Below are 120,118 nucleotides of genomic sequence, written 5' to 3'. Positions count from 1 at the left end.
TGCTCCCTTTGCTCCTCTCCCAGCCCTATTCTCCCCCAGCGTGCCTATTGTGGGGTGACACGCTTAAACTTCTCTGATTCCTCTCACAGCCTGTACCCAGCTCCCCTCCGCCGCCTAGAGATCGTGAGCTCCGTGTGAGGGGGGCAGCCTCTGCCCTGCTCCCTGCCATCTCCCCACCCCGCTCCCCCAGAACAGAGCTGGGCACCCAGGACAGCCGTCCAGTCCCAGGATGGATGGATGGATGGATCCCTCCCCTGGCCACGCTGTTCTCTCCAGCCCCCAGGCCAGTCCCTGCCTCTTGCTTTAGCTGCATGTTTGACTGTCTGCCCCCCACCAGAGCTGGCCAGCAAGCTGGTGCTTGTCACCCCCTGCCCCAAGTTCTCCCTGGCCTGCCGGGCTGGGGGGAGGGAGGGCCGGAAAGAGAGAAAACAGAGCAAGGCTGTCAGCAGAGGGAGACGGCCAGGGCCCAGACCCCTGGCTGGCCCGCACGGAGGGCCCATGGACAGGCCAGGCCTGGCCTGGCAGCTTTGGATCCCAACGGGTGAAGCAGAGGCTCGGGCAGGGAGGAGCAACCCCCCCCCCCCCACCCCGAGACAGGGACCAGCGTGAGAGGGGAGGCGGGCAGGCTGAGGAGCAAGAGGCCTGGACAGCGGGGTAGGGGGGAGAGGCGGCAGGGACGAGCCCGCAGGAGGACTGGGTAGGCACCCGAGCTGTAGGTGAAGGAACCGCAGGCTGCCGGGGCGGGCAGGGGGCGGGCATCACTGGGCCTGCTGGGCTCCAGGAGGGTGCCGGCTGCAGGGGGCGGGGCCGGGCCGCCGCTGGCCATGGCAGGTGCTGTGGTGGCAGGTGACATGGTGGGCCTGGGGGGCGGCTGGGGGGCGCTGGCCGGTTGCGTGGGGGCAGCAGCGGTTGCAGGTGGCCCGTTCTGGACCCCTGGAACGGAGCAGAGCCGCTGTCGCAGGGGGCTGGGGGGCCGGGGGCCGGGGGGGCAGCCGCTGACACCCCCCCGGTTGTTGTAGGCCAGCTGCCAGCGCACCTGTGGGGGCAGCCGGCAGGGCCCGTGGGCTGGAAGGGCCGCCGGGTCACGGCGCCACTGGTGACAGCATCCTGGAAGGAAGGAAGTGGGGGTGACTGGGCCTGGGTCCCTGAGCCCTGGCGGGCACTGGAACCAGGTCGAGTCTTCAAGTGGAGGCCGGGGCTGGTCCTTCCTCTGAGGCCCCGGAGAAATCAGAGAAAATGAGGAGGGGGTGTGGGCAAGGGAGGGGCCGGTCTCCGTGCTCTCCCATGGGTGGGAAGAAAAGGTACAGAGACCTGGGCTCTAGCCGGGCGAGGGGCTGGAGCGGGGACGACGACTTGGGAGTCCCTGCTGCCCCAAAGTCCTCGGCCCCTGGGGGATGGGTCCCCAGGGCTCGGGGAGCAGAAGGGAATCCATCAGGAGCTGGCCTGGTTGGTCCCGAGGAGGCTGGAGCGGTGGGAGGTGGCCAGGACTGGGAAGAAGGGGGCGGCCTCACACCCGGGCTCCGGCAAGGCTGGTGGGAAGGGGGCTGCCCCGGGAGGCGGGGCCTCCCGAGACTGCGCTGCCCCCGCCCCCGCCCCCCATTCGTACCCACTCAGGGGTGGGGGAATTCTTCCCACGCTTGGGGGAGGGGTAGGCCGGCTGGGCCTCCCCCTCTGACACCCCCATCCTGGACTCCCGCTTTTGGGCTCCTCGGGGCCCACGGCCCCCACCCGCGGCCCCTTTACACAGAAGCCTCCGTGGGGAGCAGTGGCGGCCCCTCTCCTGGGCCCTCAGGTTCTCCTTGTGTTCAGCCATCCACTCGGCGGCCTCCCCGCTCACAGACCACTCTCCCTGCCGGGACGTCCCCCCAGACTGAACCCCTACCTTTATGGTGCCCCAACTCCGGGTCCAAGAAGTAGCGCTCGGCGGGGGTCCGAGAGGGCAGGGCGCCCTTGGCGAAGTGGACGGTGTAGTGTTTGTGCATGGCGGCGGGGGCCCTGCTCGGGGGAAGGAGAGGGCTTAGTGCCCGCGCGGCACCCTTGGGCGTCGGCAGGAAGAGCCCACCCCCGGGACGTGACCTGGGACAGGTGAGAGATCCTGTCCCTGACACTGGGGCCCTGGGTCACCAGGGGGGCGTGGAGGTGCTCTTCAGAGTAAAAGTGAGTGGTCGCGGCGGGGGAAGGACAGCTAGACGTGAGAGAACGGGGAATGGTTATGCGGGTGCTAGGGGCTGATTTGGGGTGCGTGAGATTTCCCAGGGTTGGTGATTGGGTGTTTGGGCGCCCCGGGGGTTTCTAAGAGGCCAGGACACGGGGGCTGCCGGGCAGCTGTGGGCCGGGGAAACACGGGAGCTGGGGGTGCCGAGTAAACTCAGGGCACCACCAGGTATTGGGGGTGTGCGCTGTGGGAGGTGGCGCCTGGCGCCCTTTGAAGGGACATGTAACCGGCGTGGTGAGAGCTGGGAGCCCCGGGAGCCACCGGGTGACTGAAATTCCAGGGCCGGTACATCTAGGGCCTGGATGAGGGCTGGAGGGGAATCCTGGGGGAGCACATTACATCACGGTGGTCCAACCCGGGAAGAGACTCAGCAAACTTGGGGTGAGATGGGGCTCACAGGTTTAAACTGTAAAGAGCCGAAAGCAAAATGGGAGGGCGGGATGCTGGGGGGGGGGGCGGCGAAGCGGAGGGGCAGAGGAAACCGGGGTGAGGACGGGCTCAGTGAGGATTGGGGGCCCGGCGCGTGGCCCCTGCTCGCCTGCCCCCCACCTGGGGCCCCCCGTACCTGACGGCAGCCTCCAGGCCCCAGCTCCCTGCCCCGCCGAGCTGCTGTGCCAGCCTCACCGCCCGTCAGCACGGGCCCCACTGGAGACAGGGCCCGAGCCGGGTGCCAGCCGCCCGACCGGTTTGCCCGCCCTGCCCCCGCCCCTTCCCCTGGAGTGCCCGCCCTGCCCCGGTGCTCTCTGCTCTCGAGGACTGGGGGCTGTCCTCCCGGGGGATCAGCAGACTCTGCCCGGGGAAGGAAGCCGGCCCAGGGGTTGAGAGTCGGGAACTGAGAGAAGGCCACAGTCCCGGGTTCAGATGCCAGTTCCTCCAGGGCCCAGCTGTGTGGTCTGGGGCAAGTGACTTCACCTCTCTGAGCCTCACCTTCCTCATTGCTGAGTGGGCCAGTGACAGCCAACCTCCCGGGGTTGTCAGGAGGAGTGTGCTGAGCACAGAACCTGGCACTCGGTAATGACGGCAGTGAGCACCTGTGGGCACCGGCTGACCCACTTACCAGGCCGCCCTGGATGCCGCCCGCACGTAGCGCCCTACCGGGAGCCGCGCGTGGTTTCTGCGCTTTCCCTACAGTCAGCCCTTCTTCCTCACCACTTCCCCGGGGGCAGCCGTGAGGCCATGACAGACGAGGAAAGGAGGAAACGGAGGCCCAGAGAGATGAAGTCCCTCGCCCCAGGTCACATGGAGGCAGGGTAGGGCTTTTGAAAGCCGTGGTTTGTGCTGCAGGCTCTGGGGCTCCCCTCCTGTCCGCTGGGTGGGTGGGAGGCTCCCTGCGGCTGCCTGACAAGGAGTCTCGACAGGGTGATCTGGGGGGGGCGAGGGAGACAACCACCGAACGGTGCCCGGGACAAGGGGGTTCAGGACAAGACAGAAGGGAACCCAGGTGGTCCAGCAGGCTGCCCCTCTAGGGGTTCCGCCTGGGCGACCAGAGCCATGCGTCCTTTGTCTGCTGGGGGCCAGTCCTCTCTCCTCCTCAGGTCTTCAAGCCGCTTTTCCTGGGAAGGCTTCCTCCCTGTCCTTCACCAGTTGGGGACTCTGCCCACTGCCGCCCCCAGAGGCCCAGCCAACGGGGACGGGGCGGGGGGGAAGGCGAGTATGTCTCAGTTGGGGGTGAGTCTGCAGGGGGGGAACCTCCAGGATGGGCCCAGGAGCTTCTTGAGGGCAGGACAGGGCCAATCCCCTGCCCGCCTTGCCCAGCCTGAATAACCAATTCATTCGGGAAGCATCTGCCAGGCTCTGTACTGGGCAGAGCCAGCGCCCCACAGAGGGATCCAGAGGGACCCGGGCAAAAGTGTGCTGAACAGGAGTAAATGGCACGGGGCCAGAAGAAGCGTCCAGGGGTCCTCCGGGGGCTGGGGGCACAGCGAGGAACCGCTCAGAGGCCAAGTGGCTGGCTCCCGGGTGCCCAAGAGGGAGGAGAGTGGGGAGTGGGCCAGAGGTGGGGCAGCCTAGGCAGGGAACAGCATGTGGGGAGTCCAGAGGCAGGCCAGGGAACAAAGAGCTTAGCCTTCTAGGCTGGGGGGCGGGGGGGGGGGGGCAGGGCAGGGGCGAGATGGAGTGTCTTCGCAGGATCCTCCAGAGGTGGAGGAGCCCCCAGCCACCGGTGGTTGTTTTAAGCGAGAAGACCCTTTCTCCTCCCACTTGGGTCTCACCCCAGCCTCAGTTTACAGCTCTGAAGCGGGGGTACTTACCCACAGCAGGCAGCGGGGCCTGGGCAGAGTCCCGGTGTGTGATACCCTTGGGTGCTATGAACGTAAAGCGGGGAGGCGGTGGGGGATGGGCACCACTGCCCCGGGGGCAGGTCGGCCAGGCTGCTGTTCTGGGTAGGACTCCCATCCGCCAGGCACCTCAAGAGTGTGCGCGGGGGGTGGGAAACGAGGGCGTCTGGCCCGTCTCCTCTGGTCCGTCCTCGGTGCAGGTAGCCCCAGGCCCACCCCCGCCCACACTCCGGGTGGCCTCAGCCCCGCTCCCCGGGGAGAGGTCCGTTCTGTGCGCCCCATTGGGCAGAGGACAGCCCCAGACTTGTTGACTCTGGCAGGGCGGCCAGCGCCCGGGGCCACCCTCCCCTGCCAGGTGTGCAGGGCAGGAGGCTGTGGGCTGGGGGTGGAAGGGGCCTGCAAGGGGCGGGGGGGGGGGGGGGAGCCACACAGGGTGCTCTGCTTCCCACCTCCGCAGGACGAGTGACAAAGTCACAGATGCCTCCTCCCCGTCCGCACTCAGAGTGACCCCCTCCACCTTCCACTTTAAACCCAGCTCCACACGCAAAACCTTTATTGGGCACCTGCCACGCAGGAGGAGTCCCGTGCAGGGAACCCTTCACACCAGCCCCAACCTGGGATGCCCTTACCTCCCTAGGACACCCACCTGAGCACACGGGACTCCCTGAAGCGGCTGGACCCCCGCCCCCCACCTGTTCATTACCCATAGAGTCTGGGGTGCCCAACACCAGCCCTCTGGCCACCCCCAAAGGCAGTGGTCCGAGGCCCCCCCGGGCCGGGGTGGCGGTGAGGCTCAGCTGGGGTGCAGGCCCGGGGCTTCTCAGGTTTTCTGAATCACCACCTGGAACTTACCTGGAAGAGAAGGGCTGGCGTTAGCTGGAGGCTGGGACCTCAGGGGCGAGCCAGAAAGCACCCAAACAGCTCAGAGATGTTCATCCCTGTCCAGCACCAGCAGACTGCGTGGCCTTGGGTTGGGCTGACGGGTGGTCAGAGGGGGTGCTGCTCCCCGCCCACCTGGCCCGCGTCCCAGAGCTGTGTGGGTGACTAGCGGCACGAAGGTCAAGCATGCAGGCTGATGAGGAGGGCCGGGCACGGGCTTCTGTGGCATGTGTAGCTCAGGTCCTGCCCACGTGGCCTCGGGGCCCCTCCACAAGGAGGCCTCGGGGACCCACAGAGGGAAGGACACCTGGGGGGGTGGGGCAGCAGAGGGTGGGCTGGCCCCAGGTAAGGATGAAGCTTCAGCCTGTCTGATGGGAGGGCCGTGGGGGGTCAGGACACCCCGTCAGACAGGCTGCGGCCCGTAGGCCCCGGCTGCCCTTTGAGGACCCCATCAGAGCATTAACCAGGCTGACTTCTATCACGTCCAACCGGAACAACGTTCAAAACCACCAGACCAGCTCATCACCGATGTCCCCTGCTCTGGCCTGGTGCGCACCCCAGGGAAGCAGGCTGGGGGGTGTGGCCAGGGGGCACGGACGGGCTGCACCAGCCGGGTGGCCAGGGCACGTGACTTAAGCTCTCTGGGCCTCAAATTCCCCATCTGTAAGTGGGGCTTGGCAGCCCTGGCCCCGCCTCCCCGACCCTCAGCAGGGGCAGGGGCGGGAGGGCTTGGAGCCCCCACCGCACTTCAGGGTTGGGAAGATTCCCCCACCACCCCCCCCCGACTCACAGGTGGGCAGGGATGCCACGGAGGCGGTGACCAGGCTCTTGATGCCCAGGGTGCTGAGGGTGCCTCGCAGGAGGCCGCAGGTGAAGGCCAGGAACTGGGGACAGGGGACACAAGTCACCCAGGGAAGAGGGGAGGCCAATACCCAGGACCGGGGCCATACGGGGCATTGGGCTCCACAGTGGGGGTCACCTCCTTCCCTGGGTCCCGGGCCATGGGACAGTCGCTCGGCTTGAGGACAGGCCTGCTTTGGGGCAGGCGTGTGTAAATGGGGGGTTGTGGAGTCCAGGCACCCTCCCTACCTTGGGTGCTTCCTCCAGATACTGCGGGCCAGAGGCCATCCGGATGAGGAGGGGGAAGCTGTTGTCCTGTAGCACGTAGGTCCCCTGGGGGCAGAGAGGAGCCCAGTGGGGGCTGGGGAGGCACCTGTGCCTTTGTAGCAGGGGAGGGATAAGCCAGGACCCGGCGCCCCCTGCTCCGTTGGGCTGAGGTCTGGAGGGACCCCTCCCTCAAAACCCCTGTTTTGGGGGTCCATCCTTTGGAGGTTCACGGGCCCCATCCTTTGGAGCTATGCAGAAGGGCCCGGGAGCTGCCCAGCCTGGGCCAGGTATCCGGATGCCCATGGGGCATGTGGGTCCTGCCCCTCTAGCTGCAGGACTTCCGGGATGGTCCTTCCTCCCAGGGCTGTGGTGAGATGCTGCGGACCCGGCCCTCGAAGCGGAGGCCAGGGCCCGGCACAGCGTGGGCGCCTAATAGGAGGTCGGGCCAGCTCGAGACAAGCGGCAACTCGCCGGGGCGAGGTGCTACCAACCACGAGCGCCTGCTGCCCACTGCGAGGCCCCATCTTGGGAGGCCTGTGGAAACTCTGGCGATAGCCAGGACGCCCCATAGTGGCCTCCTGGCTTCCCTCGGAGGACTGGGCAGAGGCCCAGAGAGGGGAGGCCGGGCCTCCGGGGTGAGGGGGGGCCCTCTCCAGCCTCCTCTTAGGTTTCAGCCTCCGCCCTGAGCCAGGAAGCCGGGCCCCGGGCCCGAGGAACACACCTGGTGATTCGTGCGGAGGCTGTCCATCTGCTTTTGGAACACGGCCACCCACAGGTCTTTGCATAGGAACTTGAGGACGTCCAGCTCCTCCCTGAAGGCCAGCGTCTCCTGGGGCAGCCTGGGGGCAGCGGCAGACACTGGGGCCGGGTGGGCCGGGATGGGGAGCCCAGGGTTAGGAAGAGGGGGGGACGCCAGGCTGGGTTCCTATATGGAGCAACACGACCCTCCCCGTCCAGGTGTGCCCAGGAAGGGACTTGACCTCGGGTCCTGCCTGCCTCTGGCCAGCAGGGGAAGGACAGGAAGTGCTGGCTCTCACCTCTCGCCCAGGGCCTGGCCCACACGGAAGCCCATGCCCTCCAGGACAGACAGGCTCATCTTCTGTCCCTAAAAGGCCAGGGAAGAGAGGCTCAGGGGAGCCCCAAGAGGGAGTGTCCTGGGGCAGCAGCCACAGAGGGGACCGTAAGACCAACGTGCCCATCTCTGCGAGCTCAAGGGTAAGGAGAGCCAGGAGGGAGGGCTGTGCCCCTGCCACGCGATGCCTCCACAGACGCCATCGGCTCTGAAGACCAGCTCCCTGTTGCTGCAGGAAAAATGGGGGGTCTTCCTCAGGCTTGGCTTCCGCCTGCTCGTCGTCTGTCAGCTCTGTCCTGAGAACACCCATCGCTTATCGCGAGCATTTCCGGTGTGTGCCTTGCAATACCCCGTGGGCAGGTAGTGCTCTGATCACTCCGGGGGGGGGGGGGGGGGGGGGCTCACGGTGACTTGCCCGGGGGCTCTCGTGGCAGCACGCCTGCAGCCACAGCAAGGGAGCCCCGGGCCGTGGGGCCCACCCTCGTGGCCTGGCCAGCAGGAAGCTGTAAACATCAACTCTGTTCATCACGCCTTAAAACGTCAGCCAAGGGGGTGCCTGGGTGGCTCAGCCGGCTGAGCGTCTGACTCTTGGTTTCAGCTCAGGTCATGATCTCAGGTCGTGGGATCAAGCCCCGAATCAGGCTCTATGCTGAGCCTGGAACCTGCTTAAGATTCTCTTTCTTTCTCTCTTTCTCCCTCTATCTGCCCCTCTACCCCACTCACACTGTCTCTAAAATCTAAAAAAAAAAAAAAAAAAAAAATCAGCTGAGACCCCTGGGAGAGACACGCAAGGGCTCAGGGATGGGAGAGATTCCCTTGGGTGCTCAGGGAAGGCAGTGGTGGCCACGTGGCACTCCAGAGCTCAGGCCAGTGTCCCTCGGCGGGAGGGGCAGAGGCGCAGGTGGGGGGCATCAGAAATACCAGGACAGCATAGAGTGAGGTGCGGTGCTCCCTGGAGAAAATCTGGCGGAGCAGGGTCAAGAGGGGGGTGCGGAGCCCAGGCACGAGCCCTGGGAGGGAAGCGGCAGTCACCAGGCCTGAGCCCCTCCCTTCCTCCGGCCACCACCCTCCCCCGGGAGCGACTTCCAGCCTCCTTTCTGGGCCTGATGGGCCATCACTGGAGCCTTTCCCATGGTGGATAGGATTTCCCTGCTGAGATCCGGCTCTGGGACAATGTCCTGGCCTCAGCAGGTTTCAACAGCCTTCTGGGACCCTGCTGTCCCTCCATCACCCTCTGCCCTGTGCCCTGACAGCTTCCCTTAGTCCAGCAGAGGGGCCACTCCGCCCATTCACTGTCACCTCCCCCAATTCCCAGAGGCCTCCTGTCCTGCCCTCCCGGCAGGTTAGGTCCTCGATCCCAGCGCTGACCAGTCTGTGGTGTGGGGACCCGGGCTGACCTTCAGCAGCCAACACTGGCCTTGGCATGTGGCAGGCCCTTGGGAAACAGAGGCCGAACAAGGTGAGCCATCGGGGTTAGCGCACGTGCTGTGTGCCGGGGGCTTTGTGCGAACCTCCTGTTGAATTTTCACCACCCCATAAGGTAGGCTGTATTTCACGCCTGGAAAGCAGGGCTTCGAGGGTTAGGTAACAGGCCCCTCAGCCATGGGGCCATCTTTCAAACCTGAGCGGGTCCGGCTCCCAAGCCCAGACGGCCAGGTGGGGGGGGTGGCCAGGACGACACCCACAGCTGTCCCGGCCTCAGTGAGGTGGCAAGGGCTGCGCTCACCCCCACCCCCCCGCCCTGAGCAGAGGTTGCCTGCGGTTCTGGGCAAGGCACCCCTCTTCTCTGCCAGGCCCCTGACCCCTAGGCCCTCGCCCGCCATTCCACGCTCCTCCTGCAGGAAACGACCCCGGTGATGACACAGCTCCCTGGTGGCCGACGCCCTCCGCTCCTGCCATGGGGGCTCCTCTGGTTTCCTCGGGCACAGCAGGTGGGCGAGCGGGGAGGGGTCTGACCGCTAAAGCAGGCGCCTGCGCAGATGAGCTCAGGTGTGTGAGACAGGGAGGGGACGTGTGACCAGTGGCTGAGTGCAGGGTCCATGGCCAGATCAGCCCGATGCCTACCTGCCAGCTGGGGGCTGGGTGGGGGCTAACTACCCTGGGCCTCAGTTTCCTCACGGGCAAACAGAGGACCGTGTCAACAGTGCTACCTCCCAGCGTCCTTGGGAGGATTACAGGAGTTAGTAAATGCAGGCTAAGAGTGGTCCCAGTTGGGCTTAGTGAATGTTACTGTCCTTGTCACTCAACCTGGGTGAGTCTGTCAACCTGGGTGACCAGCCCCTGGCGGGAGGAAAACCCCAGGAAGGGGCTGTGCTCCCTGTCCACCCCCTTCCAGAGGTGAGCGCCTTAAAGAGGCGGGCCAGGCTCCATTCTGACGAGCACATGTGTCCCTGAGGACTTCCTAGCATGGGGGGGGGGGGACACACTTCCCCATTCACCCCATAAACATTTCCTGGTGGCCTCGAGGAGCTGGCCACTGTGCCTGGTGCGACGACGGGGGCCCAGGCGGTGGGCACCCCAGATGCAGGGGAGCCGGGGAGGGGCCCCAGGGTGCTTCTCAGAGGAGGGGGCCGGGAAGGGGAGGGTGTGCACAAAGGCAAGGAGGCGGGTAAAGGGATGGGGGGTGCAGCCCAGGCCACGAGGGCGGGGGACAGTGGCGAGGGGTGGGAGCGGGGAGGGTCCTCGGACCAGGCTGGGGCCGGCACGGCGGGAGAGGACGCCACCGTCCCTGGGACGAAACACGCAGGAACTAATGGCGCGGTTACAGCCTCGATGCCCCAGGGAGAAGAGATGCGCCCCTTGAGGGCTGCACAGGGGCCAAGTCTGAAGGAAGAGGAGTTAAGCAGGGAAGGCAGTGGGGTGGCACCCAAGCCCAGGTCACAGCCAGGACAGCAGTCCCGAGGGGGGACAGCCAGAGAGTCAGCAGGGTCCTGAGCCAGGCCAGGGAGGCGGGGGGGGGGGGGGGGTGGCAGGGGTGAGGATCTGGAAAGGTCTGCATATGTTCAGCCTTCCCCCTCGGTGAACTTCAGACTGCCTGGGTTCAAGTCCTGCTTAGTGACCTTGGGCAAGGTATCTAATGGTTCCAGGCCTCAGTTTCCCCGTGCGGGAGATGGGGCTGATGGCAGGCCCTACCTCACGACAGCGATGTGGCCGGCAGTCTCCTACGGCTCAGACCCAGCCCCAGCCGTCGTTACTGCTGGCACCACGTAGTCGGCCCTCGCTAGGGGCCGATTACGCATCTGCTGAACTGGAAAGGCTGGGTGGTGGGTCCAGGAACAACAGAAAAGGGAGGGGAGACGGGCGGTGGGAGGGCAGGGCCGAGGATGAGCAGGTGGCAGAGAAGAGAGGGCGGAGGAGGAAGAGACAGAAGCCTCGCCTATCATACCTGCCTCCCTCGGTCCTCCCAAGAGCTCGTCAGGGATTAGGGGTTTATCATTCCTTTTTTTTTTTTTTTAACATTTATCTTTGAGAGAGAGCAGGGAAGGGGCCGAGAGAGGGGGGGGGGGGGGACACAGGAGCCAAAGCGAGCTTTGCTTTTGCAGCACAGAGCCCGACACGAGGCCCAAAGCCACGAACCGTGAGACCATGAGCCACCCAGACGCCCCTAGGGATTTGTCATTCTTGAGAAAGGCAAGGCGGGGACTCGCAGCCACCTGGCCCAGCCCAGAGCCAGGGCATTTCTGGGCTATTTGCACAACAACCCACTGACAGGAAATGACATAATGCAGGGGCAGGGGGGAACCCCTTCGAGAAGGCGCTCCCCCCAACAGCACGGGGGAGCCGGGAGGAAGGGGCAACAGACAGAGGGGAAGCTCTTGGAAAGGGAAAGTGGGGCAGCTAAAATAAGCATCTGTTAACGAGGGAGCTGAAAAACAGACCATCGAGTAAGGTGGATAAAGCCTCCCGGATCGTCAAGGAAAGCACACGAGGTAGAGAAAAACGAGAGAAAAGTTGTAAGACACGTGGACGGGACCCAGCACGTCCAACGTTCATCCGAGAGCCAAGAAGACACGGTGGAACAACGTGGAAGAAGAATCAGAGACAACAGAGAAGAACGTGCTCGGCTGGAGGAAGGTCCAAGTGTCCAGACTGACGAGGGCCACGGAGCTCCAAGGAGGATGGTGGGAAAGCGAGCAAACCGGGCCACCCCACAACCCCCCCACATGCTGAGCACTTGACTCCCAGAGAACACCCTGGGCTGAAGGGAGGGAGTTGGGGGGGGCCCTGTGCCGGGCTCCCTCCAGTCTCTCCTGCTGTGCCCCTCAGTGATCTGCGAGGCTCACCACCACCGGGCCCACGGCCCTCTGTGCCGGCCCTGGAGGGGGGACCTGGGACGGAGCAGCCCCGGCTCCCACCTCCAGAAGGGTGCAGGGACAGGGAAAGTTCTCGCTTTCCCCAGGTGAATGGCCCCAGAAGGCCCAGAAGCGTCCGGAGGGAGCCGGGGGAGTAAGAATGAGCCGACACGCCCCCGCATCCACCCGGGCAGCCCCAAACACCCCCAGATCCCACCTTCTCCCCCTAGCTCCTCCCACCCCAGGCTGAGCGCCTGCCTCTGCTCTGGGCCCAGTTGGCTGCAGGTCCATTCAGGTTCATTCACATGGCTGAGGAGGCCCGTCTAAAAAGTAAATCCGAACGCCCCACACCTCAGCTTAAACCTTCTGTGGCTCCCACCACTCTCAGGACAGAGCCCTAGCTCCCACCACGGGCTCCCTGGCCTCAAGTGCACTGCGCCCCCTCCAGGGCTCTGCCCCCAGTGGGCCGCTCTGCCAGGAACCCAGGCTCCTGCTGAGGGCAGGGGCCCATCTGGGAGCTGGTACACCCATCCCAGGTGCCCAGGCTGGCGTGGGCACTCACTGGGCCTTGGTGGAGGCAGGTCTGGCCCAGCAGGATCGCTCCTGGGCTGCCGCCAGGGCTCACAGAGGTAGGTGACTGAGGCTCCTTGGTGTGCAGAGGCATTAACTCCTTTGCCCCAGGCCCCCCTTATCTTCAAAGCTGCTGGGGTGGAGAAACCACAGGGACCTCTTCCTCCCCAAGTTTTTCCTGCTTTGATAACAAAGGCCCTTTGACCTCCTGGCTCCTCTGGCTAGTCTTCCATCCCACCTGTAACCATCCAGAAAAACCCATTCAACAGTCCCAGGTAACCACCATACCAGGCAGGATGTGGGGAGCCCCAGAGCTCCTGGGCGTGTGTGCTGCGGGGACAGATGAACGAGCCACCATCCCTGTGCTCAAGGAATTTGGCGCCTGCTGGAAGGGACAGACCTGAAGCCACAGACAAGTTCTGGAGCCAGAAGCCTGAGTCCTGATTTCCCCTCTGATTATCGCTGCTGTGCACCCTGGGGAAATACCCCTCTGGCGCCTCAGTCCCTCCTCTGTAAAATGGGACGATAAGGTCGGCTTCGCAAGGCTGTTCTGGGGACAAACTCTGACAAAATACTGTACTGGGGACACCAGAAGTACCCGACAGGAGGCCTGCATCTGGTTCAGACAGGACACGTGTTGGACCAGAGAGAAGGAACAGAAAGAGGAAGAGGGAGGAAGGGCCGGGAGTGGAAGAGGAAGGGCTGAGAAAACAGCAGTTCTCTTGACGTTGCCCCCTGAAAGCGGGGCTCCCGGGCAGAGGGGAGGTGGGGGAACCGTCAGAGTCCTCACCCCTGGCTGCACCCAGGAACCACCCTGGAGCTGGGGGGCAGGACCCCGGCATGGGCCTTCCTGGGGCAGCTGGGTCTCTGGCACGTTGATGTGCTTTGAAAGCCCGTGGTGAGCACCCCTGAGTAACCCCAATATTTCCCACACCTGCTCGACCACAGAAACCCATTAAAAATCCTCCTGGCGAGCGTGAGGGAAGACACGCCGGGAAATGCGGGCCAGCGTTTACAGCACAGGCTTCGGAGGCGGGAGGCGTAGCTCCACATTCCTCACTCTGCCACTTGAGAGCGAGCAGTCCGTCCATCAAAGCCTGTGTGTCTTCCTCCACAAAGCCTACAAAGTGGGGAGGATTGTGCTGACCTCTGTGGGTTGACAGGAGGATCAAATGAAACCAGGAGCGTGAAGCCCATGAGGGCACGTCTCGTTTGCGGCAGGTGCTACCACGATTACGGAGCCCGATGCCCAGCCCAGCCCTCCACGGCACAGGGGCGGCGTCTGCTTCCGCAGAGCCACGCCCAAGACCTACTGTGCGCACAGGCCCCCACCGTGTGATCAACACAGACCCGGGCCTCGCCTTCACGGCACACAGTCTGGTGGGGGGAGGGGGTGCGGACGTGAATCAAAGGATCTTACCGATCCCCTGGTTCAGACCCACACTTGAGCGGGACGGGGCGGCCACGGGCAAAGGGGAGGGGGCTGCAAGATCACAACGAGGACACCTGGCTTGAGCCGGGGCTCAGGGAACGCTTCCCTGAGGAAGGGGCATTTGAGCCAAGGTGTGAAAGATTAATGGGTGTGAACGCAGTGAAGATGTGACAGGTGCAATGAGCGGAGAGAGGAGGGAGGAGGCCGGCCTAGGGCAGAGGTGGGGAGAGGTGGGACACCATATTCAGGGAGGAGAACGGGCAGGGCCTGGTTGAGGGCTGGCGGTGAGGGAGGAAAGGCTGATGTCCGGGACACCTGGGGTCCGGCCTTCAAAGCCAGGATGGACGGGCGATGCTGCAAACCCCTCTCTCCAACACACAGGCCGATGCGCAATCCCTCTCCCGTGCTCTCTGTCTCACAGCATGTCCTTAACGTACTGTACTTTATCCATGTACCTTATTTACCTGCGTACCCCCCACACCCACCCCCCCCCCAACATAAGCTCCAGCAGGGCCAAGAGTTTTTGTACAGTTCAGTAATTCCCAGAGCCTCCCCCAGGGCCTGACACTTGTTAAGTTTTAGGTGAAGCCCGGGGAAGGCGAACCCAAAAGAAACTATGTTGCCACTGTAAGCAACACTTTCCCTGAGGCTCCTAAACTAGAAAACCTAAGCCAGAAAAAGCGCCTTGCGTATAGACCAACATCATATACTAACAATAATAATGAAAAGAAGCAATCACAGCATTCATTTATCAAGCACCTAATCTCTCCCTCACCCTTTCTTCTTGGGAAGAGATTTTTAGAACAGGAGCTCCCACGTTCTGGGGGCTGATTAGGTGCCAGACATCGCACGAAAGGCTTTAAAGTTTGAGTTCATTTGTTCTTTCTAGGAACCAACTGCCAAGATGCCAAGCACGCTCCTACCTCAGGGCTTTGCCCCTGTTGTTCCTTCTGGAATGCTCCCCCGCCCCCCAACCACAGGGCTTGCTTCCTACACTCTGTTCCTCAGAAGGGCCTTCCTCCGCCATCAATCACTCCATCCCTATTCTTTTCAGGACTCTACGGAAGTTTTCTTTTCTTTTCTTTTCTTTTTTCCTACGGAAATTTTCTTTATCGCACTTCTCACTAGCCAGTGGCATATTTTTGTTTGACTCCCGTACTAAAATGTTAACTTTCGCAAGGAGAGGGAGACCGTGTCTGGAATACAGTAGGTGCCTAATAAGTGTCTGTTGGACGAGTAAAGGTCTCTGAGACTGAGGTACTGTTATAATGCCCATTTAACTAAGGAGGAAACTGAGGCACACAGGGACTGATTCCTAGTTAGGGGAGCGGACGGGATTCAACCCAGGCAGCAAGTCCTGACTCTGTGCTAGGCTTTGAGCTAAGCTTTGCCCGGAGCTTCGTCGCTCACTTTTGGCAGTAACCGCGAGGCCGGCCCTTCAAAAGTCCCCACTTTACAGACGAGGGAGCCAGCGCCCAGCGAGGCAGGGGCGGGGCCGGGGTTGCACCCCGGACGTTGAACCGCCCTCCGTGCTCCCCTGGACGTAGACCCGGCCTTGCCGTCGCGGCCCGCGCCTCCTTCCCCCGGGACCCGGCGCTCACCCCAGGGCCAGGGTCGGAGTGGTGCGCCCACAGCTCCGCCACCATCTCCATGTGCAGAAACTCGAACAGCGCCGCGTCCGCCATGCGCCGGCCTCGCGCCCAACGACCGTCCAGCGCTTCGTGCGTTCATTGGCCCAGCTGGATGAGCCCCGCCTCCGGCACCTAGGCGCGAGCCCGCCTACTCCCACCTCCCTCGGTGCTGCGGCCTAAACCCCGCCTTCCGGGCTCACATGGTGCGCGCGTGAACCCGGGGCACTTAGAGGGAGGGCCTATTCTCATTGGTCGCACGTGACAGCATCTCCGCCCTTCTCTTCGTCTCCTGTCGGTTTCCGGGTTTTCGGGCATCGCCATTGGCCGAATCACTCGTTGCAGGCGGCAAACCTCGTTTGAAAAAATTTTTATTTGTCCACTCGCCGCGCAGCACAACCCGGAAGCGCCAGCCCAGCCGACTTCCTATTGGTCGTACCTCTCCTCACGTGGCTTTGTACCCGCCTGCCGCTGGTTTTGAGGGTTTGCTTCCTGGTTGGTAGGCGAGTGGCCCACGTGTTTGGCCGCCATGCCCGCTCTATCCGCTTCCCTATTGGTTGGGGCTCCCTCGGTGAAGGCGGGGCACTTGGGCTGCGTAGCGGATCTTCCAGGCTCCGAGCTTCGGTAATCAGGTATGGCCTTCGGTGTCGGCGCTTCCCCGCGCCCCCACTAGTGTACGCTACCCACCCCCTTCAAAGTCCCCCTGGGTTGTCCTTCTTTTTGTGACCCTGGCGCTGGTCCCTGAGCCGCTCGGCAGCTCTTGTGCTTCCGGATCTCACACCGGCTTGGAGGACAGGTTGGAGGGTGTGGCCTCTAGGAGGCAAAATCGGAAAGAGCTAGGTTTACGACTCTGGAAGCTCGGGCCTCCGAGCCTTCATCCATCTGGTCCTCGGTTTCCCTGTCAGGACACAAAGATGGTGGGGTCCAGTAGCTCTCATTATCTCTGGCAGCAGGGATGACGAGCCCGTTTACAGAAGAGGAAACTGAGGCCCAGGCAGGGGAAGCAGATCGCCAAAAATCGCTAAGCTAGTCAGTGAAAGGGGTGGGAATCCAGAACCTGCACTCTTAAACCACCGCCAGGTGCCTCTCATGCCGTCCCTTCGCCCCTCTTCTCCCTAGTTCGGCCCCATGGCGTCCCAGGGTCGTCGGCGGAGGCCGCCGCGGAGGCCCGAGACGGTGGTGCCGGGGGAGGCGGCCGAGACGGATTCGGAGCTCTCAGCGTCCTCGTCGGAGGAGGAGGAGCTGTACCTGGGCCCCTCGGGCCCGACGCGCGGCCGCCCTACGGGGCTGCGGGTGGCCGGGGAGGCCGCGGAGACCGACTCGGACTCGGAGCCGAAGGCCGCGCCGGGGGACCTGCCTCCGCTCGTGGTGCAGCGGGAAAGGGCCGGGGAGACCTGGGGGACCGAGGAGACGCCGGCGCCAGCCCCCGCGCGCACGCTGCTGCAGCTCCGGCTGGCCGAGAGCCAGGCGCGGCTGGACCACGACGTGGCGGCCGCGGTGAGCGGCGTGTACCGCCGCGCCGGCCGCGATGTGGCCGCCCTGGCCAGTAGACTTGCGGCCGCCCAGGCGGCAGGGTTGGCGGCCGCCCACAGCGTGCGCCTGGCGCGGGGAGACCTCTGCACGCTGGCCGAGCGCCTGGACATCGTGGCCGGCTGCCGCCTGCTGCCCGACATCCGCGGCGTGCCGGGGACTGAGCCTGAGCAAGATCAGGGACCGCGAGCTTAGCCGTAACCCCGCCTGACTCTGCGCCCTGGGGGTGGTCCTTGAGGCCTCCGGGACCTGGCTCTGTATCCTGTGTAGTTCCCTTCCCATCTTGCTGTTTTGCCCCCAGGATAACGTTCTGTGTGTGTAGAGGGGGCGGGTAATATTGTGCAGCCCCGCCCCACCTCTAGCCTAGGTTCCTCCCCACCCCGTCCTGTCCCCGTCGCTGCTCCCTGGTTCCGAGCCCGTCGCTGAGGCTTGGCTCCAGCCCTTGGGTAACCAGTCGCTCCTTGATCTTTCTCCGTCCCGGGGTCTCACCTTGCTTCACCTTTTCTTGCGCTCTGCCTTTCTCGAGTTTGGTTTCTGCCCACAGGGCCTGGTCTTGCTTCTTCGCATAGGAGCCCCAGAATCTGGTGCAGGTTCCATGGCATCTTCCTTCACTCCCTTGTCTCTGCCTCTGGTCCTAGCACCACTTCTGGAATTTTGTCCCCACAGGCTGTGTCCTTTTTCTGCTCCTCAGGCTCGGCCCTGGTTCCACGTCCTAGTTCGTCCTCTGCTGTCTCCTTGCTTCCAGTCCTTGGGCTTGGTTCCACCCTCTGCGCCCCATCTTGTTTCCTGAATCCAGCTGTACCCTTAGGATTCGCTGCTGTTGCTTTTTCTTTTTTACTTTTTCAGAAGAGCTGCTTTTGCTTTTCCCATTTTATTTATACTGCCTACCTGATCTTGAGCTCCATAGCCCCCCCACCCCATGGCCCAAAATGAGGCCCCCCTTGCCCCAAGGGAGTCCTTCCAGTGTTCCAGGCCTAAGAGGGCATCTCCCCAGATCCTCCAGACCAAGTTGGTATGGGCTCCTTACTCTCCAAGCCAAGGTGGCCTTTTGTGTCCAAGCTCTAGCTGCAACATGGGTCTCCTCCTGACTCTCCAGGCTCACAGTGGCGCCCTTCAGGCACTTAGCGCCCAATACAGGCTTGCTTGGGGAACTTTGGGTGCCTCGTGACACCAATCTGTACACGAAGAGCGCACACTGGGTGTTTGCTTACTGTGTTGGTCCCTGGAGGCCCCAGGGATTTGGATTTCTGGCTCGGCTCCGGGTCTGGGGCTCGCAGACTCTCTGCTCTCTCTTGTGTGCCCAGCTCTGGTCCCTCTGTCCCCTTCACACGTATCCCCCTCCCCTACTTTTTAATCCCAACCTGCAGCTGTGCCCCCCGGAATAGAGAAGTGAAAAAGAGTACTCTGTGCCTGTCCTATTAAAACTCAAAACATTGGGGCGCCTGGGTGGCTCAGTCAGTTGAGCGTCCGAGTTCGGCTCAGGTCGTGATTTCGCGGTCTGTGAGTTCGAGCCCTGCGTCAGGCTCTGTGCTGACAGCTCGGAGCCTGGAGCCTGCTTCCGACTCTGTGTCTCCCTCTCTCTCTGCCCTTCCCCTGCTCATGCTCTGTCTCAAATAAAACACTAAAAAAACAACTCAAAACATTTACTGATGTGGAGAATTTGTCCTGGCTCCCCCTCTAGGCTGGGCTAGGTTCATTGGTGATTTCTCTTGAGAATGAGGGTTCTGAGAGAGCTTTCGCTTCTGGCCTGTTGAGGGGGAAGCTATCGCCAGGAAATCGGGATGCCTTGTATTTCTCCCCGGGCTGCATTTATTCATATTTTGTTAATTCAGCACACTGTTACTGAGCACCTGTCCTGTGCCTGTCCTGCGCGGGACACCAGGGGCACAAGAGCTGGTCCAAGCCCTCACAGAGCTCAGTCCACTGGGGGAGGGCGACATTAATAAAATACTCTCCTAAATAAATGGAGAGTTTCAATAATTGCAATTCATACTTTAGCGGTAAGTTTTCTGTCACTGTGATTAGTGCCGGAAAGAAGTATGGGAGTTTTGTGAGGACATAACCGAGATCCCTCTGACCTTGTCTGGGCAGGTGAGGGGAGGTCACATGGCTTCCGCAGGAAGTGATGCGGGAGGTTGAGCTGAGCCCTGAAGGTATAAGCAAGTGAGACTGGAGGAAGTGGAGTAGAATGGCTGGCGCGGGGGAGGGGGGCTTGGGAAGCATGTGCAAAGGCCCTGAGTTCGAAGGGAGCATAAACTATTTAACAGAAGAAGGTGAAAAAATTTTAAGTTTATCTTTTTTTTTTTTTAATGTTTATTATTGAGAGACAGAGAGAGAGACGGAGCATGAGCATGGGAGGGGCAGAGACAGGAGAAGACGCAGAATCCAAAGCAGGCTCCAGGCTCTGAGCTGTCGGCACAGAGCCCGACGCGGGGCTCGAACTCACGGACCGCGAGATCGTGACCTGGCTGAAGTCGGACGCTCAACCGACTGAGCCACCCAGGTGCCCCTTTTTAAGTTTATATTGAGAGAGGGGCACCTGGGTGGCTCAGTCAGTTAAGCGCCTGACTCTTGATTTCGGGTCAGGTCATGATCTCGGGGTTCATGAGTTCGAGCCCTGAGTTGGGCTCTGTGCTGATGGCGAGGAGCCTGCTTGGGATTCTCTCTCTCTCTCTCTCCCTCTCTCTATCTCTCTCTTTCTCTCCCCCTCCCTCCTTCCTCTCTCAAAATAAAGAATGAATGAATGAATGAATGAATGAATGAATGAATGAATGACCTGCTGCTGTCCAGGGGCCAGAAACTACATTCAGTGGGGGTCCAGAATGCACTCAGGTCCAGTGCATTGCATGGGAAGGCCCGAAGCTGATGGGTTTGATTACAGAGCCCTGGGAAGTAGGAGGAGTTGTTGGGCAGCAAGGACCCGTGTTCCCTTCCCTCCGGAGCCTCTGCCAAATTATCTTCCTCTCCATCAGCATTTACGGAAGTAACCTGTGTCCCCCGGGCCTAGACATCAGGCCAGAGTGCTTTCTGGAACCTTTGCAGGAAAAGGAAAGTTAATTCTGGCAGCTGGGTGTTTGAGGGATTTTCTGGGTAAGTCAGAGGCGTTTTAGGGATTAAATGAATTTGCTGAGGAGGTGAGGCCAGATTTGGGGGAGAGAGAGGAGAATTTCAGCGAAGTGTGTCCAGGGAGACGCCAGTAGGGTGAAGCCCGCAAACTTGCCAGGCTGTGAGGCCAGCTTGAGCATCGGGCTTGTAGGACCCGTGCCTTTGTCCCCTGTGATTTTCCGTATGGTAAACAGCACAGGAGACAGAGGCAGAAAACCATCTCCGGAAGGGAAAGGATCAGGAGAAATCAATCGCACTCAGACAGTAATCACAAAAGTCGCTATACCCAAAGAACTAGTTCACACAAATTTTTTTTTTTTAATGTTTATTTATTTTTGAGAGAGACAGAGCATGAGCAGGGGAGGGGCAGAGAGAGAGAGGGAGACAGGATCCAAAGCAGGCTCTGAGCTGACAGCAGAGAGCCGGATGCAGGGCTCGAGCTCACAAACCGTGAGATCGCGACCTGAGCCCAAGTTGGATGCTTAACCGACTGAGCCACCCAGGCGTCCCTCACACAAATGTTTTTCTCGGCTAATGTATATTTAGGAAGCGAAGAGATGGCAGAGGTTTGTATGACTTGGCTTCATGACTCTGTGCAGAGATCCAGGAGACCGAAAAGAATTCTTACCTTCTCTGCCTTGCCAGGCCCCAGGGTCTCTCAGCGGCAGCCTCTGGAGTGGGCAGAAGGTTCCAGGCCATGATACCCCATCGTTGTTGCCAGAACCATAGGAGAGAAAAGACTTCCGTCCTACCCTCCTACGTTCAATGGCTGGGTCTGGAAAATAAACTGAACACAGGCAGGTTAATGGGAGAAAAGGTATAGACATTAGTTAATTTTTAATTTCACATTCACGGGAGTATCAGAAAGAAATGTTTTTTAACAATGGTCAGTTCTTTTTTTGAAGATTTATTTAAGTAATCTCCACTTAACATGGGGCTCAAACTCAAGAGTCACATGCTCCTCCGACTGAGCCAGCCAGGTGCCCTTATGGCTGATTATTTTCTACAGGGGTGCCAAAAGCATTCAACAGGGAAAGGGTGGTCTTTTCAGCAAATGGTGCTGGGAACACTGGGGGTTCATAAGGAAAACAAACAAAAACGAAGTTGGTCCCTTACTATCTACTACATACAAAAATTAAAATGAGTCAAGGACCTAACATAACTAACACTCCACAACTCTTAGAAGAATTATTGTGAAGACAGGAGAAAAATCATAGTTAAAAAAAAAAAAAAAAACATGGGGGGAGAGATCTTCATGACATTGGATTTTGTAGGGATTTCAGATGGGACACCAAAAGCACAGGCAACAACAAAAAATAGATAATCGGCCTTTATCAAAATTAAAACCTTTTGTGCATCAAAGGACACCATCAACAGAGTGAAAAGGCAACCCGCAGAGTAGAAGAAAGTATTCACAAGTCATATACTTGGTAGGGGATTAGTATCCAGGATATATAAAGAACTCCTACAACTCGACAACAAAAAACAACCCAATTCAAATATGGGCAAAATACTTGAATAGACATTTCTCCAAAGAAAATACACGAATGGCCCACCAGCCCATGAAAAGGTGCTCATTAGGGAAATGCTAATCCAGAGCACAATGGAGGGGAGCCTGGCTGGCTCAGTCTGCGGGAGCACTCGACTCCATCTCAGCGTTGTGAGTTTGAGCCCCCGCCTTGGATGGAGAGATTACTTAAAAATAAAATCTTAAAAAACAAAGCACAATGGGATACCACTTCACATCCACTAGGATGGCTATTGTTTAAAAACAAGGGGCGCCTGGGTGGCTCAGTTAAGAGTCTGACTTCAGCTCAAGTCATGATCTCCCGGGTTTGTGAGTTCTAGGTTAGTAAGTTCTAGCCCCACGTCGGGCTCTGTGCTGACAGCTCAGAGCCTGGATCCTGCTTCAGATTTTGTGTCTCCCTCTTTCTTTGCCCCTCCCCCGCTCGCACGTTTCCTCTCTCTCTCCCTCAAAAATAAATAAACATTAAAACAAATAAAAAAAAAAAACAACATAAAAATAACAAATGTTGGCAGGGGCGTGAAAAAATGCACCGCTCGGGCATTGCAGGTGGAATGTAAAATGGTGCACCTGCCGTGGAGGCCAGTGTGGGGCTTCCTCAAGAAGTCACATAGAAAACCCGCATATGGTCCAGCCAAGGCCACTTCGAGCTGCAGGCCCCGGAAGAATTCAAAGCAGGGGCGGAAACAGATACATGCACACAAACGTTCACAGTGGCATTAGTCACAATGGCCAAAAGGTAAAAACACCCCAACCCACGTCCAGCAACAGATGAACGGATAAGCAAACGGTGATGGAGCCACGCGGGGAAATAGTATTCAGCCCTGAAGGAGAACGAGGTTCTGGCACAAACCGCCTCAGGAACAAAGGAAGACCTCAGGCGAAGCGAAATAAGCCAGATATTGAAGGAGGGATATGCATGATTGCTCTTAACAGGAGGCAGCTAGAATAAGCAAATTCATTGAGACAAAGTAGAAGAGAGGTCATCAGGCGTGGGGTGGGGGGGGGGGGAGGAATTTGTAAAGGGGAAATGATCAAAGTCCCGCAAGAGGCCATTGTAAGTGCTTTGGCTTTCACTGTGCCAGAGCAGAAACTCTGTAGATCAAGTTTTTCTGACAAGCTGGATGTTGGCCAAACTCTCTTGTAATCGGTGTGATCAGATCAGGCTCCCCACCAGCAGCCAAGGTCGAAGGGCAGTGACCCAAACCAAAAGTGTCTGTCCCACCACTGCGCTGTGAGCCCCGTGAGGGCAGGGCTGTGGCCGTCATGGCCACTGCCTCCTAGCACAGGGCCAGGCACAAAGCAGGTGCTGGGCGAGTGTTTGCTGACCGAGTGAATGCCCTTCACGCCATCCCACAGCATCCACCCCTCAAATGCGTGGAGCCTTAAGGGTGTTTGTGTCCCAGACTCCCTCCAAAGCTGATGGGCACTCAGTCCCATATAACACGTCACCCTCAGCCATGCAGGTGGAGAGGGTCAGACATGTACCCAAATGCTGCTTGGCGCCCGTTCCGCAAATTTTTCTGAACTCTGCTTCGAGGGGAAGGGCATCCAGGGTGGAAGGAACAGTATGAGCAAAAGCCCAGAGGCAGGAAAATTCAGAGGGTGCTTTGGAGGCTAGATGAATTGTCCTCTGTGCCTGGCCTCCCCTAGAGGGCAGGAGGTAACAGAGGAAGACTTTGGCCAGAGCCAGACCACGCAGCAGGAACAGCGTAAGGAACGTGGTTTTGTCCCAAGGGCCCCGGGGAGTCAAGGCAGGTTCTGAGCGGGAGAGGCAGGGGCATATTTGTGCTTTGGAAAGAGCCCTCGGGCTTCTGAGTGGAGGGTGGAGGGTAGGAGGAGAGACTGGGTCTGCTGTGGGCACCCTGTGTCTCCAGCACCACCCAAAGAGCAGGCGCACTTGGAATAAATGTACGAGTGACTGTGGAATGAACACAAATTACTGCATTCTAATATCACTGACAATAAAAGCCAAAGCCCTTACCGGGGCATTCGAGGCCCCATGATCTGGTCCCTCGCCCACCCGGCAGAACTGCTATACAACCGGCGGCGGCGCCCAGCGCCCGCCGGACGCCAGTCTGTCCTGCAAACTGCCAGCCTTTGTACCGGCGCCCTCGCGCTCGCTGTTCCATCTACTTGGACTACTGTTCCCCACAATGCACGCTGCACGAATGCATGCTCTGTTGTTCACCTCCGCATCCACAGCACCGACGACACTGTGCGACACGCGGTCAGCGCGGTAATTTGCGGAATTGCTGAACGAGCGACTGAACGCGCGTCAGCCTCATCGGTAGAAACCTGAGCAAGTTGGAGCACAGGGCCGAGGAGGCAGGGGCGGAGCCAGAGGGGCTGGGAAAGTGCGGGGACGGGGGTGGGGCTAGACGGGGGCGTGGCCGCGGCGGAGGCGTGGAGAGGAGGCTTCCGCTGCAACCCGGCCCGGGAAGGATCCCGCGGAGGCTGGGGCTGCCCTGGGAATGGGGTGGGGTGGGCGCCCGGGTGGAATCGGATTCCACTGCCCCCTTCCCAGAGCAACTTGTTGGCAAGATCAGTTCTTCAGGCCGACTTCATCCGGGGCTTGGAGATCTATGGGGCCAATGAGGCAGGACTGAAGGCTCAGGAGATTGGAGAACTGGGTTTGTCTCCATGCCTGTCCCGGGGGCCCTGCCCTCAACTGCCTCCTTGGCACTCTGCCCCGGAGCCCTCTTGCGGTCGCCTTCCCCCTGCCCCCACCTGGTCTCCCTGAGACTCTTGGAGTGACGCAAACTGTCCCCTCTTTGTTCGGCATGTGACCTGCAGTGTGCACCCGGCTTGAAGAAACGGCCCCAGCCTGAGGCCGCTGGAGCGAGGGCCCAGCCCCTGTTGGCTGCTGCCCTCTGTTGGAAAACCCACGCAGTTCTCTAGCTTTGTTAGCAAGGGACTTGATTGCCTCCCGCTGGAAAATTGTTTTTAAAAACCTGCAGACTAGTTCCAGTATGTGAAGGATGTCTCTTTCCACGTGGCGTCCTTCTGCAGTGCCCAACCCGCACAACCGTTCAAGATGAGTCTGCTTCTGCCCTTGTATATTCCTTGGTGCTACCTTGTAGTGTGTGGTTTTCTAGAGTTTTATTTGGGATCATTCTTTGGGGCTGGGGAGGGGGGGTCATTCTTGAGGCCACGGTTTTTCTCTTAATCACCTATACACATATTCCCATATACTGGTGGGAGCCACATGGCCTCTTGTACTTCAGTTTCAGCTGCTGAACCCTTTTGTTAAATGAAATTGTTAAATATTTTCTTTATCTTTTTATAATTTTTTTAACGTTTTATTTATGTTTAAGACAGAGAGGGACAGCATGAGTGGGGATGGGGCAGAGAGAGAGGGAGACACAGAATGGGAAGCAGGCTCCAGGCTCTGAGCCATCAGCACAGAGCCCGATGCAGGGCTCGAACTCACGAACTGTGAGATCATGACCTGAGCCGAAGTCGGACACTGAACCGACCGAGCCACTCAGGCACCCCTTTATCTTTTTAATTTTTAAAGATATCTTTACATTTCTTTTTTGTAATAATTTTTGTAAATGTTTATTTATTTTTGAGAAAGAGAGAGACAGAGTGCGAGCAGGGGAGGGGCAGAGAGAGAGACAGAATCCGAAGCAGACTCCTGGCTCCCAGCTGTCAGCACAGAGCGGGACACAGGCCTCGAACCCACGAACTGTGAGATCGTGACTCAAGCCGAGGTCAGACACTTAACCTACTGAGCCACCAGACTCCCCTGCCCCTCCCCTGTCATTTTTTAACGTTTATTATTTTCTTTAAAAAATTAATGTTTTACTTATTTTTGAGAGAGACAGAGACAGAGCACAAGCAGAGCAGGGGCGGAGAGGAAGGGAGACCGAATCCGAAGCAGGCTCCAGTCTCTGAGCTGTCAGCACAGAGCCTGACGTGGGGCTCGAACTTGTGATCACATGTTGCCAGATATTCCCCCCGGGAAGCAAAATCACACCTGGTTAAGAACCACTGCCCTAGAAGGTACCACTTACACCTTTAAAAACTATGTATATAACTCACGCTTTTAAATAGTATGCTTAGGGGCGCCTGGGTGGCGCAGTCGGTTGAGCGTCCGACTTCAGCCAGGTCACGATCTTGCGGTCTGTGAGTTCGAGCCCCGCGTCGGGCTCTGGGCTGATGGCTCAGAGCCTGGAGCCTGCTTCCCATTCTGTGTCTCCCTCTCTCTCTGCCCCTCCCCCGTTCATGCTCTGTCTCTCTCTGTCCCAAAAATAAATAAATAAAAATTAAAAAATAAATAAATAGTATGTTTATAGTATACATCTGGATTTGTCCGTTTGAGCCACTGTCTAGTAATCACCCACAATGAAAGATGAGGATTATTTCTTGTTCACAGACACCCGTGCCCACACCACAAACACACACCCTCCTCCAGCTTCCCATCCCCCGGTGTATTTCACAGATGTGGCTACAGAATCGACATCACTGTGCATATGAAAACACTGCGCAATGGCCAAGTCGTGTAGTGAACGATGATGATCATTTCCTTTCTTTAACAACTTCTTATTCTCCCTGGAGTTAGTCATCGCCTTGATTTTTCGTCTGCTTGGGTTGCTACCTACTTATGGCTACTTCAAGTCCAACCTGTAATCCAAATCCATAAAAAAGTTCAAGGAATTTCATCTTTTTTTTTTTTTCTTAACGTAATCCTAATGTTGTAAATTGAATCATACAGTTGCACTAGAGAAGTTTGTTTTTATTTACTAATTTTAAAGAATTTTTAAAAAAGGGTGTTTTTTTTTTTAATGTTTATTTTTGAGAAAAAGAGACAGAGCGTGAGCAGGCAGGTGAGGGACAGAGAGAGAGGGAGACACAGAATCCGAAGCAGGCTCCAGGCTCTGAGCTGTCAACACAGAGCCAGATACGGGGCTAGAACCCATGAACCATGAGATCATGACCTGAACCTAAATCTGATGCTTAACCGACTGAGCGACCCAGGTGCCCCTATTCATTCATTCATTCATTCATTCATTCATTCATTCATTCACAGAGGGAGAGACAGAGAATCCCAAGCAGGCTCTGCACTGTCAGCCCAGAGCCCAGTGTGGGGCTCAAACTCACAAACCAAGAGATCATGACCCGAGCCGGAATCAAGAGTGGACGCTTAACCGACCGAGCCACCCAGGTGCTCCTAACTTGTTTATTTATTTATTTTTTAAGTAATCTTTATGCCCAATGTGGGGCTCAAACTCTCTGCCCTGAGGTCAAGAGTTGTACTCTCTTCCGGCTGAGCCAGCCAGGCGCCCCGCCTTCATTATTTCTTAAGAAGCAAACTAGGAATAGAAGGAAACTGCCTTAATCTGATAAACAATCTTCAAAAAACCTGCAGCTAGCATCATCCCTAAAGGTGACGTGTTGAGCGCTTTTTCTGTGAGATTGGGAACAATACAAGGATTTCTGCTGTGACCTCTTCTAGACCATTTTATGGGAGGTCCTAGCCAGTGCAATACACTAAAAGAAGTAAATCAAACTTATGAGACCAAGGAAAGCGAGAAATACAATTGTCATTATTCGCAGATGGCAAGATCATATGTGTAGAAAACCCAGGAGAATTTAGTAATCGATTCAGTGGATTTCATATTTATATTTAAATACCCATAATGGACCATTAAAAAAAGGATTTGTTTTTATTGGGCAGCTGGGTGGCTCAGTCGGTTAAGCGTCTGACTTTGGCTCAGGTCGTGATCTCACCGTTCGTGGGTTCTAGCCCCATGTAGGGCTCTGTGCTGACAGCTTAGAGCCTGGAGCCCGCTTCGGATTCTGTGTCTCCCTCTCTCTCTCTCTGCCCCTCACACTCTGTCTCTCTCTTAAAAATTAATAAACATTTAAAAAATTAAAAAAAAAAAAAACAATGTAAACCACCCAGTTGAAAAATGGGAACCAGATCTGAATAGGCACTCTACAAAAGAGGAAGTCCAAGTGGCCAGTGAACATGCAAAAATGTTTTCAACCTTCTTCTTACCGCAATCTTACTTCCAATCTTATTCTTCCTGGGGAACTGCAAATTATAACCAGAGCGAGATGCGACCGTACAGCCACTAAAATGGTTCACCCTAAAATTATTGACGGTACAAAGTGCACTGGGGCTGTGGAACCACGGGAATTCTTCAGCTTTGCTCGTGGGCATATACATTTGGAAGATGGGGGGGTCTGCATACTCTGACCCCTCCATTTGGCTCCTGGTTGTGTCTGAGTGCACATGGGCTCCGAAAGACACAAGATTTCTCGTAGGGGGCTCCTGGGTAGCTCATTCCGCTGAGGGTCCGACTCCAGCCGAGGTCATGATCTCACGGTTTGGTTCGTGGGTTCGAGCCCCACGTCAGGCTTTGCACGGACCGCATGGAGCCTGCTGGAGATTCTACGTCTCCCTCTCTCTCTCTGCCCCTCTCCCGCTCGTGTTCTCTCTCTCTCTCAAAAATAAACAAACATTTAGGAAAAAAAAAAAGAGTGCTCCTAGATAGATTATTTGCGATAGCCCCAAACCAGGCACAACTTGCACGGCAATCGATAGTTGGTTAGATTAACTAAAGCATGCTGTGTTCACACAGTGGAAGATTATAGCAAAGGACAGGAGTGAACGTCTGCCAGCTCCAACACGGACGCATCTTAGAAACGTCATGTTTAACACAGGAAGCCAGAGACAAAAGTGTACGTACTGTGTGAGTCCACTTATATGAAGTTCAGAACTGGACAAAACTATTGTAGAGCGTGTTCAAGGTCAGGACAGTGGTCAACCAGAGGGGAGGCACGGGGCATGACCGTAAGAGGTGATGAATCTGGGAAATTGTCACTACTTGGTTTCTTCGTATGGGGAGACGTTGATCATTTGGGCTCATGCTTTACATTAAAGATTGGTGCACCTTGGTGTGTGTATGGTATACTGTTTTTTTTTTTTAACATTTATTTATTTGAGAGAGACAGAGTGCAAATGGGGGAGAGGCAGAGAGAGAGGGAGACGCAGAATCAGAAGCAGGCTCCAGGCTCTGAGCTGTCAGCACAGAACCCGACGCGGGACTTGAACCCACGGAGCCGTGAGATCGTGACCTGAGCCAAAGTCAGACGCTCAACCGACTGAGCCACCCAGGCGCCCCTGGTATACTTACATAAAAAGGTACAGATCAAAGCATCCAGACAGAGAATTTTATGAAATGAAGGTGAAAATCTCCCTTTCTCTAGTCTCATTACCCCAAAGTGACCCCCAATTAAAAACGCGGTAGGTATGGGGCACCTGGGTGGCTCAGTCAGTTAAGCGACCCACTCATGATTTCGGCTTGGGTCATGATCTCACGGTTTGGGAGTTTGAACCCCACCTTGGGCTTTGCGCAGTGAGGAGCCTGCTTGGGATTCTCTCTCTCCCTCTCTTTCCCTCTGCATCCCTCCCCTGCTCACTCTCTCTATCTCTCAAAAAATAAATAAACTAAAAAAAATGTAGTAGGTGTTTTTTTCTCTATGTATATGGAAGTATATATACATTATTTATAATGGTATATATATTACTTGTTACATATTATATATGGGAAACATACATTATATGTGTTTACATGTGTATTATATACACACACACATGTATAAAATCTGGAGGGCAGGCAGCCTACTGTTACGCACCTGCCTTTTACCGTATGCATGCATCTCTGCATATATCTCAGGGATGGTTCTAGGCGGAGTGAACACCTGACCCACCCTTTGTACTTGCTGCACAGTGACCCATCCATGGGCTACACTGTATCTATTTGAGCCATTCTACCGCTGATGAACATTCAGGATGTTTCCTGTTCTGTGAGACTACAAATAGTGTTGCAACCAACATCCTTGGACGCATTCGTTTCCCCACGCGTGTATCTTGGAAAGCAACACATTTCCTGAAGCGCAGTTTTTGATGGATCAAAGGGTGTGTGCATTTTAAATCATAGCAGCTGCTGCTTTAAACAAACAAACAAACAAAAAAGTGTTCCATGCTAAAAGAAAAGTAAGATAGGAAGTAAGAAAATGGGAGTGTGGCAGGGCTAGTGAAGGGAAGACCAGTTAGTGCCACGCTCTTCTCCAGAGACTCTTGGATATTATGACCTGTAATGTGATGTCAGTGGTCCAGGTGAGACAGGGCCAGGAGGGATGGGGTTTAAGGGCAGCGTATGGCCCCGGCCACTCTGCAGCATCCCCAGCTAGCATCCACCAGCACCGGACCTGGTGTGGAGGAGATTCCCCCAGGGAAGGCAGGGAGAGGAGCCTGAACTTGAGGAGGAGGGGCAGGTGACGGGTTGGGAAACAGAAAGATGCAGGGGTTCCCAGCTCTTCTCTGTATGTACATAACTAGAACTGTCCCGCCCCACATGGTCACCAGGTAAGAGCTGGTCTCTTTCTCTTCCACTCTGGATCCTCCCCCACCCAACCGCTTCCAATGGAACCCTTCCATTCCCCGGCTGTCCCGTCCACCTTCCCAGCTCTTCCCCATCCCTCTGACTCTACATCAGGGCGGGGCTACGGGGTGGAAGCGGGGGGATCACCTAGACCCTCTCGTCCCCATTGGCAATGACCACCTTTCAAGGCTTCCTCCTTCAGGGGCAAAGGCATCATCACCAACGTGTCTTCGGTGATTGACAGAAACCTCTGTCATATTGTTAGCAATGTACTCAGACCCCACAGACCTAGGCCAGGGCTGTCCTGTCATGCTGAAGTCCCCGCTACGACCCTTTGTTCTGGCATTGAAAGTTATGGTGCAAAGTCGTGTGTGTGTGCGCGCGCGCGCGCGCGTGCGCGCGCGCAAAGTGCCACCGACGTCTGGGGCTGCTGATAGGTCAGACAGACATCTGGGGCACAGTCCAGTGAATAGGGCAGATTTTTTTTAAGAGAAAGGGGGGGGGGGGGGGGCTAGGGGTCAAGGCGTGAGACCGCCCCAGCTGGAATGGAGAGTGGGTGTATGGGAACAGGGGTAGGGCTTAGAACACGCAGACATTCAGGGGTTAAGGTGAGGACTTGGGCTCTGAGCCTGGGGGCCTTCTGGAGCCATCGGGTGCTCTACGATCAAGGATCAAGGACTGAGCAACAGCGGGCGGGAGGAGTCTGCATAGGGAAGGCTCTTGGGGCTGGGACCCTCCGTCCCCTTCTAAGGCAGGCCTTTACGGGAAGCTTCTCCGTGGTAGTGGGCGCAGAGTGCTCCCCTCAGGGGGTCACCATGCGGGTGCCTAGCTAGAGCGGGCAGCTCAGAACGGGGGTGGGGGCTCTGGCGGGGGGTAGCAGCCTAGGGACAGTAGAGGCTCAGAGGCCCGGGCAGCGCATTTCTGAAAGAGGGCGGTGACTCAGGGGGGCCTCGCTCTGAAGGAGTGGGTTCTCGCGGGGGCGTGGCCTGGGGCGTGGCCCCTCGCGGACTCGCCCGCTCGGGGCGTGGCCTCGAGGGGAGCCCTTGAGACGCAGCCGCAGAGGCGCGGGTAGGTGGGACTCTGGGATTCTGAGAGGGTCTGGGAGCTTGCTTAGGCTGGCGGGAGGGGAGTTCTTTTCTTTACCCCCCCTTCCTTCCTGCAGACAGCGAGCCCCTTTGAGGCCGACACGAACATGACCAGACACGTGCAATAAGGGCTGCTCGTGGTGAATTCCGAGGACGGCCCGGCAGGTGTTGGACACGCTGGGCCTCACCTCCCAAAACTCCGGGTGCCTCAGCGACACCGTGCAGGTGCCTTCGTGCAGACAGCCGGACGGGACATTCCCTCGCCCAGCTCCAGGAGTCCTCAGAAGCGACGGTGAGTTGTCCAGAGGAGGGGAGGGCCCCCACTCTGGGCTGGGGAGAGAGGAGAGTGGGGACCCTAAGGTGGGGTGTTCCTGATGCCTGGTTCCACTCTTTCCCAGGGTTTCCTGCTGCCTCTCCTCCTGCCCAGGTGGTTTTCTCTGCGTCGCTGGGAGCAAAGTTTGCAGCTCGGTGGACGGACGAGCTCATATAAAGCAAAGTTCTTGGATAAAAGGCCTCGAAGAGGCGTGGCCACCTGGCACCTCCCCTCCCCCCTCATCCAGAGCCGGGGCTGCTGTTAGCAAAGAAGTCCCACACGTGGGAAAAGAGGGACAAGCAGGTCAATGGAACAGAATTAGATACCCTCCCCCCGCCGCCCCCCCACCCCCACCCCAGACCTGGACGTTTAGCGACAATTGGCGACATCTCAGCCTCTGACAGAAAGATGGGGTTTTTAAGATGTGGTGTTCAGACAACCAGATGGGCGTTTGGAGAAACATGAAATTATACATAGGTCTAAAACTGTAGCGGTGATGGGTTGAAACATTTTGTGAATATTTTGAAAACTCGGGAACTGCATACGCTTAAGGGGTGAATGTCGTGGTATGTGAATTATATCTCAGCAAAAATACTTTTTAAAATGGAGGACCGCCCCCCGCCCCAAGTGTACTGACGTCTGCAACTTTGAAATGCATTGAAAAGTTAGATGAATTAGCGGATGGATAGAGGGATGCATACAGAGGCGCCTGGGTGGCTCGGACGGTTCAGCGGCCGACTTCGGCTCAGGTCATGATCTCTCGGTCCGTGAGTTCGAGCCCCGCGTCAAGCTCTGTGCTGACAGCTCAGAGCCAAGAGCCTGCTTTGGATTCTGTGTCTCTCCCTGTCTCTGCCCCTCCTATGCTCATGCTCTGTCTCCCTCTGTCTCTCAATAATAAATAAATGTTAAAAAAATTTAAGAAATACAGTAAGACAAGAATGGTAAAATGTTAGTAATAGAATCTAAGTGGCAGACATGTGGGTGTCCAGGGTAAACTTCCTTTAATTCTTCTGCATGTTTAGAAATCTGTATAATAAAATGCTAGGGAAAATTCAAGGGCAGTAAAATAAAATTTATAAACAAAACTACTTAAGCAGATTTAGAAATTGGTTAAGGACATATGACCCCATAAGGAAAGTATCTCAGAGAAATAGTTACAACTTACATCACACACAAAATGTTCATCTCCTTAATATATAAGAAAAAAACAAAAGCCCAATGTTTTAAAATGTGAAAAAGAAATGAACAGACGATCCACAAACAGATACGAACAGTCTTTAAGTCTATGAAAAGATGCTCAACGTTGCTCATAATAAAAACAATGCAGGGGCGCCTGGGTGGCTCAGTAGGTTGAGCATCCCATTCTCGATTTCGGCTCAGCTCATGATGCCAGAGTTGTGGGATCGACCCCCACATCAAGCTCCGCACGGAGCGTGGAACCTGCTTAAGATTCTCTCTCTCCCTCTGCCGCTGTCCCCACCTCTCTGTCTCTCTCTCTCTCTCAAAAAAAAAAAAAAAAAAAAAAAAAAAAAAAAGCCATTTGAAACTTCTCTGAAGTAGCATTTCCCACCTGTAAAATTAGCAAAGATTGTTACACTTACGGAAGTGATGAGAACAGCGTCCGTGTACTATTCATCTAGAGTCACTGCTCATTATTATTTGCTTAATTTGCCTTTCTGTCTCTCCATGCGTATGTGACGACGAGGACAACGACGATGATGATTGACGGACTGTTTGAAAGTAAGTTGAGACATCATGATCCTTCACCTCCCAAAGCTACAGCCAGTAATTCCTAAGAAGAAAGACATTGTCCTAAAGACAACAAGGCAGTGGTGGAATTGGGGAAATGGATCATTGACATGTACTATTTTTTTAAGGATTTTATTTTAAAGTAATCTCTGTGCCCCCTGTAGGGCTTGAACCTACAACCCTGAGATCAAGAGTCGCCCGCCCCCACTGTCTCAGCCAGCCAGGCACCCCGACATGTACTTTTTTTTTTTTTTTTTTAATGTAGACTTGTCCAGTGCAGGGTTTGAACTCATGACGCTGAGATGAAGACCTGAGCTCAGATCAACAATTGGATGCTCAGTCTACTGAGTCACTCAGCTGCCCCGACATGTACTATTTTTTTAAGTTTATTTATTAATTTTTTTTTTTGAGAGAGAAAGCACGAGCAAGGGAGAGGCAGAGAGAGAGGGAATCCCAAGCAGGTGCAGAGCCCAATGCAGGGCTTGAACCCACGAACAGCGAGATCATGACCCGGAGTCAGACACTTAACTGACTGAGCCACCCAGGCGCCCCATGTACTATACTTAATACACAGTCCATATTCAAAAGTGGCCAAGTGCCACAGAAATGGCACTTTTAGCCCCATTTTTCCCTGTCTGCGTTCCAATCCAGGATCATGTATTGCATGGAGTTGTTTCGAGGTTGAAAAACACTGTGAATTTTGTGGAATAAGGGGTTTGTTATGGGAAGAAGATTGTAACACAATCGCGGACGACGGTGGGAAAAGAAGGAAAGTCCGGAGAGGGGAGTTGAGGGACCAGTGGAAGGTTACCAGAGCTCCGGAAGCCCTGATGCTGGTGGGCCAGGCAGAGCTTTCACGAAAATCCGGGAAGCTGGCCTAGCCAGCTGCCAGAGTGGGATCTCGAAGGATCGACTGGTGAGGAAGTCTCTGGAAGTTTCTGGAAGGCCTCTTCACCTGGTGGGGGCCTGGGGTCACTGTTGGTCAGGCAAGGCAGAAAGTTGAGATGAACAGAGTGTGAGGGAAACAAGTTTACAAAGCGCTGTGCCCCCAGACCCCCCCTCCGCACCCCCAAGGACAGCAGAGAGCAAGGGTAAGCCGAACCCACAGGCACATTCACGTTTGCCTCTTGCCACTTCCAAGTAGAACCACCACCCAGAAGCGATGACCAAACTTCATTTCTTCCTTTGACTTTTCATGCAGTTTCCTCTGTGGCCAGCTCTAACCTTGAACTACAAGGGGAAAAGGATTTTTTTTTTTTTAATGTTTATTAATTTTTGACAGAGAGAGAGAGAGAGAGACAGGGCATGAGTGGGGGAGGGGCAGAGAGAGGGAGACACAGAATCCCAAGCAGGCTCCAGGCTCTGAGCTGTCGGCACAGAGCCGGACACGGGGCTTGAACTCACACACTGCGAGATCATGACCTGAGTCAAAGTCAGACACTTAGCGGACTGAGCCACCCAGGCGCCCCAAGCAGAAAGGGGATTCTGAGGAAGGTAGGTGCAGCTCAGCCCAATTGACACAGGTATAAAACCAGCAGAGGGGCGCCTGGGTGGCTCAGTTGGTTGAGCGTCCAACTTCGGCTCAGGTCGTGATCTCCCGGGTCCATGAGCTTGAGCCCCGCGTCAGGATCTGTGCTGACAGCTTGGAGCCGGGAGCCTGCTTGGGATTCTGTGTCTCCCTCTCTCTGCCCCTCCCCCACTCATGCCCTGTCTCTCTCTCTCTCTCTCTCTCTCTCTGTCAAAAATTAATAAACATTAAAAAAAAAAAAAAAACTGCCAGAGAAGTGTGCCCGGTGTTCTCGATTCCCTAGAACTTCTGTGACAGTGGTATTCCTTCCTCAGGTGTCTGGAAGATTTCACCAGTGAGATCATCTGGGTCTGGATTTTTGCGGAAAAGTTAATTCGGGGTTAAGTTTCTTTGATAGATAGGAGTTCAGATTTCCTATTTCTCCCCGGGTCAGCTGTGGTTGTTTTGTTTTTCAAAGAATTTATCTGCCTCATCCGAATTTTCTTTTTTTTTTTTTTTTTTATCCGAATTTTCAAATGCACTGACAGGAAGTGGTTCCTAATATCCTCTTATTACCCTTTTTTATGCTTGTGGGATCTTTAGTGATGTCTCATTTTGATTCTTGATATTGGTAATCTGTTTTCTCTTTTTCCCCCCCCCCCCTTTCATTGCCCTTAATAGAGACTTGTTGATTATATTAACCTTTGAATTTTTTTAAGACTTTTTATTTTTAATTATTTATGTATTTATTTTGGAGAGAGAAAGAGGGTGCAAGTAAGCAAGGGGCAGAGAGAGAGAGAGAGAGAGAGAGGGAGGGAGAGGCAGAGAGAAGCAGGGGCTTGATCTCTAAGTGGGGCTTGATCTCACCAGAACCAGGACTCGAACTCATGAACTGTGAGATCATGACCTGAGCTGAAGCCAGATGCTTAACTGATTGAGCCGCCCAGCCACCCTAAGATTTCTTATTTGTAAGTAATCTCTGAGCCCAGTGTGGGGTTTGAACTCACGACCCTGAGGTCAAGAGACACGTGGCCTACCGAAGCCAGCTAGGGGTCCCTAACCTTTTTCTTCTTGATGTTTGTTTATTTGTTTGTTTTTGAGAGAGGGAGAGGGAGAGAGAGAGAAGGGGGGGGGGCAGAGGGAGAATCCCAAGCAGGCTCCACGCTGTCAGTGCAGAGCCCGATGCGGGTCTCAATCCCACAAACTGTGAGATCACGACCTGAGCCGAAATCAAGAGTCGGAGGCTTAACCAACTGAGCCACCCAGGTGCGGCTGGTGCCCCTCACCTTTCAAATAAACAGCTTTGGGGCGCCTGGGTGGCGCAGTCGGTTAAGCGTCCGACTTCAGCCAGGTCACGATCTCGCGGTCCGTGAGTTTGAGCCCCGCGTCAGGCTCTGGGCTGATGGCTCAGAGCCTGGAGCCTGTTTCCGGTTCTGGTCTCCCTCCCTCTCTGCCCCTCCCCCGTTCATGCTCTGTCTCTCTCTGTCCCAAAAATAAATAAACGTTGAAAAAAAATTTTTTTTAAATAAATAAATAAATAAATAAATAAATAAATAAATAAATAAATAAACAGCTTTGCCTTATTGGTTTTTATGTTGTGTTTTTTCTGTTTGGTTGATTTCTGCTCCTATCCATAGTACTTTATTTTCTACTTTGTTTTTACTTTGTTCTTTTTCTACCTTCTTAGATATTTGGCTTTTGAATTTTACTTTCTAATGTATGTATTAAAGCTATATACACTTCCCTCTAAACCTAGTGTTTATGGCATCTACAAGTTTTGCAAGTGTTACATGTTTACTATCACTCAGTTAAAAATGATTCCGTATTCCCATTTTATTTCTTCTCTGACTCATGAGCCATTTAGAAGTATGCTGCTTAAGGGGCGCCTGGCTGGCTCAGTTGGTTAAGTATCTGACCTCAGCTCAGGTCATGATTTCAGAGTTGGTGAGTTCAAGGCCCGCATCAGGCTCTCTGCCGTCAGCACAGAGCCTGCTTCGGATCCTCTGTTCTCCTCTCTCTCTGTCCCTCCTCCACTGACTCTCTATCTCTCTCTCTCCCCCTCTCTCACCAGAATAAATAAACATTAAAAAAATTTAGGGGCGCCCGGATGGCTCAGTCTTGTACAATTAAATGTCCGACTGTGGCTCAGGTCATGATCTCATGGTTTGTTGAGTTCAAGCCCCATGTCCCGCTCTGTGCTGACAGCTCGGAGCCTGGAGCCTGCTTTGGATTCTGTGTCTCCCTCTCTCTCTGCCCCTCCCCCACTTGTGCTCTGACTCTCTCTCAAAAATAAATAAACATTAAGAATAGAACTACCCTGAGAAAGTAGAACTACCCTATGATCCAGCAACTGCGCTGAGTACTTACCCAAAGAATATGAAAACACTAATTTGGAAGGGATACATGCACCTCTATGTTTATTGCAGCATTATCTACAATAGCCAAGATCCGGAAGCAGCCCAAGTGTCCATCAATGGATGAATAGATAAAAAAAGATGTAGTGAGTGTGTATATATATGTGTATATATATATATACACACACAATGTATATATATATATATACACACACACACACACATTGTGTATATATATATATATATACACACACAATGTATAGATATATATACACACACACACAATGGAATATTACTCTGTGGTGTATGTGTGTGTGTGTATATATGTATATATATACATATATATACATATACATGTATATATATGTATATATATACATATATATACATATACATACATATGTATACATATATATGTGTGTATATATGTGTGTGTATATACGTATATATATACATATATATGTATATATATACATATATACATATACATACATATATGTATATATGTGTATATATATGTATATATATGTATATATACATATATATATATACACACATACATACATACACACACAATGGAATATTACTCAGCCATAAAAAGAATGAAATCTTGGGGCGCCTGGGTGGCGCAGTCGGTTAAGCGTCCGACTTCAGCCAGGTCACGATCTCGCAGTCCGTGAGTTCGAGCCCCGCATCAGGCTCTGGGCTGATGGCTCAGAGCCTGGAGCCTGTTTCCGATTCTGTGTCTCCCTCTCTCTCTGCCCCTCCCCCGTTCATGCTCTGTCTCTCCCTGTCCCAAAAATAAAAATAAAAATAAAAAAAAGAATGAAATCTTGCCATTTGCAACAACGTGGATGGATCTAGAGAGTATAATGTTAAGCAAAATATGCCAGTGAGAGAAAGACAAATACCATATGGCTTCACTCATGTGGAATTTCAGAAACAAAACACAGGAAAAAAGAAACCGACCAAAAAACAGACTCCTCTATAGAGATAAACTGGTGGCTACCAGAGGGGAGGTGGGTGGGGGATGAGCGAAACAGGTGGAGGGGATCGAGAGTACACTTATCAGGATGAGCACAGAGTGATATATGGTAATTGCTGACTCACTGTCTTGTACAGCTGAAATGACTATAACGCTGTGTGTTAACTACACTGGAATTAAAATTTAAAACGTTTAAAAAGTGACTGGATAATGTGTTCGCTATAATTTTCATCCCTTGAAATTTTTTTAAGATTTCATTTTTAAGGAATCGCTACACCCAACTTGGGGCTTGAACTCACGACTCCGGAGATCAAGTATCGCGTGCTCTACCTACCAACTGAGCCAGCCAGGTGTCCCTTGTCTCTTAAACATTGTAAAGGCTTGGGGCACCTGGGTGGCTCTGTCAGTTAAGCGTCTGACTCTTGATCTCAGCTCGCGATTCATGAGATTGAGCCCCGAGTCAGGCTTGCGCCGACAGCATGGAATTCTCTCTCTCCGCCCCTCCCCAGCACGCTGTAAGAAAAAAAAAAAATTAATAAAATGTTAAAGTTTGATTTATGACCCAGAATATCGTGTACTTTGGTAAGTGGGCTGTATGCGATGCCCTTCTTCCTCCTTTTTTTTTTTTTTTTAATGTTTGTTTATTTATTTTTTTTTTTAATTTTTTTTTTCAACGTTTATTTATTTTTGGGACAGAGAGAGACAGAGCATGAACGGGGGAGGGGCAGAGAGAGAGGGAGACACAGAATCGGAAACAGGCTCCAGGGTCTGAGCCATCAGCCCAGAGCCTGATGCGGGGCTCGAACTCACGGACTGCGAGATCGACCTGGCTGAAGTCGGACGCTTAACCGACTGCGCCACCCAGGCGCCCCTAATGTTTGTTTATTTTTGAGAGAGAGAGAGAGAGACAGAACGCAAGCCAGAGATAGGCAGAGAGAGGGACGGAGACATAATCAGAAGCAGGCTCCACAGTGCAGAGCCCGGTGCGGGGCTCGAACCCATGAGCCGAGAGATCATGACCCGAGCCGAAATTAGTCGGATGCTTAACCCGCTGAACCACCCAGCCGCCCCTGTAGTGCCCTTCTTTATCCCTAGTAACTTTCCTTGTTTGGAAGTCTGCTCTGTCTGAAATTAATACAGGTAGATCTACTGGGAACACATATATGTCTAAAGACCCATTTAGCTCCTTTTCCCAGCCCATCCTGGCTGGCTGGCTATCAAGAAAAACTTACAAGGCATACCAAAAGGCAAAAAAAAAAAAATTTACAATTTGAAGAGACAGAGCGAGCCTCAGATGCAGACATGGCAGGGATGTTGGAATGATCAGACCAGGAATTTAAGACAACGATGATTCATATGCTAAGGGACGGACGTCACGGATCAAGTAGACATGGATGTAAGAACAGATGGGCAGAGTCAGCAGAGAGATGGAAAGCCTAGGGGGAAAAAAAAATCCAAAAAGAGGTGTTGGGGGGAGAGGAAGCGTTCGAGTCCTGTGATTAGCGAGCCCGAGCCTCTAGACTGTGAACTTCACGCGTGCTGTTAGTTTTTCTCTCCCTCTCACGTGGGGGAGGACGGCTAGAGGCGGCTGCAGTTGGATAGTTCTCTCCCCGCAGGTGACTTAGGTTCTGGTTAACTAGTTTCTCCTTGGGGGGGGGGGGGGGGTGAGCCCTGTTAAAAAAAAAAAAAAAAAAAAGAGTGCTGTGATGAATTTCCAAATGGTTCTTTTTCTCCACTTCCTGCCAGAAGCCCAAGGAGACTCCCCCCGCCCCCACCAATATTAACTCTGGGAACCAGCTTGAGCTCCTAGACATAAATCTCACAAAATTGTGGGGCCTTTCCAGTGAATGGGTCCCCCTGGAGTTTTTAACTCTCAGAATTGTGCACACTGAGCCTCCAGCGACTCATCAGTTACAGTTCTGATGTTCCCGCCTGGCCCTGCTTCCCACAGCCATTTCTGCCCACGCGTCTGTCCCCGGTAAGTTGTTATTTTCCATATTCACCTGTCAGTCTCTCCGGTCCTGGGGGGCAGGGGTTTGCCCTGGGTCCTCACCTCTCTTAAGGCTCCTAGTAGAGTTGTTGAGTTTTTCGTCTGCTCGGGTTTTCACTTGTTAAGATGGAGTGGTGACCTCCACGGTTCCTTACGTCTGAAACTGGAAACCAGAAGCTACGTTTAAAGGGCCATATACACTTGAAAAAAACGTATATGCTGCAGTTACTGGATGTAGTGTTCTATAATGTGTCAGTTCAAGTCGATTAATTGCATTGTTCAAATCTATACATTTTCTGACTTTTTTTTAAAAAAAGTAGGCTCCATGCCTAGTGTGGGACTTGAACTGATGACCCCAAGATTAAGAGTCACGTGCTCTACCAACTGAGCCAGCCAGGTACCCCCCCCCTTTTTTTTTGCTTCTCCTGTCCGTTACTACATGAAGCATGTTAAAATGCCCAAGTATGATTGTAAATGTGTCTACCTGTCCCTTTCTGTCAACTTTTGCTTTATACTTTTGAAGATATGTTATTCGGTGCATACAAGTTTAAGATTATTATGGGTTCCTAATTAACTCATTTTAAATTATGAAATGTCCCTCTTAACTCTTATAATACTTCTATCTAAAGTCTACTTTGTCTGATATTAGTATGACCATGCCACTTTTCCTTCTTTTACTTGGTATTTGCTTTGTACATATTCTCCCTTCCTATTTTTTTTAAATGTTTTATTTATTTGAGAGAGAGAGCATGCATGCACAAGCAGGTGAGAGGCAGAGAGAAGGGGAGAGAGAGAATCCCAAGTGCTGTTAGTGCTGTCAGGGAGGGGCTCAATGACACAAAACTGTGAGATCGTGACTGGAGCTAAAATAAAGAGTCAGACGTTTAACCAACGAAGCCACCCAGGAGCCCGCTCCCTTTCTTTTACTCTAAATCCACGGGCACCTGGGTGGCTCAGTTGGTTGAGCATCCAACTCTTGGTTTCAGCGCACGTCATGATCTCACTGTTGGTGAGTTTGAGCCCCGCATTGGGCTCTGCCTCAGAGTGCACAGCCTGCTTGGGATTCTCTCTCTCTCCCTCTCTCTGCATCCCCCCCCCACTTGCTTTCTCTCTCTCTCTCAAAAGTAAATAAACGTTAAAAACAATCCATCTGTGATTTTTATATTTAAGGTAAAAAGTATAGATGCATCTGGCTGGCTCAGTGGTGGAGTGTGCAATTCTTGATCTCGAGGTCATGAGCTCTGTGCCCCATGGTGGGCATAGAGATTATTTGATAAAAAAAATTTTTTTAGGTAAAAAGTGTATAACGGGATCTTGTTTTTCTTCCAGTCTGACAATGTTTTCCTTTAATTGGAGTGTTTATTTTCATTTGCATGTAATATATTCAGGGATATGGTGTTTGAGATTACTGCGTTAGTCATCTACTGCTGTGTAACAAATCACCCCCAAAGTTTATAGGCTTAAAACAAGAGTAATCATTTACTGTCTCTCACTTGTTGTGGCTTAGGAACTCACGAGTGGCTCATCTGTATGATAACTCAGAATTCTCCACATCCTTGCCAACACTTGTTACTGTCTGTCCTTTTAATTGCAGTCATCCTGGGGCACATGGCTGGCTCAGTGAGTGGAGCATGTGACCCTTGAGTGGAGCATGTGACCCTTGATCTCAGGGTTATGAGTTCAAGCCCCACAGTGAGTGTGGAACCTACTTAAAAAAAAATTATAGCCTTCGTAGGGGGCTGAAGTGGTATCTCATTGTGGTTTTGACTTGCATTGTCCTAGTGACTCATGATTTTGAGCATATTATCATGCGCTGATTGGACACTTGTATGTGCTTTTTCAGAAATGTCTACTCAGATCCTTGGTCCATTTTTACATCGGGTCATCTTTTCATTATTGAATTGTAAGAGCTGTTTATATGTTGTAGGTACAAGTTTCTCACCAGATCTGTGATGTGCAAATATTTTCTTGCATTCTGTGAGTTGTCTTTTCACTTTCTTTATGCTATTCTTTGATGCACAAAGCTTTTTAATTTTAATGAAATCCAACTTATCGTTCACTTTCATTTCTAAAGGCTGTTACCACTGGTATAGAATTCTAGGGTAATAATTTCTTTTCTTTTAAGTTTATTTATTTATTTTGAGAGAGAGAGAGAGAGAGAGAGAGAGAGCATAAGCAGGGGAGATCCAGAGAGAAGAAGAGACAGAATCCCAAGCAGGCTCTGCACCATCAGCACAGAGCCTGATGCGGGGCTTGAACTCACAAACTGTGAGACCATGACCTGAGCCAAGATCAAGAGTCGGACTTATCTGACTGTGCCATCCAGACGCCCCTGGGATAACAATTTCTTTTTCCTTTCGGTGCTTTAAACATTTTATTCCATTGTCTTTTGACATCTGTTCTGGATTGAATTGTAGCCCCCCAAAAAGATAGGTTGAAGTCTAATCCCCAGGACCTTAGAATGTGACCTTATTGGAAAATAGTGTTGCAGATGTAACTAGTTAAGATGACGTCATACTGGGGGCGGCTGGGTGGCGCAGTCAGTTAAGCATCTGACTGTTGATGTCGGCTCAGGTCACGATCTCACAGTTGTGAGACTGAGTCCCGCATCAGGCTCCATACTCAGCTTTAAAAAAAAAAAAAATATGAGGTCATACTGGAATACAGGGTACCTCTAAAATATATGACTGCTGTTCTTATAAGAAAATGGCCATATGGGGCTCCTGGGTGGCTCAGTCGGTTGAACGTCCAACGTCGGCCCAGGTCATGATACCGTGGTTCGTGAGTTCGAGCCCCGCATCAGCACAGACCCTCCTTCGGATCCTCTCTGTCCCCCTCTCTTCCTGCCCCTTACATGCTCGCGCGTGCTCTCTCTCAAAAATAATAAAATTAAAAACTTTACAAAAAGAGAGAGAGAGAAAGAAAAACGGCCATGTGAAGTGAGGGACACAGGGAGCCGTTGGGAGCTGGAAGGAGGCAAGAAAGGATTCTCTCTCTGCCGTCAGAGAGCAGGGCCCCGGGGACACCTTGATTTCAGACTTTGTAGCCTTCAGAAGTGAGACAGTAAATTCTCATTTCACTCTGCCTACTTTGTTCTGGGTGCCCTGAGAAACTAACACTGCTACATAGTTTCTGTGGACCGTTTAGACCCTCTTCTTTTCCTCTTGAGAGTCGTTTGTCACTTTTTCTTTCTGGAGGCTTCCTGGTATTTTGGTTTTCTTTGGATTCAGGAGTTCTACCAAAATGTTTTCTCCCCTTTGGTTGTCATAGTGTTTGGGACTCACTGAGATTCTTTAATCTGTGAGTTAATGCTTTCCATTTATTTTGGGAATTTCTCAAAAATTGCTTTTTAAAAAATTTGCTTCGGCACGGGGGAGCTGGGGTGGCTCCGTCAGTTAAGTGTCCAGCTGTGGATTTGGGCTCAGGTCATGATCTCACGGTTCATGAGATCGAGCCCTGCATCGGGCTCTGGGCTGACAGTGTGGAGCCTCCTTGGGTTTCTGTCTCTCTCTCTCTCTCTCTCTCTCTCAATCCCTCTCCCTGCCCCTCCCCCCACCTTGCTCTCTCTCAAAATAAACTTAAAAAATGTTTTTAAATTAAAAAAAATCAACATTGTAGACGTATAATTTACAGATAATAAAATGCTCACATGACACACATATGGTTCATTGAGTTCTGAAAACTGTATACATTTGTATGATCCCCATGCTAATCAAGGAATACTACATTTTTATTGTTCCAAGAAGTCCTTTTTGTTCTTCTTTCCAGACAATCTTCCCTAACTCCTCCAGGCGATCACAGATCTGGTTTACGTTGATGGACGAGCTTTGCATAGACTAGAATTTCGTATAAATGAAAATGGCATTTTCTTGTGCACTTCCAGGTCTGGCTTCTCTCTTTCAATGTCACGGTTTTGGATTCACCAATGTTGTAAGCTATTCCTTTTTATTGATGAGTGACATCCAGTAAATGACAATACGGTGATTTCTTTCTATTTCCCTATTAATAAACGTTTGGATTATTTCCAGTTCTTTGGATATTATGAGTAAATCTTCCATGAACATTTGTGTAAAGCCTTTTTGTAGACATATGCTTGCATTTCTCTTGGGTAGATGCCCAAGAGGAATTTCTGAGGTATCACGTAAACGTATGTTCAACTTCACAAGAAACTGCCAACCTGTTTTCCAGAGTGAGGTACGATTTTACATTCCCTTCAATAATATGTGAGCGTTCCAGCTACTCCACGCTTTTCCCAATGTCTGTTTTTGAGAGTCGTGCAAAATTTTAGCCTTCCTAGAAATTGTGTACTGATATCTCTTTGTGGTATTAATTGGAATTTCTCTGGTAATTGTATGTAGATGTTGAATATCTCTGTGTGTTTGTTGGCCATTCATACATTTTCTTTTTGGAAGTGTCAGTCAAGGCTTTTACTCATTTGAAAGTTGGATGTTTTTGGGGGGGGTGCCTGGGTGGCTCCGTCGGTTGAGGGTCCGACTTCAGCTCAGGTCATGATCTCCCGGCCTGTGAGTTTAAGCCCCGCATCGGGCTCTGTGCTGACGGCTCAGAGCCTGGAGCCTGCTTCCGATTCTGTGTCTCCCTCTCTCTCTGCCCCTCCCCCGTTTCATCCTCTATCTCTGTCTCAAAAATAAATAAACGTTAAAAAAAAATTATTTAAAAAAAAGCAGCATCTACAACTACAATTAATTTATTATGTTTACCTTGTATGTTGCAACCTTGTTAAAATCAATTATTAATGCTGGGTTGGTTTTTTTGTGTGTTGTTTTTTTTTTTTTTCTGTTTTTTGCTAAAACACTTAGGATTTTCTATCTACATAATCATGTCATCCACAAATGGAATTTTACTTCTTCTCCAATCTGTTCCCTTTTATTTCCTTTTTCCTGCCTTATTGCCCTGGTCAGGATCTGTTACAATATTTAAAAAAAAAAAAAAAAAAATTTTTTTTTTTTTTAACGTTTATTTATTTTTGAGACAGAGAGAGACAGCGCATGAACGGGGGAGGGTGAGAGAGAGGGAGACACAGAATCTGAAACAGGCTCCAGGCTCTGAGCTGTCAGCACAGAGCCCGACGCGGGGCTTGAACTCACGAACCGCGAGATCATGACCTGAGCCGAAGTCGGCGGCTTAACCGACTGAGCCACCCAGCCGCCCCAGGATCTGTTACGATATTTAATAAAAGTGTGCCAGTAGACGCTCTTATCCTATTCCTGACCCCAGAGAGAGAGTGATCAGTCTTTCGCCAGTAGGTAAAATGTTAGTGGAGACCTTTGTAGATGACTTTTATTAAGTTGAGGAAGTTTAGGGGCACCTAGTTGGCTCAGTCCGAGGATCCTGATCTCAAGGTTGTGAATTCAAGACCCGTGTTGGTTGTAGAGGTTACTTAATATTTTTAAAAAAATTGTTAATGTTTATTTGTTTTTGAGAGAGAGAGACAGAGTGTGAGCAAGGGAGGAGCAGAGAGAGAGAGAGAGAGAGAGAGAGACAGAATCCGAAGCAGGCTCCAGGCTCTGAGCTGTCAGCACAGAGCCCGATGTGGGGCTCGAACTCACCAACCGTGAGATTATGACCAGAGCCGAAGTCGGACGCTTAACCGACTGAGCCCCCGGGGCGCCCCTGTCGTCTTGACTTTTAAACAAACCTGTCTCATGGTATCCTCGTTCCCTTTTTCCACCTTTATTTGGATTGAGTGTTTTTTTTTATGATTCCATTTTATCTTCTTTGTAGGTTTATTAGCTAGAACTCTGCTTTGTTCTTTTAGTGTTTGCTTTAGAAGTTTATATTATAACGTTATTTATTTTTGAGAGAGAGAGAGAGAAATGGCGAGGGGCAGAGAGGGAGACACAGAATCCGAAGCAGGCTCCAGGCTCCGAGCTGTTGGCACAGAGCCCCACATGGGGCTCGAACTCACCGACTGTGAGATTGCGACCTGAGCCTGAGTCGGTCGCTCAACCGACTGAGGAAAATCTCAGGGTGGGAAAAATTCTAGCGTCTCACCCCCAGCCTCTCCGGATCCAGGTCCCCGCGGAGACCTTGCGGTCACCTCCCTGCTGACCCCTGACCCCAGGCGCCCTTCCATAAAGCTGTTTTTAAATGGGGAACCCAAATCTGGAAAGAACGCCACCTCACTGAGGTGAATACATCCTTCGTGAACATGAGTGAAAACTACAACCTGTCGTTCACTCCTCAACTCCTCTCTCTGTGCATCAGTGACATTGAAACTGTTCTCTCAGGAGTGGGAAGGAGGCGGGGACAGCCTCTGGATGTCTCACCTCGTCCTGGGCAAAGAGAGGTTAAGCATTTCCCCAGAGAGGGGCGGCTTCCTGCCCAAGGTCACACAGCCCCGAGGCTCCAAGAGTCTTCAGTCCCCACCTTCCTGAGTTCACACGTGGGTGAGGTTCCTACCCCAGGCCCAAAGCTGACCCCTGGCTGCCTCCTCCTTCCCACTTCTCAGGAAAAAAAAAAAAAAAAAAAAAAAGTGCACGCGTGCGCACGCACACACACACACACACACACACACACACACACCAGGAAGCATCCATCACAGGCTGTCCAACAGGCCGGAGGGGCAGGGGTCAGCAGGGAGGTGACCTCAAGGTCTCGGTGGGGACCAGGATCCGGAGGGGCTGGGGGTGAGACACTGGAATTTTTCCCACCCTGAGATTTTCCTGCATCAACCCAGGAGGGCGCCCTGGATGCCGCCGGCCCTGCCCCCAACCTCCTTCCTCTCCTGACATAGATTCCGGGCTAAGGATGGATGGAGGGGGGTGGGGTGTGCCAAGGTGGAGACGCCAGGCCCAGAAATGAAGGACAGGCATGTCAGGATTGACAAAATGAGGGACCCTGGCTGAGAGCATCCGAGGGCCTCGCGATGGAGTCACGCAGCCTGGGGACTCGGGGTAAATGGGATGGCTTGCCTGCTTCTGCCCTCCGGGGCCTCCCGCAGCCTCCACTGCCCTGCCCAGGAGTTGGACCCCAGCCCAGCCTTGGGCGTGTGAGAAGCCCTTGGCCCTGGGCCCTGCCCCCGGTCCTTCCTCCCCCACACGCTGGGGACTCAGCCCTTCCTTGTGTTAAATAGAAACCTCTTTATTCTAAGTATCGTACATTCCTTAATACATTGGACTGGGGCCAGACCTTGAGGTGAGGGGAAAAGGGGGGGCCTGGGACACTTCTCTAGAGCCTTCCAAAACGCCACCCAGCACACGCTGGGCTGGGAGCTGGTGCTGAGCTTGAGTTTCGTGGCCTTGGGAAAGTCCTTGGTCCCTCCGGCCCGTTTCTCTTCTATGCAGGGAGCGTAGGGGTGGCCCTAAAGCCCTCTGAAGATCTTTCCATCCTAGGTCGTCTGTGGTCCCAGGCAGGGAGTCAAGAGGGGGCCCTACAGGAGAACGGTTTATCAGCAGCAAAGATGGGGGGCACTGAGGCGGGAGGGGGCTGGGAGAGTCTCAGCGTTGGGTGGGGGGCCGTGATGGAAACGGAGGCCGAAGCCGGGGCAGGCAGGCCAGACCGGGCCTGGTCAGCCGGGAGAGAGGAAGGCGGCCCAGGAAGAGAGGGAGGCCGAGGCAGAAAGGTGGGCGGGGCACGGAGATGTCTGAGAAGAAGGCGCGGTCCCGAGGGGGTGACAGGGCTCCCCCCTCAGACAGTTCCAGGTCCCGGGCCACGGCCAGGATCTCCTGGCGGGCGGCTGTGTTGTGCAGGCCACGGATGTCCAGGAGGGCTGCCACGTGCTTCCGCCTGGGGACAGAGGAAGGGACACGTGCATGGGGTCCTCTGTGCCAGACGCACACTGGCCCACCTGTGAACCTCGTCTGTTCCAGAACCTGCCTTAGCTCTGGAGCCCTTTTGCCGCCCTCCAGGTCCCTCCCCCCCCCCCCCCCAGCCCCCAGTCTCCCCTCCTGCCGGCACTATCCTCCAAAACTTCCCTTCAGAACCTTCATTTCAAACAGAGCTCCCGGGCCTCCGCGCTACCCACCTTCAACACAGCTCAGGCGTCTTCCCTTTCCACCCCCCCCCCTCCCCAGAGTCAGAACTAACCGTCCTGGACTGGTGGCTCCCTTCACCCCAAGCCCTCAACCTTGGAGCCTAAACCCAGCGGAGGCCTCACTCCCTGGGGTGTAGGGGTAACCCCCCCCCCCCCCCCCCACTACACAGAAGAGCCTTGCACGACCACCACCATCCACATTCACAGGGGGCAGTGTGGCGATGGGTGGTCAGGTGCACCAGCTTTAGAGACGGCCTGCCACGGGGAGGGGGGGGAGGGGGGGGCGTCAAGTCCCCAGCTTTGCTAGCTGTGGCATTTAGGGCAATCCCCTTAATTTCTGCCTGCCTCACATGACGCCAAGCATTTAGAACAGCGCTGCCTTTTACTTGCATATAATTTGCTCAAATAACTCTTATTATAGGCCTTACTTATTGAGTGGGTGTGTAACATGCTTTCTCGGGTCTGACATCAGGGCTCATAAATAAGAATCGGGAATTGGTAATGCGGTCACCGTGGATGACGAGGAGGAGAAGGAGGATGGACTGATGACGAAGAATTCCGCCCCTCCCCCCCCAAGTCCTAGGAAAAGAGTCCTATTATCCCCCATGGACGTGGTGAGGAAACCGAGGCTCAGAGAGGGTCACCCAGAAAGGAAATGGCCCACCAGGATCTGAGCGGCGCCTGCCGCCGTCCCAGTGCGTGTGCGCCCGTGTGCCCGTGCGTGTCCCCGTGTCCCCCGCGGCTCCCAGGCTGGGCTGGCCCTTCCTGCCGCCGGGCGGCCCCGCGCCCCCCTGCCCTGGGCTTCCTGTGACTGCCTGTTTGTTTGCGAGCCCTGGTGGCGGCGGCGGCGGCAGGAGAAGGAGGGAAATCGTATTAATAATGCCCTGGTTCCAGCAGGAAACGGCCGTCAGACACGCTCGCCGCCCCAAGAGCAGGAAACGCGGGGACGGATGCCAGGGCCCGGACAGTCCTCGGCCTGGCGGCGGCGCGCGCAAAAAACGAGCCGGGCGGGCGCGGGCGTGGGGTGGGGGACCCTCACCTGATGTCTGGGTAGTCCCGCACCAGCACCCCCACCTCCACCTGGATGCTGGGCGTGTCTTCCAGCTGCAGGATTTCGGCCAAGTGCGGCACCACGGCGTCCAGCCACGAGGCCTGGGACTCCTGCAAGGGGGAGGCCCCAGGCTCACACTCTGGCCCCAGGCCCCCCTCCCCGTAAACCACACCCCTCCGGGCCTCAGTCTTCTCGTCGGTAAAGGGGGGGCAGGGGCGGGTAATCTGGAAGCTTGGGCAATTGGAAGAAAAATCCATAATACATCTACTCCCAGGTTTGCGGATCATTGGGGGGGGCTCGGGGACACCCCTCAAAGCCTAGCCCTAGGATTTTGCAAAACGTTACCCTTAGGGGAACCTGGAGGACGCGTACATGGGGTCTCTCTGCGTTCTTAATAAAATGACGCGCGCACACACACACACCCCGCCCCCGCTGCTGAGCTCCTGCTGGTTGCAACGGGGTACAAATTAAAGAGGGGGGCAATTTGGAACTCTTGGATTTGGGAACGCCAAGATTCTGAGTTCCGGCTGCGCTGAGCCTCTGTCTGTGCTCGTGAGAATAGCTGACGTTTCCGGAGCGCTACCTCTGTGCCAGGTGGGGTCCCAAGCCCTTCACAGGACTTAAGTGACCCAATCCGCACCCCACACACAGGGGACCGGATTCCGGTTTGCGCCCGGAGGCGAGCAACCCACCGTGAGAAAGCCGACTTTTACGCGCGGAGGACAAGGATCAAAGTGTTCACCGTGGGCTGAAAGTTGGGCGACGGCTTTATGCTAAGGCCCCGCCCCGGCTAGCGGGTCGGGGGTGGGGGGCGGGAGGATTCTCGCGAGGCCAGGTTTTTTGGAGCCCCCCCCAACCCCACCCCTACCCCCGGGGCCGCACTGACCAGCCGCCTGAAGAGCCTCTGCAACTGGGCCGCGTCCTCCCGGAGCCTCCCGGCCACGCGGCTGCGGGTCCGCGCCGAGCGGCAGCGCAGGCGTCCGCGGAGCAGGGGCCGCACATACTCCACCAGCGCCCGCCGGTGCAGCTCGGCCACCAGCGCCTGGGGACCGGGGGAGACGCGAGGGCTTGTGAGCAGCCGGTGACCCCTTCCCCCGCTCTCCACGCGCCCCGCGCCCACTCCGGGCACCCAACGGGAACCCCTCCCCCGCCCACAGGGCGCCACACCCCCTCTTAGCCCCCCGGCCCCCCAGGCAGCCCTTCCGACTCCCAACGGGTGACCCCAAGTCCTGCCCGATGATACCCTCCTCTGCCCCCTCATCAGCTCGCCGGCACCCCCTGCCGGCCCAGCCCAGCCCCCCGGGAGCCCCACCTCCCAGAGGCCCCCACCCTGGGCGCACCCCACCCTACGTGCCCGCGGATGCGCCTCCGCACAAGCGCCGCCTATCCCACTCTGAGCGAGTGGCTCTGCACCTTGAACGCGTCTCCCCCCGCGGAGCGCTCCCGCCCCCCCTCTCCACCCCCCACCCCCAGCCCGCGCACCTGGTAAGGCTCATCCTGCATCCTGCGCAGTGCCAGGGCCTGAGCGCCCAGCGTGCCCACGATGCCATCCAGGGCCTCCGGGCTGTTCAGCCACTTCCTGCGCATCAGCTTGTTGAAGTGGGGCTGGGTGCGACGGAAGGGGGAGATGGTTTTAGCCCTCCTCCCTGCCACCGTCTTTCTTCACTTACCAGTTCAACAGATGGGAGCTGAACCGGTTCTGTACGGTGCCCTCCCCGGGCTCACAGTCCGGGGAGGGGGACAGACCGTCCCCAATGATGGACCCAGAGTGGTCAGGGCAGGGAGGCGGGAACCCAGGAGTTTAGGAAGCCCAGAGGGGATGCCTGAGTCAGCGGAGAGAGTCAAGGAGGGCTTCCTGGAGGAGGGGACACCAGAGCTGGGGACAGAGGCTGGAGGTGAGGGGTGGGAGAGGGAGTGGCTCAATCAGCGGGAGGAGCCAGTGTGAAGGCGGCTCAGATTTCAGACGGACTTTGGATCCGTCTTTCAGTGGATCAGAAAGAAGGTGTTCCTGTGGCTGGCAAGATCCATATCCTTGAGGGGCCCAGCGCAGAATGAAAATGGAAGGCTCTCATTCAAAATTATGAAGAACTTCAATACAGCAAGAGCAGAGCAGCAAACCAAGCTTGGGCTCTTCTAGGCAAGGGCGTCCTGTGTGACTGATGGGTTCCACAGACTCTTGAAGCTAGAACTCGCGACAGGGGGATGGGGGGTGGGGCTGGAGCACACAGGGCTGTGAGGAGCCCCAGCTTCCTCCTGAGGGCACTGGGGAGCCATGGCAGGTTCTGAGCAGGAGAAGGAGCGGGTCAGGCTTGTGCATTACCGAGATCTTGATGGGAGGGGCAAGGCTGAAGCAGAAATGGGGTGGGGGTGGGGGCTCAAAAGAGAAGAAAGAGGGAAAGAAGCGGATGAGAGGGGTGAGGAGGGGGAATGCAGGACCCAGATAGTAGGATTTGTACAATTTCGGGGGGGGGGGAGGGGAGGGAGGCACCTGCAAGTGACCTAAGAGGTGGGACCAGCAGCAGGACGGTCCCTGAAGTGGATCTGGGGGCAGGGAGGGGGAGTCGCCGTGGGCTGGGTGGACCCTGGGGAACGTGAGGTCCCCGGGGACATGGGGGGTCAGTGTCCAAGGGATCTGAACTGAAGTAGGTCCTATCCCACTCTGCCCCACACCTACTGCGAACAGTAGCCTGGCCGCGTGAACCTCCAGGAGTGGGGCCTTGTGTTGAAAAGCAGGTGTGAATTAGATGAGCTGACGCTCTTGGTTCAGGGCCTGTCACTGTTGCTATGAACCCTGTATTTTTTTTAAATTTTTTATAATGTTTATTTATTTTTGAGACTGAGGGAGACAGAGCATGAACAGGGGAGGGGCAGAGAGAGAGAGAGGGAGAGACACAGAATCCAAAGCAGGCTGCAGGCTCCAAGCTGTCAGCAAAGAGCCCGACGCGGGGCTCGAACTCACAGACTGTGAGATCGTGACCTGAGCCGCAGTCGAATGCTTAATGGACTGAGCCACCCGGGCGCCCCTAAGAACCCTGTATTTTTACCGAGATATCAGCCAGTGCCCGTGGGCTGGGACCCAGCTAAGCACCGTACGGCCACAATCTTATTGCCTCCTTCCGGCCACCAGCCACCTGTGCCCATTTTCCAGATAAGCGAACAGAAACCCCAAGAGGGCAAGCAACTGGCCCAAGGTCCCCCTCCTCAGAAGCAGTGCAGCCACTGCTGGAACAAAGACTGTACCCCTTCCCAGCACCCCCATAAGGCCCCCACTCGCTCACGTTCATGCACACACTTGTCCGTCTAGTCATTCAACAAACACCCCCCCCCGCCCCCTTCCTGTGGCTCAGCTGGGTCACTGAGGACACGTGGAGGAGGCTCGGGGACACACGGTACAGAAGGCGACAAACAAAACTCTTGAGGATTTGATCATCGCGAGCAGGTCAGGGGAATCATAATGCCGATCTGATATTTGGTGATTTTAAGGAATTATCGTTCCCTTGGTTGGGTATGAAAACGGCACCGTGGTTATGTTTGTTTAAGAAGGATTTCTTATCTTTTGGAGATGCAGGCTGAAATGTTGATGGGTGATGACAGGATGTGGCGGGGGCGGGGGTGGGGGGGGTGGAGAAAGGCGACACAAGATTGGCCTGGAGCTGATACTTGCTGGAGCTGGTCCACGGGAGGTCATTCTGTCATTCTGCCTACTTTTTGTGTATGTTTGAAATTTTCCATAATAAAAAGTTATTTTAGAAACATTCCGACAAATCCTGCCCTGGAGAAGCTCACATTCCAGGGCGGGGAGCTGGATTGGGGAGAGGGAAAAAAAAAAATGCAAAGGCGGTAACAGAGCAGGTGGCCCTAAGTGCTTGGTTGGAGAGAAACTCAGCAGGGACTGGGGAAGGGAGTCTCCTCTTGGGGCTTCTATTTTATTATTATTATTTTTAAAATATTTATTTATTTTTGAGAGACAGAGACAGAATATGAGCAGGGGAGAGGCAGAGAGAGAGGGAGACACAGAATCTGAAGCAGGCTCCAGGCTCCGAGCTGTCAGCACAGAGCCCGGCGCGGGACTCGAACCCACGAACTGTGAGATCATGACCTGAGCTGAAGTGGGAGGTTTAACTGACTAAGCCCCCCCAGGCACCTCCGGGGCTTCTATTTTAAATAGGGCAGTCAGAGGAGGTCTCACTGAGAAGGTGACATCTGGATCAAGACTTGAAAGAAGCGAGGGAGGGGGCAATGGGGCTACTGGGGAGAAGAGCGGTCCAAACAGAGCAAACAGCAAGTGCAAAGGTCCTGAGGCTGGACTATGTCTTGTTAAGGAATAGCAAGGGGGCTGGCATGGCCAGAGTGGAGTAAGTGAGGAGGACAGTGGGAGAAGGGGAGGTCAGAGAGGGAGAGGAAAGGGTCAGACCATCCAGGGCCTTGGGGGCCACAGCAAGGACTTTGGCTCTTGCCCTGAATGAGCTGGGAGCCATGGAGGGTTCTGAGCAGAGGAGGGACATGATCGGATGTACGACATAGATTGAGCGTGCACTATAACCAGGGATACACACACCTCTGTCTCATTCCCAGGTACTCCCACCACCCTCCCCACATACTCTCACCCACTTCTGACCCCAGCCCCTTCTGGGCGCGCACAGGAGCCCAGGGGTAACCTGGGCTCCAGGGTCTAGGAGAGGCCGGCAGGGATTTGGGGGGCCTCAGTGGGGAGGGGCTCCACCTGATCCCCAAGGCCCCTTCTGCTGGTGGCTCTCCATCCTTCCCTTGACTGTGTTCTCCCCTCTCTTCCTTCCTCCACCTTTTGCCCCCCTACAAATGGCCCAAACAGGCCATCACCCCCCCCCCACCCCCGCGTGCTTCCCAAACACCGAGTCATGGGCTTAAAGGAACTGCAGGTTGGGGGGATGCTCCCCTCTCCTGGCACAGGCCCTACCCCAGCCCCCTGCCTCACTCACCTGCAGCTCTTGGAAAAGCAGGTCAGCCAGGACACGGTGGCAGAGGCGGGTCACGCGGTCCAGAGCGCTGGCTGCGGCTTCCCGGGCCGGCTCGCTCTCGGGGGGTCCCACCCGCGCCAGGCGCTCTGCCAGAGCCCTGTGTGGATCAGAGGAGCCAAAAGTCAAGGAGCCCCAATACTCAGCTCAACTGCTCAGACCGATATGCCTTCTCAGATGGACTATTTTGTGAGCACCGAGGTGACAGGTCCGATGGGGAGCTGGGGAGAGTCAGGGGCTCTGGGGAGAGTCTGGGGGATGACAAATATCAGGGGATGTCTGGGAGGCTGGGGGGGGGGGTTGTGTGTGTGGAAGCTCCGTGGAACGTGATTCTAAACATCTAGAATTCTAAGATTCTACCCTTCTCATTTTCTCTCATTGCAACCATGATCCCTCCGTCATTAAAAGGGCAGTAACCTGGTCTGAGAGTAATGTGGCATTTTCTGGCCAAATCCCAGCGGGCCCCCTTCTGGGACTGTGTCCCTCAGAGTCCCCACGTCTGTGGGAATTGACAGGTGTGCCACGTTTTTCTCTGCAACAGGGTGGAGCCAACTCTCCATTCACTGGGGACAGATTAAATAAATGATCGAACATGCAAAACGTGGAATGCAGTTCACGCGTTGCAAAGGAAAAGTGGTAACTCCAAAAGCTCACAGAAAGATCTCCAAGCTGTTAAGGGGGAAAGGCACAGAAGTGTGTTCAATATTCTACCATTTGCATATTTTTCTTTTTAAGGAAAAGGAATAAGGGGGGCCTGGCTGGCTCAGTCGGTAGAGCATGAGGCTCTTGATCCTAGGGTTGTGAGTTCGAGCCCCACAATGGGTGTAGACATTACTTGAAAATAAAAGCTTTAGGGGCACCTGGGTGGCTCAGTTGGTTAAGCATCTAACTTCCACTCAGGTCATGAGCTTATGGTTTGTGAGTTAGTTCGAGCCCCACATCAGGCTCTGTGCTGACAGCTCAGAGCCTGGAGTCTGCTTCTGATTCTGAGTCTCCCTCCCTCTCTGCCCCTTCCCCACTCACACTCTGTCTCTCTCTCTCTCAAGAGTAAATAAACATTAAAAAAATAATGAAAAAAAAAAAAGAATAAAAGCTTAAAAAAAAAAAAGAGGGGCGCCTGGGTGGCTCAGTTGGTTAAGCATCCGACTTCGGCTCAGGTCATGATCTCATGGTTTGTGAGTTCGAGCCCCGCATTGGGCTCTGTGCTGGCAGCTCGGAGCCTGGAGCCTGCTTCGGATTCTGTGTCTCCCTCACTCTCTCTGCCCCTCCCCTGCTCACGCTCTGTCTCAAAAATAAATAAAACATGAAAAAAATGTTCTTAAAGGGAAAGGAATAATATGTATTCGCATTAGTGAGATATAATTTACTTGTATATGAAATATGAATATGAAATAGGTATATATGAAATATGTGTATGGATATGCACAAAATATGCATATGTATATACATGCAGAGTATGCAAATGCACACATACCCTTATTTACACATATTTACTGGTAAATGTCCTGCAAAGATACGACAGACTCTAGCAGTAAGGAAGGTGGGGGCCGTATAGGCGTGAGGCTTTTCACGGTGTGCCCGAGTGTACCTTGAATTAGGAAGCATGTCAATACATCACCGATTTTGAAAACGCATTAACAAAAAAGGGAAAATACGATTAAAAAAGGCAAAAAAAAAGATCTGTAATTCTTAGAGTGTTTGAGTCTTTCTTTTAGGCGCGTGTTAATTACAGCACCCCAATATTCTGATTGCTCCATAATTCTAGTGCTCTGTGATGCTAAGATTCTTTCTAGGACCCCCCCCCCCCAAGGTTTGATGTTTCTAAGGCCCCCGCGTGCCCGTGTCTCTGGGCCAGCTCTGTGATCCCCACCCAGGGCCCCGGGGCACCCCAGTTCAGCTTGTTGCCGGGACCGGTCCTCTCCCCCACACGCTGGGTGCTCTCACCTCAAGGGGGGCCCGCAGTTGACCAGGGAGATGGTCCTACTGATGTACCTGTCGGGTAGCAACTCCCGAACTCCTGGATTCTCATGGAATCGCTCCACCCGCTGCTGGAAGCTAATGGGGGGGAGGGGGGGAGAAAGGGATGACACGTGACAGACGGAGCACCCGGCCTGAGGAGGGTCCCCTTGCTGGACACTCAGCCCAACAAAGCCCGTGACCCTCACTGAAGCGCCCCTGCCCATCCTTACTGGATTGCCTTTCATCTCTCCTCTCTCTGCCGGATCCCGGCTACCGATGCCTCCGTCCTGCCCTGCACTCCTGCCCCGCCCCAGCCCTCCATACCTCTGCAGGAATTCTGCCAGCCCCCCCAGGCAGCAGTGGGCCATCCGCTCCCCAAACTCTTGGCTGATGCGGGGTGCTCGTTCCGTATGTTCTTCCAGCAACTACAGAGTCCCCGGAGAGGAGAAGGGGTGAGGAGGGGGGAGGTCTTACCTTCCCGCCCCCGGGGGGGGGGCGCTGGAGAACGGATTCTCCTTCCTCTTCCCCACCCCCTACCTCACACACATCCTGCGCCAGGCTGCTGGGCTGCTCCTCCGTGCTCCCCCAGTGCTCCTCGTTCTCCTGTAGGACCCGAAGCAGGGCTGCCCGAGTCTGAGCCTGGAGCGGGGAGGTTGCAGGGGGGAAATGCAGGAGTCAGGGGGTGCCTGGAAGCCTGTCCCTCCTTTTCTCCCCTCCATGGTTCCCACCTCTTAGCCCCAGGCCGATCTGGGTCCTACCCCTGAGCTTGCCAAGGTTACTCCAAGGAGGGAGGCTGGACCACAAAACCTCCCCAGCCCCTTGCGTCCTTATGATTTGGAGCTTCATATTAAGAGGCTATAGTTTTAAGTTTCATCCATCTGACAGCCAGGGAGTTTGAGGGTCTATTCTGTCATTATTTGACGGTCCTAAGACTCTGGTCCCCAGGTTCTGCAAAAACAATTTGTTCGAGGGGCACCCGGGTGGCTCAGTCAGTGAAGCATCCGACTTCGGCTCAGGTCATGATCCCACGGTTTCATGGGTTCGAACCCCGCGTCGGGCTTTGTGCGGACAGCTCGGAGCCTGGAGCCTGCTTCGGATTCTGTGTGTGTGTGTGTCTCTCTCTCTGCCTCTCCCCTGCTCAGCTCTGTCTCTCTCTGTCTCAAAAATAAATAAATAAAAATTTAAAAAAATTTTTGTTCAAGACAGTCAGATTCTGTGATTCAAGAATTCCAAGGGTCTGGGATTCTGAGGTTGACACATGTCTGATTCCCTGGTCCAATGTTCCCTTCAGTGAGTCTGAGAACCTGGGTATGTTCCAGCCTAAGACTCTAGGCTCTCAAGTTACTACGATTCTGACCTCTGTGGCCGAGGCAGGACTGGCATTCCGGTGGGAGACAGCCCCGTGGCCAGGCTGGGTGTTTATGGCCCCACCATTCTCCTCACTGGTGCCTACGCCCGGCCAGTTATTACCCGGGTTTGCCATCGGCCCCGCTTGTATGCACAGGCTGCTTTTATGCCCTCCTTCTGTGAGTCTTTGGGACCGCGGGCTGAGCTTCTGTGACTGACTCCCGCTCTAGGATTCGAAGTATCGGAATGTCTGGAAACTTTGCTGATCGGCTCTGTGCCCCCCGGGTGCTTGGGTGACCACACGGAACATAAGGCAGAAGTGATCAGCGTGGGCTTACACTTCTGTGTCTTTTGGACAGAACTCAGAAATCCACAAAGGGAACAGGGAAATGGATGTAGTGAAAAGGGGAGAGGAGAGACCCCCCCCCAGCCCCCCCCCAAGCGACCCCTCCCTCCCTGCAGAGCGCCTCTGGCTCCCGAGTCCCCGGTACCTTAACGTCTGTGACACATTCGTCCTCCAAGCCCCGCAGGGTGCCAGGAGACAGAAGGGGCCCCAGCTCCCCATTCTCCAGGGCCACCAGGTCCACCAGCCCTAGGACCTCTCTGGGAGTGGGAGGTAAGAGACAGAGGGGTCTGTGAGAGGGGGGGTCTGGGCAACGGAACCCCTCCCCACCCCCCCACCCCTTCACACCCAGTGTGTTTGTGACCCTGGGCCACTCCCTTCCTCTCTAGGGGCCAGCTTTGCTCATCCCTCAAAGGAAGTCTCCGGAATTGTTGCTTCCCTGGCCCCAGCTGTCTGAGTCAGCTCCCTGATGAATGGTGTCCGGGCAAGACTTGGAGGGATCAAGTCCAGGCTTGACGGGCTGGCACGCAGAGTCTCGGCCGTGACCAGCTTCTGCCTCCGCTCCTTGTCCCCATCACATCACCCGCCTTCGAGGCCTCCCCAGTCCAGCCCTCGCTCCCGGGCCCTACACTCTTACACACCTGGTCTGTGCCATACCACCAGACCCCTTATGCCTCCTCCACCACCCACACGCACCCCAGGCTTTTGCTCTTGGCGTTTTCTCAGCCAGAAGTACCCATCTTCCTACAAAGCAACTTAACTCCCGTCCAGGAAGCTTTCCGGACTCCCCGTCCTGCCTCCGTCTCCCATGGGAGATGTGACCGTGTCCTTCATACAGAGTCCCAGATGGGATCTAGGGGGTCGATGTCAGTACCTGTCACCTTCCCCTTCTTCTGGTGGCAGCATGAGGGTTTTATTTGAGGGACCACCCACCCTCCTCACTCGCCAGCCTGTGGTTTGGGTGTGGCCAGCTCCCTTGTCCCTGGAAGCAGTAGGTGACCCAGTCATGGCTAATCGTATTCCATCCCCTGGCCACCAGACTGGGTATGTTTTAGGATCCAAACACTTGACAGGAAATTTTAGGAGCGGGAGAGTCCATGGCGCTGAGGTTCTAAATGCCAAGGTTCTAGAATTCAAGGGATCAAGAGATTACAGTCCTAACCCTGGAGGGAGCCACAGTGGGTCCACATCCGGAGTGGATGCGGCTGAAGTTTAGGATTTGAAGTCTCATCGCTGCTAAGGCTCTAGGATTGAAAGTGTAGCGGCACCTAGGTGGCTCAGTCAGTTGAGCATCTGACTTGGGCTCATGTCATGATCTTGCAGTTGGTGAGTTCGAGCCCCGCATGGGGCTCTGCGCTGACAGCTCAGAGCCTGGAGCCTGCTTCGGATTCTGTGTCTCCCTCTCTCTGCCCTTCCCCTACTCTTCTCTCTCTTTCTCTCTCAAAAATAAATAAACATTAAAAAAGTTTTTAAGAAAGCATCCGTGCTAAAGTTCTAAGATTGGAAAAATCAACAGTGCTAATGCGCTAGGATCGAAAGAGAGAGCAGTAAGGGTTCTAGAATTCGGAGGGTCAGCGATGCTAAGATTTTAGGCATGTTGGTGCTAAGGTCCTTGTATTTTAAGAACCAGTGGTGTGAAGGTTGCAGGATTGGGGGGTGGGGTCAATGCTACAAAGGTTCTAGATGAAAATGAGCAACAGTGTTAAATTCTAGGACTCAGAACAATACTGAGATTCTAATAGTGTAAGTGTCATTGATGCGAAGGTTCTAGGCCTGGAGGGGTCCACCGCACCCCGAGGCTTCTAGGACTGAAGTGGTCAGTGGTGGGCACCTGGCTGGCTTAGTCTGTGGAGCATGCAGTCTTGATCTCGGGGTCGTGGGTTCAAGCCCCACACCGGGTATAGAGATTACTTTAAAAAAAAAAAAAATGGAGTCTTTAAAAGGAAGGAAGAAAGGATGGCGGGGGAAAAAGAAATGGTCAGTGTTGCTGAGATTTCACAACCGGACGGGCCAATGGTGCCCATAGGTTCTAAGTCTGGAAGAGCGGGGGGGTGTCAAAGTTCTACAATCGCAGGGATCGGTATGATCCGTGTTGCTAAGATTCGGAGAGTTTAACCGTCAACGATGCGAAGGTCCTACGCCGGGAAGGGTCAATGGTGCTAAGATTTTTAAGAATGGCAACTTAACGCCGCTAAGCTTCCGGGACCAGCGGGGGCAGCGAGGCTCAGATTCCAGGACGGGCAGGGTGAGCGGTGCCACGCTCCCCAGGGTGGAGGGGTCAGCTGGGGGTCCTGACCCGTCACAACCGGAAGGGCCCGTGTTGCTCGGGTTCTAGCGCGGGACGAGAGGATCGCGCTCAGACGCTCGGATCGTAAGGGTCCCCGGGGCGGGGGGGGGGGGGCGGTGAGGGCTGGCAGGGTCGAGGGGTCTCAGAGGCGAGGATTGAAGAGTGGGCCGTTCCAAGGTCTTTAGGATCTGGCGAGGCCGGGGCTGGGGCAGCGTGGGTCGGAGGGGGGGGTCGGGGTCGGCGGGGGCGGGATCTGCGCGCCCCGGGGGCAGCCGCCCCGCCTCACCTGGGGTACACCTGGTTGTGCCAGTGCAGCAGGGCGTAGCGGTCGGCCAGCGGCAGCCTCCGGCGGGCGGCGGCCCCGAGCCAGTCGGCGAGCGCGCCGTGGTAGCCGCGCAGGTAGACGCCGAAGGCGCCCAGGCCGGCGGGGTAGGCGGGCGCCAGGCGGCCCCGCACCACGCCCATATCCTCCAGCAGCCGCGCCCGCAGCGCCTCCAGCTGCCCCGCCAGGCCCCCGGGCGCCCCGGGCGCCGCCGCCTCCAGGCGCTCCCGCGCCGCGCGCGCCACCGCCTCGGCCCAGCGGGCGCGCAGCTTGCGGGCGGCCCCGGGCCCCCGGCGCCCGTCGGCCGCCTCCTCCTGCACCAGCACCTGGCCCAGCTGCGCCACGGCGCCCGCCCCGGCGCCCGCGCCCGGCCCGGGGCCCGCCAGCGTCTCGCGCACCAGCGCCCACAGCTCGCGCTGCAGGGCCTCGTACAGCAGCGCCACGTCCCGCGCCCGGCGGCCGCCGGCCGCGCCCTCGGCCCCGGGCGGCCCGGGCGCGCCGCCCCCCGACGACGCCAGCTCCTCGGCCTCCAGCTCCAAGATGTGCTCGTCGGCGCGCGCGAGCTCGCGCTGCTGGATCAGGCTCAGGATCTCCAGCACTGTGGGGGCAGAGCGGGAGGTCAGGGGGAGGAGGGCGCGGGGCGGGGGGGGGGGGGGAGAGGGGGAGGCGAGGGGCCGAGAAAGGAGCCCGGGACGTTCCGGGAGAAGAGGGGTGGGTGAGAGAAGGTTGTCGGGCGAGGGATGGGGGGCAGGGTGAGGGAGGGAAGTGGAGGGGCGGAGGAGGGAGAGAAGTCAGGGGAAGGGGGGGAAGGGGGTGAGGCAGAGGGGAGAGGGGCGGGGGACGGCACAGGGTATGGGAGAGTGGGTGAGGATAGGGGGAAGGGACCCGGATATTTGAGGGGCGAGGACAGGGAAGGCACCTCAGATCCAGAGAAAGGGATCCAGGGAATGGGAGGGCGGGAGGGAGGCCAGTCTGAGCCAGGTAGGGGGAGCCGGTGGAGAAGCAATGGATCAAGGGGCAGGGTGGAGGCCCGGAGGTGGGGAGAGGAGAGCAAGACCAGAGAGGGTCTTTGGGGGGGGGGTGTGGCTGTGGGGGTGATCTGGCACTGTGCGTTCCGACTCCCCCAAGAGACACCCCCATGGGGTTGGGAGGCCTTCGCGTGAAGGCCAAGGGAGGGTCCTGGTGGCCCAGGGTTACCCCGACACCTCCACCCCCCTCCACTTCCTCCCTGGCAGAGAAACTTGTTTCCTGGCCAGCGCTATTTCTGCCCATCCGTTTCCAGAAGGCGGGGGCTCCAGTCACCCCCTCCTCGCCTCCCTGAAGTGCCCTCCCAGTCCCCTGGGAGCCGGGGCTGAAATAGCTCCTGGCCAGGATGTGGGGCGAAGTGAGGGCTCTCCTGAGGTCCCCGGGGGCTGAGGCAGCATGCGTTGCGGGGTGGGGGGGGGGTCTGGGAGTGAGGAGGGGGGTGTATGAAGGTGGACGGAGCCAGCCCCAGGGATCCGAACCCGAGTCTCAGAGATGGGACTGAGATAAGGGATGAGGGGGAAGTTGGGGTGCAACCTCCAGAGGGGACAGGAAGGGAGCTGAGTTTGACATCTGGGGCCTGGGACGGTGACTGGGGGCGGAGATGAATTGAAGCGACGGCTGAGGATGGAAAGAAGGGTTTGGATGTGAGTTTGAAGATGAAAACCGGTCCTGAGTTGGGGCCGAGAATGTGGGTGGAGGTTGGGAAGGGGCGGGGGGGGGGGGGGTTCAGGGTCAGGGTGGATTAAGGGTCAGGGATTAAGAATGAAGGGAGAGGGCTTCCCCGGGTGGCTTAGTCAGTTAAGCTTCTGACTCTTGATCTCCGCTCAGGTCGTGGTCTCACGGTTCATGAGTTTGAGCCCTGCCTCTGGCTTTGTGCTGACAGGTTGGAGCCTGCTTGGGGATCTCTCTCTGCCTCTCCCCCCGCCCCCCCCATGGTCAAAACAAACAAACAAACAAATAAATAAAGGTTAAAAAAAAAATGAGGGGCCCCTGAGTGGCTCAGTTGGTTGAGTGTCCAACTTCAGCTCAGGTCATGATCTCACGGTTCGTGGGTTCGAGCCCCCGCGTCGGGCTCCGTGCTGACAGCTCAGAGCCTGGAGCCTGCTTCGGATTCTCTGTCTCCTTCTCTCACTGCCCCTCCCCCGCTTGTGGCTCTGTCTCTCTCTGTCTCTCAAAAATAAATAAATGTAAAAAAAATTTTTTTAGTGAAAAAAAAAAAAAGAATGACGGGGAGAGACTAGCTTGCCGTTGGGGTTGAAGGTGGGTGCTGACATGGGCCTGGGTCGGGGGTTGGGCGCGAGGCTAAATTGGGGACCAGGCTGCAACCTGCATGCGGGAGGGCACTGGCTAGCCCCCGTGGTGTTGACGGGTCTTGGGCACAGAGATGAGGTTACAGGTGGTGTTTGGACAAAGGGATAGTGGGGTTGGAATAAGGATTGAGTAGAAACTCACAAAGGCATTGAAGAGAAGACACTGGGGCTTGGGGTAGTTGGGGGCTGAGGATAGAGACGGGGTGGGGGTATGAGCTGAGTTGTGCTCCCCCCCCCCACCATCACCAAGAAAAAACACTTGTGAAGTCCTAAGCCCCCGGTATCTCAGAATGGGACCATCTCTGGAGACAGAGATGAGCAGAGAGGTGAGCAAGTTAAAATGAGGTCGTAGGATGGGCTCTGATACGGCGTGACTGGTGTTCTTGCACAAAGGGGAGATTTGGACACAGAGACAGACATGCATCGCGAGAAGATGGCCAGCCAAGCACCAGGCACAGAAGAGTCGAGGAAGGAGTCCCCTATGCGTGTCTGAAAGGGCATGGATCCAGAACGAGAGAATAGAGTTCTATAGTTGAAGCCACCCGGTTTGTGGGGTTGTGGGACAAGGTTACAGCAGCCTGGAGAACGTAACACAGGCCGTGGGGGACACAGTGGGGAGACGCAGGTGGGAGGTAGGCGCTGGGCGTGGCGGGGAGTTGAGGTGCGGCTTGGACGTGAGGGAGGGATGAGGTTGAAGCTGGGGGTTGGGGGATTGGGCTGGATTTGGGTTTGGGGTTCAGAGTGGGGTGGACAAGGAGAGGAGGTTGGGGGTGAAGGAGGAGGTCGGGGTGCAGTCTGGGGCCAGGGTTGGGGCTGGCGATGGGAAGGGGGTGGGGTACAGAGGTTAGGGAGAGGCATAAGGTCAAGGTTGGATGTGGCTACATGGAAAGGAGTGGAAAGGAGATGGGATGGAGGCTGAACTTGAAGGGAGGGAGGGAAGGAGGGTTGAAGTTGGGGGTGCAGAAGGGGTTAGAGGAGATGAGACCAAAGTTCATGATCCTTATCATAGGACATGGGGGTGAGGTTGAGGCCGGCAGGCGGCGGGTGGGATGGATCCAGGGTGGGTTGGGGGTGGGGTGAATTGGGGGTGGGGTGGATTGGGGGCGGGGTGAATTGGGGGCGGGGTGGGTTGGGGGTGGGTGTGGAGACACAGCTGCGGCCAGGGCTTGGTGATAGAAATCAAGATTTTGGGGGGAGGGGGCTGGGCGGGGGCTCCCGACTCACCTGACAGAGGCTCCTTCATCTTTGGGGGCTCAGGGACCTTGGGCGGGGGCTCGGGAGCTGCCTCGCCTGCGGGCACCACCCTCTCAGCCAGTGACGCACGGCGGGGCTTGGGCCCGCGTCCCAGTCTCAGGAAGGCCAGTCTCCGGGCGGCCTCCCCAGCCACCTCCTCGTCGCCCTGGGCTCGGGTCCCCTGAAGCCTGGCCAGGAGGCCAAAATCTGCTGAGCTCCTGCGTATCCCTGGTGTCAGCACTCGGCCCAGGAAAGAGCGGGACTGCCCATCTCCGGGGCTGCCTGCCCGCCGGCCGGGGGTCCAGCCCAGCCGGAAGGGGGCCAGGCCGGCCAGCTTCTCCAGGGTGGCACGGCGGCGACACGATGTTCCGTTGGGCAGGCTCCCCAGCTCCCCAACCTCGTCTTCTTCCGGTCCCGGAACTTCCTCAAAGGGGTTCCGAGAGGACCTCAGAGGCAGCGTCCCCGCCCGGGGCACCTTAGGGTCGGCCACCCCTAGACTCTTCAGGATGGGCATCTTGACAGGCAGGGACCTGGGAAAAACATAAGTGGTGTTGATAATTAACGCCTCTGGGTGCCCAGCAACGCAGGGCCTGCGTGCCAGGCACTGGTCTGAGCATTCAGTAATCCCATGAGGCTAGTGCTATTACTATACGCCCACGTGGCAGATGAGGAAACTGAGGCTCAGAGGAGCAAAGGTGCTTATGGTGATTCAGGGACAAAGCCAGCATTCGCGCCCAGACCTGTCTGATTACCCTGACCGTTGGCATTCAGACCCTTTTTTCCCTGCCTGACTTCCTGTCTGGGTGCTCATCACCTCTGTGGACCCTCCCACTCTAAGAGGAAACAGGCTCAGAGAGGGGAAGGGTCCGTTCCAAGGCGGCACAGCCAGCGAAGAGGAGAGACCGCATGGGGACTCGGGCCCCACCGTCTACCCGGACATCCAGTCACACACATGGGCACCTGCCTCGTCTCTCCCCTGTCCAGCCAGCACACCTGTCACCTCTATCCCGCCTTCTTCTTTCCCTTAGCAAAGCCTTACTGGGAAATGTCCAGAGCAGGCAAATCCAGAGAGACAGAAAGGAAGTGAGTGGTGGCCGGGGACTGGGAGACGGGGGGTGGGTCTTAATGGGTGTGGCTGCTTCATGGGTACAGGTTTCCTTTTGGGACATGAAAATGTTCTGGAACTACATAATGTGGAGGGTTAACAGCACTGTGAATGTACTAGAATGCCACTGAATTGTACGCTTTAAAGTCAAATTTTTAAATAAACTTATTTACTTATTTTGAGAGAGAGAGAGAGAGAGAGAGAGCAGGGGAGGGGCAGAGAGAGGGGGAGAGAGAGAGAATCCCAAGCAGGCTCCGTGCTGCCAGCACAGAGCCTGAGGCGGGGCTCGACCTCACGAATCGTGAGACCATGACCTGAGTCAGACACTTAACTGACTGAGCCACCCAGGGGCCCCAAGATTTTATTTTTAAGTAATCTCTACACCCAGCGTGGGGCTCGAACTTACAGCCCCGAGATCAAGAGTCACACGCTCTACAGACTGAGCCAGCCAGGCGCCCCATAACTTGAACTTGATGGGGCACCTGGGTGGCTCAGTCGGTTGAGCATCCAACTCTTGATTTTGGCTGAGGTCATGATCCAGGGTCGTGGGATCGAGCCCTACATTGGGCTCCACACTGAGCATGGATCCTGTTTAAGATTCTCTTTCTCGATAAACATTTAAAAGATTCTCTCCCCCTCTCTCTCTCTCCAATAAAATAGAACAAAATAAAGTGAATTTTATCCCACCTCCTAAGTCCCTCATCTCCTCCCTCTCCATGGCCCCTGCCCCAGTCCAGGCCCCCTCCCACTTCCCCCCTTTCTCCCTGGTCTCCAGGCTCTCGTCTTGGCCCCTCCAGCCCATCTTTGAGGATCTCGTTAAAGCACAAACTTGCCCTGCTCTTTCTCTTAACCTTGCATGGCTCCCCAGTACCCTTGGCGCGAAATCCAGCTGCCCTTGCCTGCCAGCTGTGCACCTCACCAGTGCTATCCCACATTCTCCCCCTCCAGGCTCCTCTGGGTGCCGGCGTTTGTTGATCTTTCTACCTGGACACCTGTTCTCCCTGCACCACTCGGGCTTTAGGATCCAGCCCCCAAGGCCCTCTCCTCCAGGAAGCCCTCTGTCATGCCTAGGCTGAGTCGAGTTTTCCCCCCTCAGGATTTTCCCCATCCCAGCCCTCCCCACTCTGAGTTGTCAGTGTCTGGGGATGAGTCTGTGCCCCCCCCCACCCCAGGACTGTGAAGTCCCTAGAGGGACAGGGTCGGGCTGTCTCAATCACCACTGTGTCCCCAACTCCCAGGGCAGGCGCTCAGGAAACGAATGGGTGCTAAACAGGAAACAAAGGAAGGAGGCAAGGACCTCATTCCTTGTGGGTGAGGAGTCAAGCTGGAGAGGTCAGTACAGAGCAAGCCTTGCAGGGCCTCGGAGAGGAGAGCCGTGAGGAGGGACTTGGGCTTTTTCCCGAGGACACTGGGGAACTGTGGAAGGGCGCTTTTTAAAATGATGAAATCGTTCAAAGATTCAGGAATTCAGAAAAATTTAGAAAACAGATAAACACCCCCTCTGCTTCCAATCCTAGCTGCGTCTAATGCAAACATTCTATTTTGTGGCTATTCTGTTTCTATGGCTCAGGTTTGGCTGTTGTTTGGGTGTTTGTTTGTTTGTTTGTTTGGGGTGGGTTTTTTTTTTTTTGTTTTTTTTTTTTTTTTTTTGGTCTTTTTTAGAATCGAGCATTACAAGATGCACTCCCCGCCCCCAGCTCTCCTCCTTTGCCCTCTTCCCAGGACAGTGGCATCCAGAATGGTGTCTCCCCAGGCCAACCCGACTTTTACTCTTAAGTCTCCATAGCCTTGCATCCAGAAACAATGTATCGTTTTACCGGGTTTCAGAACCGCTCTGTGAAGGCTCTCATACTACGTGCATCCAGCAACTTGCGCTTTGATGGCCGTGTTTGGACTCACATACATGGGAGAGGTATCCGTGCCTATCTCGGTGGCTCTAGTCGATTTAAGTGTCGCATTACTCTTCCACTGTCTGGCTTTGGCAAAACCGTGTGAAACGTCAGGGGTTTCCACACTCACCTCCTGCTAGACACATAGGTTGTTTTGAACTGGGACAGGTTCCGAGCAGTTGAGGGACAGGGTCGGGATTGGGCGGCCCCTTGGGGGTGCATAGAGCATCTGGGAGGAGGCTGATGCTCAAAGGGTCCCCGAGCTGGCTGGGCCGTGGGTAAGAGCATCTTCCTTTCATGGGGGAGCCCCCCTGCTTCTTTCCTCCCTGACTTCAGCCTCTGGACCTCAGCTGTTGTTCCTCAAGCCTCTCTCCAGTCTCCATGGTCCCCTGTCCTCCAGAGAGGCGGTCACCATGGCAACCCTTGCCTGGAGCCCCCATGGCTGTGGGCAATCGATACGAGCCCCCCATGCACACACCCACAAGTCGTGCATGGATTTCTCTGTCTTTCATTTTCCCGACTGGCTTCTGTGTGTTTCATCCCACAAATGGCTTCACCGTGTCCCAGCCCTGTGTCCATCGTCCCCCCCCCCCTCCGAAACTCCACATCCCCCTTCTACTTCCCTGTAACAGAAGCCAACATGACCCAAACTGGATCTGCCACTCCCCCACTGGCTCCCACATCCATCCCCAAACTGGATCCCAATACCCGCCAAGCCATTTCCAACATCCTCAGACCCCGCTGCAACAGTTTCTCCAAAGTGGCCCCGTCGGCTTTCCCTTTCCAGGCTCCACCACCCTCCACCACCCGCCTCTGCAAACTGGCTCCTCCGACATCCTGCCCCCTCCAGCCCCCTCATCTGCCTCCCAGTGCCCGGGCCCCTGACTCACTTCCGAGGCATCCCTCAAGCCCCCAGCCTCCCGACTCCCACAGGATGTCTTGGCCACCAGCGCTTCCCTCTCTGGGCTCCGGCTCCTCCCCCTCCTCCCCCCCCCCCTCCTCGCTGCCAGCCTTTCCCCAAAGCCCTAAACCCTCCACCGGCAGTCTGACCTGTTTGCAGAAGTCAGCACCTTCAGCCCCCAAGTCTGTATCTGAGAACAGCCCTTATAAAGTGTGCGTCCATGCTGGACCCCAGCCACACAACCCCAATCCAGACCTCACCCCCAAACTATCCCATCATCAGCCCAGCCCGGTTCAAGCTCATGCACATCTTCACTCCGAACACCATCTCCAAGCCCCCATCTCTTGGGGATGGAGAAAAGCATCCACCGCTTTCTCCCAACCTGAACTCCGAGGGCATCAGACGCTTTCTCTCCTTTCTCCCTTGGTGGGCCCAGCTCTCCTGGCTCCTTTGAAGCTTCTCTGGATCCCCAGGGTTCCCAGATTCTTCACTGCACCCCCCTGCGGTCCCCAGCTCCTCCTGCCCTGTGGCTGGCACCCTCCTGAAGCCAGGCCCCACATGCTGTCTTTGCCCCCAGCCTCTCTTGGCTTCAGGACACATGTTCTCACCACCTCTGGTCCAGCCCAGGTCCAGGGGGGAGCCCAGGCCAGGGCGCAAGAATCCTGCCCCCTCCTCCAGCACACTCACCTCCTCGTCAGCAGGCGCCTTCGTCCCTCTGTCCCTGCTGCTGTCCTGCCCTGAGGACACTTCAGCCAGAACTGCTGAGAGCTTGGAACTGGGGGGGGGGGGGGGGGGGGGCTAGAGGAGGTCAATTTCCTGTCAGGAAACCCCTCCCTCTCTGGGGCCAGGGGCGGGAAGGACTCTTTATCTGTCTGCCCTTTTAGGCCAAGCTGGGGTTGGGCTGGGAAGGACAAGGCCACAGTCTGGCCCCCACCCTCACCCCCACCCGGAATTGCCCCCCCCCCCGCCTGTTCTTCACGCCTTCCAAGGTGACAACACCATCCTGGGCACCCTGGGGAGACACCCAATGCTGGATGCGGGCCCAGAGCTCTCCTTCGGGTTCCTGGCTCTGGAATAAAGACAGGGAGGAAGGTTCTGCTGGCCCAGAAGCTGCGATCAGAGGCCTGAGGGCGTGGGTGGCACGGGGCAAGGCTTTGGAACTATAGTCCTCTCCCCTGTCTCCAGGTCCCTGTATGGCTCCCTCCTTCGACATCATCCTGGCCTCAGCTCCAGCCTCTGTCCCTCAAAGGAGACATTCCCTGAACAGCAGAAGCCCCTTCTACCCCCCACCCACTTCCTCTCTCCCCAGGGACTGGCTCTGATTCCTCAATTCCTTCGTATCACCTTCCTCAATTTGAACGATCAGATTTCTCTATCTCCCTTGTAGATTTCCTGACTCTCCCACTTGAACGTAAATCCAAAGCAGATTTTGCTTACCTCATTCATCTTTATATCCCTAGATGTGCGTCTGGCACATAATAGTAAAGGTTTATTAACCGAATGCACACATGGGGATAGATCAGAGCTAAGGATTGGAAGTTGGAGACGCATATGGCAGGTGCAGTGGCGGGGGGGGGGGGGCGCTGGGAATGGGTTGGGGGTTGGGTGGGGTTAGATGCAGGCTTTGGGTTACTTGTAAGGCTGGGTTTCAGGTTCAGGTGCTGTTTTGGGCGCTCAGGCATCGTGTCGCAGGTGTTAGGCCTGGAACAAGGGATCACTTGCCTAGGCAAAGTTGGGGTTGGTGTGGGGTTAGGGTCGGGGCTGGGCTCAGGGATCCCTGCTTCTCCCCCAGCCCCAGCAAGGGCTCTATAGACACCTATGCTGGAAGAAGTGGGCCAGGGGTTAAGATTCCAAGATCTGAAAGTCTCAGTTCAAGACCTGCATTTGCCAGACAATGGGCCCTGGGGAAGGAGCCAGGTTGAGTGGCCCAGATTGGGGGTGGGGGTGGGGTGGGGGGGAAGAGGCTTTGTCCTCACCAGGTCCGTGTGGACCCGTGGAAATCAGAAGGCAGCGACTAGATCTGGCTGGAACCAAATGACCTGTCGTGGGCGGTGACAGCTGTCAGATCCCCCCCCTCTCTTTTTAACTCAATATTTTATTGAGATATAATTCAGGAGCACCTGGGTGGCTCAGTCGGTTGAGGGTCCGACTCTTGATTTCAGCTCAGATCACGATCTCAGGGTTTGTGAGATTGAGCCCCGCGTTGGGCTCCTTGCTGTCAGCTGGGAACTTGCTTGGGATTCTCTCTCTCTCCCTCTTTCTCTGACCCTCCCCCACTCATGCATGCGCGCCCGCACACACACTCTCAAAATAAACTTTAAAAAATTGTTTTAAAAAGAGGTGCAATTCATATGCCATAAAATTCACCCTTTCAAAGTGCCCAATTCAATGCTCTCGGTGTATTCACAAGGATGCAGCAACTGTCACCCTATCTAATTCCAGAACATTTTCATTACCTCACAAAGAAACCCATAGCCCTTTAGCAGCCCCCCTTCCCCCATTCCCCTCTGCTCCCAGCCCCGCGGGTTTCCCTATTCTGGACATTCCATATAAAAGGAATCACAGTAAGTGGTCCCTTGTGTCGGCCTACTTTCGCTAAGCATACTGTTTTTAAGGTTCATCATTTTGTAGCCTCCCCCCTTCATTTAGCCTCAGTCCCCTCATTTGGGAAATGGGGTGGGGACAGTACTGGGGTGAGAGGGGCGGAGCCAGGGTGAGGCCTGAGGTGTGGCGGGCAGGTGCGTGTAGGGAGGTGATCTGCTGCCCCCGCGTGGTGCATTGGAGAACTGCGGCTCTCCGCGCTAAGCCTAGGAAGGAGTGACTCAGCTCCCCCAACCCATCCCCGAGACCCCACCCCTCACCCTGCAGAGCGCTTGGGATCTCAAAACTTCTGGAACACCATCCTGAACTCCTCCCTCTCTGCACCTCACCATTCCTGAGACTCCTTGGGCCCCATTTGCTGAGTAACAATGGTAATGTCACCCGCTTACGAAGTTCTAATACGTACCCACGTGAAGCATTTACATATGTAGTCATTACATACATAGTCTCTTACCGCAGACTGAGGCTGCTACTATTATGGTCCCGGGACAGGAAGCCCATAGTGCTTAAGAGCCCAAGTTCCAGAGTCTGGAAGCCCTTGGGTTCAAACCTCAAGCCTGCCTCTCACCAGCCACGTAACCTTTCAGCATGTGTATGTGGGGCTGAGAATGACGGTCCAAACTCACAAGGTGGCAGAAAGAATAAAGTGCTCGGAGCCGGGCACAGAGGAAGCTTCTGTGAGTTTACGTAGCTGATAGTATCAACCGGTGATACGCTGATGAATGTTTGACAACCTGCTCTCTGGGGGTTGGGGGGTGGGGAGCCTCGATTTGCGGCGTTTGCCGTCTTCCATGGGGTCAATCGTTCCGCCAGGGCTCATTCAAGTTACCAAGCTTGGACTCAGTGATGTGAAGCCACAGTGATGTCGGTGAAAGCATTTTGGGGGGAAGAGATGCACAGAAGCTCATTAGACAGTTGTTTTCACTACGAAGGCACAATAGATGTAAATGACCTCAGGATCACAGATAATAGCAAAACGTAGTGAAATAATTAGGTTGGGATGCGCATTTGTTACCTTTGTTTTAAGTGTAATTTATTTAATTACGTGTTTGCATACTTTAATTTTTCATAATGGCTCTCTTAACCGGTTCCAAAATTCCTGAGCCTTTAACAGGCAGCTCGCTCGAGCTGACTCCCAACACACTAGTGTGAGCACCACACCCATCTTTTAGAAAGGCAAACTGAGGCTCAAGAAGATGGTCAGACAGGGGCAGGGCATGGACCCGATCCAAGGGTTGTGGGATTTGAGGGGGGGCAGGACTGTGCAATGCCCCTCTTTCTTTCAGGCCACCCTAGTCTAGAGGGGATGGGTGGTCCCCACTGCAGAACCTCAGGGAAGCCCTTGCCCTCCTCTGGTTTCAGCTTGCCCATCCCGACAGCAGCTGCACCGGGCAGGTGCCTACCTACACAGGGCTCTCTGGCACCTGCTTCAGCCCTGCCAGGAAGGCGACATGTAGATCCTTGCTCTCACTTTGTAGATTGGGGAACTGAGGCCAAGGAGGGGCCAATGCCTGCCTTGAGTCACAGAGCCATACGGAGAAATCCTCAGACCCCAGCTGGGGTGCACAGGAGAGGGGCCCGCAGCCACAAGCCTGGGCTCTGGAGTTTTCTGGGAGGTGGGAGGCGGCATTGCTAGAGATCGTGGTCAGCCCTGAGCAGCGGCTCTGCCTAGCACACTACGCCCCCAGCGCCCTCAGCTCTGTTCCCAAGAACTTCCTGGGCCCCTCGACTGAGCAGAGGGTGGGCTGGGAGGGAGGATGTGGACAGCGCCGCCGTCTGTCTGGTTCGTGTCTCTCGGGGCTTCTCTGCCTCGGTCTGTCTTGTCTTTTTTTTTTTTTTTTTTTTTTTTTTTTTTTAATTTTTTTTTTTTAACGTTTATTTATCTTTGGGACAGAGAGAGACAGAGCATGAACGGGGGAGGGACAGAGAGAGAGTGGGAGACACAGAATCGGAAACAGGCTCCAGGCTCTGAGCCATCAGCCCAGAGCCCGACGCGGGGCTCGAACTCACGGACCGCGAGATCGTGACCTGGCTGAAGTCGGACGCTTAACCGACTGCGCCACCCAGGCGCCCCTGTCTTGTCTTTTTATCTCTGCTCTCTTCACAGGTCTCTGCGTCTCTGTGTGTTATCTCTTTGTCTCCTTTTGCCTCTCCCTCCGTCCCCGTGTGGGGGTCTCTCAGTCTTTGTCGCTCTCTGTGTCTCTGTTCTCTCTGTCTCTGTGTGTCTCTCTTTCCCTATGTTTCTCCCTCCTTTATTTATTTATTTATTTATTTATCTATTTATTTATTTAGTCGCTCGGGTCTTTTGGCTCCCTCTACATCTCTTTGTATGTCTGCGTGTCTCCCTGCTTCTGTCTCTCTAGCCTTGTGTCTCTTTGTCTCTCTATCTCTGCATCTCTCTATCTTTCTCTGCGTCTCTGGCGCTCTGCCTAGGCGTTTCTCTCCCCTTCTCTTCCGGTGAGTCTCCGCTCTCCTGTGAGAACACGCTCCCTACCGACGCGCCCAGACCTGCCTCCGCCCCCGGAGCCCCCCGCTAGCCCGGGCCTGCGCCTTTAAGGGCCGGCGGCAGAGGGCGGGGTCTCCGCGGCCCCGCCCTGCCCGCCCCTCCCCCTGACGTCCCTTCCTCCCCGGCCCCTCCACCGCCTCCCTCCGCCGCCGCCCGGGCCGGCTCCGCGCCCCCTCCCCGGCCCCCGCCCGCCCGTCTGCCCGCCGCCCCCATGGCGCCCCGGGCCGCCACTGCGCGGGGCCACTAGGACCCTCGGCGTCCCCTTCCCTTCCCCGCCCTGCCCCCTCTCCCGCGGCGCGAACCCGGGTGTCCACGGCACCCAGCTTTTGAGCTCGCGTCCCCAGGCCGGCGGGGGGGGAGGGGAAGAGAGGGGACCCCGGGACCCCCGCCCCCCCCCCACCCGGCCGCCCAGTCCCCCGGGACCCGGAGAAAATGTCTTCGCGGACGGCGCTGGCCCCGGGCAACGATCGGAACTCGGACACGGTGAGTGGGGCCCGGCCCCTTGGGGAGCGCCGGTCGGGTTCAGCCGCCGAGCCCCTCGTCCTGGTGTGCCCCGCGCCGCGCGAGCCCCTACCTTCGTTCCCCCGGCTCGGCCCAGCGTGCCACCTCCCGACCCCAGCCCGGACTTCCAGGCCTCTCGACCCTCCCCCACTCCAGCCCAGCCCGACCCCTGCGGGCGCCCCTCTCCCGGGACCCCTCTCTTGTCCCTCTGCAGACCGCTTCCGCTCGGGTCTCTCCCCTCCAGGAAGCCCCCTCCCCTGCCTTCCAGGAGCCCCTCCCTTCTCCGCGTGTTCTTAAGCCCCTTCCCCTCCTGGCTGCCTGCATCCGACAACTCGCCCCCTCCAGGATTTGCAGGGCTCCTGACCCCAAGGCCCGGCCCTGGCCCTCTCCCAGGAAGGCCCGGCCCAGTCCCGCCTCTGGCTCCGGCCTTCCCCATCTGGATGTGGGTGCCGGGCTCCCCAGGAACCCCCCTTCTCTCATTCTCAGCCCTCCGCCCCTCTGGATCCTCCCGGATCCTGTGGGCACCCCCTCACAGGAAGCCGGTTTCCACCTTTCCTGGGCCCAGGGCCCTTTCTAGCTTGTTCAAGGTCTCTCCACTCCCAGGCCTGGTCCCTATCTTCCAAGCAGCCCTGTCCCTGGATTCCCAGTACCCCGGCTCTCCCCCAGCACCCCCCTCCCCTGGACCCTCTCTGGTGTCTTCTCCTAGGCAGCCTTGGCCTCCAACTTCCAGGCCCCTAGCCTAGTCTGACTATTTCTAGGCCCTGGGCTAGTCTGACTCCAGGCCTCATCCTGCCTGTATCAACTCCTCAGCTCCCGGCAAGCCCCCTCCCCAAACCCCCAGGACCCCCTTGACCCCCTCCGAGGCCAGGAGCTTCCTCACAGGACACCACTCCTTCCACTGATCTCCAGGTCCCCCCATCTCTTCTGCCCCAGGGCCTCCCTCTTCCTTGTGTGTGTGTGTCGGGGGGTGGGGGGGGGGTGTCTGGCCTCCCAGGGAAGCCCCCTCCTCAACTTTGGAGGCCTCCCCCAGCCCACAAGGCTTGGCCCCAGATCCTTCTTCCAGAAGACTCCTGGACTCAGAGCGTCTGGTCTGGTCTTAGCTGTAAGACCTCAGCTGTTAAGACCTTAGCTCTCCTCTTGGAGGTCTGTCTGTTGGAAACCTCCTCCCCAAGTTTCTAGGCCCTTTTGACCCCCTCCAAGGCTCAGGCTTTCTTCTCCTTGAGACCTTTCTCTGCTTCTGAAGACTGCTCCTAGAAACCCCGCTTCTTTAACTTCTAGGAGTTTCCTTGGCCCCTGAGTGCCACTTCCCCATGGCTTTAACCCTTCCCAGGCCCCCTGTCCCTATACCACAGCCCAGAACAATCCTGGGAGACCCCCCTCCCCATCTCCCTAGTTTCTGATTACTCTCAGCCCTTCTAAAGAGCCTCTCCCACCAACCAATGCCAGACTTATTCCCAGCTGGGGTCTTTGTCCCTTTTCCCTTAGACCTCTGCCAGGTCCCTGCGTGCGTGCGCGCGCACACACACACACACACACACACACACACACACACACCCCTGCCTGCCAGCCGCCCAGCCACCCTCACTCCAGATCTCCACCAGAGAGATCTGTCTCTGCCCCTTCCTCTTGCAAAACCCTCCCTGACAGAGATCCCCTCAACACCGTGGTGCCTCAGCCCACATACAATAGGTCGTACTCTGATTTGGAGTCTCCGATGAGATACCCACCCTTCCCCCCCCCCCGCCCCCAAGTCACTCAGGAAGTGCCAGGGAGCCCACAGGCCTGGGTTCAAATGCTGGCACTCTCTGCCAGCTGGTTTACACTGTGCCCTCAAACTACCGGGTCATCTTCTCCGAGCCTCCGTTTCCTGTTCTGAAAAATGGGGATGCTCAAGTCCCTCAGAGGATTATTCGAGATGCCATGGGTGAAGCCCGGCACATAGGACGCTCTCTACACATGTTCACTGCTGTGGTGACTATGGACATGAGTCAGACGGGCCGTGGAGTCCCAACCTGGGGCTGTCATCAGTTGTCGCGTGCGCTTACAGATCCCCTCCCTGCTCAGGACCTCCGTTTATCTCTAAGTAGGGTTGATGATAGCACCTCCCTGTTAGGGATGTTTTAAGGAGCTGAGAGATGCTGGGAGCAAACCACGCTTGTAGCTGTGCTGTTATTGTTACTTTGATTGTTCTGGTAAGCATGGGTTCAAATCTAGTTTCTGTCCCTCCCTCGCTGTGTGATCTCAGGCAAGTGACGTCACTTCCGTGAGCCTCGGTCTCCTCATCTGTAAAATGGGGCTCATCCGAATGCTTCCTCCTCTTTTTTCGTCCAGATTTGTGCACGGAGGGCATTGTCTCCTCTCCTCCCAACTCGTCTGTAAGTCCTGCTGGTCAGCCCTGGCTGGGCCTCACCTCTCCCTCTGGAGTCGGAGGTCGCAGGCTCCTCCCCTGCTCCCGAGTTACCACGACGCCAGCCATGTGGGGTCACGCTCCCCCACCCCAAGTCCCAGGCCCCCCCACCGCCCAGCCTCTCTGGAGGTTCCCTAGCAACAGGCCCGGTGTTGGGGCGCCAGCCGGGCGGGAGGGAGGGAGCCGGGCCAGCTGGTGGTGCCGGCCAATTTTAGCTCCCGCCCCCGGCCCCTGGGGGCTTTGTCACCTACTGCCCCAGCTGCCCCTTGCAGGGGTCCCTCCAGCGTGCTGCCTTCAGTGGGGTGCCAGCCCACCCCCAGTTGGCTCCCCTGGTGCCACCTAATGGGGATTCTTCTTCTCCAAGCCCTTATCTCTGTGGGGATCAGGGGCCTCATCAGCCAGGATCCCCACCTCCCTTCCCACCCTCCCTCCCCTGGGAGGAGACCTGGGGTTGTGAGCCGACAGGGGCAGGAGGTAGGAAAGGGCTGGGCACTCAGGAGCCAGCAGGGCTGGGATCGAATCCCCGCCACTCTGCTTCGGTGCCCTGTGACCTTGGCCAAGGGACTTACCCTGCCTCAGCCTTGGGGTCCCTGTCTGGAGAATGTGGATCGTGACTGGCCGCACAGGGGAGGCCCAGGTGAGGACACAGCGGCCGGCCGGCCGGTGTGTGGCTGGGGCTGCAGCAGTGGTGGTCGTCTTTCAGCCCCTCGTGGGGACCATTGTCTTTCCTGCCTCTTGTGAGTGTATCGAGTGACCTTGACAAGGCACCTGTCTCCCCAAGCCTCAGTTTCTTGTCTGGAATATGAGCCTGTAGGTCCTGCGGTCACCGGGCTAGTGTGGGAATTAAATGCAGACGAGGTGCCTCCTGGTCCGGGCCGTGGCCCGTATAAAAGCTGCTTAATAAAAATGACGTGGGAGTGTGAGTCCGTGCGCTGGGCGACAGTGAAGGCCATCAGCTCTGGGGTAAACGTTTTCCAGCTCTGAGCCTCAGTTTCCCTGCCTTAAAAACGGGGATGAGGACACATTAATGGCCAGTGCTCATTAAATCGCGGTCATCATCACTTAGTTAAGTAGCCACGCGGATTCCCTGCAGCAAGCCCTCGTCCTTGGCCTTCTCTCTTCCTCAGCTCCCTTTGTCCACCTGCTTCCCACCCCCGCCCTGGGAAGGGCACGGGGGCAGCACAGGGTCTGAGCAGAGCCGCCTTGGCTCGGGCCTCTGGCTGCCTCCGTCGCCTGCACCCTGGGCCCCAGCGCTGAAAGGGAGGCACAGTCCCTGGGGCTGACAATCAGGACAGGGCAGCCCGGAGCAGGCAGTGACCTGCGGGGGAGAGGCCCAGGAGGGACAGGACGGCAGGAACAGAACATCGGGGCCAGATGGGAGGGCTGGCGTGGGAGACCGCCGGTCGGGGCGTGGATGGAGCCACAGAGGTTCCCAGGGCGGTGGGGGGTGGGGGGAGCGACGGTTGGGGTTGGGGGGGAAGCAACAATGTTTTCCACGGAAGGAAGGTGACCGTGCCGGGCTGGCCCGTCAGGGCAGAATGAAGGACTGTTGGTGTTTGAAGTCGGATTTGGGGCAAATAGGGAGCGGAAGAAAATGTTAGGGCCAGTAAACTGGGAATAAAATGTTGTTCGTGGGCTTCAGAGCAGAGCTGCGGGGCCTGACAGGGAGGTGATGGGTGACCTGGGACGTCAAGAGCAGTGAGAGAGACCTGGGGCTCGGTGTGGCCGCCAGATTGAGGACCCGGACTGGGGTTGGGGGCCGCAGCATTTCGAAGAAAATACTATGTGGTCTCAGCAACTAGAAAAGGAAGTTGGGGGTAGGCCGCAGGGAGGGGTGAGGAGGAGGCCTGATGTCGGGGACCCCCGGCCGCTGCAGAGTTGGGGGGCGTTTATGTTCTTGGAGGCGTCTGTTTGTAGAGGCGGTGGGGGCGGGGGGACCCAAAGGCACTGTGCTTCTCTCGGGCCTGGGTTTGAGAAGGACCACGAAGGGGCCGGTGGCCAAGGCTGGCATCGACCGCCCCGGCCCACAGGTGCCATTGACGGTGGGATCGGGCAGGCGCTGCCCCACCGCTCACGCTCTGTCTCCGCTGTCCAGCATGGCACCTTGGGCAGTGGCCGCTCCTCGGACAAGGGACCATCCTGGTCCAGCCGCTCCCTGGGTGCCCGCTGCCGGAACTCTATCGCCTCCTGTCCCGAGGAGCAGCCCCACGTGGGCAACTACCGCCTGCTGAGGACCATCGGGAAGGGCAACTTCGCCAAAGTCAAGCTGGCCCGGCACATCCTCACTGGCCGAGAGGTGAGTGGGGGGATGGGTGGGGCTCAGGGCCCAACCCTGCAGCACCCGCGTGCGTTGTGGGAGGTGGGGCGAGGTCAGACTTGGCCCTCGCTCTGCTTTGTGACCTCAGGTACATCCCTGGACTCTCTCCAGGGCAGGTCAGGACATCTCAGATTTTTCTAGAACAATCCAAGTAGAACTGGGCTACCGTGGGAATTCAATGTACCTGAGGTCCTTATTAGCCCAGGACTTAGCCCACAGTAAATGCTGTTTAGTAAAAATGATGTGGGCGGGGCGCCTGGCCAGCTCAGTCCGGTAGAACATGTGACTCTTGATCTCCGGTCCTGAGTTCAAGCCCCACGTTGGGCCTAGAGTTTACTTTAAAAAAAAAAAAAAAAGGTGTGGGAGTGTGAGGTGATGAAGACTGTCAACTCCGGAGTAAACGTTGTCCAGCTCTGGGCCTCAGTTTTCCCACCTTAAAACAGGGATGATGACGCATTAATGGCCGGCACTCAATTAAATATTGGTCATCATCCCTGGAATTGTTGGGAACTCTCAGATGGCAGGCAGAGAACCGTGTGTCGTAGCTCTAAGAATTCTCACGACTTCTGTGGCTAGACCTCGACAGCATCCCTGTTTCACTGGTAGACTTTGGTTCCACCGAACCTCGCGACAATCTTCATGAGAACTCGTGAGAACTTGAATTCTCTCTCTCTTTTTTTAATGTTTATTTTCGAGAGAGAGAGCATGAGTGGAGGAAGGGCAGAGAGAGGGAGACACAGAATCCGAAGCAGGCTCCAGGCTCCGAGCTGTCAGCACAGAGCCCGAAGCAGGACTCGAACCCACGGACCGTGAGATCATGACCTGAGCCGAAGTCGGATGCTTAACTGACCGAGCCACCCAGGTGCCCCTTGAATTCTCAGTTAGGCACAGTCTGAGTCTGCCCATCTCCCCTCCAAGAGTGGGCATGTGTTGGGAGTATGCAACATTACTGCAGAAGGGCCCACGCAGACCTTGTAATCTGGATATGAAGCCTCTCACTCACTCTTGGGAGGAGGGTATGACTCTTCTGTACCTCCTTTAATTTTAGAGAACGTGGCTGGAGCGATTTCTCCTGCCTCGGATGAACTCTCTTCCTGCCCCCACGCCATCTACTCCAGACACACAAAAGATACCAGGCCCCAATGGTTTTATGGGCACATTCTACCAAACATTCCAATTTTATGCCAGTACTTCAGAGACCAAGGAAAGAAATGCCGCTGCCCAGCTGATTTTAAGTGTTAGCTGGACAGTGACCAAAATGTCAGAACCGGCTCTGAACACTATGACGGGCCGGTCTTACACGCGAACATCGATACAAAAGTCTTAAACAAAATCAGAGCAGATAGACGCGGGCACATCCATTAAAGAAGGCTGTGTGATGACAAAGCTCGGTTCGTCCCAGGAATACACAGTTCTTTTCAAATTGACAATTTATTCATGTACTTCGCCACATTCACAGACTTGAGGAGAGAGACCATATGATCCTCTCGATACTGGCATGAAAAGTGCGTGACAAAATTAAAAACCCGTTTTTGAGGATGTGAGGAAAGCTAACGGACCCTCTCCCGCACGGAGAACGTGTTGTTCCCCTCGTGTGGATCTTGAACATGATTCCAGGGGCTTCTCAGAGGACCGGCTTCTAAGGAAACGGGATCTCCCGGGGGAAGGGTTCTGTAATCCAGGATATCTGGAGGTGACCAGGCCCCAAAACCCTTCAGGGAAACGAGAGACCTAGAGCTGAGTTTGGCCCCTCGCTACTGAGAAACTTACGGTGCCCTGCCCCAAAGTGCAATTCAAAATAAAAACTCAACCACACTGCAAGATAAATATAAGGAGAGTTTAATAACTTTCTGATTCTTCCTCCATGGTGACTGCCTCAAAGCTCTTTTAGAACAAGGGGTGCTGGGGCGCTTGGCTGGCTCAGTTAGGAGAGCATGCGACTCTTGACTTCAGGGTCTTAAGTTCAAATCCCACGTTGGGCGTGGAGCCTACTTAAAAAAAAGAAATGAAGGGGCCACCTGGGTGGCTTAGTCCGTTAAGCGTCTGACTTCAGCTCAGGTCATGGATCTCACGGTTTGTGGGTTCGAGCCCCAGATTGGGCTCTGTGCTGGCAGCTCAGAGCCCGGAGCCTGCTTCGAATTCTGTGTCTCCCTCTCTCTCTGCCCCTCCCCCGCTCATGGTCTGTCTCTCAAAAATAAATAAACGTTAAAATTTTTTTTTAAAAAGTTAAGAAAAGGGGCGCCTGGGTGGCGCAGTCGGTTGGGCGTCCGACTTCGGCCGGGTCACGATCTCGCGGTCCGTGGGTTCGAGCCCCGCGTCGGGCTCTGGGCTGATGGCTCGGAGCCTGGAGCCTGTTTCCGATTCTGTGTCTCCCTCTCTCTCTGCCCCTCCCCCGTTCGTGCTCTGTCTCTCTCTGTCCCAGGGATGGATAAACGTTGAAAAAAAAAAAAAAAAAAAATTTTAAAAAAAAAGTTAAGAAAAGCCAAAAACAAAAAACTTAGGGGCGCCTGGCTGGCTCAGTCGGAGGAGCGTGAGGCTCTTGATCTTGGGGTCGTGAGTTCAAGCCCCACGTTGGGTGTAGATGTTACTTTAAAAAAAAACAAAACAAAAAAGCCCTTGCGTGATCTGAGCTGGGGTAGCCTTTCCCAGCTCAAGAGCCCTCGGCACTTTGATCTTTTCCCCCTTCCTTCCACCTCCAGGTCGCCATCAAGATCATCGACAAAACCCAGCTGAACCCCAGCAGCCTGCAGAAAGTGAGGCCCAGGGAGAGGGAGCAGGGGGGGGACAGGTCGGGAAGACAGTCTCTGAAACCACCCACCGTCATCTTTCTTTTTCTTCTGTTTTGGCCGTGTCCAGCTGTTCCGGGAAGTCCGCATCATGAAGGGCCTAAACCACCCCAACATCGGTGAGGAGGGGAAGAGGATGGGCTCAGAGGCTATGAGCTGGGGCACTTGACAGAGGAGAGAGTCAGGGGACAGAAGAACCGGCAGTTCTAACCGTTAGAAAGACCTGTTTGCTCTTGGCAGTATTGCTGCTCGCTGGCTGGGTGACCTTGGGCAAGTCATTTCACCTCCCTGAGCCTCAGTTTCCTCCTCTGGAGTGGGGCTGATAAGGGACCTACTTCAAGGTCATTGTGAGGATTGGATAAGATCGAGCCTTCAAAACCCTTCCTTCAAAGCTCTGCTGTGGGAGCTGGTCTGATTATCGGTAGCAGCCGCTGTCGTTGTCATCGTTAGGCAGAGGGGGGGAGGGGGGGTCTTTACCTAGAGAAGCAGGATTTGGCCTGGCCTGGATGGGGCCACAGCATTTATTCATCCATTTGTTTGTTCACTCGGAAGTGTTTATTGAGTGGCTGCATTATGCCAGGGGCTGGGGACATCAGGCATAGGCAGTGAAGAAGACAGACACACACCTTGGCCTCACAGAGCCCGCTTTCTTGCGAGAAAGTAGGAAAGGTGGTGAAGTAGGGCTGAGGAGTTTGGAAAACGTTGCCATCCAGCAGGGAGCCATTGAGTGTTCGTGAGTGAGGGGGTTCTGGTTAGCACACGCATAGTTAGGAATGTGGGTGGAGTTGGGGGGAGTGCGTCTCCTCCCGAATAACCCCCTCCCTCCCCGGTCATTGCAGTGAAGCTCTTCGAGGTGATCGAGACGGAGAAAACTCTGTACTTGGTGATGGAATACGCAAGTGCCGGTGAGGCCTCCCTCCCCGCCCTGCCCACCGCGCCCCGCACGCCCCTCGCTGACCCCACTTTGGCCTCTGTCCTGCAGGAGAAGTGTTTGACTACCTCGTGTCACACGGCCGCATGAAGGAGAAGGAAGCTCGAGCCAAGTTCCGACAGGTGGGGGGGCGGGGGTCACAGCTGCTGGCCGGGCTGGAAGCAGTGCCTCGGTCCCCGGGGAGGAGGGACGGGGCGCTCCGCACGGGTCTGGGCTGACCGCTGGCCCCGGGGGGCTTCGGCCTGGGTGGGAGTGAGGGTGGCCCGCTGGGTGCCTACGAGTGTGCAGATGCCCAGGTGTGAGGATAGCCTGATGGCAGGCGTGCAGGTGTCGGGCACGTGGGTATGAGGGTGGGCCCCGTGTGTAGGGGTGCGGCTAAGAGGGCACGCGGGTGCCGGGGTCCTGAAGCCGCATGAGGCGTGCGGGGAGCAGGCCTGTGGGCGCCCAGATATATAGGCGTGCGGGTGTGTGGGTAAAAGGACACGCTGAGGGGGTGTCTGGCCAACAGGGGTGAAGGGGGGAGCGCGGGCGGTGTTGGTCCGGGGCTGTGCTGCGTGTGCTGGGGCCGAGTGTTTCTCTGCAGGTACGCAGCATTCTTATGTGTGTTTCTGGAAAGCTGGGAGGGGACTGGCCGTGGTGTCCGGGTTCTGACGCCCCTGCCGGGAGGGTGTCTGGGTGTCTGAGGCCGTCTGGGGGGTCTGAGTGGAGTCCTGCAGCCGCGGGTCCCAGGGGCGTTCCCTGCTGTGTCCGAATCGGAGCGTGAGGCCCCAGCATCTCGGCCTGTGCCTCGGGGAGGCCTGGGGTCCTGGGTCTCGGTTGTGAGTAGGGGTCTGAGAGGGCCGCGGGGTTCGGGGTCTCGAGGGACTGACCCTCCCTGCTCTCCCCTCCAGATCGTGTCGGCTGTGCACTACTGTCACCAGAAAAACATTGTACACAGGGACCTGAAGGTGAGCCCCCCACTCCCGCGCAAGCTCCCCATCTCGGCCCACAGACCCCGCCCCCCACACGCACGCGTATTTGTCCCCAGTCCTGCCTTCAGTCGCCCTGGGGTTCTCCAGTAGCCTCCGCATTCCCCCCTCTTCTCCCGTGCTCCTCCCTCAGCATCCAGGGCTCCTTGACTTTTTCCCAAGCTGTTGCGGCAGAGGAAGGGCCAGCAGATAGGGGAGCAGGTAGGGAGGCGGGGACAGGAAGAGAGAACAAAGGGAAAGAGACAAAATGTCCTGGGGCGCCCCGCACGGTTCCGTGTGTGCCAAACAAGGACACGGGCTGCGATAAAAGGGTTCGCCACCCTCAGAGCCTCTGGAGCCTTGGCATCTCTCAGACTTTAGAACATTCAGGAATCTTCGAGAACCGAGGTTCATAGAGCCCCAGAGTCACAGGGCCTCCGGGTCTCAGAATCACAGGCCTCTCAGAAGTTGAGGAGGACCTTTGAGAGGGAGCCCCTGAGGCAGCCCCGGGCGGGGAAGGGACTCAGCCAGCCTGGACCCCGGCCGCCTGGTCGAGGTGAGCAGGGGCAGCCCCTCGAGCCCTGCCCCCCACCCCGAGAGAGCCCCCCACCCTGAGAGAGCCACACTGAGTCAGGGCTTCTTGTCCTAGACCGGAGAGAGAGAAACGTTTGTCCTGCTCAGTCAGTCGAGTTGTCTTGACTATCGTTTCTTGAGCCACCTACTGTGTGCTAGGTGCTGTGCTTTAAGGAAGGTCTTCTCGAGGTATCTGTAGTGAAGGACCAGGTTTGTTTTAATATTTTCAACTCCCAGTCCATTGTGATGGATACGCTTGTGAAGTACAGACAATAAAGGTGAAAAAGGGGCGCCTGGGTGGCACAGTCGGTTAAGCGTCCGACTTCAGCCAGGTCACGATCTCTCGGTCCGCGAGTTCGAGCCCCGCGTCAGGCTCTGGGCTGATGGCTCGGAGCCTGGAGCCTGTTTCCGATTCTGTGTCTCCCTCTCTCTCTGCCCCTCCCCCGTTCATGCTCTGTCTCTCTCTGTCCCAAAAATAAATAAACGTTGAAAAAAAAAAAATAAAAAAAAAAAAAGTGAAAAAAAAAAAAAAGTCCAAAATACAAGACCCAATTTAAAAAAACAACAACAACTATGATTACATTCAAATGACATAAAAAATCAACTGTCACGTTGCTGTAGAAGTTTCTAGACGTTCTCTCTGTGGGTACCCACCCTCTGAGAAAGCCCCTTAGAGGCTTGGGGGTTTGTTTGCCCTGTGCCGGTGCTGGAGATTCCCATCACCCGGAGGAGGCACGCCCCCTGGTGGAGGGTCCTGGAAGTGGCTGAAAGGGATTTCGGGGATCTGGTTGGTGCGCCCAGTGGGGAACCAACATAAGGGACCAGCCCACATGTGGGGTTGCGGCTGGATTGTGGAGCCTCAAATTCTGGAACCAGAAGTATCACCCCTGAGCGAGATCGAGAGGCCATTACATTGAGGTTTGGGGACGATCCCTCTGAAGTGTGTGTCTTTGGGGGTTCGCTCCCCCCTGTGGGGTTGGAGGTGGGGGAGGGTGGGTAACCCCGAGGGTTAGGAGGTAGGGAGACCATGAGGAAGCCAGAGGTGCTGGCGGCCTGACTGGGGAAGGGCCGTGGTTGGGAGGGGCCACACGTGGACGACACTTTGAAGGGTGGATCTGTGTGCCCCCAAAGCCGCAAGAGGCAGGGAGCTGGAGCCTCCTTCCAACGCCCAGGCCATGGGGACACTGGTTCTCCCACTTTCTTGCTGTGCGCATGACTTGCGTCCTCCCTAAGCCTCTGCTTCCTCATTCGTGAATGTATTCCTCGTTATACGAACACGTACCACCAAAGGTGGACAGAACCTTGATTTTTTTTTTCACTTTTCATGGGTCTTGAGCAGTCAGTCCTCATGTTTGTTTGTTCGTCTTTTTTCCTGCTGGGTAAACTAAGGCCCGGAAAGGGGCAGGAGGTTGCCTGAGGACCCCCAGCTCTGCAGACCCCATAGGATAATGCCATACGGCATTTAGGATTCACTGAATCCTCAAACAGCCTGCTGAGACAGAAGCTGTGATTATCCCCCTTCTGCGGATGAGGAAACTGAGGCCCAGGCAAAGCCACTGCCCCAGGTCACATGGGGAGCAGGGGACCAGACCACAGGCTGTCCAGGCGGGCCGGCTCAGAGCCTGGGCTCCCGTCTGCCATCTGCCACACACGTCCGCCTTCTACCCTCTCCCAGGCCGAGAACCTCTTGCTGGATGCCGAGGCCAACATCAAGATCGCCGACTTTGGCTTCAGCAACGAGTTTACCCTGGGCTCAAAGCTGGACACGTTCTGTGGGAGCCCCCCGTATGCCGCCCCGGAGCTGTTCCAGGGCAAGAAGTACGATGGGCCAGAGGTGGACATCTGGAGCCTCGGTGTCATCCTGTACACCCTCGTCAGCGGCTCCCTGCCCTTCGACGGGCACAACCTCAAGGTGCTGGGCGGGGCTGGCGTGGAGGTCTTGATCTCCTGGGGAGGGTCTCTCCGGTAGGCCCCCAGCCCCTCCCCCCACACCTCCTCTGGAGAGGGCCGGAGGGGCGGGGCTGGCCTGAGGTCACACAGCAAGAAGGTGGGGGGGGGGCGGGTCCAGGCAGGACCCGGGTCCCCACCGTGGGTCGTGTGGCCAGCCCCAGCGGACCGTGCCGCGCTGGGGTTCAGGGCATGGGCTTTGCAGCCGCAGGCTTGAGTTCAAATCTCAGCTCACTCCCTCATTCACTCAGTAAATATTCATTGCCCACCACTGGGGGGGGGGAGGGTCAGGTTGTTTTAGGTTTTACAGATACCATATGAAGAGAAGAGACAAAAAATCTCTGCCTTCATACGTGCTGGACCATAGGTGAACTTTGAGAAGACAACCAAAGTGGGAAAAAAGCCAATCACAAAGGCCACCCATCATATGATTCCATTTCTATGAAGTGTCCAGAACGGGCAAATCCCTAGAGGTGGGAGCAGATGAGTGGGTATCTCAGGCTGGGGGAGTTGGAGAACAGGCTTAACCGACTGGTGATGGCCGCACCACTCGGTGAATGTACTCGAAACCTTTGTATAGGGTACCGCAAACAGAAAAATCCCTGCCCCCGGGGGAGGGAGCAGAGCGGGGCCAAAAACAAAATAAATAAGCAAACTGCATAATATTATGTCAATGTCAAATACTGACCAGTGCTGGGGGGGGAGGGGGTGCGTGGAGGGGTGGGAAGTATGTGGTGAGTGGCAGGATGGTGTAAGGTTTTCTTCCCTGACATTTTGGGGTTTTTTTTTAATGTTTTATTTTTGAGAGAGAGTGTGCGAACAGGGGAGGGGGAGAGAGAGAGGGACAGAGGATCTAAAGCAGGCCCTGCCCTGGCCTGATGCGGGACTCGAACTCACGAACCGTGAGATCATGACCTGAGCCGAAATCAGGAGTCAGGCGCTTAACCCCCGAGCCACCCAGGTGCCCTCCGTTCTTTGACCTTTTTATTCTTTTTTTTTTTTTTAATTTTTTTTTTTCAACGTTTATTTATTTTTGGGACAGAGAGAGACAGAGCATGAACGGGGGAGGGGCAGAGAGAGAGGGAGACACAGAATCGGAAACAGGCTCCAGGCTCTGAGCCATCAGCCCAGAGCCCGACGCGGGGCTCGAACTCACGGACCGCGAGATCGTGACCTGGCTGAAGTCGGACGCTTAACCGACTGCGCCACCCAGGCGCCCCTGACCTTTTTATTCTGAGACGTGGCCAGTCTATGGAGAAGTGGCAGGACTGGGACAGAGAACACGTAGGACCTTTCAGGACATGCTCCGGCCACGTTTGCCATCAGTCTGCTCGGGCACACGCCGTTGCCTCTGCCATTACTGATGGAACGTTTGGGGGTCGGCCGCAGACACGATGCGCCTCTGTCCCTGCGGGGGACACACAGCAGGCATCTCCTGAGACTGGACGTTTTCCTGTCTACAGTCACACTCGGGAAAATGCAGCCAGGGTGCAGTCCTGGCCTGCAACCCACGACCGTCCTCCGATGTCCCCAGTCGTCCTGAGAATGTCCTCGTAGCTGTTTTTCTCCCGCACCGGCACTCGGGCTCCCGAGTCGTCTGCAGCTGACCTGTACCTTTCATCTCCTGTCATGTGGAGCAGCAATTCTGTCCCGCGTGGCATGGCTTTGTGGCCATCGGGCCACTTGTGCCACAGGGCTCCCCTCGGTTTGGGGTGACCCGCGTCTCCTCGCGATGGGGTCCCAGGGGTGCGTTTTGGGGCAGGAATTCCACAGCCGGGATGCTCGGTCCTGCTTGAGGTGGCCCGCAAGGAGCGTTCAGAGGTCAGGAAGTCACTACTGGGGACAGGCCACCAGAGCAGGGACCTGAGTGATGAGGAGGAAGGAGCCCCTTCTTCACAGAGGCCTCAGCTGAGGCGCTGACCCCTCTGAGCCTCAGTCTCCCCTCTGTTCGGTGTCCATAAGGTAACCAGCTATGTAGCAGCGACTCGAGGGCTCGCTAAGATCAGACGTCCAAAGTGCTCACCATCACAGAGTAATCTCTCTGAGCCCCGGGCATCAAGCCAAGAGACTTTTTTAGAAGGCTAGGCCACATCCCACCTGCCCCAGGCCCTTGTCACCTCCTGCTGTCCTGGTTTCCCACCCTCAGCCTTTCTGGGCAAAGGAGACATGCAGCTAGGGACAGGTCCCCACTCTGTCATTTCCTTGCTAAGCGACCTGGGACATACTCCCTTTCAGAACCTCAGTTTCCCTGTCTGTAAGATGGGGACATTGAGAGTATCCACTGACGGCCAGCCTGGGTGTCTAAAGCCCTCCACCAGGGCCTGGCATCTGGCCAGGGTGTTACACTTGGGAGCCACACTGGTGGTGGCAATGGCGATGGCCCCTTGGCGACTCCTCATTACCACGTGACAGTGGCAGTGTGGTGCGGTGGTCACATAGCACGGGCTCCGGAGCCAGACTGCCTGGCTTGGAACCCTGGCCCTGCCATTTCCCGGCTGCACACTCCTAGCACCAGTGACTTAACCCCTCTAAGCCTCAGTTTCCTGGTCTGAAAAACGGGCAGCATGGCCCTGCTTCACAGCATCGTTGGGAGTGCAGAGGTAACTTGCGTAAAGCACTCAGAACATGGCCTGCGCGGGGTAAGTGCCCTGCTCGGAAAGCGATACTCGTTACTATTAAATATTCACGACCCTCTGGGCTGTAGTGATCTGGAGACCCAGGAGGCTCCCAGCCCTTTCAGGAGGATGCCCAGGAGGGGAGCTCCCAGCCCAGAGCTCCACCCAGAGATTCCGCCCCCCCACCCCACCCCCCTACCCAACATCGCTCCCCCCTCCGTTTCCTGTCTCCCCCAGTTCTTCTTCAGGATGGAAGGGGCTGTCCCTGGCCTGCCATGCGGCTTGGAGTTTCTTTTCTCTGTCTTGGCAAGGTCCCTCCAAAAAGGCCCTTAAAAAAGAGAAAAAGGTCTGCCTGTAAATGGGCTCTCATGCTTTGAGACTGCCAGCGTCTCACAGTTCTTTGGAAAGACAGGCATGCCTAGGGAAGGGGGGAGCCGAGGGGTGGGAGGCAGGAGGGCAGGATCCCCACCCTCTTCATGAACCTAACAGTTAAGTCGCACTTACCCTGGGCCAGACGTGTGCTGTGCATTTTACTTATGTAGCGTTATGGGTGCTGTGAGCCCTGGGTCCCCAGACGAGACTGAGGCCCAGATGCTGACTTCCCTCTTCCTGGCTTGTAGAATTCGCTTTTCTCGGTGGGATTTCCTCTGAATGAAAAATGCTTTTTTTTTTTTTTTTTTTTGAAAATGCCTACACCTGGTACGGGTTCCCATTTTACAGATGGGCAGCTGTGGTCAGGAGAGAGGGTGGGGGGTTCTGCCACCTGTCGCTTCTGTCAGGAGATTGGGAGAAGGAGTGTGTGTGTGTGTGTGTGTGTGTGTGTGTGTGTGTGAGTGAGATGGGTCAGGGAGGCCGGGTGGATCCCTCCCCCAGTAACCCCGTCCCCCTAGGAGCTGCGGGAGCGAGTCCTCAGAGGGAAGTACCGGGTCCCTTTCTACATGTCAACAGACTGTGAGAGCATTCTGCGGAGATTTTTGGTGCTGAACCCAGCTAAACGCTGTACTCTCGAGGTAAGCCCCGGTCCCGGCCCCCTCTCACTACAGCCTTCTTGCCCTCACTTTCGTCTCCTGGGCCCATCTGCCTGAGATCGCTGCTGGAAGGTGGGGGGAGCCGGGCAGCCCGAGAAAAGGCTCCCGGGCCCGTCTCGACGCCACCCCCAGCTTCGCCCACTCCCCGCCATGCCAGTAATTAGCTAATGAGCTCCTAGGCTGATTACAGGGTGCCGGGGACCCAGATGATGCGGAGGAGGGAGGTGACATCGGGAGGCTCCAACAGTGGGGGGGGGTGCTGGGGGTGTGGTGAGGAGGCGCTGGCTCTCAGGAAGCCCTCGATTCTGGAGTGTTAGGTCTTGGAGGGGGCGGGGGGTGGGCAGGGCACGCAGCCCTACTTGAGGGCCTGCCTGGGAGACGAGGAACTGTATTTTCCCCGGTTTTGTCTGACGTCTGTCTTCCCCCTTCCCTATCCTGCCCGCGATTCCTGCAGCAAATCATGAAAGACAAGTGGATCAACATTGGCTATGAGGGTGAGGAGTTGAAGCCATACACGGAGCCCGAGGAAGACTTCGGGGACACCAAGCGAATCGGTGAGGGTCGGGGAGAGCAGGCGCCCCAGCTCCTCAGAGCCACGGGCCCCCCCGAGCCAGGGGGAGGAGCTTCCCAGCACCTACAATACCCCTTTGATGAGCGCAAGGCAATTAGGGAGAGTGAAGTCGGGGCTCTGATCCCCATGCTGCTACTTGCTGGCTGTGTGACCCTGGGCAGGCGGCTTCCCCTCTCTGTGCTGCCATTGCCTCATCGGTAAAATGGGACAGCCATAGAACCTGTCATGGGGCTGTTGTGAATATTAAGTGAGTGAACCCACATAAAGCACTTGGTTTTGACTCTTAAGACACAAAAAGAAATCACAGCTCACTTCCAGAAATGTTTGGGCACAAGTCGTTGGTAATCTGTACGTTTGGGGAAAGCCTCTATGTTGGCATGTGCCTCACCCACCAACCCTTTGGTCTCAGATCCTCCAGCCTGGAACCCTTGAACTCTGGACCCCGAAGGCATTAGCCCCGCAAGAGCCCCTTAGGAGCCGTCCACTCACTGGCCGTTATACAGTGGAGGAGACCAAGGCCACCGTCAGAGCTGGTTACGTTAGTCAGGACTTTTGTGGTTATATGTTAATGGAAAACCCAAGCCATTCTGGCTTCAACCAATAATAATAGTAGGCTGAGCCATTTGAAATTGGTATTTTTATGGGTCCGAATTTGTCAGCGTTAGCACCTTTATCTGGTATAACCTACAAGTGGTAACTTATTCACGTAACTGAAAACGCCAGGGTATGTCGACCTTCAGGCACAGCTGGACCCAGGCGCTCAAAGACAGTCGTTGGAAATCTTAGTGGTGGCTCCTGTCCCCGGAGGCTCAAGTCACAGGAGCAAGCTGGCAACAGCATATACCAGGGGCCTGGACACCCCGTCAAGGAAAGAAGCCACTTTCCTAAATGTTCCAACGGAAGCTCTAGGCTGGTACCCATTGGCTACCCCTGAACCAGGCCGTGGGGATGGAGTGCTCCGATTGGCCAGAACTGGGTCATATGCCCATCCTGAACCAATCAGTGTGGTTTGGGGTATAGCGCGTTCTGAGTGGCCAGACCCGGGTCATACGCCTGCCGTGAGCCAATCAGTGTGGCTATGGGGATGGACTACTCTGTTGGGTCAGGCCTGGGTGTTACACCTGCCCTTGGGGGCTTGGCGCAGGCAGGAGTGGGCCAGGTGATCCAAGCGGGAAAGAAATGTTCTTCCAAGGAAATCGGGGTGCTGCCGACAGAAGGGGGAATGGATACTGAACAGGCCAAAGAGCAGGCGTTGCTGTGTGGGGCAGAAGCGAGTCCAAGGGAAGGGTCTGGGGAGATTGAACCTCCTCTCCATCCCCCTCTCCCAGAGGTGATGGTGGGTATGGGCTACACGCGGGAAGAAATCAAAGAGGCCTTGACCAGCCAGAAGTACAACGAAGTGACCGCCACCTACCTCCTGCTGGGCAGGAAGACTGAGGTCAGAAGGCGCCAGGGGCATTTGGGATGCGCGATGCCCGGGGTGGAGGGACTTCTGGGGCAGAGCGGGGGCAGAGGCTGAGGCTCTTCGTCTGTCATCCTCCTGCAGGAGGGTGGGGACCGGGGCACCCCGGGGCTGGCCCTTGCACGGGTGCGGGCGCCCAGCGACGCCACCAATGGAGCGAGCTCCAGCAAAGGCACCAGCCACAGCAAAGGGCAGCGGACCTCCTCGTCCACCTACCACCGCCAGCGCAGGCATAGCGACTTCTGTGAGTATGGCCCCACGCCCTCCCACACCGTCCCTGCGTTACATCAGGGTCACCTGCACCAGAAGCCCACTGGAGCCAGCTGCAGAGGAGAGAGGAATTTTGCATAAAGATGCAGGGATGGTACAGGGAACTTGGAGGCGGGAATGCCCAGTCAGGATCAGGAAGGGATTAGAAACTGGAAAAGCAGCTGGAGTAGACACCCTCTGTTCCTCTGGTTTTGCCTTTTTCTCTCACTTATCTCACCTTATCTTTTTCCTAGTTTCTCAATTCCTTCCATCTCTGTTTTGGAGACCAGCCCAAATGGTAGCATGAATCCCTTTGGTCCAGTTGTCAGGCACAGAGTTCTCATGTCAGGGTCCACTTGGAATTTAGCCACTGTGATGGGAACACCGGAGGACACATTGCACAGAGTGGCTGCCGAGAGCTTGCCCTCTGGCTCTCCTCCGCGCTGAAAGGATGGGAGGCCCTTCCTAGTGGAAAGGGGCTGGGCGGACACCTACTTGGACCCCACATTCTGTAACTGAAAGATAGTCATCACCCACAGAAAATAGATCCCACAACCACCACCACACATTAGGCATGGACGCTTCTCTTACCTACACCCTCCTCAAATGTTAATCCTCCCAACTATCTTTCTTAAGATTCTTTTATTATTTTTTTTAATGTTTGTTTATTTTTGAGAGAGACAGAGCATGAACGGGGTAGGGGCAGAGAGAGAGGGAGACACAGAATCCGACGCAGGCTCCAGGCTCCGAACTGTCATCACAGAGTCCGATGCGGGGCTCAAACTCACGAACCAGGAGATCATGACCTGAGCTAAAGTCCGACACGTAACCGACTGAGCCATCCAGGTGCCCTGCCCCCCACTATTTTTTAAGCAGCTTCGTTGAGATATAATTCACATACCATACGATTCACCCAAAGTGGACAATTCAGTGGCGTTAGTGTATTCACAGAGTCGTGCGGCCAGCCCCACAATCCATTTTAGCCCATATTCATCGCCCCAGAAAGAAACTCCACAAGCCCTAGCTAGCCATCAACCCCCAAACCCCCATCCACCGCCCCTAGCCCCTGAGAACCACCAGTCTATTCCCTGTCTCTACAGATTCCCCTATTCTGGACATTTCTTATAAGAAGAAGTTTACAACATGTGGCCTTTTGTGTCTGGCTTCTTTCACTTAGGCTAACGTTTTCATCCATGTGTTAGTGGCCCTTTTTCCACCTATAAGTAGCCGGATCGGTCCAGAAAGTCCCTAAGGAGCTCAAGACTCCAGCATTCTATGGTTACAACATGGTAACCTTAAAAAACACCCACATGGAAATCTTCTGGGTTCCCGGGGTTCCCGGAGGGTTTGTCGACAGGTGCCCTGTGTCCGTCATTTACAGACCTTATGATGCTTCTGGGACTTCCAAGCATTAAGGTGCCTGAGAAATTAACACACAGACGTTTCAATTGTCTGAAGTTCGTGAACACATTCAAATCCGCTGGTTCTAAAACCGTAATCTCCTTCCTAAGATGTTCTAAGGGACCAGATTTGTTTGTTTTGTTTTTGAAACGAATACAGTCACTTCCTTCAAAATGTGATAGTACAGGGAGGGTAGACAATAAAAAAGTTTTCATCGAACACCTGTCTCCCGGTTATCCGTGGAGGCAGCCACTGTTAATCAGTTTTATATGACTTCTTTTGGGGAGATTTTATTCACATATAAATAGAGTTAATCCTTGAACAATCCTGGGGTCAGGGCACCAACCCCCTGTACGTTGAAAATCCACGTATAACTTTTAATTCCCTCAAAATGTAACTGCTCATAGCCTGCTGTGGACTAGATGCCTCGCTGATAACATAGCCCGTCAACACATAACTTTGTACGTTGTCTGGGTTATATACTGTAGTCTTACCGTAAAGGAAGCTAGAGGAAAGAAAATGTCCTTAAGAAAATCGTTAGGAAAAGACAATTTGCAGTACTGGATAGTCTTTATCGAAAAAATCCCATGCGGCGTTCAAACGCCTGTTGTCCGAGGGTCCACTGTATATATAAGCTAGATACGAAAAGGAGAGACAGGAAAAGAAAAGAGCCATAAAGATGTATAAATACGATGCTAACATCGTCACGCACCATAAAGGTAATATTCTCACCGTTTAAGACAAACGATTGCCTCTGAAGATGTTCATGTATAAATATGTAGATGGAGATAAATAGAAATAGACCTGCACATTTCCCCTTTTGGGTACAAATGATAGGACCCTGTGGACCTCAGGCGTTGCCTTTTCTGCTCTACAATCCATCGTGAAGATCATTCTTTGTTGGTGCACAAGCAGCTTCCTCCTAGCTGCAGAGTATTACATCGTATAGAAATATCTTGGGGCGCCTGGGTGGCTCAGTTAGTTGAGCCTGCGACTTCCGCTCAGGTCGTGATCTCGAGGTTCCTGGGTTTGCGCCCCAGTTGCGCCCTGTGCCGACAGCTCAGAGCCCGGAGCCTGCTTGGGATCCTGTGTCTCCCTCTCTCTCCGCCCCTCCCTCACTCACGTTCTGTCTCTCTCTCTCCCTCTCTCTCTCAAGAATAAATAAAGTTAAAAAAAAAAAAGGGGGGGGGGGAATATCTTGGGGCACCTGGGTGGCTCAGTTGGTTGAGCGCCGGAGGTCGGCTCAGGTCTTATCTCACCGTTAGTGAATTCGAGTCCGGAGCCCGCATCAGATCTTTTATCCACCCCTCCTCCCACCCTTCCCCTGCTTGCACGGTCTTTCTCAATCTCTCAAAAATAAATAAATCTTAAATAAAAAAAATAAAATAAAAAATCTTGACTTGACTTAGACATTTCCCCAGTGACGAGCACTCAGGCTGTTGCCAGTCTTTCGGCCTTAAAAGAAAAACAAGGCTGCCGTGAATAAACCTGCGTGAGGATCACATATCATGTACGTGGAGTTGGGCGGGGGGATCAGTGCACGCATTCGTCACCCGGACAGATACTGTCAGAATGGCCTGCGCGGGAGCTTGTAGCCTGCGTGGGGAACTCTCGGGTTCCGAGGGTCACCCAGAGTAGGTTCGGGCTTTTCCAGGGGACGCGAGCCCTAAACTGCCCCCTCCCTCCCCCAGGTGGCCCCTCCCCCGCACCCCTGCACCCCAAGCGCAGCCCAACCAGCACGGGGGAGACGGAGCTGAAGGAGGAGCGCCTGCCAGGCCGGAAGGCGAGCTGCAGCGCTGCCGGAAGCGGGAGCCGGGGGCTGCCCCCCTCCAGCCCCATGGTCAGCAGCGCCCACAACCCCAACAAGGCAGAGATCCCAGAGCGGCGGAAGGACAGCACGAGCACCCCGGTGAGTGGCCCGGGCTGGGGGCGGAGACCGCCTGGTGCACGTTTTCCAGACCCTGCTGTTTCCCAGCCTGCTCCCCCAGACCACCACGCAGGACTCCTGGTTTCACTCATTCATTCATTCATTCATTCCATAGACATTGGAGCGCTCTTTCTGCCGGAGCTTGTGCGTGCCGCTAGTATATAAATTAGCATTCAGTGTCAGAAAGAAGCAAGGTACTTGCTTTAGGTGGGAAGGACTTTATTTATTTACTTTTTAAAGCGTATTTATTGATTTTGAGAGATGTGGAACGTGAGTGGGGGAGTTGGGGTGGGGGGGAGAGAAAGAGAGAGAATCCCAAGCAGGATCTGCACTGCCAGCGCAGAGCCTGACTCGGGGCTCGATCCCATGAAACCGTGAGATTATGACCTGACCTGAAACCGAGAGTCAGATGCTTAACCAACTGAGCCCCCCGGGTGCCCCAGAAGAATTTTTAAAAAATATTTATTTATTTATTTTGAGAGCGACAGAGCGTGGGGGAGGGGCAGGGACACAGAGAGGGAATCCCAAGGAGGCTTCGGAGGGTCAGCACAGAGCCTGATGTGGGGCTCCATCCCGTGACCTCAAGATCACGACCCAAGCCGTTATCAAGAGCCAGACAGACGCTCAACCGACTGAGCCACCCGGGCACCCGGAAGGGTTTTAATACGGGGAATTAGGTACTTACAAAGTTGTCAAAAGGACCAGCAGAGCAGGCAGGGGATGATTAGACCCACAGGGGTCACACCACAGCACAGCAGGTCTGACCCGCCACAGGGGCTGCTTAGCCCCTGGCACCGTTGAATTACCGTCACATGGTGGTGACGGTATTCCGAGACTCAGAAACTTTCTTCTCTACCAGAAGGGCCCCTCGATGCCCGGAAGTCTGGAAAACGGGCACTGGGGCCCTCCAGAGGCAAAGACCCTCATCCCGTGACCTTGCCCGTGGAAGGAGGAGGCAGATGGGACATGAAGGCAACTTCCATCCCATTTCCACCTTCCAAATCTTCCCGCGGGCAAAGGTGGCCAGAACCAGAGCTCCAGAGGAGTCTGGGGAATATAGTACTAGGCTTCCCTGCCTCTGCAGCTCCTTAATGTTTTTTTAATGTTTATTTATTTTGTTTTATTTTATTTTTTGAGAGAGAGGGAGACACAAAATCCGAAGCAGTCTCTGAACTGTCAGCACAGAGCCTCCGATGCGGGGCTCGAACTCATGGACCGTGAGATCGTGACCTGAGCTGAGGTCAGACGCTTAACCAACGGAGCCATCCAGGCGCCCCTTTAAAATGTTTTTAATGTTTGTTTATTTTGTTTAAGAGAGAGAGAGAGAGAGAGAGACAGTGCAGCTCCTTAAAAGAGGAAGTTGAGAAACAAACACAGGCCCCACAGCAGAGACGAGGGTGGGTGGAGACAGGTCATAGGAAAGTGGTCAGCACTCTGAGGCCCTACAGACCAGAGCTTGAATTACATTGGTGACCTGTGTGGCCTTGAGCAAGTGACTTCACCTCTCTGAGCCTCAGTATTCCACCCTGTGAAATGGGCTCATCAGAGGCCTTAGACTCTTGTGAGGCTCTGATAAGGTCTGGGACATAAACTACCTCCCATAGTGTCCAGCTCAGGAAGCACTCAATAAATGAAGGCTCTTGTTACTTTGTTTTAATTTACTTTAATTTTTATTTAGTTTTGAGAGAGAGAGAAAGAGAGAATGAGCAGGGGAGGGGCAGGGAGTGAGGGAGACACAGGATCCAAAGCAGGCTCCAGGCTCCGAGCTGTCAGCACAGAGACCGACGCGGGGCTCGAACTCACGAACCGCAAGATCATGCATGACCTGAGCCTAAGTCAGACGCTTGACCGACTGAGCCACCCAGGTGCCCCGGCTCTTGTTATTGTCAAGGTAAACCCACACCTTAAAAAGGTAGAAAAGAAGAGGAAATTAGCCCCCAGAACGTAGAAGAAGGGAAATAATAGACGGTAATAAAGGAGAAAACAGAAGGACCCTAGAGAAAACCAAAAAAAAAGCTGCAATCTGGTTCTTGAAAAGGTTGGTGCGATCATTGGACCCCACGAATTACTAATAGCAGAAGTGAAAGGGGCACCTGGGTGGCTCAGACATTTGAGCGTCCAACCCTTCATTTTGGCTCAGGTCGTGATATTATGGTCGTGGGATTCAGCCCCGAGTCAGGCTCCACGCTCTAAGAATACTTGGGATTCTCTCTCTTTCTCGTTTTAAAAGAAAGAGGGAGGAAAAAACGAAGAAGAAGGAAGCTATATTCTAACATAAAGAGACAGTCAAAAGGTATTAGGAACCACCTTATGCCCATAAATGTGAGAGCTTAGATGAAATGGACAGATGCCTTCAAAAAACACAAGTAACTAAACTTGTCCGAGAAGAAGCAGAAAATCCGAACCGCCTTATATTCTTGTTCAAGAAACTGAATCCGTGACTTAAAACTTTTCCATAAAGAAAATTCCAGACCCTAAGTGGTGGGATTCTGCCAAACACTGAAAGAAGGAATAACACCAGCCAACTTTAGACAGGCTTCCAGAGGATAGAAAAAGAGGGATCACTTCTCAGCTCATCTGGGGAGGTGGTATAATCCCGATGGGCACCCCATGATCCAAGAGAGCCCACAGTCCCATGCGGGGGTGGGGGGTGTCTAAGGGGACAGACGTCAGTGATACAAAGTGATCAGGACTGCAGCGGGGGCCCTGAGAAGGCTCCTGACTCAGCCGGGGGCCAGAGGCGGGGGTATGTTATGAACCAGAAAGTTCCATAGGTGTGTGAGTCAAGGGGAGAGGTGGGAGGAATAGCCAAGCAGGTGGGCTAGCCTGTGCAAAGGCCAGGAGGAGGCACCAAACGTGCCCGGAAGAAGTATGCTCCAAAAAGCTTGACGTGGCTGGCCCGTACCCAGGTGGGGCAGAGCTGGGAGAGGAGTGAGCAAGGCGCCCCCCACCCCCACCCCCCCCAGGCACCGCCCCTGAGCCACCCTCCTCAGCACCCGTCTCAGCAACGTGACTCTCGGCCTGGGTTGCTGGGATGGCTCATTAACCTTCCCTTTCTCCTGGAGTAAACCATCACCTATCCGCTCTTGGCCCCCTGCCTCCTTCGTAATGAGGGAGGCCAGAGAGGGTAATCGGGGAGTTAAGGGGTGTCCCTTCGCCCCCTCACTCCCTCCTGGCCGTGTTCCCCACAGAACAGCCTCCCTCCCAGCATGATGACCCGAAGAAACACCTACGTTTGCACAGAACGCCCTGGGGCTGAGCGCCCGTCCCTGTTGCCAAATGGCAAAGAGAACAGGTATGGAGAGGGGACAGCAGTGGGGAGTGGCGGGGGGGAGGGGGGGAGTAGGGGAGCAGGACCCTCCTTTGATCTAAGATGATAACCTTTGTGGGGAAGGGGTGCCGTGGGGACTGGGGAGCGTGCGTGTCTCTTCTTCCCAGAATCTGCCCAGGTCCTCCTCCTCCCAGACCCCCCTGAAAATCTTCCCCTCTTAATTAATTAATTAGTCATCAGCACCAGGAAAGCAGTTTGCCCTGTTCTCCGCCTACGAGCCTTGGGAAACAGTTGAATTTTTTTTTTTTTTTTCTTCTTGAATGATCAATTTTTAGAACTTTGAGAGAAGCCCCAGAATGTCACAGCTTCAACATCCTCTTGTTGGCTGGTTTTCAGACTAGTTTTCCTGAGTCTGTTCGATGTCGTTCAGCTGGCAAGTGAGGGAAACCAGTGCAGACTGGCTGGAGCCTAAAAAAGGGAATGAATGAGTTCACATCGCGGTTCAAGTTCAGGAGGGGGGCGGGCTTCAGGATCACGGCACTCCCGCCCACCGGGACTGTAGGGCACGACACCGGGGTGCACGCTGGGGAAAACCTGATAAACAGCTGGTACTGTGTGGTGGGGACAGGATGTGGGGTGCTCGAGAGCAGTGATTCCGTGGCTGCCAAGTCCTGAGTTCAAATCTTGCCTCCGCGCTCTGCTAGTAGGATTGTCTTGGCCAAGTCCCTGAGCCTCGCTTTCTTCCTCTGTAAAATGGGGCTGACGTTCCCTGCCTCTGGGCCCCGTGAGAGGGATCCGGTGGAGATCGCTTGTGTCCCGTACCTGGCACAGGTTCTGTGACACAGAAGGCATTTGATGAGTGAGCGCTAGTTTTGTGATTATTAAATAAAAATAATAATAGCGAATGCTCATCAAGTGGTAAGAGTATGCCAGGCCTTCGTGTGTATTTGCTGGTTGAATGCCCCTAACGACTCCGTGAGGTAGACCCCGGTGTCTCCATTTCACAGCTGGGGAAATGAGGCACAGAGAGATGAGGGAACTTGCCCAAGGCCACACAGCTGGTGAGTCAAGGAGCAAAGATCCCACACTGACTCCAGCGTGTGTCTCCAGTGTGACACACTGTGCGCTGTGACACACTGTGCGCTGTAACGCATAGCCTTCCAGTTCTGGCTTCGATGAAACCGAGGTTTAGTCTTCCCCGATATAACCAGCCAGAGGTAGGCAGGCAGTCTCCTCCAAGGACCCAGATTGATTCTGCCAAACTCAGCGTGAGGCTCCAGCTCCGGGACTGAGGCCAGTGCACCAGTTACCATTTCCTAACCAGAAGGAAGGATGGAAAGAGAGTGGAGCGCGGGCTACGTTTTTTTTTTTTTTTTTTTTCAGAGGCATGACCCAGAAATAGGACAAAGTACTTCTGTTTGCAGCCCACTGGGCAGAGAATAGTCCCATGACCATCCCGAACTGCAAAGGAGGCTGGGAAATGTAGTCTCTCGCTAGGTGGCCATGTGCAACATGCCTGCTCTTAGAAGTTTGGTCACTAAAAGTAAAACAAGGAGGACGGATTCCAAGGGAGGGGTGGTGGCATCTGCCATAGTCAGGCCCTCCTGTCAGGACTGCGAGGGCCTGGAGGAGGGTCCTGGGACACTGGAGCCACCACTGCCCACACAACAACAAAAGTTAGGAAAAGGGTCCCTTTTCACCTGTCAGCACATTCTCATAAGTGCCTATGATGTTCACACCTATTCCTATCCCGAGTTTGAATAATGATAGTTGAGATAGCAAAGTACGGTGTTTGCAAAGTTGACTTGGTTCCTGCGGTTTGGAGGCAAATGACAAGGGATTCATCAAAAAATGTAATCTGAATCTATTCAGTTGCCACGTTTGGAGAGAGGAGAGTCAGGATACGTTTGGAGCGGGTAGGGGTTGAAGAAAGGGCAGTGTGAAGAAGGGATGACTTAGGAAGACAGAAGAGTCCGTAAAACAACTAGGGTTATATAGTACACAGCCTGCCCAACTGTACATGGCAGCCCTTTCTCTGAGCTCTAGGTCTTTCGAGGTTTCTGATCTCAGGACAGGACGGTGGAGAATCAGAGGGACTGGGGCCTCGGCCTGCCTCGAGGCCCCACTCTGACTCGTCCCTCTCTGCCCACAGCTCGGGTACCCCACGGGTGCCCCCCGCCTCTCCCTCTAGTCACAGCCTGGCTCCCCCATCGGGGGAGCGGAGCCGCCTGGCACGCGGTTCCACCATCCGCAGCACCTTCCACGGTGGCCAGGTCCGGGACCGGAGGGCAGGGGGCGGGGGAGGCGGGGGTGTGCAGAATGGACCCCCCGCCTCTCCCACATTGGCCCATGAGGCCACACCCCTGCCCACTGGGCGACCCCGCCCCACCACCAACCTCTTCACCAAGCTGACCTCCAAACTGACCCGAAGGTGAGCCCCAGGGGACGTGGGGGGCAGGGGTGGGGTGGGGGGAATGGGACCTAACCTGTCTTCTGCTCTGCTCTGCCTTCTGTACCCTCACATCATCATCATCACCTCCTCCTCCTCTTCCTCCTCCTCCTCTTCCTCCTCCTCCTCCTCCTCCTCCTCCTCCTCCTCCTCCTCACCTCGCCCCTCACACTACAGGGTTACCCTCGATCCCTCTAAACGGCAGAACTCTAACCGCTGCGTTTCGGGCGCCTCTCTGCCCCAGGGATCCAAGATCAGTAAGTCCCGCCACCCTCTGCTGTCCCCGGCTCTGCCTCCCTGTCTGCATGTCTGACCTGTGTGTACGGGCGAGGGGAGGGGGACTCTGTGCGAGCGGGAGGGGCACGGGTTGGGGGATCTGGCTGTTCATTTACTCATTTAATAAACAGTAGTCTGGCCTCTGGAGCCGGGCTCTTGAGGGGCGGACCCTAGCTCTGCTGAGTGACCTCGAGGAAGTCACTCAACCTCTCTGGACCTCACTTTCTTCTGTAAGACGGAGTAGCAGTGCCAGTGCCTTCCTCAGAGGGTTATCGGGTGGACTAAAAGGTGGTATACGGGCTGAGCTTAGAATGTTGCCTTGCAAAAATGACGTATGTTTACTTACCGAGCGCCTGGCGCGATCTTAGACCCCGGATGGAGGGAACAGAACGTGTAAAATCCCAGCCCAGGCAGAGCTGACGTTCTACACGGGGACCCAGACAGTAAATGAGCACGGAGAAGAAAAAGGGCAGGGAAGAGGGGGGCAGTTTTAAATGGAGCAGGCCTCACTAAGGAGGTTTGAGCAAAGCTGGAAGGAGGGTGTGTGTATGTGTGTCCGTGGCCTTCTATACGTACCTGTGTGCCTCTGCCCACCCCCCCCCCCCTTTTCTCTTTCGTCTTCCAAATTCTTCAGTATCTTTCCTACGACCTGAACTAACCATTTCAGAATGGGCTCCCCCTCCTGGGCACGGAGACTCCCAGCCCTCCCCAGCCCAGCTCCAGCCAGCAGGGAGGGACCAGGGCTGAGGCAGGGGCTGCCCAGAGTCCTGGAGGCAGTGGGTTGGGGGAGGGGGCTCCGTGTGTGCAGATTAGACACTCTGCCCCCCTCCCCTCCTCTAGGGTCACAGACGAACCTGAGAGAATCGGGGGACCTGAGGTCACAAGGTGAGTGCATGAGCCTACCCTGACTGCCACACCAGCCCCTCCCCCTTTGCCTGCCTCAGACCCAGCTGCCTCGTGTCTGCACCTCCCCTGTCCACTCCCCCTACCCCCAACACACACACACCATTAGATGGGACCTGAGCCTCCTCCAAGCCAGCTGCCTGAATGTCCCTCTGACCCTTCTTCCTCTGCCGGCCCCTCTTATGCCCTGTCCCCTGTGACTTCCTCCGATTTCCACCCCCATCCATGAACATTGTCCCTTGACCATCTTTAACGTCAGCCTGTTCTTCCTGTTGGCACACCTTTCCCCCTGCTCTCATCCAACGAGGCATAAGGGTTGCCAGGAGCTCTGGCAAACATTACCTGTACAGCCCCACATGGTAAACAGTTTAGACTTTGAGGGCCGGGTAATCTCTTGTCGTGCTGATTCGGCTGTGCCATCGTAGCACGAAAGCAGCCAGAATCAGTACAAAACCAAGTGGGTGGTGTGGGGGTGCGATAGACCTTACTTACAAAAGCAGGCAGCCCCATGCCACCTCGCTGAGCCCCGCTTCAGCTTGACAGAAGCCCAGTCCCTGTGAAGACCCCAGTGCAAATAAAGAACCGCCCCTCCGGTTCCAAAGGTCCCAGGACTGACTCTCATTGGCTGGAACTGAGTCACATGCCCATCCCTAAACCGATGCCTGTGGCCATAAGGGTGGAGGACTCTGATTGGTGGGATCTGGTCATATGCTCAGCTTTGAACTAATCGCAGTGGGCAGGGAGGTGGGATGTGCTCATTGGCCGGAGCTGAGTCACGTGCTCAGCTTGGAGCTAAGAGGCCAAGGCCGCCCCGCCTAGACCAGAAAGACTGGATGTGCGATGCATCTCAAAGAGGAGCGCTCTTGGTACTTTAGGTGGGATGGTTCTTCATTGGGCTGGACCCGCTCACACACTGCAGCACATGTATCATCCCTGAACCACCCCCCCCCCCAGCTTAATGCCAGCGGCACCCCCCATCCCAAAACGTTGTGGTGCTCCAAAAGCCTCCAGAAATTTCCAAATACCTCTGGAGGGACGGTATGGCTTTTAGGCGAGAACCCCCGGTCTAGAGTGAGGAGGGTTGGTCCTCTGAAGAAAAAGGGATTATTCCCAGGAGGAGGATGTATTAGGAAACCAACCAAGCAAAGAGACTCCTCTTCCCCCCCCCCCCCCCCCCCACCAAGAGACAGGAATCAATTTCTCTGTCACATGAACCATGTGACTGGGCCAGGCTGGCAGGGCCCCTCTGTTCCATGAGGTCATGCAGGTACCCAAAGGTTCTTCGATCCCCAACCCTTAGGGCTCTGTCTTCCTACAGTCGAGGTTGGTTCTGGCCGCAGCCGGGGCGTTCTTATAGGAGGTGGGGCGGGAGAGCCGAGGGCGTGCGGGTTTCCTTAGAAGGGGGTTCCCCGCCCACCCCCCACCCCACCCCCCGCCCCCGCTTGCACTTACATCCGGGACTTTTGCACTCGGGCCGCAGCAGAGCCCGGGCAACATAGTCTCCAGCCGGGCAGCCGTCTGTACCACTGAAAGTCTGTCCCCGTCCCTGGGATCAGAGAGGGAGGTGGGTTTTGAGGGGCGCCTAGGAGCCCGTCCCCGGGTGGGAAGCGTGGGTTACCTTTCCTCTCCTGTCCCCGTCTTTGACCCGTGATCTCTCCCCGCCCCAGTTGCCATCTACCTTGGGATCAAACGGAAACCGCCCCCCGGCTACTCCGATTCCCCTGGAGTGTGAAGCTGACCAGCTCACGCCCGCCCGAGGCCCTGATGGCGGCTCTGCGCCAGGCCACCGCGGCCGCCCGCTGTCGCTGCCGCCAGCCACAGCCGTTCCTGCTGGCCTGCCTGCACGGGGGTGCGGGCGGGCCCGAGCCCCTGTCCCACTTCGAAGTGGAGGTCTGCCAGCTGCCCCGGCCGGGCCTGCGGGGAGTTCTCTTCCGCCGCGTGGCGGGCACCGCCCTGGCCTTCCGCGCCCTCGTCACCCGCATCTCCAACGACCTCGAGCTCTGAGCCGCCGCGGGCCCGGGTCCCCTCTTCTTCCTCTCCCTCGTCCCCTTCGCCTCTACGGCAGGGAGAGGGGGCGGGGAGGGGAGTCTCCCTCCGTCATCACCTCAGCTCCCGTGAATCCGACGTGGGGACAGAGAGTGTCCCCTGCGCTGTTGTCCGGGGCCGCTGGGCAGGAGAGAAAAGCTTGGGGGCAGAGCAGGGGGAGCTGGCACCTTCCTCGAGCCTCCAGCCGGTCCTGCCCCTGCCCCCCATCACCCCAACGTGGGGCACCTGAGGAGACTCTGGGGGCAGGGCAGGCGCAGAAAGGGAAACCGAGGAAACTTCCATTCCCACGCTCTTTCCCCCAACAGCTCAAGAATTAGGCCTTGGGCGGGGGCCGGAAGGGTTGCTGAGCCTAAAGACTGTAGAAGAGGGGAGGGGGGCTGGGAGTGGGGGTCAGAGAGGCAGATTCCTTCCCCTCCCCTGCCCTCCCCTCATGCTCGAACCCCCCACCCCCCTTCCTGCCCCAGGCTGGCGCGGGGCACTTTGTACAAATCCTTGTAAATACCCCCCACACCCTCCCCTCTGCAGAGATCTCTCGAGGAGCTGCCGGTTTTTAAGTTATTACACCCCCACCCTCCTCCTGTCAGCCCCCTCACCCGCAGCCTGTCGCCCAATAAACTTAGGAGAGTCCCCCCTTCCCCACGCGGACCCCGGGCTTTTCCTTCCCTGCCCTCACCTGCGGCTGAGATGAGGAGGTGCGTGACTTTGGGCCAAGTGGTTCCTCCTCTCTGAGCCTCGGTTTTCTCATCTGCAGAATGGGAGTAGTGGGGGGGGGGGAGGGTCAAGGATGATTGTGGACGAGGGCAGGACAGAACTCAGCCTCATCCAGGAGGCCCCCGGTTCCTATATCGGTCCCCCATTCATCCACTCACGTGCCCACCCACATGTTATACCGGACTCTAAGCCACTTCTTAACTCCAGTAGTACATTTATTCAATAAACAGTCATTGACCTGTGCCTACTCCGTGCCAGGCCCGGTGCTGGACACGGAGACACAAGGAGCCCCTGTCTGTGGGGGACGGGGGTTCTGACACAAACACTAGAGAAACCTTTGCTTTGGGGAGGCCAGAAGAGAACGTGAGGGGAGTCGGGGAAGCCACTCCAGAGAGGAGAGGATACCGGAGTTGGACTTTGAAGGACGAGTAGGAGTTGACCGCGTATCACATATGCGCTGGGCAAAAGCCTGTTTGTAGGAGTGCGTGATAAGCCTTCAGAGAACTGCGGGTAATTTCGGCGTGGCTGCTATGTTGGGGCTGGTGGAGAATTAGCAAGAGAAATAGCGTGTTAGGACTAATAATCCATCTACACATAAGCAAAAGTTATTTGCTTATGTTCCTTACTAGTCTGGGGGTGTCCGACTTCAGGTACGGCTGGATCCAGGCAGCGGGCCACCTCACCTCTGGTTTTATTTTACCGTGAGGTTAGTGGTTTCACCCAGCAGTTCCAACCTCTCATCCCTTTGTCTAGTTTCTGCAGCAGAAAGTTGCTCATTGCCTACTTTTGTCGAAAATCCCAAGACAGGCTCTTATTGGCCCAGAGAAGTCATGTGACCATCCCTGAACCAGTCACTGTTGCTCTGGAGTGGCCAGGCCCCTACCTAGAGCTGGACTTAGAGGGGTTCCCCAGAGGAAAGTCCAGGTGACCTTAGCCAGAGGAAGGAAATGGAAACTGAGTAGAGTTAAGCAGTAGGTTGGGGGGGGGGGGTGGGGGGGTGGGTGGAGGAGCTTGTTCACAAAAGGCCAAAGTGAGCGAGGGGTGGGCTATCATCCAAGGGCACTGGAGAGCCATTGGAGGATTATATGTAGGGAAGAGGCTTAGTTTACTGTGCCTCAATTGCCCACTTGGGGCGTGGTAGATTCTGCCCTTGTGTTCTTCATGGGGCTGATAGGAAACTAAAATGAAAAAGGGGGGTTGGTAGAGTCAGTGTGGAAAAATTCAGGGTCTGGGGCAGAACCGCATTCCTGCCTTAAGAGCGAGGCCAGAATAGGGGTCTGCTGCAAAGTGTATATATTGAGTCGTGGGAGTGGGTAGGATGGGGACCCCACCAACCCTGTCTGGAAATCTCAACCCCTGAGGGCTTCCCGTATGCCGTCCCCAACCTTGTCTGGAAATCTCAATCCCTGAGGGCTTCCCGTATGCCCAGCCCTGTGCTGGGGACCTAGCGGTCACCAAGACTGCCCCAGCCCTGCTGTCATCAGGCTCAGTCTAGTGGAGAAGGCAGCTGCATCCTCAGTGATGATCCTGGGTCGGGGGGTGGGGTGGGCAGAGGCTGGGGAGGGCCAAGGGGGTGCCTGTCGTAGCCAGGGAGGGCTTCCTGGAGGAGGAGCAGCTCAGCAGCAACTGGGAGAATGATGAGCAGCTAGCTAGACATGGTGGGTAGGGGGCTGGTGTTCTAGGTGGAGGGAGCGGCTTGTACAATGGCTAAGAGGCAGGAGAGGGCACAGCAACTGGTCTATGGCTGGCAGTGAGCAGAGTCACCGGGAGACACGAGGCTGGAGATGTTGGCAGGGCCCTGAAGGCCGTGGAGAGGGGCTTGGGCTTTCTTCCAAGGGCACTGGGGAGCCACGGCAAGGATGTGAGCAAGGGAGAGGCAGGGGCAGGTTTATGCTGTGAAGGGAGCGAAGAAGGCAGGTCGGGAGATTAGGGAGAAGGTCGAAGTGGGACAGAAGGTGGGGAGACAAGGGCCAGATTTGAGGCTTATGAGGCAAGATGGGCGGAACGGGCACCTGGACCGCAGATTTGGCTCAGACCGGGCCGCTGGAACGTTTGTGGTCTGTGTGGCTCCCGGGCGGGGGGCGGGGGGGGGGGGGTTAGAGGACGGAGCTGGGGTTAGTGATGGGATCTTCATTTGGGGACAGTGTTGTAAAGGACACCCTGACATCTGACAGATCCCGCCTTTCTCTTCTAACCTTCCTGTTTCAGCAATTTCCCTGGGAATTCTTGGAGACCTCCTCTGGCCTCGGTTTTCCCCTGGAAAACAGAGTACATTTCTTGATCTCTAAGGGCCCTTTACCTGTGTGACTTCAGGTTCGAAAAATTCCCTCCTCCAGGTCCCTGAGGACTCTGTCTACCACTTATTCTGCCTCACGTTTCCTTCTGAAAGCTTTGCCTCTTTTTTGAGGCCGCCGCTCTGCCTGTGCTAGTGGAGACCTCAGCCTATTGGGTCGAGCAGAGGTGATTGACGTGGTCAACACTCAATACACGTTGACCTGCTTCTTGCCTTCTATTCCCCGCCCCTCCCCCTGTGCCCGACCCTCCTTCCTGGGACCAAGCTCTCCAAAAGGTGGGTCCCTGAAGGCTTCGCGGGGATGCTATGAGCCAAGCCCCAGTCTGGAGGAGGAAGGCGCATGGGCAAATGCATTAAGGTGGGAATTGCAGGGTGTCAGGAGCAAAAGTGTACAGCCGAATCATGGGCGAAAAACGGGAGTGATGAGCCTTCAGGGAAAGGTGCGCACCTCAGTTTGAAGAATCGAAAATAATAGGACTGCATTCTAGGAGATGTGGGGAGCTATGGCAGGTTCTTGAGCAAAGAAAGGGAAGTTTAAAGGACTGGCAGCAGCTATGGATGGATGAGGGGAGGTCACACAGAAAGAGGCCGGTGAAAAGCATAACGGGGTATATGTGAAGAGATGCATGTTAGGTCTCAAACCGGAGGCCCGTGGGCCAAATTCGAGTCTCAGACATTTTGTTTGGCTTACGTTTCTCCCTGGTGTGGGTCCTGTGTCTGAGATCCGAGCACGAGGGATTGATTGGGAGCGGAGGCTGGGAAGGGGGTCACGCCTCTCTGGGTCTCAGATTCCTCATAGTTTTGGATTGGACTGTGCGCTTGCCTCGTTTTAGGGATGGGGTAAGACATGACTAGGGAGGGCAAGCCGCACAGCGGCCAATGGCAAAAGTCCCTCGTCCTCTTGCTCAATTGCCATCGCACGAAAGCTAAGGCCACCATTGCTTTTATTTGTTGCTTCGAGTGTAGAAAAAGCATGAGCTCCAGATGTGCCTGACAGCTCTCCATTAGCCAGAGTTCCTGGTGGTGGGCGGAGCTCTGGGAAAAGGAGACTGTGGGGGAGGTTTTTCACTGGCCACAACTCAGAGGATGAAGCCCGTTGGTTGGAACTCTGGCTGGAAATGGAATTCCGAAAATGGTGGAAAGAGCCCCCGGTTGACCGAACCCTTGGGGGGGGGGGCGGGGCTCCGATGGGCCGAGTCCTCCTCCCTTTGGCTGGGGCTCCAGCAGTCGGCGGCGGGTGGGCTGGACGCCTATTTCTGGGCGGGGATCATGTCGTCGATGGACTGGCCCTTTTCCAGTTTCTTCTCCATCTCCACCATGAGCTTCACACCATCCACCACCAGCTGCACCTGTTCCACTTCGGACGAGCCCAGCCGATCGGCGTTGGACACGTCGAATACTGAGCCCACAGCAGCTGTGTCCACACCACCTGCAGGAGCAGGAGGCAGGGGCATAAGGAGCGAGCAGAGATGCAGGAGCGGGGCCTGCTGCCCCTGTGCCAACTGAGCTGGCCGCACGTACTGAGGGCCTACTGTGTAACAGGTTAAGTGCATGCAGAGCCTCCTAAATGTCTATTCATGGGCTCACGCCTGCGGCTAATTTAGGTGCCTCGTGCCTCAACCCTCCAACATGAAAATAGAGCATGATGGCCCAACGTGAGCTCTGGAGCGAGAATGCCCCGGGGTTGAGTCCTGGCCATCCTCTCCTTTATAGATGGCAAACCGAGGTTCCTAGGGGGCACGGGGTATACACGTGCGTATTATATACCCATGATATCATATCGATTCCTACGGGATAAGGCGTGCGGATGCCCATTTACAAGAGGAGGAAACTGAGGCGCACAGAGGGGCAGCCCTCGTCCACCCCACAACTCGCGTGGGTGCTCCGCCTCCACAAAGGGTCCGCCCCCGACGCCGCGGCGCGCGGATGGAAGCAGAGCCGCACCTGTGCCCCGCTTCTGCAGGCGCAGACGGGTGAGGATCTCCTCGAACTTGGGGTGCTTGCTCAGGTGCGCCAGCTTGACATGCACGCCTCCACGCAGCCCGGTGCCCAGGTTGGATGGGCAGGTGAGCACGTAGCCCAAGTGCTCGTTCCACATGAAGGGGTGGCCGGCCTTCTTGAAGATCTCCTCAATCTGAGGTAAGGGGAGAGGATCTGGGGTCAGCGCCAGGGGGCGCCCCCCAAATACACCCGCAACTCGAACGGGGCTGGGAGGGACACAGCGTGAGCACGTGGGTAGGAGGTGGGATTCCGAGAGGGTGGGACCGGAAAACCGTGAGGGGTGAGCTTCTGAAGGGAGGGGCCCGACGACCCTGGTGGAGCCAGGGCTTGAGAACGCTTTAGAGCCGAGTTCTTAGGGGCGGGGCTTGGGCAGGATAGGGGTGGGTGGAGCCAGTGCTTGTGGGCGGGGCTTAGGCATAGGGTGGAGCCGGCCTCTTAGGGGCGGGGCTTAAGCATAGGCTGGACCTGGTCTCTTGGGGGCGGCTTGGGCGCTGGGTGGAGTCGGGTTATTGGGGGCGGGGCTTGGGCGCTGGTGGAGCCGTCTCCTTGGGGCGGGGCTTAGGCACATGGTGGACCCGGTCTCTTAGGGGCGGGGGTTAGGCATCGGTTGGACCCGGTCTGTTGGGGGGCGGCTAGGGCGCTGGGTGGGGTCGGGTTATTAGGGGCGGGGCTCGGGCGCTGGGTGGAGCCGGGTTCCCCGGGGGGGCGGGGTCTTGGAAAGCGGGTGGGGCGTTCAGCGGGGGTCAGAAGTCTGCCGTGAGAGGCAGGCTACCCACCTTCTGCAGCCCCACGCAGAAGCGGCGGAAAACCTCCTTCATGTTGCCCCCCTTCTCCATGGAGATGACTCGGAGGTGGTCTTCCTCGTTCACCCACACCAGGAAGCTCTTGTTGTCATTGTGCCTAGGGTGGGGCGCAGGAGGAGGCCAAGGGATCAGTCCCGCGTGGCCACCCCATTCCCGCCCCCTGGCAAAAGTACCCACCGCAAGGGGGCAGCGGGCCTGAGGAGTTTGAGGTGGTGGCACCGGCTCCTGAGAATCGCGGAAGCTTACACCTGTAGACCCTAACGTCCTAGAATCTGAGAAATCGCCAGTCCTAGGATCAAAGACTTTTAGGGTCTTAAGTCTTTGACCAGCGTTAAATTACAGACTCTTAGAATTTCAGAATCTTTGAAAAACAAAAGCTGGGAATCAGAATTGATAAATCTTGGAAATCCTACTTCTGGTCCCAGGACCAATCTTCCCATCACCCTGTGACATCTCAGATAAAACATTAAGATCTGGAAATGTCTGCAACCGTGGAATCACAGAATCTGAAATTAGTGGAATCTTAGAACCTAAAAATATTTAAAATGTGTATGTCTTAGAACTCACACATTCTCCTGATCATCTGAAACCTAGGCTTTTGAAACCTTTGAAAATCTTTGCCTATCAGAATCAGGGATTCAAGGATTCATACAAACCTAACTAGCAACAGTCGGAGATAAAACTAATAGCCAAGATGTTGGTCACGTACTATATACCAGACACTGGTGTATATATAGAAAGAGAGGAGAGAAAGAGCAGGGGAGAGGAGCAGAGGGAGAGAGAGAATCTTAAGCAGGCTCCACGCTCAGTGTGGAGCCCAATGTGGAGCTCGGTGGGCACAGAAATGTTAATGTGCCTGAGGTCACATCTAGTAAATGGCAGTGCTGGGATTGGAACCCAGGGAGTCTGGTTCAAGTCTAAGTCCCTAATTGCCACTTCCCTGGTCCAAGTTTCCTAAAATGTGACTCACAGACCACAAAGTAGGCAGGGGTGGAAGGCGAGGTCATTGTCTGGGGCGCCTGGAAACATAATTGTTTTTATGGTGTTGGCTTTGGTGGAGGAATGGGGAGGGGCGTGGGGGGACTGGAGGAGGCTGGGGGGAGGGGACCTCACCAGATGCCGCGGGCGTCGGGCCAGTCTCGGGCCATGCCTGAGGCCAGCAGCAGTGGGGACACGGGCTTGTCGAACAGGAAGTGATCGTCAATAAGCTGCTGCTGTTCCTGCTCGGTCATGCTCTTCAGAGGGTAGTACTTCCCCTTGAACTCGCCTGTCAGGCTGTTGAGGGCTGAGGGGCCACACGAGGGAATGGTCAGCAGCCTGCGCCCCCACAACCTGGACGGGCAGGCCCCCGGAGTCCCCACACTGCTGCCCCCAACGAGCCTGGGGTTGGGCCCGTGGATGTCCTAACGGCGCCTGAACACTAGGACGAAACCCAAATTCGCGACCTGTCCCCGAAGCATGCCCCCCCCCCCCCCCCCCCCGCCGCTGCCTGCCCAGGCTCCGGGAACAGCCATGCCCTGTGCTCCGCCCAGAAACAGGGAATCTCCCTTTCCTTGACCCTCGCATCCCATCCGCCTGGGAGCAACGGTGTGCTGGGGCCCCTTCAACCGGCCAGCCAGACAGATGATCAAAATCTTAGGAATGTGGGGAACCATCAGTAAAAAGTATTAAAATATACCATACATAATATTTGTGTACATTCATATGTAGAATGAATGTATATTATGCACATGTGCATAATATATATTTCTATAATATGTATGTATTTATATACATTTTATACATTTCTATGTAATGTTCTATGTCACATACTATATACTTACTATATTATATTGTTAAAAATAACTTATATAGGGGCACCTGGGTGGCTCAGTCAGTTAAGTGGCCAATTCTCGGTTTCAGCCCAGGTCATGACCTCACGGATCGTGGGTTTGAGCCCTGCATCAGGCTTCACACTGAAGGGCCTGATTGGGATTCTCTCTCTCCCTCTCTCTCTGCCCCTCCGCCGCTCACGCTGTCTCTCTCTCTCTCTCTCTCTCTCAAAATAAATACATAAGCTTTAAAAAATAATAATCATTTATATAAACTTACAATTAAATATATTATATTTAATTTTTTTAATGTTTGTTTACTTTTGAGAGAGAGAGAGAGAGACACAGCCCAAGTGGAGGAGAGGCACATAGAATCCGAAGCAGGCTCCAGGCTCTGAGGTGTCAGCATAGAGCCCGACGTGGGGCTCGAACTCCTGGACTGTGAGATCATGACCTGAGCCCACGTCGGATGCTCAACCAATTGAGCCCCCAGGCGCCCCTTAAATATATTTAAAACATAGGTAATAAATACTCAAAAGTATTGCTTCCTAAATATTTTACTCTTTTTTTTTTTTAATTTTAGAGAGAGGGGGCAGGAGCAGGGGCGGGGTCAAAGAGAGAGGAGAGAGAGAGAGAGAGAGAGAGAGAGAGAGAGAGAGAGAAAATCTCAAGCAGACTCCATGCTCAGTGTGGAGCCTGACACGGGGCTCGATCCCACGACCTGGGGACCATGACCTGAGCTAAAACCAAGAGTCTGACGCTAAACCGACTGAGCCACTCAGGCGCCGCCTACATTCTTGAAGTTATTTTCATTTTTATTATCTACATCCTTGAAGTTATTTTCATCTGTATCTGTAAGGTGGGAATACTATGTAAGGATATGTTACCGCCCACCTTTTCCCGTCTTTCTATGACACCATGTTCATAGCTCAAAATTGGCCGTGGTAGGAGAATTTATACCATAGAAATTGGCAGTCGCTATAGATTGGGGCTTTTTCTTTTTTCTTTTTTTTTTGAGAGCTAGTTGTTTAACACTTACCAGAACAATATGCCTGCCCACCTTGATGATTCTACCTCCCAAACATCCCTGCTGTCTCTCCCCATCCCGTTGCCTATCTCCTACCCTCACCTGAACGACTGTGCCTTCCCCTTACAGTCTCTCTGCTCCTACCTTTGCCCACAGTCTGTTCCCCACCCAACAGCCAGAGGACTCCATGGCTTCCATCTCCCTCAGAGTCAGAGCCAAAGCCCTCCCGAGGGCACACGAGGCTCTGTGCAACTTGGCCACTCATACTCCTCAGACCCCATCTCCTCCCCCCCTCCACTCAGCTCTAGCCACACTGGTCTCCTGGCTGTTCCTCCCACACACTTACCCACCTCAGGGCCTTTGCACTTGCTGCTCTGCTGGCCTGGAATTCTTCAGGCTCTTTCCTTGTCAGTCAGGTCTCCTCCTTTCTAAGGGAGCTCCCCTGAGTCATTCTGTGACCCACCCTCGTTTCTTGGCTACATGGCATTTGGGAATTACTCTTTTGTTGGTTTCTGTGTTCCCTCTTATCTCCTCACCAGGCTGACAGATCTGTGAGAGCAGCGACCTCATCCATCCTATTCATCATGAGAGCCCCCAGATCCCTACTCGGGACCATAACAGCTGTAAATGTTTGCTGGTTGGATAGATGGATAGATGATGGATGGAAGATGGATGATGGATGATGGATGGATGGATGGATGATGGATGGATGGATGGATGATGGATGGATGGATGGATGGATGATGGAAGATGGATGATGGATGATGGATGATGGATGATGGATGGATGGATGATGGATGGATGGATGATGGATGGATGGATGGATGGATGGATGTATAGATGATGGATGGATAATGGATGGATGGATGGATGGATGGATGGATGGATGGATGGATGATGGATGGTGGATGGATGATGGATGGATGATGGATGGATGGATGGATGGATGGATGTATAGATGATGGATGGATAATGGATGGATGGATGGATGGATGGATGGATGGATGGATGATGGATGGTGGATGGATGATGGATGGATGATGGATGGATGGATGGATGATGGATGGATGATGGATGATGGATGGATGGATGGATGTATAGATGATGGATGGATAATGGATGGATGGATGGATGGATGGATGGATGATGGATGGTGGATGGATGATGGATGGATGACGGATGATGGATGGATGGGTGGATGGATGGATGGATGGAAGTCAGGTCCCTGGTGTCTACAGGCAGAGATGTGCTCAGGGTGCCCTGACAGCTCCCCCAGACTTCCACCAGGGGTAGTGCTGCCAACCATCACTCACCAAGCAGCTATGATTTACCCAGCTCTTTCCATGGAGAAGCAGGGCCAGAGCTGGGTGGCCCCAATGGTGGGCAGGGTGGGGGTTCTCACCTTCCACGGAGAGCTTCTCCACCGCCCGGCGCTCGCCCCGGGAGCAGTGGGGGGGCAGTGTGTAGCCCTTGATGCTGCGGCCCGTGCGGACGCGGCTGCTCAGCACGTAGTTGGGATCCAGATCATCTCCGCCCTGGAGGGCAGGAGTGGGGGGTCAGGGCTGGGCATGCCGCCCAAGCTGCCCCTTCCCCAGCAAGCCTGTGACCCCCCAGATGCTCCCAGTTCTTACTCTCTGCTACTTTTTTCAGCTCCTCCTTGCCCCGCTCACTGGGTTCTCCCTTCTCTGTCCGTCCCTCCATCTGTCTCTCTCCCCGCCCCTCATGTGTCCCTGTTTTTCTCTCCAAGCATCTCTTTCCCCACTTCCTGTGTCTCTTCATCTCCCTCCCTGGCTCCCCTCCCATCTGACCCCAGCCTCCTGGTCTGTCTTCTGTGCCTCTCTGCCCCTCTGTCCCTCTGTCTGCCTCCCTCCCTCCCCTATCCTTCCCCTCTGGTGGCGGGTGGGAGGGGGTGGCTGACCTTGAGGTTCTCATGGTTGAGATCGGTCTTGTGCTTGTCGGTGGGTTTGTAGCCCCCGTGCCGGTCCTGGATGATGGGGTCGAAGAGATCCTTGAAAACCTGGTAGGACTCCTCGTCGCCAGCCACACAGCCCACGGTCATGATGAAGGGGTGACCTGGGGGTTCAGGGTGAGGTCAGAGCTGCCTGTCCCCAGCAAGGAAGGCCCGGGCTCCTGGGTCCAGCATAGACTGTGTGTGTGTGTGTGTGTGTGTGTGTGTGTGTGTGTGTGTGTGCCTGTGAGTGTGTGTGTTTCAGAACTGCAGAGGCTGAGGGTTATGTGGATGGGGAGGGAAGGCTAGGAGAGGTCTAGGCAGCATCTGGGGTGAGGGCAAGGTGCTGGGGGCAGGGCAACGGAGAAAGGAGAGTCTTGGGGGGCCAGTTACAAGGTACTAAAAATATGACCACTTCCGAGTCCCCAGATCACATACTCTTCCTTTACCTAAACATTTTCAAAAGCTTATTAGACTATCGGCTCCCACAGATGATAAGAGACTTGAACAGCCCTCGTGTTCCCAGAGGGGAAAACAGGGGTCTGGAAAGAGGGGCCCTCCCTCCTCAATGGCACAGTGAGTTGGAGGCTAGGACGTGCTCTTTTGCGTCTGGTGCTGCTGTCCCTCGCAGGGTGTCCTTGGAGAAAGGACCACAGCACCAATGACATCCCCCCTCAGATCCCGAGTGCTGGCCCCGTACCAGGGGCTGCTCTAAGCACTCGTGTGCACCGACTCCTATGTTTTCGCAACATAGGTGCCCATTTTTCGGATGAGGAAACTGAGGCCCAGGGAGGTGGGATCGAGGCCTGGCAGGCAGCTCCAGAGCCCCCCTCCCCTACCCCCGCCATTCTGATCCCTGTCCCCGCTCCACCAAGGAGGCTTACCTGGGTTGTCCACACCTGTCTGGATGACGTCATCCAGAGTGAACCCGGATGGAGTCTCCTTGTCCCGCAGCTTCTTGTAAATCTCAAGGGTCAGCGCCTTGGCCATGTGGTTGTTGTGCTTGCTGAGGTCAGGGTACTCCTCCTCAGGCTTGTAGTTCAGCTTGAACTTGTTGTGGGTGTTACCGAACGGCATGGTGGCGGCGTGGGGGGCCTGGTGGGCAGGGAAGGTGGAGAAGGTTAGCTCGCGTCCAGCAGAGACCAGCCCCAGCAAGGGAACAGAGCAAGGTCTGGGGGCCGAACGGGCCCGACGGCTGTGTGACTGGGGACAAGAAGGGCGCCCTCTCTGAGCCCCTGCGTCTTCACAGGATGCATCCGAACTCTATGGCTAAGATCCCAGCTCGGTCACACCCTGACAGGTGACCCCAGACTAATAATCTTGCTAGAGACAGTTTCTCCAGCTGGAAAATGAAGCGGGAGCCTTTGGGATGGAACAGTAATGCTGGCATGGATAAAAGCGTAGTTTCCAGAATCAGACAGCCCGGGTTTAAATTCCAGGTCTGCCACTTACAAGACGCTGTGTGACCTTGGGCACCTTGCTTAACTTCTCTGTGCTTTCAGATTACTCACGTGTAGAATGGGGGGTCATAATAGCACTCATCCCATGGGGCTATTGGGAGCACGAAAGGAGCCAAACTACGTAAAGCACTTGGAATAGTCCCGGCTCACAATGAGCATTATTTTGCTTGGCCATTATTATAATTATGGCTGTTATTTTTTTTTAATTTTTTTAATGTTTATTTTTGAGAGGGAGAGACAGAGCACAAGCGGGGGAGGGGCAGAGAGAGAGAGAGAGAGAGAAAGAGAGGGAAGGAGATACAGAATCCGAAGCAGGCTCCAGGCTCTGAGCTGTCAGCACAGAGCCCGACACGGGGCTCGAACTCACAGACCCTGAGATCATGACCTGAGCCGAAGTCGGCCGCTTAACCGACTGAGCCCCCCGGGCACCCCTGTTGTTATTATTTTAAAGGTCTGCGTGAGGAGTTTCAGAGAAGGTGGAGGGCGTTGCGGAGAACGAGCGTGCGAGCAGAGAAGGGACATCCCGTCTATGGAGGTTCCTGGGTTCAAGGGATGAGGGGCAGGGTGGAAGGGAAGGCTGGGTGGCCGTCCCCACCCCTGTCTGCTGGCAACCCTCCCTCAGGGCTCAGTTGAGAAGAGCTCAGCTGCGGGAGTCGTCAGAGCTGGGTTCAAATGCCACCTGTGCCACTTCCCTGCTGTGTGACCCCCAAGCCGGTTGCTCAGCCTCTCTGAGCCTCTGTCTCCTGTGGACTAAGCCTTGCCTAGGGGGCGGCCAAGAGGACTCTTCAGACTCCATCATGAGGCCAGCTGATCACATGCCCTCCCGTGGAGCTGGGGCCCGCTACCTGGAGGGCGGGATGCTGTTGATACTGTTACATTTATCGGTAAGAGCCAGGAAGGAGGAGGGACTCTTCAGTGGCCGTGGCGGGACTGGGAGCTCGCTCCCGGCTCCAGGAGTGGGAAGCAGGTAGGATGGTGGGAAGGGAATCAGGACCAGGGGGGAGCCGAAGGCTGCGGCATCAGGCCAGGGGCGGGTGGAATTCACCACGGAGCTGCCGTCCAGGGTTGGGGATTATTTATAGAGTCTGGCAGACTCCTCCTCCTCCCCCCCCCCCAGCTGCTGTCCCCCCACCCCCACCCCACACATTCCAGGGGCTCGGCTTGCGCCAAGTCAGCAGGCCGGAGACAGGTGGGCCAAGGAGGCCGGGAGGACACGCGTCCAGGCCTCGGGCCTCAAGGGCTTCCAGCCCAGAAACCCCTCTTCATGCTCTCCCACCCCCACCCTGCAAGAGACATGTCAGCAGAGGGCACGGAGGCAAGGCGGGGGAGGCCCAGAGACACAGACAGAAATAGCCCCAGCACCACACACACACACACACACACACACACACACACACACACACACACTCCTCCAAGCTCAGGGACACACCCGGGATGCAGGCACCCGTGCGGGAGCCACAGAAAGTCCAGAACACAAGGTCACACTGTTGTGGGACACCACGGGGACCCACAGAATCACAAATGCCAAGACCCCGTGGAGCCTGCCTTTGCAGACCCTGCCGGTGGACATACGGACACTCCCCGCGGCTCGTGCCATCACCCCCCCACCCCCCCACCGCCGCCGTTCTGGTGACAAACCATCACAATCACAGGCCCCGGCCTGCAGCCCCTGCAGCCCCTCAGCCCCTTGCAGGGGTGACAGCTGGCAGCTGGCAGGACTCCCTTTGTCTCCAAGATCCCTCCCCATGGCCCTGCGACACGGACCCTGCGGGCGGTGGGGGGGGGGGGTCACAGGTGGAGGTGATTTCCAGATGCAGGGCCAATCTCCCCACACACCAACCCTCCTGTGTGTAGGACCAGGCTGGCACTAGGGGGGCCCCCATTCTGGACCCCACCCTGATTCCCACCCCCAGCGGTACCTGGCTGGGCTGTGCTGAAAGGGGCTGTCTGTATCCTGGAGGCGACACTGACCCAAAGGAAGGGCCTGTAGCCCTGGCCTTATATAGGGGGGGCCGGGCTGTGCAGCTGGGAGGGGCTGCCCCCCGGGGAAGGGAGCTGGAGGGTGGCTGAGCCTCTCACCTCGCTGCCCGGGCACCGTGCCCACCCTGAACCCAGGCATGCCTTGTGCCCAGCCCCATGGCCTTGTATGGGCTGCCCCAGGGGCTGAGCGTCACATCAAGCTGATTCCCTGACCAAGTGCTGAGTCGGGCTGGCAGGGACAGCTGGCCCCCCGCCCAGGACACGGGACCGTGGCAGGGGACGTCCCAGGCACGTAGAAGCCACCCTCCCCTGGCCCTGCACTGGGCCGCCAGCCCCTCCTATGCCCAGACCTCTCCTCCAGCCCCCAGTGGCCTTGACCTGGGTAAACAGCGGGTCCTGAGCCCTGCACCTGGGGAAGCCTTGCAATAGCCCCCCGGGAGGCCCGGTTTCTGGTTTTGTGGAGACTTGCCCGTTGTCACCCAGCTATGGGGAGCACTTGGCCAAAGCCCAGGCCTGAACGCAGGGCAGTGTAAGCCCAGAAGCCTGTGCTTGGGTGCACAGTGAGTAGGAGGGAAACTGAGGCTCTCCTGAGTCGAGAGGATTGGAACTCGAGGCCAGGTTGGGGGGGGGGTTGCCCCCCCCCCCCACCAGCCGCGGGGCTGACACTGGGAGATTTCCGCTGGGCTGGCGGGGAGGGGACAGGGAGGGACTCATCCTGGAAGGGAGCTTATTTTTAGAGGGCGCTTCGCTGTCGCCTCTGCAAAGACCTAGACCCCAGGCGCTGGGGCTGGGGGGACACAGGGACAGGTGTTGGGGGGGTGGGGTCGCCACGTGTCTGAGTTAATTATAACCCGGCGTGTCGGGTGTCCGGGGTGTCACCTCCTTACAAGGGCAGCCGCTGACCCGGGAGGCCGCCCCCGCCGCAGGCGAAGGGGGCTGGGAAGCCACTTGGGTCAGAGCAGAGCACCCGCCCGCTCCTTCCCGCCAGATCCGGGCGGAGCAGGGACACTCCACCGTGACAGGGACCTGAAGGGCTGAGGAGCACATTCTGTGGACGCAGGGGTGGCTGGAGGAAGCTGCTTCCTCTGCCTAGAGGGCGCCAAGATTGCTGGGCAGGCGAGGCGAATCCAGGGGCCAGGAGGAGTCCAGGGATCACCCAGGATTACAACCAAGAAGAGACCGTCCTTTTTCCCTCTGGGGTTCCTCCCTCCTCCCAGGTGTCCCCCATTTCTTCCCAGGCAGGTGGGGACTGACCTAGGGAAAGGGGGGCCTCTCTGCCTTTCCCCAGATTCCTGGTGGGGAGGGGGTGCTTAGAAAACTTTTCCTTGGGGCCCAGCCCCTGGTCTCTCCACCCACTGTCCCTTCCCACCAAGGTCAGAGTGGCAAAGCTCTCCTGCATGGCTAGGGAAACTGAGGCCCAGAGAACCAAAAGGAACTACACTGCAAGAGTGAGGCATTTATCATGTCAACAATATTTTTTAAGTCTATTTATTTATTTTGAGAGAGGGCGGGAGAGAGAGAGAGAGCACTCAAGAGCAGGGGAGGCAGAGAGAGGAAGAGAGAGAATCCGAAGCAGGCTCTGCCCCGGCAGCACAGAGCCGGGCCCTGGGGCTCGAACCCACAAACCGTGAGAACATAACCTGAGCCGAAACCAAGAGTCGGACGCTTAACCCACTGAGCCACGCAGGCGCCCCTCAACAATTCTTTATTAAGCACTTACTGGGGAGACAGCAGAAAACGACCAAAACCACTGCCCTCATGGAGGTGACATTTCAGTGAGCGTGAAAAGTAAACATATGCTGTAATGTCAGGGGCCACAGGGCTCTGACAGAAAATCAAAGAGGGTAAGAGGTGAGAGCGATGGCACAGCAGAGGAGGTCAGGTCAGGCATGTCAGGGGAAGTGACATCTGAGCAGCGACCTGAGGGAGAGAAGGGAGCCAGCCATGTGAGGATCTGGAAATGGAACAGCAGGTGCAAAGGCCCTGAGGTGGGAGTGGCTTGGAGTATCTGAGAGACAAGGAAGAGGCTGGAGGGCTGGAGCAGAGGGGAGAGTGGGAGGAAGAAGATGAGGGGATATGAGCAGACCCATGGGACCCTAGGGACCATGGAGGAGTTTCCAGCACGCTGTGAGTGGATGGGAGCCCCTGAGGGCTGTGAACAAGGGAGAGACAGGATCTGGACACATCCCACACACGTGCACGCACACACATACACACACACACACACAGGATTCAGCCCAGCCCAGCCCAGCCCCCTGGAGCCCTAATAACCACTTATGGGGACATTTGACATTCCTTTTGGCCATACAGCATAAGAAGCACTTTCTGTGTTTGGGGAGGTTGCTGCCCTATGACAGCCTCCTTTAGAGAAGCCAAAAATGGCAGAAACTCGGTTTCCCAGAATCCTTTGCAGCACTATTCCAGTCGTGTGACCTGGGCTGGGTGGCTCAAACACAGGGACCTTGGGTCATGAGCTCTACTCCTTTACCTTCTTTGAGTCTCATAGAAACAGTCGGCCCTGGGGAGCCAAGACCCACCACCCCCCCACCCCCCCCCCGGTATATTCATCCCGGGCTCCAACCTCCCAAAGCCCGTCA

The 120,118-nt window shown here is 55.8% G+C and overlaps 6 protein-coding genes and 2 long non-coding RNA genes across 21 annotated transcripts in view; 3 read left to right on the top strand and 5 right to left on the bottom strand.

The window, feature by feature from the left end:
* NKPD1 (NTPase KAP family P-loop domain containing 1) overlaps positions 1–6,147 on the bottom strand; it is an 11,195-nt gene extending 5,048 nt beyond the window's left edge. Inside the window, exons 1-3 of one of the 6 annotated variants that reach the window (XM_045441955.1) lie at positions 5,344–6,147; positions 1,883–1,995; positions 706–1,107 (exon numbers count right to left, since the gene is read on the bottom strand). In XM_045441955.1, coding sequence (XP_045297911.1) covers positions 706–1,107; positions 1,883–1,982 — 502 coding nt within the window. In that variant the 5' untranslated portion in view covers positions 1,983–1,995; positions 5,344–6,147. The other 5 variants (XM_045441954.1, XM_045441953.1, XM_045441956.1 and 2 more) reach the window with 5 other exon arrangements.
* Positions 5,028–15,680, bottom strand: TRAPPC6A (trafficking protein particle complex subunit 6A). 5 transcript variants are annotated; one of them, XM_045441962.1, is made up of 6 exons: positions 15,445–15,600; positions 7,515–7,582; positions 7,199–7,335; positions 6,460–6,543; positions 6,161–6,254; positions 5,028–5,343 (listed from the first exon to the last, which is right to left on the bottom strand). In XM_045441962.1, exons 1-6 carry the CDS (start codon positions 15,526–15,528, stop codon positions 5,340–5,342), a joined length of 471 nt encoding a protein of 156 aa, XP_045297918.1. In that variant the 5' UTR covers positions 15,529–15,600; the 3' UTR covers positions 5,028–5,339. The 5 variants fall into 5 exon arrangements, with proteins under 5 accessions (XP_045297918.1, XP_045297916.1, XP_045297919.1 ...); XM_045441960.1 differs by having other exon boundaries at positions 7,199–7,316; positions 15,445–15,591; XM_045441963.1 differs by lacking the exon at positions 15,445–15,600 and adding an exon at positions 10,682–10,988 and having other exon boundaries at positions 7,199–7,316.
* A 23-nt stretch (positions 15,681–15,703) lies between these two features.
* BLOC1S3 (biogenesis of lysosomal organelles complex 1 subunit 3) lies at positions 15,704–17,840 on the top strand. 2 transcript variants are annotated; one of them, XM_045441964.1, is made up of 2 exons: positions 15,704–16,103; positions 16,591–17,840. In XM_045441964.1, exon 2 carries the CDS (start codon positions 16,600–16,602, stop codon positions 17,194–17,196), a length of 597 nt encoding a protein of 198 aa, XP_045297920.1. In that variant the 5' UTR covers positions 15,704–16,103; positions 16,591–16,599; the 3' UTR covers positions 17,197–17,840. The 2 variants fall into 2 exon arrangements, with proteins under 2 accessions (XP_045297920.1, XP_045297921.1); XM_045441965.1 differs by lacking the exon at positions 15,704–16,103 and adding an exon at positions 16,113–16,267.
* Positions 17,841–29,794: 11,954 nt separating this feature from the next.
* LOC123578377 lies at positions 29,795–32,036 on the top strand. 3 transcript variants are annotated; one of them, XR_006702344.1, is made up of 3 exons: positions 29,795–30,014; positions 31,193–31,407; positions 31,514–32,036. It is a non-coding gene; the product is annotated as an uncharacterized LOC123578377 (long non-coding RNA). The 3 variants fall into 3 exon arrangements; XR_006702345.1 differs by lacking the exon at positions 29,795–30,014 and adding an exon at positions 31,065–31,098; XR_006702343.1 differs by lacking the exon at positions 29,795–30,014 and having other exon boundaries at positions 31,115–31,407.
* Positions 32,037–39,318: 7,282 nt separating this feature from the next.
* Positions 39,319–40,162, bottom strand: LOC123578376. Its single transcript, XR_006702342.1, has 2 exons — positions 40,027–40,162; positions 39,319–39,694 (listed from the first exon to the last, which is right to left on the bottom strand). It is a non-coding gene; the product is annotated as an uncharacterized LOC123578376 (long non-coding RNA).
* A 6,931-nt stretch (positions 40,163–47,093) lies between these two features.
* On the bottom strand, positions 47,094–68,545 carry EXOC3L2 (exocyst complex component 3 like 2). Its single transcript, XM_045441944.1, has 12 exons — positions 68,461–68,545; positions 63,870–64,408; positions 60,274–60,907; positions 57,849–57,960; positions 56,548–56,649; positions 56,335–56,435; positions 55,996–56,106; positions 54,016–54,151; positions 50,540–50,662; positions 49,944–50,099; positions 49,046–49,167; positions 47,094–47,759 (listed from the first exon to the last, which is right to left on the bottom strand). The coding sequence occupies exons 2-12, from the start codon at positions 64,390–64,392 to the stop codon at positions 47,471–47,473; spliced, it is 2,409 nt and encodes an 802-aa protein (XP_045297900.1). The 5' UTR covers positions 64,393–64,408; positions 68,461–68,545; the 3' UTR covers positions 47,094–47,470.
* Positions 68,546–73,024: 4,479 nt separating this feature from the next.
* MARK4 (microtubule affinity regulating kinase 4) lies at positions 73,025–104,441 on the top strand. 2 transcript variants are annotated; one of them, XM_045441950.1, is made up of 18 exons: positions 73,025–73,363; positions 77,884–78,084; positions 80,805–80,858; positions 80,962–81,010; positions 81,731–81,796; positions 81,874–81,944; positions 82,713–82,769; positions 85,018–85,254; positions 88,795–88,914; positions 89,387–89,486; positions 90,832–90,941; positions 91,050–91,209; positions 94,307–94,524; positions 97,734–97,837; positions 99,966–100,244; positions 100,440–100,519; positions 101,379–101,423; positions 103,109–103,293. In XM_045441950.1, the coding sequence occupies exons 1-18, from the start codon at positions 73,313–73,315 to the stop codon at positions 103,171–103,173; spliced, it is 2,067 nt and encodes a 688-aa protein (XP_045297906.1). In that variant the 5' UTR covers positions 73,025–73,312; the 3' UTR covers positions 103,174–103,293. The 2 variants fall into 2 exon arrangements, with proteins under 2 accessions (XP_045297906.1, XP_045297905.1); XM_045441949.1 differs by lacking the exon at positions 100,440–100,519 and having other exon boundaries at positions 103,109–104,441.
* A 2,977-nt stretch (positions 104,442–107,418) lies between these two features.
* On the bottom strand, positions 107,419–117,553 carry CKM (creatine kinase, M-type). Its single transcript, XM_045441952.1, has 8 exons — positions 117,461–117,553; positions 114,966–115,176; positions 114,052–114,206; positions 113,536–113,668; positions 110,409–110,580; positions 109,269–109,392; positions 108,436–108,625; positions 107,419–107,920 (listed from the first exon to the last, which is right to left on the bottom strand). The coding sequence occupies exons 2-8, from the start codon at positions 115,156–115,158 to the stop codon at positions 107,742–107,744; spliced, it is 1,146 nt and encodes a 381-aa protein (XP_045297908.1). The 5' UTR covers positions 115,159–115,176; positions 117,461–117,553; the 3' UTR covers positions 107,419–107,741.
* Positions 117,554–120,118: the final 2,565 nt, after the last annotated feature.

Source organism: Leopardus geoffroyi, chromosome E2 (genome assembly GCF_018350155.1).
Source record: "Leopardus geoffroyi isolate Oge1 chromosome E2, O.geoffroyi_Oge1_pat1.0, whole genome shotgun sequence".
Classification (NCBI taxonomy): domain Eukaryota; kingdom Metazoa; phylum Chordata; class Mammalia; order Carnivora; family Felidae; genus Leopardus; species Leopardus geoffroyi.
This window is presented reverse-complemented; position numbering and strand designations above follow the sequence as displayed.

What these genes read in the sequence shown, in the direction of transcription:
- CKM (XM_045441952.1), bottom strand. Translation starts at nt 115,158, where the DNA reads ATGCCGTTCGGTAACACCCACAACAAGTTCAAGCTGAACTACAAGCCT. An exon ending in GGAGAAGCTCTCCGTGGAAG is followed by an intron (nt 110,581 to 113,535) that starts GTGAGAACCCCC and finishes GTGGCCCCTCAG; the next exon opens with CCCTCAACAGCCTGACAGGC. An exon ending in TCTGCGTGGGGCTGCAGAAG is followed by an intron (nt 108,626 to 109,268) that starts GTGGGTAGCCTG and finishes CCCTTACCTCAG; the next exon opens with ATTGAGGAGATCTTCAAGAA.
- BLOC1S3 (XM_045441964.1), top strand. Translation starts at nt 16,600, where the DNA reads ATGGCGTCCCAGGGTCGTCGGCGGAGGCCGCCGCGGAGGCCCGAGACG.
- TRAPPC6A (XM_045441959.1), bottom strand. Translation starts at nt 15,574, where the DNA reads ATGAACGCACGAAGCGCTGGACGGTCGTTGGGCGCGAGGCCGGCGCAT. An exon ending in ACTCCGACCCTGGCCCTGGG is followed by an intron (nt 13,532 to 15,444) that starts GTGAGCGCCGGG and finishes CCCACTTTGTAG; the next exon opens with GCTTTGTGGAGGAAGACACA.
- MARK4 (XM_045441949.1), top strand. Translation starts at nt 73,313, where the DNA reads ATGTCTTCGCGGACGGCGCTGGCCCCGGGCAACGATCGGAACTCGGAC. An exon ending in ACATCCTCACTGGCCGAGAG is followed by an intron (nt 78,085 to 80,804) that starts GTGAGTGGGGGG and finishes TTCCACCTCCAG; the next exon opens with GTCGCCATCAAGATCATCGA. An exon ending in CTAAACGCTGTACTCTCGAG is followed by an intron (nt 88,915 to 89,386) that starts GTAAGCCCCGGT and finishes CGATTCCTGCAG; the next exon opens with CAAATCATGAAAGACAAGTG.
- EXOC3L2 (XM_045441944.1), bottom strand. Translation starts at nt 64,392, where the DNA reads ATGCCCATCCTGAAGAGTCTAGGGGTGGCCGACCCTAAGGTGCCCCGG. An exon ending in CACAACCAGGTGTACCCCAG is followed by an intron (nt 57,961 to 60,273) that starts GTGAGGCGGGGC and finishes TCCCACTCCCAG; the next exon opens with AGAGGTCCTAGGGCTGGTGG. An exon ending in AGAGGCTCTTCAGGCGGCTG is followed by an intron (nt 49,168 to 49,943) that starts GTCAGTGCGGCC and finishes TCCCCCTTGCAG; the next exon opens with GAGTCCCAGGCCTCGTGGCT.